This window comes from Oncorhynchus nerka, linkage group LG10 (assembly GCF_034236695.1).
Source record: "Oncorhynchus nerka isolate Pitt River linkage group LG10, Oner_Uvic_2.0, whole genome shotgun sequence".
Lineage (NCBI taxonomy): Eukaryota > Metazoa > Chordata > Actinopteri > Salmoniformes > Salmonidae > Oncorhynchus > Oncorhynchus nerka.
This window is the reverse complement of record NC_088405.1, coordinates 65,321,080-65,464,296: the sequence shown is the minus strand read 5'-3', so window position 1 is coordinate 65,464,296 and position 143,217 is coordinate 65,321,080. Positions and strand designations below refer to the sequence as shown.

General features: G+C 41.9%; 8 protein-coding genes across 19 annotated transcripts; 6 read left to right on the top strand and 2 right to left on the bottom strand.

The window, feature by feature from the left end:
* Positions 1-12,664: 12,664 nt before the first annotated feature.
* On the top strand, positions 12,665-37,187 carry LOC115135863 (solute carrier organic anion transporter family member 2B1-like). 2 transcript variants are annotated; one of them, XM_029671007.2, is made up of 15 exons: positions 12,665-12,779; positions 16,273-16,361; positions 21,906-22,043; positions 22,292-22,454; positions 22,566-22,790; positions 23,291-23,389; positions 29,988-30,118; positions 30,712-30,808; positions 31,060-31,224; positions 32,450-32,639; positions 32,741-32,891; positions 33,349-33,506; positions 34,436-34,500; positions 34,912-35,032; positions 35,289-37,187. In XM_029671007.2, the coding sequence occupies exons 1-15, from the start codon at positions 12,728-12,730 to the stop codon at positions 35,473-35,475; spliced, it is 2,031 nt and encodes a 676-aa protein (XP_029526867.2). In that variant the 5' UTR covers positions 12,665-12,727; the 3' UTR covers positions 35,476-37,187. The 2 variants fall into 2 exon arrangements, with proteins under 2 accessions (XP_029526867.2, XP_029526868.1); XM_029671008.2 differs by lacking the exon at positions 16,273-16,361 and having other exon boundaries at positions 12,687-12,779.
* A 26,067-nt stretch (positions 37,188-63,254) lies between these two features.
* serpinf1 (serpin peptidase inhibitor, clade F (alpha-2 antiplasmin, pigment epithelium derived factor), member 1) lies at positions 63,255-69,908 on the bottom strand. Of its 2 annotated transcripts, XM_029671005.2 has the most exons (9): positions 69,803-69,894; positions 65,821-65,956; positions 65,572-65,635; positions 65,149-65,338; positions 64,910-65,068; positions 64,598-64,801; positions 64,361-64,500; positions 64,020-64,230; positions 63,255-63,932 (listed from the first exon to the last, which is right to left on the bottom strand). In XM_029671005.2, exons 3-9 carry the CDS (start codon positions 65,632-65,634, stop codon positions 63,682-63,684), a joined length of 1,218 nt encoding a protein of 405 aa, XP_029526865.1. In that variant the 5' UTR covers position 65,635; positions 65,821-65,956; positions 69,803-69,894; the 3' UTR covers positions 63,255-63,681. The 2 variants fall into 2 exon arrangements, with proteins under 2 accessions (XP_029526865.1, XP_029526864.1); XM_029671004.2 differs by lacking the exon at positions 65,821-65,956 and having other exon boundaries at positions 69,803-69,908.
* A 341-nt stretch (positions 69,909-70,249) lies between these two features.
* On the bottom strand, positions 70,250-80,785 carry LOC115135861 (alpha-2-antiplasmin-like). 4 transcript variants are annotated; one of them, XM_029671003.2, is made up of 8 exons: positions 80,286-80,785; positions 74,415-74,486; positions 74,078-74,276; positions 73,763-73,906; positions 73,364-73,552; positions 73,119-73,261; positions 72,660-72,864; positions 70,250-71,227 (listed from the first exon to the last, which is right to left on the bottom strand). In XM_029671003.2, exons 2-8 carry the CDS (start codon positions 74,469-74,471, stop codon positions 70,659-70,661), a joined length of 1,506 nt encoding a protein of 501 aa, XP_029526863.1. In that variant the 5' UTR covers positions 74,472-74,486; positions 80,286-80,785; the 3' UTR covers positions 70,250-70,658. The 4 variants fall into 4 exon arrangements, with proteins under 4 accessions (XP_029526863.1, XP_029526860.1, XP_029526861.1 ...); XM_029671000.2 differs by lacking the exon at positions 80,286-80,785 and adding an exon at positions 79,580-79,683; XM_029671001.2 differs by lacking the exon at positions 80,286-80,785 and adding an exon at positions 76,709-76,860.
* Positions 79,666-92,311, top strand: LOC115135860 (Na(+)/citrate cotransporter-like). Of its 3 annotated transcripts, XM_029670998.2 has the most exons (12): positions 79,666-79,767; positions 82,453-82,581; positions 82,654-82,790; positions 82,951-83,276; positions 83,538-83,727; positions 83,939-84,061; positions 84,472-84,684; positions 87,192-87,301; positions 89,566-89,687; positions 89,788-89,949; positions 90,414-90,551; positions 91,131-92,311. In XM_029670998.2, the coding sequence occupies exons 1-12, from the start codon at positions 79,666-79,668 to the stop codon at positions 91,281-91,283; spliced, it is 1,905 nt and encodes a 634-aa protein (XP_029526858.1). In that variant the 3' UTR covers positions 91,284-92,311. The 3 variants fall into 3 exon arrangements, with proteins under 3 accessions (XP_029526858.1, XP_029526859.1, XP_029526857.1); XM_029670999.2 differs by lacking the exon at positions 82,453-82,581; XM_029670997.2 differs by having other exon boundaries at positions 82,453-82,790.
* A 2,330-nt stretch (positions 92,312-94,641) lies between these two features.
* med31 (mediator complex subunit 31) lies at positions 94,642-101,664 on the top strand. Its single transcript, XM_029670995.1, has 4 exons — positions 94,642-94,822; positions 95,527-95,601; positions 95,995-96,091; positions 101,281-101,664. The coding sequence occupies exons 1-4, from the start codon at positions 94,801-94,803 to the stop codon at positions 101,486-101,488; spliced, it is 402 nt and encodes a 133-aa protein (XP_029526855.1). The 5' UTR covers positions 94,642-94,800; the 3' UTR covers positions 101,489-101,664.
* A 1,404-nt stretch (positions 101,665-103,068) lies between these two features.
* On the top strand, positions 103,069-106,169 carry LOC115135856 (uncharacterized). 3 transcript variants are annotated; one of them, XM_029670991.1, is made up of 7 exons: positions 103,069-103,173; positions 103,618-103,858; positions 103,989-104,127; positions 104,277-104,413; positions 104,501-104,553; positions 104,845-105,185; positions 105,460-106,169. In XM_029670991.1, the coding sequence occupies exons 1-7, from the start codon at positions 103,092-103,094 to the stop codon at positions 105,784-105,786; spliced, it is 1,320 nt and encodes a 439-aa protein (XP_029526851.1). In that variant the 5' UTR covers positions 103,069-103,091; the 3' UTR covers positions 105,787-106,169. The 3 variants fall into 3 exon arrangements, with proteins under 3 accessions (XP_029526851.1, XP_029526849.1, XP_029526850.1); XM_029670989.1 differs by having other exon boundaries at positions 104,845-105,287; XM_029670990.1 differs by having other exon boundaries at positions 103,100-103,183; positions 104,845-105,287.
* A 402-nt stretch (positions 106,170-106,571) lies between these two features.
* Positions 106,572-113,739, top strand: LOC115135857 (schwannomin-interacting protein 1-like). Of its 3 annotated transcripts, XM_029670994.2 has the most exons (8): positions 106,572-106,884; positions 106,987-107,079; positions 109,107-109,315; positions 109,753-109,883; positions 109,995-110,082; positions 110,420-110,533; positions 110,653-110,764; positions 110,974-113,739. In XM_029670994.2, exons 3-8 carry the CDS (start codon positions 109,115-109,117, stop codon positions 111,066-111,068), a joined length of 741 nt encoding a protein of 246 aa, XP_029526854.2. In that variant the 5' UTR covers positions 106,572-106,884; positions 106,987-107,079; positions 109,107-109,114; the 3' UTR covers positions 111,069-113,739. The 3 variants fall into 3 exon arrangements, with proteins under 3 accessions (XP_029526854.2, XP_029526853.2, XP_029526852.2); XM_029670993.2 differs by lacking the exon at positions 106,987-107,079 and having other exon boundaries at positions 106,573-106,884; XM_029670992.2 differs by having other exon boundaries at positions 106,573-107,079.
* A 16,086-nt stretch (positions 113,740-129,825) lies between these two features.
* LOC115135853 (very-long-chain 3-oxoacyl-CoA reductase-B-like) lies at positions 129,826-141,343 on the top strand. Its single transcript, XM_029670988.2, has 11 exons — positions 129,826-130,041; positions 131,736-131,782; positions 131,909-131,984; positions 132,103-132,213; positions 133,936-134,003; positions 135,775-135,819; positions 136,101-136,135; positions 136,234-136,315; positions 140,188-140,253; positions 140,364-140,513; positions 140,662-141,343. The coding sequence occupies exons 1-11, from the start codon at positions 129,873-129,875 to the stop codon at positions 140,797-140,799; spliced, it is 987 nt and encodes a 328-aa protein (XP_029526848.2). The 5' UTR covers positions 129,826-129,872; the 3' UTR covers positions 140,800-141,343.
* Positions 141,344-143,217: the final 1,874 nt, after the last annotated feature.

The window sequence follows — 143,217 nt, the reverse complement described above, 5'->3', positions numbered from 1 at the left end:
GATCAATGCATGGTAAGTGTCCATATTTTTACTAAAGAAATTGAACACTGAACAAAAACAACAAAGTGAACGAACAAAACCGAAACAGTTCTGTCTGGTGCAGAATACAAACACTCAACAGAAAATAATCACCCACAAATCAAGGGTGAAAACAGGCTACCTAAGTATGGTTCTCAATCAGGGACAACGATTGACAGCTGCCTCTGATTGAGAACCATACCAGGCCAAACACAGAAATACCAACTCATAGAAAAACATACATAGACAACCCACCCAACTCACGCCCTGACCATACTAAAACAAAGACATAACAAAAGAACTAAGGTCAGAACGTGACACCGGCATAGCAAAAGACACGACGGTAGGTAGTGGGGAGTGGAAGTTCACTGCATATCAATGACCACTATCTCAGCCATAATCATGACATCAAGGATATTTATGAGGACTTTTTTATGCAAAAAAAGTATATTGTTTATGCACTGTGGCTGATGCAACAGATCAGAATGTTTAGCTTAAAATGTTGATAAACTATAAGGCTATTTCTTCACATTATAAGTGCAACAATTTGCACATGGTAGTAGGATATAAGTTCAAATGTTCCATTAGCAGAAAACACCATAATAAAGAGTGACCACAAATGCAATTATGCATTTAATGCTTATTATAAAGGTGCATTTTTATGGTGAAAGTTGTCTTACCCAAACTTGAAACTCACAGGCTGCGTATGTATGCCACTAAGACTCTACATCCCTTGTAAAGCAGATTGTGCTTAATTTTAAAAAGTGATTTGGCCACTTTGAAAAAGGCTGTGATAGCATATAATTCACAAGTGACAGGCAAATATTGTCACACATCAGGCTATTCTTTATTTAATCTTGTCTTCACACATACTAAATTGTCACGATCGTCTAAGGTGGAAACAGCGGACCAAAGCGCAACATGGTGAGCGTACATACTTCTTTATTATAAGATGTCGTCAACAAAATAGAGACATAAAAGCTCTAAGGTCAGGGCGTGACACTAAATTATATATGTGTAAAATTTGTTTTGATTTAGAATGGACCATTATCATGCACCTGTATCGAAACAGGGGCAGCTGGAAAAAATGTAATCTATGCACTGAAATAGCGATTGGAGGATGCTTTTCCAGTGGTTCATTTTCATGCCAGCCAGGTAGACCATACTCCTGTTGTAAAGATAAGCAATGTGCTTAACACTAGGAAAGTTGAGCAACAAATATAGTAGGCCTAACCTATAGATAGCTGAGGGGATAGGACGAGGAAAACACTATCCAGTCTCGCTTTTATTTCACATGTTCCAAGTCAGTCAGATGGGTCTCCTGTAGGAAAACAATCGGTACCTTTTCTCTTTTAAGCTGAGCCAATACTTTTGGTCTCATAATGTGATAATGTGAGTGTCCATAGGAATCCATTGAGCTGATGCTAAGATCCTAAGCAAATCGGTGGCTATAATCCAGTAACATGCAGGAGGTGGAAGATTATGATTATTCTCCTGACAGGGATTCCCAGGGTGTCAATATTGAGATTACATTGTTTTTGCCTGGCCTATCACAGAGAGCATTATCCATACTGGTCGTTAAAGACCCGTATTTATAATAATCAAAGCTATTCCACTGCTTTGCACCACTTTGCCAGAAGGGTTCTCCAGACACCATAAAAGCTTTGGCCTACAGTTGGCCATATAATTCACTGTGTACCTACGGACAGAGATCCATCAAGGAAATCAGACATATGTGTACTACTCCTAAACAAATGGAGAGGGTAAGTGCTTGCAGGGAACCCTGGAGGAAGGAATATGGGCCTACCTGCCCTACCTACCACAAGACCTCAATTTACATGACCTCTCTTGTGGCTTAAATCCCCTGTCCACTACAGGGCAAAACCAGAATAGTGAATATCTGGAATTATTTTAAAGTTTGCTCTACATAACTCTCAGAGTGACCTATGATACATAGAAGGATATAAGGATGGATTAACTCCTACTAAAGGGGGCAATAATTGTATAAAGGACAGTCGCGTCTTCGCCAACAAAGACATCTGCGAAGACAGGAAGAGATACACACCTCGACGGACAGATACACACCTCGATGGATCTGCAAGGCATTGGGCAAACTCAACTGAGATCACAGTAAAAGTTAAATAAAGTCAAAGGTGATAGATGATATCATGACGGACATTAAAGTTCACATCTTATAGTTATTAGGTAACTAGTGGACAGTACACAGCTCTCTCTCTCAATCCCTGTCTCTAAAGCATGTGTGTTCTGAGTAGGCACCTCCTGTGCTGTACTTTTACAGGGAACAATGAATGGAGCCAGGTCCTTGATGAGAACCTGCTTCAGAGTGCAAATGACCTTAGACTGGAGTGTAGAGTTACGTTCCAACAGGACATTGACTCCAAGCATATAGCCAAAGCAATGCTGGAATGGCTTCAGGACAATAATGTATGTAAAACTGATTAAGTGGCCCAGCCAAAGCCCAGACTTGAAACCCATTGAAAATCTGTGTTAAAACTTGGAGATTGCTGTTCACCCCCGCTACCCATCTAAAAGAGCTTGAGAAAATCTGCAAGGAAGAATTAGAGAAAATCCCCAAATCCAGATGTGCGAAGCTGATAGAGACATACCAAGACGATTCAGAGCTGCAATCTCCGCCAAAGGTGCTTCAACAAAGTATTGACGCAGGGGTGTGAATACACACGTAATGTAAATATTTCTGTATTTAATTTTCAATAAATATGCCAAAATTTTGAAACAAATGTTTTCACTTTGTGGTGGGATGGGGAGCATTGCTGAACAGCTATTTTCAGGTGTCTCCAGAGATGTTAGATCGGGTTCAAGTCCGGCTATAGCTGGGCCACTCAAGGTCATTCAAAGATTTGTCCAGAAACCACTCCAGTGTTGTCTTGGCTGTGTGCTTAGGGTTGTTGTCCTGTTGGAAGGTAAACCTTCGCCCCAGTCTGAGCACTCTGGAGCAGACGTGATGCTTGGCATTCAGGCCAAAGAGTTCAATCTTGGTTTCATCAGACCAGATAATGTTGTTTCTCACGGTCTGATAGTCCTTTAGGTGCCTATTGGCAAACTCATGTGCCTTTTACTGAAGAATGGCTCCCGTCTGGCCACTCTACCATAAAGGCCTGATTGGTGGAGTGCTACTGGAAGGTTCTCCCATCTCCATAGAGGAACTGGAGCTCTGTCAGAGTGACCATTGGGTTCTTGGTCACCTCCCTGACCAAGGCCCTTCTCCCCCGATTGCTCAGTTTGGCCGGGTGGCCAGCTCTAGGAAGAGTCTTGATGGTTCCAAAATTCTTCCATTTAAGAATGATGGAAGCCACTGTATTCTTGGGGACCTTCAATGCTGAACCCAAAACATTGGTATCCTTCCCCAAATCTGTGCCTCGACACAATCCTGTCTCGGAGCTCTACAGACAATTCCTTTCGGCCTCATGGCTTGGTTTTTGCTCTGACATGCACTGTCAACTGTGGTACCTTGTATAGACAGGTGTGTGTCTTTCTAAATCATGTCCAATCAATTTCAATAACCACAGGTGGACTCCAATCAAGTTGTAGAAAACATCTCAAGGATGATCAATGGAAACAGGATGCACCTGAGCTCAATTTCAAGTCTTATAGCAAAGGGTCTGAATACTTGTGTAAATAAGGTGATTTTGTTTTTTATTTTTAAAACATTTCAAATGAAGTCTGGTGCTCTCTAATGTGTGGATAGGCAACCGGACTGCACTCTGGTCAAGTGCAGTCCGGTTGCCTATCCTGTCTGATGACAGACACAGAAGCCTAGTCTAGGAGTTTATTGATGAAACAGAGTAAACATTTGATATTTGGACAAAAACGCACAAATATCCCTGCAAATGAAAATTGTCAGATCTCCACATAGAGCCAACCATCTGAGAAATAAGATTTGTTTAATATACTAACAAGTGCTTGCCATTGTGAATAATCCAATAATAATTGGTAGGACATATGAAAGGAAACATCGAAGAGCTTACCGGAATCTCTAAATGAAAATACTGGCAGATCAATAAAATGTCTTTATAGATCCACTTGAATTTCTTTTTAAAGGGGCTTGTATAAAAATGTGATAATTTTATAACAAAATGTGGAAAAAGTCAAGGGGTCTGAATACTTTCCGAATGAACTGTACTTATGTAAATAAGGTATTACATTTTTATTTAATTATACATTTGCCAAAATGTCTAGAAACCTGTTTCGCTTTTGTAATGTCCAGGGTGTAGTGGAGGAAGGAGTCAGACGCAGGAGACAGAGAGTTCAGAGTAGGCACGTCTGTAATACACCGACCAGGTGAAAAAGCAGACGCTACTCAACACAAATACCCCAAACCACAGGGGAACTAAACTGTATCCAAAAAACAGCTCACCTACACGAAACAGCCGTGACATACATGCGTGCACGACAAGTACACATAGAACAATCCCGCACAAAGAGCAGGCGGGCCGGCTGGCTAATAAAGCCCAACTAATAACCAAATTATCAACAGGTGTAACCAATAAACAGACAAGGAGGGGGAGGAAAAAAATCAGTCGCAGCTAGTAGGCCGGTGACGACGACCGCCGAGCGCCACCCGAACGGGAAGGGGAGCCACCTTCGGTAGGAGCCGTGACAGCTTTGTCATTATGGGCTATTGTGTGGAAATCGATGAGGAACATTTTTTATTTTATCCATTTTAGAATAAGGCTGTAACATAAAGGAATGTGGAAAAGGGAAGGTGTCTGAATACTTTCCAAATGCACTGTATGTTCAATGTCCACGGATGTCTGAGTGAGACAGGGCTCACTGGGACAGTGTTTGTTTACATTTACAGTGTTTACAGTGTTTAAACATTGGAGTAAAACAAGCTTATATTTTGGCTTCTGGTGGAGCTCATGGAGCTTGTATATCATGAATTTCTAAGTCCAAAAATGTATGTAGAAACTGCGGATCCCAGATTTAATAACTAAAACCCCATTATTGTGTCTCGATTTGCAAATACATACCAGAAATGTCTGTGTGTACAGTATGTCAAATACATATCAGAAATATCTGTGTGTGTACAGTATGTCAAATACATATCAGAAATGTCTGTGTGTGTACAGTATGTCAAATACATATCAGAAATGTCTGTGCGTGTACAGTATGCCAAATACATATCAGAAATGTCTGTGTGTGTACAGTATGTCAAATACATATCAGAAATATCTGCGTGTGTACAGTATGTCAAATACATATCAGAAATATCTGCGTGTGTACAGTATGTCAAATACATATCAGAAATGTCTGTGTGTGTACAGTGTCAAATACATATCAGAAATATCTGTGTGTGTACAGTATGTCAAATACATATCAGAAATGTCTGTGTGTGTACAGTATGTCAAATACATATCAGAAATGTCTGTGTGTGTACAGTATGTCAAATACATATCAGAAATGTCTGTGTGTGTACAATATGTCAAATACATATCAGAAATGTCTGTGTGTGTACAGTATGTCAAATACATACCAGAAATGTCTGTGTGTGTACAGTACGTCAAATACATACCAGAAATGTCTGTGTTTGTACAGTATGTCAAATACATACCAGAAATGTCTGTGTATGCAGCTCTGTGTGTTTCTTACTATGCTTGTTGTTTGAAGCAGGGTAGGGGTCAAATTAAGTTCACTCAATTCAGGAAGAGATTTTAATTTAAAACAGGAAAAACTTAGATTCCATTTTCAGTTTATTGAGAAGTAGATTATGGAGTGATATTAGTGCCAACAGAAATGTGAATTTCAGTTTACTTGATTGGTTATATTGGAATTGACCCTAACCCTGTGTAGGCATATTGGTGTGTAAGAGTGACTCTGCTGTTTCATCACACATGTTTGTTTGTTTGTCAGTGTTGCAACTTTTTTCTACAGTAGAGAGGCCATGTCTGACTAATGAATACCCCAATCACAGTCACAAAGCCACTAATCACGCCATGTAATACCAGGGGGTTAATGAGGCCTCTATAGGGACACAGCCTCAAGAAAATATTCTGAGTATGTAACATCTAACACTCTGAATCAGATGATTCAATCTTTGGTTCTATGAGACCTAGAGTACTGTCCAGTCATATGGTCATCTGCAGCAAAACAATATACAAAAAGCTCTGACTCACTCAAAACAGGGCTGCCAGATTGGCTCTTCATTCTTCTATGAATGTCAACCAAATGCATCATAATCTCTCATGGCTTCCTGTTGAAAACATTTTACAATCCAGTCTTTGGGTTTTCTTTAGAAATGCTATATTTTTCAAGGAAACACAGTATTTCTCAGACCAATAAGTGTATACGAGCAGAAAACATAACCATTAAACCAAACAGGCAAATTCTGGGCATTTCACATCCCTCAGGCCAAGGACAAATCTCCTCAAATCTACAGTTTTATACAGAGCAATCACTGAATGGAATTCTTTACCACCTCAAAAGTAAATCTACCTTCAAGAAAACAATAAGAGAACATCTAATGTGATCGAACGTATTACTGGACAGATTCTGTTCCCAGAGAGCATTTACTGAATGTTAAATGACCAGTCAGGTATTTTAATTGTTTGAAATGTTTTTTTTTAGTTCTGTGTTGGAACCCAGTAAAAATTCTAATTCATCCCCTCCATACAGTCAGTAGTGACGGCACTGTGCAGAGACTCACTCAATGTCCAGTCAATTAGACTAACAAACTAAAGTTTTACTTCACAAATTGACTGCACTGTACCAATTTAGGGACTATGGTTGATGTGGTCAGTGTGAGTGTGTGTCTATGTATGTGTGAAGGAGGTGGTGTGTGTGGTTTTGCAGGAAGTGAGCAGTCCCTTTGTCCTCAGAGGTGTTGCAGATGACCCAGAGATAATTGAATTAGAGGAGGTGAAGTGATGCACCTGGGATGACCCTCCAGGGCTTGGGACAGGGAATAGATTGGCCCCTCTGGACGGACTGTTCAGTTTGGCCTGTCCCTCTCCCCCTCTCTCATTGTTCCCCTGCACATACCCCTTTCTCGCCCTCTGTCAGCCTGGATATCCACTGGACACTTCTGCAGGGTTATACAGCATACTAATGAGGACACAGACAATCGTGTCACACAGAAACCTACAGACAAAAAATGAAAACAGGAAATGCAAGTCAGTTTACATAATGCAACTTTATGTAGGCCTATTATTGTCAGAAATAGGAGTAGGATTCATTATGACAACATATAATACTGTCTGAGCAAAAATCTTAGTTTGAACTATTGTCTAAACTATGTCACCTTAGTAGATTATACAGAAAAACCTAATGCCCAAAAGCCAAACAGAAAGCAGTCTAGTGACTGTGAGGTAGAGGTGGAGATGTTGGGCCTCAAATACCAGGAGACATCATTATGGCCTCATCTCATTAGTGTGAACATAGCCATCGAATAAACACAAATTACCTGGTGAATCTCTGGCTCCCAAAGGACTAATTACAATCAGACACTGTTAATAGGTGTTTGCTGAATCCCACAGTGGAGCTCATTAATGACAGTGCAACAGTCTCCCCTCATTATGGATCCTCCAGTCGCGCCTAGGGCTATTAAAATGGGTGGTGTTGCGACTGGGTCAGGGGTGATGAAACGGCATTAGGCATTAGGGGAGCCAGCTGTTTCCGTGAGCCCATTGTGAATAACAAAGTGTTCGTGATACTTAGTTGTCATAGAAACTCAAACACATGAGAATAAGAATTTAACATAACTCAAGAATTTGACCATCTGAAAATAAGTCCATAATGTAGCCAATTTTGCCACATCTGCTGGGAATCTGTAGGGGAGAGTGGGGAATGGTTGAGCCAAAGGGTTCATTGAGCCACGACTTGTTTCTAGGAAATCATACACAAAATGAATCATGTGACCAAATACTTAGCAAGAGGTCATAATTTCATGGAGTCATGTGAAGGAAGAAACCACTTGGAAAAAGTGGCAAATTAGGTCCAAAAACAGATTTTCACAAAGTAAAATTAATTTATTGTGTTATAGGTTGCATGATGCTTGTATCTAAACCAAAGTAGATTGTGCTAAGATAGTTTTCCACATCAGTTGGGGTCTCTATAACCTACAATATGAGGTCCTAAACATAGCATGAAAGTGCATCCTTGTAGCTGTGTGGGCTAATATAGTCAAAATGTTTGCCTTGAGGTAAGTTGAGCCCATGGCCACCATACCCCATACAAATGATGATTACATTTAGTCAGTTTTATGCATAATATGTATAGTATTTGTGTACTATGTCATGCATAGGAACTCTAGATCAAGAGATCAAGAGATCACTTTTTTTAGACAAGCTATGTTTTCAAAACTGTTATGTTTACATGAATTCTGATTATTTCCAGAGATACACAACATCCTGAAATATATGTAGATATCTTTGTCAGAAAGAATACTATATTTCCCTTGACCTAGTGATGCTGAATGTAAAAAATGTCATACCCCACTATCTCCTACACAGGTAAATGTACTGAATGGTTATCTTATAACATTCTTGCTTTTTTCCCTCTTCTTCCACTGCTTCTCTCTCTCAATTTTCTATGCTGCTGTGGGCTGGAAACATCCACAAATGTGATGCTAATAGAATAAACAAGCTGATGAGTAGAGCTGGTTCCACTATAGGGTTAGATTGGAGGTCGTAGTGGTGAATAGGAAATGCAGTCAGTATCACATGCAATGTCTTTGTTCTGGTAGCAAATATGAAACTATACATTTTTGTCAGTAGTGTGTGGCAGCCTCTTCTCTTTGCTAGGGAATCTGCAGACCATATTGGAATTAGAATGTCACTAAGGGGGGTCCAGTGGTGTATTTTGGGGGGTATCTGTACTTTACTATTTATATTTTTGACAACTTTTACTCCACTACATTCCAAAAGAAAATATTAACTATTTACACCCAGTATTATTATTTTTTACATTTTCCCTGACACGCAAATGTAGTGGCTAAATTTTGAATGCTTAGCGGGACAGGAACCTTTTCCAATTCAGGAGAACACGTGGTTGGAGTGGTTGGAGGTGTGCCCCTGGCTATCTGTAAATTTGAAAAACAAGAAAATTGTGCCATCTGGTTTTCTTAATATAAAGAATTTGAAAGTTATTGAGATAAGCGAGATGTAACACTTCGCTCTCACACAATAAACTGCGCATGTGAACTTGGTAGCCAGGGCACCAAAACAGCAGAGAAGTTGAGCCTTGCACTTCAGCGTTTTAAATAGCAGAAATTGACCCATTATGCTGTTTACTTTCTGCATCTACATCATATTTATGAGTCTACCTTTAATGTATTTTTACTTTTACTCAAGTATGACAATATTGGGTACTTTTCCATGACTGGAGGGATGGAAAGTAACTCAATTACTAAATAGATGACCATACAGTTTGGTTTGGGTATAATTAGAGCAGTATGCATGTGATTCAGACCAAGAGTATCCTCTTTGTTTCTCAAAGCCTGAAATGTCATGTTTGAAGACTGCTGACAAAATAGTTTTGTCTTGCTGTTGGTTGTTTAGTACAGGTTCTCTCTGGGATTTTCTGTAGTGTGCTCCCCTTCAGAAAATATTTGTTGTGGGTCCTCAGATCCTCAAAAAGTTCTACAGCTGTACCATCGAGAGCATGCTGACCGTTTGCATCACCGCCTTGTATGGAAACAGAGGGTAGTGAGTACGGCCCAGTACATCACTGGGGCCAAGCTTCCTGCCATCCAGGACCTCTATACAAGGCGGTGTCAGAGGAAGGCCCTAAAAATTGCCAAAGACTCCAGCCACCCTAGTCATAGACTGTTCTCTCTGCTACCACAAAGCACTGTATCCCCACCTGCTGGAGATATGATGTCATTGTAGCCTAGAGTCCTGCGGATATTCAATGAAACCGCTAGAGGCCAATATCAGACCAGTGCTATTAATTACAAGGTCTTATTAAGGGAACACATATCACACCGAATTAACCATGTAATGGTTGTGCTCAGTCTTTTCTGTAAGCCAGATAAACAATGTGCATAGCTGTCTAACAACCAGTACAGGATGTTATGTTTAGACACTCACATTCCCACATCCCACACAAACAAAATACTACAGTAGTCACTGTATTGCTTTTGTAGACTTTATTGTGGTATTCACTGTAGTGTTTTTTCGGGACTACAGTATGTACTGTGGTATTGACTGTAGTATACTGTAGTATTTACACTTAACTATAGAATAAATACCATAGTAAAATTCAACTGTAGGATATACTATTAGATGGTACCCTCCAAGCTCATCATTAAGCTTGAGGCCCTGGGTCTCAACCCCGCCCTGTGCAACTGGGTCCTGGACTTTCTGATGGACCGCCCCCAGGTGGTGAAGGTAGGAAACAACATCTCCACTTCGTTGATCCTCAACACTGGGGCCCCACAAAGCTGCGTTCTCAGCCCCCTCCTGTACCCTGTTCACCCATGACTGCGTGGCCATGCACGCCTTCAACTAAATCATCAAGTTTACAGACAACACAACAGTAGTGGGCTTGATTACCAACAATGACGAGACAGCCTACAGGGAGGAGTTGAAGGCACTCGGAGTGTGGTATTAGGAAAACAACATCTTACTCAATGTCAACTAAACAAAAGAGATGATCATGGACTTCAGGAAACAACAGAGGGAGCAGTCCTCTATCCACGGACAAACTGAAATGGTCCACCCACGCAGACAGTGTGGTGAAGAAGACGCAACAGCGCCTCTTCAACTTCAGGAGGCTGAAGAAATTTGGCTTGTCACCTAAAACCCTCACAAACTTTTACAAATGCACAATAGAGAGCATCCTGTCGGGCTGTATCACCGCCTGGTACGGCTACTGCACCGGCCTCAACTGCAAGGCTGAGGCCAGAGGGTGGCATGGTCTGCACAACGCATCACCGGGGGCAAACTACCTGCCCTTCAGGACACTTACAGCACCCAATGTCACAGGAAGGCCAAAAAGATCATCAAGGACAACAACCACCCGAGCCACTACCTGTTCACCCCGCTACCATCCAGAAGGCGAGGTCAGTACAGGTGCATCAAAGCTGGGACCGAGAGACTGAAAAACAGCTTCTTATCTCAAGGCCATCAGATTGTTAAACAGCCATCACTGACACAGAGGCCGCTGCCAGCATATAGACTCAAATCATTGGCCACTTTAATAAATGGATCCCTAATCACTTTAAATAATGCCACTTTAATAACATTTACATATCTTACATTACTCATATGTATATACTGTATTTTATATAATCTACTGCATCTTGCCTGTGACACTCAGTCATCACACATCCATTTGTACATATTCTTATTCCATTCCTTTATTTGATTTATTTATCCATTGTTTTAGCAGGTAAGTTGACTGAGAACACATTCTCATTAACAGCAACAACCTGGGGAATAGTTACAGGGGAGAGGAGGGGGATGAATGAGACAATTGTAAACTGGGGATTCTTAGGTGACCATGATGGTTTGAGGGACAGATTGGGAAATTAGCCAGGACACCAGGGTTAACACCCCTACTCTTACAATAAGTGCCATGGGATCTTTAATGATCTCAGAGAGTCAGGACACCCATTTAACATCCCATCCAAAAGAAAGCACCCTACACAGGGCAGTGTCCCCAATCACTGCCCTAGGGTATTGGGATAAAATTTAGACCAGAGGAAAGAGGGCCTCCAACACCACTTCCAGGCAGCATCTGGTCTCCCATCCACAGACTGACCAAGACCAACCCTGCTTTGCTTCAGAAGCAAACCAGCAGTGGTATGCAGGGTGGTTTCCTGCTGGCATTTAGATTTGTGTGTATTAGGTAGTTGTTGTGGAATTGTTAGATTACTTGTTAGATATTACTGCACTGTCAGAACTAGAAGCACAAGCATTTCGCTACACTGGCATTTACATCTGCTAACCATGTGCATGTGACCAATAAAATGTGATTTGATTTATTATAGTAATTAATGTAGTGTTTTTGCAGATTTTAGTATACTGTAGTATTTACTGTAGTGTTTGTGCAAACTGTAGTATACTGCAGTATTTACTGTAGTGTTTTTGCGGACATTACTGTTGTATTTACTATAGTATTTTGATTTTATTATATTTGACATAGAAGTGGAGGCTTTTTCCTTCAGGAAACATGGGTTATACTAAAAGAGCATATTTGCTTTACCTGTAGGTAGGACTGAGGTCTGAAAGGTTAGTTCAGAGCTTCTGCTCTTTTCTATAACCTTTAGGGAACACAATATACGACCTATACTTGGCATGTAAGGTTTCTCACTTATGGGTGGCATATATTGGGAAATGGAGAGGGGAATGGGCAGGGTACATGCAAATTAAATACTTTCGTTTTTACTATAGTTAAAAACGTCTAGTGCTTTTGCGGACTGTAGTGTTTCTGCGAACATTACCGTAGTATTTACAATAGTGTTTTTTTGTGGATAATACTGTAGTATTTACTATAGTATTCTATAGTATATTACAACATTCAATAGTAAGTACTACACATGATCGAGGGATACTACAGTTTACTATAGAATTCCCACTCCCAGCCCCACTCACCTCTGGTCATGGAATTCCTTAACAGTGAGCACGCCTATTTCATCAAGTGAGAGCTACCTCCTGGGATTCCAAGCTCAGTAGTGTTCTGTGTGAATGAGGAGTGGATACTGAACGCAACACTACACCATAGCTCTATGACAGGATTGGACACAGAGAACACCCCTACACCACAGCCCCATCTACAGAGTAAGTGAACAACTGTACTGTTCTGTACTACTGCTTTTAACTGTGATCCACTAACTCTAGTAGTGAGGACAGACACTGTTATCTCATTTAGTGTGCAGTGTGTAGAGCGTATGTGTGAAAGGAAAAGTTGCTGTTTGGAGCATATGTTTGGTTGAACTGTCCTTCTGGCATTTAGGGCATGCGCCTAACAATTAACACCAGGGGGTTAGTAATACCTCATCTTCAAGGTATTGCTTTTGTGCGTATGTATTTGAGGAGTCTGAAATGAAGGTTGTTATTTCCATGACCCGTAATTCCAATCCCGCTGTTATGCTATGCTGCTATGCTGCTATCGTGGTTCAGAATTCGTTTTTGATGACATTCCACATCTGATTGGTAGTTATCTCCCGCTCATCTTATCTCTGCTGACAGCAGATGCAACAACTCCTGTGTTGCACAAACATACACAACTCCCTACAAAACACTATATATGGCAGCATAAGTGCATTGGCCCTTTGTTACTGCTTTTACTGTCGGAACACAATGCCAGGGTTCCCCAACTGAGTCAAAAGTTTGGACACATCTACTCATTCAAGGGTTTTTCTTTATTTTACTATTTTCCCACATTGTAGAATAATAGTGAAGACATCAAAACTATGAAATAACACACATGTAGTAACCAAAAAAAGTGTTAAACAAATCTAAATATATTTTATATTTGAGATTCTTCAAAGTACCCACCCTTTGCCTTGATGACAGCTTTGCACACTCTTGGCATTCTCTCAACCACTTTTTTGGTTACTACATGATTCCATATGTGTTATTTCATCGTTTTGATGTCTTCACTATTATTCTACAATGTAGAAAATAGTAAAATAAAGAAAACCCCTTGATTGATTATGTGTGTACAAACTTCTGACTGGTACTGTATATGTTTTTTGTGTGTGTGCGAAATGTTCATTGGTGGACATTAAAAAAACACCAGGAAATCAGCTCCAAGTGATTTTAATTTACGAAATCTGTTCCCAAGTATTCCCACTCGTATACAAATGTAAGCAAGGTTTGAAATTATCATGTTTTAGTCAAACATTATATATGTTTGGGCTTCTTGCAGCCAGTTTACAAATTATATGTCATTATTGACCTGTGGCTGAATCTAGTTGATGATACCATGCATCTGACTTGCCTAGTTAAATGAAGGTTACACATCTGGAAATGCTTCTCCATAGTGTGTTTCAGTGGCCAGTGCTATGCAACCTCTGCTCTTTGTGGTCTGCAGGTCAGATCTTTCTTTTTTTTTTACTACATTGTTTGGTCTGATCTTGTGTGTAATATGCACAGTAATTTACCAAACTGTTACAATTCAGAGGGAAGCATGTCATTACAGCTTGGGAGTCTTGAGGGGAGGAGTGATGGCTTTCATTGACTTTCAAATTGACTATCTATCTACTACTGTATCTATCTATCTATCTATCTATCTGTCTGTCTGTCTGTCCCCCCTCCTCTCTCTTTTTCTTTCTCTCTCACTCCCCCTCTCTTTCTCAGCATTGTGCAATTTGTGGGGGAGAATGGACAACCACACTACATCCCACATTCCAGGAATCTCCCCTGGACAGGAAAACTAAACTAGCAGAGTCAGTCCAAGGGGGATTTACCCCTTAATAGTATTCTGTACCATACACACACATATTTCAATATGTTGGAGTGGGGATTTGCTTAGAGTCAAGGCTATCAAAATGGTGTGTTAACATGTACAACCACACACACACAAACATACACACACACACACATTGCAATATGAGTGAGTGAGAGTTACTTGGGAGTCAAGGTTATCTTACTATCTGTAATTAAGAGATGTTTCTCTCCTACATAGACAACCACATGCAACTCACTGGTGAAAATTAAAATCCTATATCTGTAGTCCTGGATGATCTCCAGCTGTTTCTGTTAAACATCATGGAGCTGCAGACGTGCACTTTGACAGGGCATAAAACTCCCCATCTCAAGTCATATAACACGCCTGCCTGGGTATACAGGAAACCTGACCACGCACAGGGAAACACAGATCTTTTTCCCATTCTAATGTGAACGCAGATAATTTCTCTTCAATCTGAATACTAACACAAAACATCTTGCCTCAATATGATTTAAATGAATAGCACATCTGCATTAAACAACAGCAGTAGATACATAACACCAGCAGAGATTAAAGTAAGCAGGAGTTCAAAGTATAGAGATACAAAGTGAGTATAAAGATTGAGGATACACAGTAACCAGAGTACAAGGAATATAGTCTGACTGGAATTCTTGTGTAATTTCTATAGTATTTTAAGGCCACCGGAATTCGCACATTGTTTGTTGACTAGCGTAAACAGTCTAGTACACTGATTTACCATGACATAATCAAGTTGTATTTTATTTGGATGAACAGATTGTGCAGCTGGGTGCACTAAATGGCTTCCCAAAAACTCTCTCTCAGCATGCCTCCCACATCCTCACATACAGCAACTAATTTGCATAACATTGTGTGATAAGGTGAGAGATGTTCGAAAGAATTTTTTTCTAGTCCCTGGGTCAGATCAGTGAGTTGGGCAAGTGTGACAGACAGGTATCAACAACGGTGGATAAATTAAGATATCCTACTCAGGCCGTTAACCATTAGAAAAAATGGTCAGTTTCGGTCTGCTTAACGACCGTTCAACAGGTGCATGTTCATTAATTGTTTATGGTTCAGTGAACAAGCATATGTTTAAACCCTTTACAATGAAGATCTGTGAAGTTATTTGGATTTCTACGAATTATCTTTGAAAGACAGGGTCCTGAAAAAGGGACGTTTCTTTTAATTGCGGAGTTTGTTACATGTGAGGTTATAGTCCTGCCGTCAGTATCCATATTTATGTTACTATTCCATTTAACCCAAACACTTAAATGAGGAATATTCTGTTTATTCATGGATACAGGGATACTCATGAGCGGGATATTAAAAGTGCATGTAAAGAGCTCATCCCGAGTAAGACCTTATGTGGGATATGAGCTACAATCCAGACTGCTGTGCTCATGTTAACATGGTCAATGTCCAGTGGGGAAATGTCAGACCTTATTCATACAGTATGTTCATACTTTAGATGTAGTTATATGTAGGCATCAAATCAAATTGTATTAGTCAATTGCACCGAATGCAACAGGTCCTTACAGTGAAATGCTTACTTACGAGCCCCTAAGCAACAATGCAGTTTAAAAACAAATATGACTAAGAATAAGAAATAAAAGTAACAAGTAATTAAAGAGCAGCAGTAAAATAACAATAGTGAGACTATATACAGGGGGGTACAGAGTCAATGTGCAGGTTTACAGTTTAGTTGAGGTAATATGTAGGTGGAGTTATTAAGGGGGTGACTCTTCCATAGGCACCAATGCGTTAGCAGCTGGGTCTGGTCTGCTTAGTTTATTGGCAGTATATGAACCCGAAAAAAATAGTGAGTGTGATGTCTTGCTTCCTCTTCAATCTCTGCAGATATGACAGCCAGCGACTTCCAGCTGAACTCTGATTCACAGAGGTCGATGCCTACCTCAAGATGCAGGGGCCCCTTCAACAGCATCAAGGTAGGCTCAAAAGTTACATGTATCATTTTCACCTGCAACTAGCTCCAAATGTCAATTCAATACCAGAAGTAGCATCAGAATAGAAATCCATGAGAGTAACATACTTTTTAGAACGCCACGTGATGCTGCTAATTAACATTTTACCGTCAGGCTGTTGCTGTTGTGTACAACTTCCTAAATGATTGGTTCTCGTTTGCGAGGTTGACAATAGCAAAAACATTAACAAGACAAAACCTCTTCACATCCTTGCTGCAACTGATACTATTTGGATTATGAAAAGGTAAAAAGCAGTACTAGGCAATTTCAGGTGTTTCTAAGCAGGGTCTTTCAAAAAAACACCAAGAAATCTAATATATGTCTTAAATATTACATACTGCTCCTGTCTATCACCTCATCTACCTGTTTCACCTCACATCATTACTCCCAACTCTCAGTGAGTGGCCATGTTAGAGAGCATCAAATCTGCAAAAATGTGTGGGTAAATTGTGACTGACTGATTGATTGATCTACAAACAATAATGAGTCACTATTTAGGTTGCAAGCTGATTTGAGGATAGTCTGTAATGTAGAATAAGCCCAAGTAATGTATCGGTCTGATTCATGGGTCGTGTTGTCACAGAACTGAGACAATACTAGGAAGTGAGGTCAAATCTGTGTCTACAGATTGCTGTTCAGGAATCCAGACATGATGACCTCATGGGGTAAGAGGAGCATGCTAGCATGCTAACATTAAGGAAATGAACCTACCTTCATTGACAGGATATGTTTTGGGACTGGAGAAAAAAAAATATTCAGAGAGGAAAGGGAGTGAATCTTCCTTATTTTACGATCTGTATTTTTGTTTATTTCTTACTGTAGTGAAAACGTTGATGTTTTGGCATCCTGTACTGTTATTTTCCTCTATAGTCCCAGGTGGGGTTGTGTTTACTGGTGTTTTTAGCACATCCTTGTGTTGTTTCCAGATTTAGAAACACATAAACATGTCCTCGGAATGGGGTATGCATGGGAAAGCTTCTAGACACTTATGAAACCGATTAACTAGCCTGCTAATATTGTTGCACTCGCTAAGTGTAGGGGTCTTAGGCCTAGTTAACTGGTCTGTAACTGAATTTAAGATGTGCATCTAAACTCAGCAAGAAAAGAAACGTCCCTTTTTCAGGACCTTGTCTTTCAAAGATAATTAGTAAAAATCCAAATAACTTCACAGATCTTCATTGTAAAGGGTTAAACACTGTTTCCCATGCTTGTTAAATTAATCATAAACAATTAATGAACATGCACCTGTGGAACATTCGTTAAGACACTAACAGCTTAGACGGTAGGCAATTACGGTCACAGTTATGAAAACTTAGGACACTAAAGAGGCCTTTCTACTGAAGCTGAAAAACACCAAAAGAAAGATGCCCAGGGTCCCTGCTCATCTGCGTGAACGTGCCTTAGGCATGCTGCAAGGAGGCATGAGGACTGCAGATGTGGCCAGGGCAATACATTGCAATGTCCATACTGTGAGATGCCTAAGACAACGCTACAGGGAGACAGGAAGGACAGCTGATCGACCTCGCAGTGGCAGACCACGTGCACCAACACCTGCACAGAGTCGGTACATCTGAACATCACACCTTCGGGACAGGTACAGGATGGCAACAACAACTGCCTGAGTTACACCAGGAACATTCAATCCCTCCATCAGTGCTCATACTGTCTGCAATAGACTGAGAGAGGCTGGACTGAGGGCTTGTAGGCCTGCTGTAAAACCGGTCCTCACCAGACATCACCGGCAACAACGTTGCCTATGGGCACAAACCCAGTGGGCACAAACCCACTGGATCAGATAGGACTGGCAAAAAGTGCTCTTCACTGACGAGTCACGGTTTTGTCTCACGAGGGGTGATGGTCGGATTCGCGTTAATCGTTGAAGGAATGAGCGTTACACTGAGGCCTGTACTCTGGAGCGGGATCGATTTGGAGGTGGAGGGTCCATCATGGTCTGGGGCGGTGTGTCACAGCATCATCGGACTGAGCTTGTTGTCATTGGAGGCAATCTCAAAAGCTATACGTTACAGGGTAGACATCCTCCTCCCTCATGTGGCACCCTTCCTGCGGACTCATCCTGGCATGACCCTCCAGCATGACAATACCACCAGCCATACTGCTCGTTCTGTGTGTGATTTCCTGCAAGACAGAAATGTCAGTGTTCTGCCATGGCCAGCAAAGAACCCGGATCTCAATTCCATTGAGCACGTCTGGGACCTGTTGGATCGGAGGGTGAGGGCTAGGGCCATTCGCCCCAGAAATGTCTGAGAACTTGCAGGTGCCTTGGTGGAAGAGTGGGGTAACATATCACAGCAAGAACTGGCTAATCTGGTGCAGTCCATGAGGAGATGATGCAATTTAGTACTTAATGCAGCTGGTGGCCACACCAGATACTGACTGTTACTTTTGATTTTGAACCCCCCTTTGTTCAGGGACACATTATTCAATTTCTGTTGGTCACATGTCTGTGGAACTTGTTCAGTTTATGTCATACAAATATTTACATATGTTAAGTTTGCTGAAAATAAACACAGTTGACAGTGAGAGGATGTTTCTTCTTGAGAAATCAGTTTATGTGCGTAGTTGTTGAATGTACATGTGCCCAGGGGGACAGCAACCTTACCTTGGTCCAGGGCCAGCTCTGTCTCTCTTGACCTCTTGGTTGGGCAGTCCAAACAGATTGTCGATTTGCGCAGATGTTGACAATAAATATTAAAAGAAAACAAATGGCATGCCCAAAGTAAAGAAACAAAACCAAACTAAAGGCCTCATGGCCACCAAACCAACCAGCAGCCTCACGACTCCAAGCTGGTACTGTGACATTAACCTGTATTGGCAGCACATGTGCTTATAAATAGCCTAGTGGTTAGAGCATTGCGCCAGTAAACAAAAGGTTGCTGGATAGAATCCCCGACCCGACAAGGTAAAAATCTGTTATTCTGAGCAAGGCAGTTAACCCACTGTTCCCTGGGCGCTGAAGATTTGGATTTTGATTAAGGCAGACACCCGCACCTCTGATTCAGAGGGATTGGATTAAATGCAGAATACATTTTTCAGTTGAAGATATTCAGTTGTACAACTGACAAGGTATCCCCCTTTCCTTAAACCAGGGAAAGTCTGTCCTAACACTAACCTTCCCCCATATCATAACACCACATAAATGCTTCTTTGTGTCTCTTTTAACTACACTGTTTTATGAGTCTACTGCCACATCAATGCACTTGTATTACAAGAAAACTGTACCTCAGCAAATTAAGAATTACTTTTTAAAAAGTTGAGGAATAGGAAGCTTGTACTACAGGTGCAGTACCAGTCAAAAGTTGACACACCTACTGGCAAGGCTCAGGAGAAGACCCAGATGCAGACAGTTTTGAAGTAACAAAAGTGTATTACTCAAACAAGAGGGCAGGTGAGCAACAGGTCAAGGGCAGGCAGAGGTTAGTAGTCCAGAGCAGTCCGAAAGGGCAGGCTCAGGGTAGGCAGAGTTCAGTAATCCAGGGTCAGGGTCAGGGCAGGCAGAATGGTCAAAGCCAGGAAACCAGGAACTAGAGCCAGCCAGGAGCATGGAATATATGCTGATAGGCTTGACTAAAGAAAACGAACTGGCAACAGACTAACAGAGAACACAGGTATAAGTACACTGGGGATAATGAGGAAGATGGGCGACACCTGGAGGGGGTGGAGACAAACACAAAGACAGGTGAATCAGATTAGGGTGTGACACCTACTCATTCAGGGGGTTTTATTTATTTGTACTATTTTCTACATTGTAGAATACTAGTGAAGACATCAAAACTATAAAATAACACATGTGGAATCATGTAGTAACCAAAAAAGTGTTAAACAAATCAAAATATATTTTAGATTTTTTACAGTAGCCACCCTTTGCCTTGATGATAGCTTTGCACACTCTGTAAAAAATCTAAAATCTAAAATGTATTTTGATTTGTTTAACACTTTTTTGGTTACTACATGATTCCATGTGTTATTTCATAGTTGTGATGTCTTCACTATTATTCTACAATGTAGAAAATAGTAAAAATAAAGAAAAACCCTTGAAAGAATAGCTGTGTCCAAACCTTTGACTGGTACTGTATGTAACAGATTTTGCTCTGGTTGTGAAAATCCTCATAAAGTTACTCATCGGCCTCCAGACCCTCTTGACTACTGCAGAAATATGTTTTGTTGCATTACATACGTTCTTTACAAACTTCTTAGGGATAGGGGGCAGTATTTTCACATCCGGATGAAAAGTGTGCCCAAAGTAAACCGCCTGCTACTCAGGCCCAGAAGCTAGGATATGCACATTATTAGTAGACTTGGATAGAAACCCCTCTGAAGTTTATAAAACTGTTTGAATAATGTCTGTGAGTATAACAGAACTGATTTGTCAGGCGAAACCCCGAGCACAATCCATCCAGGGAAGAAAATAAATTGAAGTCAATCTGTTTTCCATTATTTTTCTATGGTAAGCCCTTTTTAATAGGAATCTGGTTGCAGTTCCTATGGCTTCCACTAGATGGCAACAGTCTCAGACATTGGTTGATGTTTTTCTTTTGAGAAATGAAGAAGTAGCCCTGTTCTTTCCATGTGTCACTCCAGTAGGACTCTATTCGTTTGGTGCGCACAACCTGGAATGCGCTTCACTTTGTTTTCGTCCGGTAATGAACACAGTTTATCCCGTCTTAAATTTGATCGATTATTTACGTTTTACGATACCTAAGTTTGGATTAGGAACTTTGTTTGAAATGTTTGGACCAAGTTTACAGGTAACTTATTAGATACTTTGTAGTCGTGTTGGGCGAGTTGGAACCGGTGTATTTTCTGAATCGAACGCACCAAATAAATGGGCATTTTGGGTATATAAGAAGGAATTTATCGAACAAAAGGACCATTTGTGATGTTTCTGGGACATTTTGGAGAGCCAACAGAAGATGATCTTCAAAGATAAGGCATGAATTCTATCGTTATTTCTGAGGTTTGTGTCGCACCTGGCTGGTTGAAATATGATTTTCATGTGTTTGTATGTGGGGTGCTGTCCTCAGATAATCGCATGGTCTGCTTTCGCTGTAAAGCCTTTTTGAAATCTGACACTGAGGCTCGGTTAACAAGAAGTTAAGCTATATTTTGATGTATTATATATTAATGTTTTGTGAATTTGGCGTGCTGCAATTTCACTGGATGTTGTCAAATCAATCCCGTTACCGGGATCTGAGCGGGAAGGGATCACTACAAAGTTTTAAAGGTGTCAAATGTGCAGCTAGACATAGTGACCCGTGTGGAACAAAAAGTTCTCCTGAATATTTAAATCAGACTTTTGAGCTCTCTGTAGTTAATTGATCAGATCATATTATTAACTACTTAGAGTAAGCTGGGAACAATATGTTTTATACACTTCATGTATATACAGTCTGTCTGCATAATGATGAAACCATAAACAAAGGATCTACCATGGTTTTCAAACTCTCTCTCCCTTCCCTCTCTGTCCTCTCTCTCCTGTCTCTCCTCTAGTTATTTGTGCTGTGCCATGGCATGCTCCAGCTGGCCCAGCTGTTGGTGTCTGGATATCTGAAGAGCTCCATCTCCACCATAGAGAGACGCTATGGCTTCTCTAGCCAGAAGTCTGGCATCTTGGCATCCTTCAATGAGGTAAGTCTAAACCTAACCCTGACCCTATCCCACCACTCTTTTGGGCTGATCAAGACAACAGGATGATTGACTGATAAATTCCAGATCCATATAGGTTCAGATTATTATTTTTATTTATATCTGAAAAAAATTGTATACTTTAAATGTTTACATGTGAGAGTGGTCACATGAGTGTGTTAATGGTTGTGTTTGTGTGAGTGTGTTGTGCTCATGATTCTGTGTGTGTGTGTGTTTATGTGTGTGTGTAGGTGGGGAACATAGTCCTGATAGTGTTTGTTAGTTTCTTTGGTAGCCGTGTCCACAGACCACGGTTCATTGGTGGAGGGGCACTGTTGGTCAGTCTGGCTGCTCTGATAATGGCCATGTCTCATTTCATCAGTGGCCCCTACAAGTACACAGACCACATCAGCGGTAAATCACACACACACACACATACAGTACATACATATATTTCTGTGAATCTCAAAACAATCTCAAAACAAAAATTCTTAACTCCTTCCTACCTCTACCTGTGTTCCATAGAATCCAAGGATGACGACTCTGGCCTCTGCCAATTAGAGAGCTCTTTCCAATCACCCTTGTCCAATCATAGCTGCACTCAGCAGGAGAGTCACTCCCAGCAGGGAGTATTTCCACTCCTGCTCCTAGGACAGCTACTCCTGGGAATCGGCGGTGTTCCCATCCAACCCTTCGGAATCTCCTACATTGATGACTATGCCAGCAAGAGGAACTCTCCTCTCTACCTCGGTATGAGCACTGGGAGTGACTGGGAAAAGGGGAATTCTTGGAATACAGGAAATACACATTCTGATGCAGGTCTTTTGGGTTTTTAACTAGGAATCAATAGTATCACTGTTGGTTTTTTAAAATGGAGAGTTGCACCATTCTTCTCTAATGTTCCCGCAATTTTGGGCTCCACTCAATCCCCTCCAAATCTGAGAATACTTGCAGGGACATTAGAAGGAGTTCGGAATTTCACACATAACCCTGGTGCAGGATGTGGAAAAATAGTAATGAAACTAAAGTGAATGTTTTGTATCCATTCATTGTTTTGCTGGTCTCAAGGCTGTGTCATGTGTGTAATCTTTTTGATAAAATGATACTTGAGATCAGCAAACAATGGGCAGTCTTTCATTTTCTTTTCATCAACTTCGAAGTATGATCTGGGGGAGAAACCAAACGATGAGTATTATTTTCCATGCCACTGTATTGATCCCACAACTGAGTGACTGTGGTTCCCCCTGCAGGCATCCTCCTGGCTGTCACGTCTATTGGTCCTGCTTTTGGCTTTATGATGGGCTCCTTCATGTTGCGCTTTTATGTCGACATCGACAAGATGTCCAAAGGTGAGCACATACACAAAATGCATCATACTGTGACACTTTCCGTAAGTTCTACAGTGCCTTCAGAAAGTACTCACACCCCTTGACTTTTTCCCACGTGTTGTTGTGTTATAGCCTGAATTTAAAATGGATTCAATTGAGATTTGAGATATGATACCCCATAATGTCAAAGTGGAACTCTGCTTGAAATTAATTAAAATTGAAAAGCTGAAATGTCTTGTCAATAGGTATTCAACCGCTTTGATACAGTATGACTGAAACGAGCTGCAAAAAACACTCAAACTGGACAGTTTTATCTCCGTCTCTTCATTCAAAGACTCAATCATGGACACTCTTACTGACAGTTGTGGCTGATTCACGTGATGTATTATTGTCTCTACCTTCTTACCCTTTGTGCTGTTGTCTGTGCCCAATAATGTTTGAACCATGTTTTGTGCTGCTATCATGTTGTGCTGCTGCCATGCTGTTTTGCTACCATGTTGTTGTCATGTTGTGTTGCTACCATGCTGTGTTGTCATGTGTTGCTGCCATCCTATGTTGTTGTCTAAGGTCTCTCTTTATGTAGTGTTGTGGTGTCTCTCTTGCCGAATAAGAATTTGTTCTTAACTGACTTGCCTCATTAAATACAGGTTAAATAGAAATGTTAAATAAGGGATACAGCAAGCTTAAATAAGTTCAGGAGTAAAAATATGCTTTACAAGTCACAAAATAAATTGCATGGACTCACTCTATACATGTATATATGCAATAATATGCAATAATAGTGTTTTTTAGAATTAATTTTGAATGACTACCTCATCTCTGTACCCCAAACATACAATTATTTGTAAGGTCCCTTAGTTGAGCAGAGAATTTCAAACACAGATTCAACCACAAAGACCAGCGAGGTTTACCAATGCCTCGTGAAGAAGGGCACCTATTGGTAGAAGGGCCCCTATTGGTAAAGAAATCACGCATTGAATATCCCTTAGAGCATGGTGAAGTTATTAATTACACTTTGGATGACGTATCGATACAGCCAGTCACTACAAAGATACAGACATCCTTCCTAACTCAGTTGCCGGAGAGGAAGGAAACCGCTCATGGATTTCACCATGAGGCCAATGGTGACTTTAAAACAGTTTAATGGCTCTGATAGGAAAAAACTGAGGATGGATCAACAACATTGTAGTTACTCCACAATACTAACCTAAATGACAGAGTGAAAAGAAGGAAGCCTGTACAGAATAAAAAATATTCCAAAACATGCATCCTGTTTGCAAACAGGATGCATGTTTTGGAATATTTTGTACGGGTTTCCTTCTTTTCAATCTGTGGTTTCGTTAGTATTGCAGAGTAACTGCAATGTATGAGGTATCCAGAGATGAGGTAGTCAGTCATTTAAAAATAATGTTAATGTTATAAACACTATAATTGCACACAGAGTGAGTCCAAGCTACTTATTAACTTGTTAATGTAAACTGAGATTTTTGGATATAAAGATGAACTTTATCGAACATACATGTATTGTGTAACATGAAGTCCTATGAGTGTCATCTGATGAAGCTCATCAAAGGATAGTGATTAATTTTATCTCTATTTGTGCTTTTTGTGACCCCTCTCTTTGGCTATAAAAATGGCTGTGTTTTTCTGTGACTAGGTACCGACCTAACATAATCGTTCGGTGTGCTTTCGTCGTAAAGCATTTTTGAAATCGGTCACTGTGGCTGGATTTACAACAAGGTTATCTTTAAAATGATGTGAAATACTTGTATGTTTGAGGAATTTTAATTATGGGATTTCTGTTGTTTTGAATTTGGCGCCCTGCACTTTCACTGGCTGTTGTTGAGGTGGGACGCTTGTGTCCCGAATATCCCAGAGAGGTTAAGTAGATGTTTAACCCTCAACTTGTTTAGGCTTTCCATAACAAAGGGGTTGAAAACATATTGACTCAAGACATGTAAGCTTTTAATTTTTAATGAATTTGTAAACATTTCTAAAAAACATAATTCCACTTTGACATTATGGGTTATTGGGTGTAGGCTGTAACACAACATAATTAGGAAAAAGCAGAGGTTTGTGAATATTTTCTGAAGGAACTGTATTTACCTTTAAATACTATAATTTCCATTCTCAGAGCTTTTAAACCTCCCAGGAAAACCTCACTACAACTTAAAAACAGCTAACGTTCTCAGAATGTTTAAAAAACATTCCGTTTTACCGGTCAGGAAACTTGGGGCTTCGTTCCCGGAACCAAAAAACACATTCCCACAACTTCCAAGGAACCAAATGTGCCAGGTCTCTTACTTATTCACTCACTGACTGACTCACTCTCCTTTTCTCTCTCTCTCTCTCTCTCTCGCTCTCTCTCTCTCTCTCTCTCTCTCACTCACTCACTCACTCACTCACTCACTCACTCACTCACTCACTCACACACACACACACACACACACACACTCTACTCAGTACTTTGTTGAAGCACCTTTGGCAGTGATTACAGCCTTGAGTCTTCTTGGCTATGATGCTACAAGCTTGGCACACCTGTATTTGGGGTATTTCTTCCATTCTTCTCTGCAGATCCTCTCAAGCTCTGCCAGGTTGGATGGGGAGCGTTGCTGCAGCTATTTTCAGGTCTGGCTGGGCCACTCAAGGACATTCAGAGACTTGTCCTGAAGTCACTCCTGTGTTGTCTTGGCTGTGTGCTTAGTGTCATTGTCCTATTTGAAGGTGAACCTTCGCCCCAGTCATAAGGACCTGAGCAGTCTGAAGCAGGTTTTCATCAAGGACCTTTCCAATCCACCTCATTCTGTGTGAACCACAGCTTTCCCTGCAATGCTTCAGACACCTCAGAAACTGGATTTACCCCAGTCATGGTCATGGACCATTGTCCTGTCTTTCCAGTTTCATGTAATTGATCTCGTCCTTCCAGTTTGATGCATCTCATTTATCAAGGTGTGAGAGCATCGTTAGTGATTGGGGACATGTTCAAACTGTTCAAACGCCTGCTGAAGTATGTATGTGTGTGTGCGTGTGTGCGTGTGTGTGTGTGTGTGTGTGTGTGTGTGTGTGTGTGTGTGTGTGTGTGTGTGTGTGTGTGTGTGTGTGTGTGTGTGTGTGTGTGTGTGTGTGTGTGTGTGTGTGTGTGTGTGTGTGTGGGGGGGGGTATGTTGGTGCATATCTATAGTTATTTACTTCTGTAGAAAAGTGCATGATATCAGATGAATTTCTGTGATAGAAATTAGCTTCTTCCCTTTTGGAGGAAAATATGTTCTTAACTGGAATCTCGGTCTCTCTGAACAGCTGGTATGACCTCATTCACTCAGTCTTTCACTTTAGTCATTCAGAATGAATGTGGAGTTTCTCACAGTGAAAAAGAAAATGACTTCTTCCTGGAAGCTGCTGTCAGTTAGAAAGAGATTCAATGTTCTGTTGAAAAATGCCAAGGGAAAAAAATGTACTTTCTTTCCTAATATCAACATTTTTTCAAAAGGTTATAACGTTTTAAACCAGGAAGTGTTCTCAAATCAAATCAAAGTTTATTTGTCACGTACGCGGAATACAACAGTGAAATACTTACTTACAGGCTCTAACCAATAGTGCAGAGAAAAGTGAGGAAAAAAGTATGTGTGTGTGTGTGTGTGTGTGTGTGTGTGTGTGTGTGTGTGTGTGTGTGTGTGTGTGTGGGTAAGTAAGTAAAGAAATAAAACAACAGTAAAAAGACATTTGAAAATAAGAGTAGCAAGGCTATATACAGACACCTGTTAGTCAGGCTTATTGAGGTAGTATGTACATGTAGGTATCGTTATAGTGACTATGCATATATGATGAACAGAGAGTAGCAGTAGCATAAAAAGAGGGGGTGGCGGGTGGTGGGACACAATGCAGATAGCCCGGTTAGCCAATGTGCAGGAGCACTGAGTGGTCGGGCCAATGTAGGTAGTATGTACATGAATGTATAGTTAAAGTGATTATGCATTTAAGATAAACAGAGAGTAGCAGCAGCGTAAAAGAAGGGTTGGGGGGGACACACAATGCAAATAGTCCGGGTAACCATTTGGTTACCTGTTCAGGAGACTTATGGCTTGGGGGTAAAAACTGTTGAGAAGCTTTTTTTGTCCTAGACTTGGCACTCCGGTACCGCTTTCCATGCGGTAGTAGAGAGAACAGTCTATGACTGGGGTGGCCGGGGTCTTTGACAATTTTTAGGGCCTTCCTCTGACACCGCCTGGTGTAGAGGTCCTGGATGGCAGGCAGCTTTGCCCCAGTGATGTACTGGTCCATACGCCCTACCCTCTGAAGTGCCTTGGGGTCAGAGGCCGAGCAATTGCCATACCAGGCAGTGATGCAACCGGTCAGGATGCTCTCGATGTTGCAGCTGTAGAACCTTTTGAGGATCTCAGGACCCATGCCAAAAACAATTAGTTTCCTGAGGGGGAATAGGCTTTGTCGTACCCTCTTCACGACTGTCTTGGTGTGTTTCGACCATTCTAGTTTGTTGTTGATGTAGACTCCAAGGAATTTGAAGCTCTCAACATGCTCCACTAGAGCCCCGTCGATGAGAATGGGGACGTGCTCGGTGCTCCTTTTCCTGTAGTCCACAATAATCTCCTTAGTCTTGGTTACGTTGAGGGATAGGGTGTTATTCTGGCACCACCCGGCCAGGTCTCTGACCTCCTCCCTATAGGATGTCTCGTCGTTGTCGGTGATCAGGCCTACCACTGTTGTGTCGTCAGCAAACTTAATGATGGTGTTGGAGTCGTGCCTGCCCATGCAGTCGTGGGTGAACAGGGAGTACAGGAGGGGACTGAGCACACACCCCTGGGGAGCTCCAGTGTTGAGGATCAGCGTGGCAGATGTGTTGCTACCTACCCTCACCACCTGGGGGCGGCCTGTCAGGAAGTCCAGGATCCAGTTGCAGAGGGAGGTGTTTAGTCCCAGGTTCCTTAGCTTAGTGATGAGCTTTGAGGGTACTATTGTGTTGAACGTCATGCTGAAAGACCCAGCCACGTTTCATCTTCAATGCCCTTGCTGATGGAAGGAGGTTTTCACTCAAAATCTCACGATACATGGCCCCATTCATTCTTTCCTTTACACGGATCAGTCGTCCTGGTCCCTTTGCAGAAAAACAGCCCCAAAGCATGATGTTTCCACCCCCATGCTTCACAGTAGGTATGGTGTTCTTTGGATGCAACTCACCATTCTTTGTCCTCCAAACACGACGAGTTGAGTTTTTACCAAAAAGTTATATTTTGGTTTCATCTGACCATATGACATTCTCCCAATCTTCTTCTGGATCATCCAAATGCTCTCTAGCAAACGTCAGACGAGCCTGGACATGTACTGGCTTAAGCAGGGGGACATGTCTGGCACTGCAGGATTTGAGTCCCTGGCGGCGTAGTGTGTTACTGATGGTAGGCTTTGTTACTTTGGTCCCAGCTCAGGTCATTCACTAGGTCCCCCCGTGTGGTTCTGGGATTTTTGCTCACCGTTCTTGTGATAATTTTGACCTCACGGAGTGAGATCTTGCGTGGAGCCCCAGATCGAGGGAGATTATCAGTGGTCGTGTATGTCTTCCATTTCCTAATAATTGCTCTCACAGTTGATTTCTTCAAACCAAGCTGCTTACCTATTGCAGATTCAGTCTTCCCAGCCTGGTGCAGGTCTACCATTTTGTTTCTGGTGTCCTTTGACAGCTCTTTGGTCTTGGCCATAGTGGAGTTTGGAGTGTGACTGTTTGAGGTTCTGGACAGGTGTCTTTTATACTGATAACAAGTTCAAACAGGTGCCATTAATACAGGTAACGAGTGGAGGACAGAGGAGCCTCTTAAAGAAGAAGTTACAGGTCTGTGAGAGCCAGAAATCTTGTTTATTTGTAGGTGACCAAATACTTATTTTCCACCATAATTTGCAAATAAATTCATTAAAAATAATACAATGTGATTTTCTGGATTTTTCCAGAAATTGTTGAAGTGTACCTATGATGGAAATTACAGGCCTCTCTCATCTTTTTAAGTGGGAGAACTTGTACAATTGGTGGCTGACTAAATACTTTTTTGCCCCACTGTAGGTGTTCCTTTTGTCCAGGTGGGAAAGGGCAGTGTGGAGTGCAATAGAGATTGCATCATCTGTGGATCTGTTTGGGCGGTATGCAAATTGGAGTGGGTCTAGGGTTTCTGGGATAATGGTGTTGATGTGAGCCATTACTAGCCTTTCAAAGCACTTCATGGCTACGGACGTGAGTGCCATGGGTCTGTAGTTATTTAGACAGGTTGCCTTTGTGTTCTTGGGCACAGGGACTATGGTGGTCTGCTTGAAGCATGTTGGTATTACAGACTCAATCAGGGACGTGTTGAAAATGTCAGTGAAGACACCTGTCAGTTGGTCAGCAAATGCCCAGACCACACGTCCTGGTAATCCATCTGGCCCCGCAGCCTTGTGAATGTCTTACTCACTTACTTACTTACTCACTTACTTACCTTTCTCAGGGTGCACTTCAATACATACAGTACCTTTGATTGCATTGGTTATTTAATTGAATAGTTGATTGAATATTGTTATTTTATTATTTTTTAATACTTTACTTTGCCACTAATACAGTAACATGTCTTTCTCCTAACTGCAGATCAGATAGGTCTGGAGCGAAGAGACCCTCGCTGGGTGGGAGCCTGGTGGCTAGGATTCTTGGTGGCAGCCTCCTTCCTCTTCCTCACCTCCCTGCCCTACCTCTTCTTCCCCCGGCAGATGCCCAAAGAGGTGTAGTATGGGATACAAGCTGACACATTGTCAAATGTCTTATTAAGCATGAACTAAAAAAATGTAATGAAAGTTAAACAATCTTCTCATATAGAAAAACTTTGGTTCAGAGAAAGAGTGATGCAGTTTGACCTTGTTGAATAAGGTCCTGGCTGATATTTATCATTCTGTAAGGGAATGTTACAAAAGAGGTTGAGTCTTTGTTTCATGTTTCTCTCATCAGTCATCTGGCACAAAGAAAAATCATTGTGCCAGGTCTTGCTCAATAGCATAGCATAGCCGTACACACACACAAACACACACACAGCCTCTTGAACGCTGGCCAAGGCTTTAAAAGCTCTGAAGCTTGGCGTGTAACTTGAGTGCACTGCAGTGTTTCATACACTTTAAATGTTACCATTTCGCAATCAGAGATCTTGTAGGCAAAACTCTCTCTTTCCCACATCATGTTCCCTAGACCTGACAAAGGCTACTAGAGAGTTAATGCAATATTGACAGGATTACATGTTTGCTGTGCCGTGATCAAACTCTAATCTGTTGTAATACAGGTATAGCGCATAATTGCGGTGTGCTTCTTTCTCTCCCCTGGTTAGGAAACTGGAAGCGATGCCACAGAGCCCAGAGAGGAAGAGGAAAAGAAACCACTGCCAGACCCGGTCCTGGAACTCACCCTCACACAGTTTCTCAAAAGTGAGGCACTTTTATAAAACCACATCCGTCTGTTTTCTTTCCATTTCTCTTCACTGTGTCTACGGGTGATTACAGGGCATTAAGGGTGACAGACACTGAAATACATACTGATAGTATATAAAACGTAGAAGTGGTCACATTGTGTCCTCTCTCTTCCTCTATTGTTGCAACCCCCGTGGTAAATATTGTCTTAAGCAGTGAGGTCATTAGCCATTAGCCCCCCTCTCCCTCCCTCCCCCTCTTTCCCCCAGGTTTCCCCCGTATCGCCCTGCGGACGCTGCGGAACCCCATCTACCTGTTGGTGGTGCTGGCACAGGTCCACCTGGCAGCGATGGTAGCCGGCCTCGCCACCTTTATGGCCAAGTTCATAGAGCGCCAGTTCACCCAGACTGCCTCCTTCTCCAACATGATGATCGGTGAGAGACATTATTCGTTATCTCTGTGAAACATCTTTATTTAGATTAAGGTTAGGGTTAGTCTAATAAAGAAAAAATAGAACCAATGGACCAAGTTAAAATTACACTCAATGGAGAGTTATTACTTTAAAATCAAATCTGCAAAACTCAAGCATTCGGCATGTGTATTTGACTCAGATCTGATGGGAATAAGAAAATGGGTAATATCACATCATATACACACTTAATAATAGCTGAGATTAATAATAGATAATGCTCCAACTCTCCAGGGGTCTATGAATAGCACAGAGAGCATGGAATTTTACCACAGAAACAGAAGCTATTGAGCAACTGGAGGTAATCATTCCAGAAGACAAAGACCCCATTGTATGTGAGAGCACAGGCAATCAAAACCCTGCCGCCCACTACTGTTTATAGCAGGGTCACATCTGGATGGGATTCACTTTATTTCCCTTTACCCCAGTGTTTTAGTTCTTTGGCAGGGTGCAGAATCTCCCGTGTCAGCACCTGAAGCTGCCAATATCAACATTTTACATGACTACAAAATAAGGCCAACTATTATTAGGAGGGGGTTAACAGAGCTAGGCTGAGGGGAACCACCCCGCCTATGTAAGGGGAAACACTGGTTGCGTTCCAGGTTCTTTTTCAAAGGCAGGCAGCACAGAGCTCATGTCTCCGGAACCATGTTGTCTTCTGAGATCTATCTTCTGAGATGTGCAGGGTGACTGCAAAAAACACGACCTGGAACGTGTTCACAACTTAAATCGGAATGACTGTTATGCTTTCTTAATAAACAAATTAGGCACATTTGGGCAGTCTTGATACGACATTTTGTTACAGAAATGCAATGGTTCATTGGATCAATCTAAAACGATCCTCGTACACTGATGCCATCTAGTGGCCAAAATCTAAATTACACCTGAGCTGGACTAATACATTATTGCCTTTCTCTTGCATTTCAAAGATGATGGTTAAAAAAAATACAAAAGAATGGTTGGTTTTTTCTTTGTATTATCTTTTACCAGATCTATATTATCCTACATTCCTTTCACATTTCCACAAACTACAAAGCGTTTCCTTTCAAATGGTACCAAGAATATGAATATCCTTGCTTCAGGGCCTGAGCTACAGGCAGTTAGATTTGGGTATGTCATTTTAGGCAAAAATTGAAAAAAGGATCCTCAAAAATTGAAAAAAAGGATCCTTAACCTCTGTGTGCCTGTAGGTGGGGTGAGCATCCCTCTAGCGGTGCTGGGCATCGTGCTAGGTGGGGCTCTGATGAGGAGGCTGAGTATTTCTACTAGAGGCTCCGCCCTCATGTGCACGGCAGCCATCTTGATGTGTATGCTCACCGCACTGCCTCTCCTCCTCCTCGGCTGCTCCACACAGAGTGTCACTGGCGTCTACCCCACCACGTAGGTTACCATCACCTATCCTTAAAACAGTACTGAAGCCTTAAATTGCCATTGTGTACTCCACCAGGTACCATTCCTCTTTCTTCTTCCTCTGTTCTCAGACAGAATGGTTCCTTGGGGTGTAGCGCTGGGTGCTCCTGTCCGACCGAGACTTTTAACCCAGTGTGTGGCTCAGACGGGGTGGAGTTCATATCACCCTGTCATGCAGGTTGCATGACCAAAGTAAAGGACAACAACACCATCAAAGTCCTGGTAAACCACTACACCTGCCTGTTCATGAATAGGCTGAATCCTAACTTTCCCAGGCCAATAATATTGAGGTTAAAGAGAACACAGAGAGACTAAATCAGATAACATGCAGAAACCAAAGATAATGAATTTCCAGGATATAGACATAGATATAGACAGCTCTAAAGGGGCCTGACTTCTGCTTTACTGTCAGATGTCTACTCAATGGAAAACAGGGTTTACAGCCAGACCCAGTATTATTTAGACTGAAAACTCACACACACTGCACCACCATACAAAGCTCAGGAGAAGAATATTCCCTTTCCTTGAAGCCAGAGAGACTATCAAGCCAGTTTCTTGATAATGTACTTTTATTTTGTGAGATGAGTGATTCTCATTCACACCTACTATGCCAACAGCTACTGCCAGATGCAATGGTGATTGGCTGGTGGTTAATGTCATGTGACTCTTTCTCTGACAGAACTACACAAACTGTGGCTGTATCAACGGGTCCCATGCATTGCCGGGGACATGCGGTAGCAACTGTGAACACCTCCTCTTGCCCTTTATGGTTCTCTCTGCCCTCACCTGCTTCATCGCATCCTTCTCACAGACGCCATCATACATGATGATACTGAGGTACAGCACACACACACACACACACACACACACACACACACACACACACACACACACACACACACACACACACTAATCACACACTAATCACCTACCTACAGAGTTAGAGAGAGAGTCATGTGCAGTCGTGTCCCCATGGTAAAGCCTGAGGTATCTGAGTTCTCTCACGCTCTCCCTTAGTTATTATTGCAGGGACACAGACACTAGTTCTATTGCTTAGCCCTGAGGCAGTAGTTGCCACTGTATCATAACAATTTCATCCGTCATGAAGGCTCAGTTGGTTCTAACACATTCCTCCTTCGTTTCAGCATGTTTGAGCCTGCACACACACACACACACACACACACACAAACCATACACACGTCAGCACTGTGTGTGTCTGTTGGTTGGTCTATGATCAGCATGACTGGGCCTGTGGGGATGATAGCAAACATAATAAGAGAATAAAGAACAGAGCTTTCTGCTTCCTCACTGGGTAACACTTAGACAGTCCGCTAAAGATGACTCATTTATCAGACAGCAACTGCACATGCAACAACAAAGATTTCAAGATAAATTGGATGGGGGTAGTTTTTGCATATTGATATTTAAGCAATGCAGTGTGTGTGTGTACAATTGTGTGTGTACAATTGTGTGTGTGTGTGTGTGTGTGTGTGTGTGTGTGTGTGTGTGTGTGTGTGTGTGTGTGTGTGTGTGTGTGTGTGTGTGTGTGTGTGTGTGTGTGTGTGTGTGTGTGTGTGTGTGTGTGTGTGTTACGTCTGACATAATTTACTGCATCCGTTCAGCTGTTCTGTTTCACGCTGAGCTAAACGCAAACTCCATCCAGCTGGTCAGTAACTTCTTCACGCCAGAACTGGTTACTTCATCCCCTTTACCCTCTCCTTCACTTTTTCCATCTCTCTCGCTCTCTCCCTCTCTCTATCCTGCAGGACAGTGAGAACAGAGGATAAGTCTTTTGCTGTGGGAGTTCAGTACATGCTCTTCAGAATGCTGGGTGAGTTATATCAACATTTCACAGACAGCCACACTATCACATCTTTGTCCGGGATTCCAAGAAATGTAGATAAACGACCAATGCACAGTGATTCACTTTCACAGTTATCAACCTTTCTGCTTGACATCGGTTTGAACAGCAAACGTCTTGGAAAAAATGCCTTTTCAAAAATCCATCCCCGAAATTCCTCTCTGGCTGTCCTGTTAGGTGACGTGAAGCAGGACCATGTAAACTCAAAAACACATCTCTAGAGGGATAATGACACATATCAACACTGCCACTCAAGAAGAATCATCTCACAGCCTCTCAGCCAATTGTGTATGTGTGTGCACGTGCGTACGTGCATGCATGTCTGTGTGTGCGTGTTCACGTGGATGTGTATTTGTAATTGGTGTACGTGTGTGTCTCCAGCATTCCTGCCAGCCCCAGTCCTGTATGGCATTGCCATAGACACCACCTGTATCCTCTGGGGGAAGAAGTGTGGGAGGAACACATCATGTCACTACTACAACATGGACCTCTTCAGACAGAGGCAAGCACCAGCAGATATACCCTCCCCCTGCCCAATGACTCATGCCTCCATGTCAGCCATTTCAGCCAGACGTTGCACTTTTGGGACCATTCCATTGCACTTTTGGGACCATTTTACCAGGCAAACTAAATCAAGCGCAGCTCCATTTTTTAAAAAGTATTTGCCAAACAGTATGTATTAAACGCAGGTCTGTTATAGAGAATACAGAATATCTTGGATGTATGATATTTACAGTTTCCATCTCTTTTATGGCCAGGTTCCTGGGACTGCAGGTGTTGTTTGTTTGCGGAGCGTTCATCTGCTTCCTGCTCTCTCTCCTCATCCTGAGACATAGGGCAGGACAACAAGGCCAGCAGGCGGAACAGAGATACACTGTGGTGAACGGAGTAAAGAGTCCCGACAACAACACCGCCTCCAAAGAACTGCAGAGGATGCCAGCATGAGAGAGGACTGAGAAAGATAATTGAACTGAATTACAAGCTGGGTAGACAGAGAAGAAAAATGTATCAATCTAATTCTCTAGAGAATCATGATGAAGGCTACAGAGATGAGAAGCGCTCCGTGGGCATCTTTCTCAGGGAGAGTCCATCTCTTACTTTGTGTCCTCTATTTTGTCCATGGGAGGACCTGTTTCTCTCTCTCCTCCCGTTGGCCAATGAGGAGTGTTTAAATATCTCTACACTATTACTGCTCCCAAATTGCCAGTGCTGTATCTGAGCCATGGTAACATAGCGTGTCGTTCCCTGGAACCAGTCTGAGGGCTCCCCTTTCCACTGATACATGGTCAAATCTTTTTCCATCTCTCTTATGCTTAAGGGTAGGACACGGGGAGGGTAAGCTGTAAACTGATCCTAGATCTCTAGACATTTTTTTATAGTAGAATTTTATTGTCATATCCACCGATTAGGTGCAGTGAAATGTGTTGTTTTACAGGGTCAGCCATAGTAGTACGCCGTCCCTGGAGCAAATTCAGGTGCCTTTCTAAAGGGCACATTGACAGAATTTTCACCTTGTCGACTCGAGCCACCAGACCAAAGCGATCAGACCAAAAACAGCATTAGAAAACCAAACTCCCACTAAGCCAATACTCTTCAGGTGTTGGTTGTTTTTAGAAAACATGTATATACCATATATTTTTCTTTGTTTTTTAAAATGTTTTTTGGGCCTTTGTAAACAATATAAAATGGTGAATTTATACTTTCAAAGAAAAGGATCATTATAGATTCAGTAAGCAAGCGCCTTACATTTATACAACTCTAATAAGATATAATGCTTTGAATCTTATCATGTGAAACAATGTAAATATTTTTACGTACAGTTTACAGTATTCTTACAATTCTTGTCAGTGGGATTTTTATTTGATGGACATTTATGCACAATGCATCTGTTTCTCCATTGCTCTTGTCATGTAATGAGTTATGGTAGGTAAGCATAGATGTGGTAACGCAGATGTTCCATTAACCAGATTGATGCACATTCAACAAATCTGATCTAACAAAGTGGATATTGGTCAAATCTGTCATGATTTTTGTGTTGTAACAGACCCACAATGTGGTTACTTATGTCCGATTTTGAAATATTTCGCTGTTTTCGTTGCAAATCTTTTCAGGTTTAGATGAAGTGACTGCTAAATGCTAACTGCTATTTGTATAAGCTGGTTAGCATACAGAAATCGTTGATGGTAGTCAAAGTCGTTTACAACTGTAATGCATTTGATTGGTGCCAATGAAGATATGAACATGTGTTGGGGTTGACATCCATACCAGCATTATACTCTGATTTTGACCTCAACAGTGTGAAATACACATATAAACAATAGCCTAAATGTAGGATCATTTTGCTGTGGGGCAAAGAGGAGACTCGAGATCTTCCCCCCACGCGTTTCCATGGTAATTACATTGTTTTGGTTGAGGTCAATTGACCTCTTTATCGCGTCTATTGTGAGTTTAAAGTTCCTTTCCAAACAGGGAAGAAGTCATGCATGTTATAAACTAATGTGAACCCTTGTGACATGGAAGAGGGTATTGTTCTTTCAGAGAGGAGTTAGAGGAGGGAGTTAAAGGTGGAGGGAGGATGTTGTGATAACTGAACCATGATTTTCTAACTGCCATCATGAGTGATGACACACCAGGTTAATAAACTCTATCAGCAGACAGACATGTTCAGGCCTCATACTTTGTGTAAATGAATCGTGCCAGGAGAGCAACCGTCTCTTGCTGATGTACTGTGTGGAGTTGCTCAACTGGGACCTGCCCAGACCTACCTAAGATTTTGTGATATGCACCTTAATCTCACAATATCTGACTTAACACCAGAGAATTCTGCCATGTCCTGCAGAGGCAAGGAGCAAAGAGGCCCAATTCATGTCATACCAGAGACAGACATCCTGCTTGAATGATCTGTGTGTGTTTGAGTGTGTGTGTATGCTGGCTGACCCCAACAACGCTGCTGCTTAGATAATGCAGAACCACGGTCTCAACATTCCAGGAACTTTTAATAAATTCCCTGGTTTTCCGGAAGTACTGCTTGAAAGATTCTGAATTTCTTGCTTATTCCCTCCTGATTCTAAGAATCTTCCAACCGGCGTTTCGGGAAGAAGAATTTATTGAAAGTTCCCGGAACACTGCTGCGGTTTAGGGGAGTGAGTGAGGAGGGGAATTAGTAACACAAACAAACACAGACTCAGTGAAGCCATCAGTAACTCTGGGACCTTTCCCCCAGTTTTAGACCCAGAAAGGGAGAACAGATATTAGCTTACAGCAGCAGTCAGGATAGACTCACGGTGGTGTTCTTTTCACACTGTAAAGTGTTTGCTGTGAATTTGATAGTAACTTACAGGCAGCTCAGTGGCAAGTAAAATTCTGCATTTCATATTGTAGTACACCTACTGTAATCTAAATACAGTATCAAAGCAAGTACTGTTCAATGACACACAGTACAATACCGTAAAATCGACTGTATTATACTGTAAACCAAAAAAAAGATAAATGGTACCGTAACTGAAATGAAGGAATGAATGGATGAATTATTTCAATTCATTGAAGGAATGGGTTTGTACTTCACAGTATTTTATTGTAATTACAAGGCATTGTTGCAAGCAGGTTTGCTGCTAGGTATTGTGTTTACACATTACAGCATATTAATGAATATTTGGTGTTTTAAATTACTTGCATTTCTAGAGGTCTTAACAAAGCCTTCCAAACTGGCAGGGCAAAACAGACCAAAAGAGACTTGCTCCCACTCCAATCTGTCCCTTATACATTATACATTAATGGGGCACTACTACCACATACCAGTAAACTGGTACAGAATTCTCACTCACTTGTGAAACAAATATAGCCTCTTACAAGGCACACGTCAAAACACGTCAAAATATGTTAATGACCCAAAACAATACCATGCAACCACTAGTGGTCAAAAGGTCTTTGGCGTTCCAAAGACACGATATGGTTCTGAATTCTGTGGGATGAAATTACATAGAACAAATAGAACAAATCTTTCCCCGCCCAGAATGCTGCAGTAAAACATTTCTGAATATTTTAGTGTTGACAATACAGAAAATTACCGCATATATTACAGTTTTCCGTTACAGTGCACAGACACGGCTGGATGGACATGGCAGACCCCTGCAGAGCATCCAGCACCCTCCACACACTCACACACACCCAACCACACTCACACACTCGCACTCAGCCACACAGAGATACACACAAAACACTCACTTAACTAGAGACGGCCATTCTCTTTATATTACGTTTCAGCGTGTCTTATTATGTGACATCATGTCTATTTATGAGTGGCTTTTATTCACGTGTGCTGTGTGTTGTTTACAACGAGTGCCTTTCACTTAATTCCTTATATTCTCACGTGTGAAATCAAATTGAAACGCATGGACTATTTTGCTTGCTTGTACTGTATGTTGTGATGTGATTCCAAAGATTGACATGGACTAAAGTGATATTGAGACAGGTGTTGACAATTCCTTATCACCTCTTCCCTCCCCAAACTAATTGCTAAACACAACCCAGAACTAGAGTCAAAAGGAACTGGAACTTTCCTTCAGTGCACCATTTGGACCGGGGACCTCTCGAGTGACTCACATCTACCTCCTTGCTGCTCTTCTTCGCTAATCACCTGTGTGGGAAAAAGACAACTCATACAATGTGATCAAAAAGGAAGGTGCTTTATTTCCAGCATGTGATTGTGACTTCAACTGTTGGCCAGTACATGCTCTATTTGTATGTTTACTGATACAGGGGACACGCCCGACACAGCTACAAGAGGCTACAACCCAGCAGGCCCAGCGTTGAATGAGAGACAAACAGCCACTGGCAACTGAACCTGCCATTGATGACCAAACCAGCCATCAACTAACGACCCCTGCTCGGTAGGATGAGCAGAACCCTGCACGGGTAGAGCCGAACGAATGAACATTGGCCACCGTTCCGTGAGTGAATCAACTGCTGTTAGTTTGCCCGGGTGCTCAAAGTTAGCCTATAGCCCTAAATCCTAGCCCTATTATGCATTTCAAATCCAATCAAATTGTATTTGTCACAAAGGGCCAAATACAGTGAAATACTTACTTACAAGCCCTTAACCAACAATACTTTAAGAAGTGTTGAGTATCAGTGTGGCAGATGTGTTGTTACCTACCCTTACCACCTGGGGGAGGCCCGTCAGGAAGTCCAGGATCCAGTTATAGAGGGAGGTGTTTAGTCCCAGGGTCCTTAGCTTCGTGATGAGCATTGAGGGCACTATGGTGTCCTAATTGGGCCACAGTGATACTGTGTGTTGTCATAGTTGTAAAAGCTGAATTTATAATAAAGGACCTTTAATTGACACTGCAAGGAGTGTTGTGTGGCATTGAAGCTCATCTGGAGGTTTGTTAAAACCTGTTAGGGAAGCTGCGAATTTTCGCAGCTTTTTGTTAAAAATCGCGCAACATTTCAGCGCCCTGCTATTCATGCCAGGAATATAGTATATGCATATGATTAGTATGTGTGGATAGAAAACACTCAGACGTTTCTAAAACTGGTTAAATCACGGCTGTGACTATAACAGAACGTGCGTTTCATCGAAAAGTGCAGGAAAATCTGATCACTGAAAATGGAAATAAATATCCATGCGCCACTTCCAGGAATTGTTAAAGGTGAACCAGATTAAATGAGGTCGAGGTTGCAGTACCTACAGCTTCCACACGATGTCTAGAGTCTTGTCATTTGCTTCGGCTTTGTTTCTTGGTCAAACCCACACAAGGGAGCCGATTTCCTCCGTTCTCCGACCGGATGTTTTGGTTGAGATTTCTCCGGACATTATTTCCAGACGGACACCTATAGAATTTACATCGCCTCTTGTTGAATTTTATCGCTTATTAACGTGTACTAATACCTAAAGTTGCATTACAAAAGTATTTCGAAGTGTTTTGTGAAAGTTTATCGTCGACTTTTTTAATTTAAAAAAATTACGTTATGTTAGAAAACGCTATTTTTTTTCGTTGTTCACACAGTATTCATAGATCGATATCTAGGCTATATATGGGCCGATTTAATCGAAAAAAGACCCAAAATGATGTTTATGGGACATCTAGTGCCAAGAAAGAAGCTCGTCAAAGGTAATGAATGTTTTATATTTTATTTCTGCGTTTTGAGTAGCCCCCGGCTATCGCAAAATCTGTCGTTGGGTGACGTTGCTGTATTCTGGGGGATACATGCTATCAGATAATAGCTTCTCATGCTTTTGCCGAAAAGCATTTTACAAATCTGACTTGGTGGATAGATTCACAACGAGTGTAGCTTTAATTCAGTACATTGTATGTCCATTTTAATGAAAGTTTGAGTTTTATCAACCACTATAGGTGGCGCTCTTGAACATTTCCGCTGATTGATGTTCCCACCACAGGACCACGGCCCTAACAAGTTAACACTGTCCAAAGAAGGGCCAGATGCATACAGAATGGTGTCGTCTGCGTAGAGGTGGATCAGAGAATCACCAGCAGCAAGAGCAACATCATTAATCTATACAGAGAAAAGCCCAAAAATTGAACCCTGTGGCACCCCCATAGAGACTGCCAGAGGTCCGGACAACAGACCCTCTAATTTGACACACTGAACTCTATCTGAGAAGTAGTTGGTGAAACAGGCGAGGCAGTCATTTGAGAAACCAAGGCTATTGAGTCTACCGATAAGAATGAGGTGATTGATAGAGTCGAAAGCCTTCACCGGGTCGATGAAGACGGCTGCACAGTACTATCTGTTATCGATGACGGTTATGATCTTGTTTAGGACCTTGAGCGTGGCTGAAGTGCACCCATGACCAGGTAGGAAACCAGATTGCATAGTGGAGAAGGTACGGTGGGATTCGAAATGGTCGGTGACCTGTTTGTTAACATGGCTTTCGAAGATTTTAAAAAGGCAGGGCAGGATGGATATACTGTAGGTCTATAACAGTTTGGGTCTAGAGCATCGCCCCCTTTAATGAGGGGGATGACCGCATCAGCTTTCCAATCTTTAGGGATCTCAGACGATACAAAAGAGAGGTTTAACAGGCTAGTAATAGGGGTTTCAACAATTTCGGCTGATAATTTTAGAACGAGGATCCAGATTGTGCAGCTCTTTCAGAACATCAGCTAGCTGTCTGGATTTGTGTGAAGCAGAAGCGAGAGTGGGCTTGGGCAAGTTGCTGCAGGGGGTGCTAAGCTGTTGGCCGGTGTAGGGGTAGCCAGGTGGAAAGCTTGGCCAGCCCTGGAAAAAATGCTTATTGAAATTATTGATTATCGATGGTGACAGTGTTTCCTAACCTAAGTGCAGTGAGCAACTGGGAGATGGTGCTCTTATTCTCCATGGACTTTTATGTCCCAAAACTTTGGGGAATTAGTACTACAGGATGCAAATTTCTGTTTGAAAAAGCTAGCCTTAGCTTTCCTAACTGACTGAGTATATTGGTTCCTGACTTCTCTGAAAAGTTGCATATCGCGGGGGCTATTAGATGCTAATGCAGAATGCCACAGGATGTTTTTGTGCTGGTCAAGGGCAGTCAAGTCTGGGGTGAACCAAGGGCTATATCTGTTCTTAGTTATACATTTTTTGAATGGGGCATGCTTATTTAAGATGGCGAGGAAAGCACTTTTAAAGAGCAATCAGACATCCTCTACTGACGGGATGAGGTCAATATCCTTCCAGGATACCCAGGCCAGGTCGATTAGAAAGGCCTGCTTGCTGAAGTGTTTTAGGGAGCGTTTGACAGTGATGAGGGGTGGTCATTTGACAGCGGACCGATCACGCACACAGGCAATGTGGTGCGTGATGGGTGTATTTAGAGGGCAAGTTGGTCAGGATGATATCTAAGAGGGTGCCCATGGTTATGGATTTAGGGTTGTAGCTGGTAGGTTCCTTAATAATTTGTGTGAGATTGAGGGGCATCTATCTTAGATTGTAGAACGGCCGGGATGTTAAGCATATCACAGTTTAGGTCACCTAACAGTACGAACTCTGAAGATGGATGGGGGGCAATCAACGCACATATGGTGTCCAGGGCATAGCTGGGGGCTGAAGGGGGTCTATAACAAGCAGCAACGGTGAGAGACTTGTTTCTGGGAAGGTGGATTTTTAAAAGTAGAAGCTCGAATTGTTTGGGCACAGACCTGGATAGTAAGACAGAACTCTGCAGACTATCTCTGCAGTAGATGGCAACGCCCCTTTTGGCAATGATTCAGACACGGCTAGGACATCGGGGTTGGCGGAGTGTGCTAAAGCAGTGAATAAAACAAACTTAGGGAGGAGGCTTCTAATGTTAACATGCATGAATCCAAGGCTTTTACAGTTACAGAAGTCAACAAATGAGAGCGCCTGGGGAATGGGAGTGGCATGTGTAGCCAAGTGATCATAGGGTCCAGAGAGTAGCCCTAGATGAGTCAGGGAGCCAATTCCGTAGTCGCTGCTACTCTAGGCGAGCTGGAGACAAGGCGATTCAGACAGCTAGCGGGCCGGGGCTAGCAGATGGGCATCCGGTGATGTCGCAATGAAAGAGCTTGATGAAGCCACCTCGGACGGTGACGTCGGCAGACCAGTCATGATGGATCGCAGGGCTCCATGTCAACAGTAAAGGGTCCAGGCCAATTAGCAAAAGAGGTATTGTAGCCCAAAATTGGCTGGTGGACCTCTTTGGCTAGCCGGGAGATGGGCCTAGCTCGAGGCTAACTGGTGCTTGCTGTGGTAAAGAGACGTTAGCCAGGAGTAAGCCAGCATCCCGGAGTCACCTCTTCACTGTTGACATTGAGACTGGTGTTTTGCGGGTAAAATTTAATGAAGCTGCCAGTTTAGGACTTGTGAGGCATCTGTTTCTCAAACTAAACACTCTAATGTACTTGTCCTCTTGCTCAGTTGTGCAGTGGGGCCTCCCACTCCTCTTTCTATTCTGGTTAGAGACGGTTTGCGCTGTTTTGTGAAGGGAGTAGTACACAGCTTTGTACGAGATCTTCAGTTTCTTGGCAATTTCTCGTATGGAATAGCCTTTATTTCTCAGAACAAGAATAGACTGACGAGTTTCAGAAGAAAGTTCTTTGTTTCGGGCCATTTTGAGCCTGTAATTGAAACCACAAATGCCGATGCTCCAGATACTCAACTAGTCTAAAGAAGGCCCGTTTTATTGCTTCTTTAATCAGGAAAATAGTTTTCAGCTGTGCTAACATAATTGCAAAAGGCTTTTCTAATGATCAATTAGCCTTTTAAAATTATAAACTTGGATTAGCTAATACACTATGCCATTGGAACACAGGAGTGATGCTTGCTGATAATGGGCCACTGTATGCCTATGTCGATATTCCATAAAACATCAGCCTTTTCCCAGCTACAAAAGTCATTTACAACATTAACAATGTCTACACTGTATTTCTGATCAGTTTGATGTTGACGTAATGGAAAAAAAATGTGTTTTTCTTTCAAAATACAAGGACAGTTTTAAGGTACCCCAAACCTTTGAATGGTAGTGTATATCTGTTGCTTTTATATTGTTTTTGTAAACAGTTTATTTGTATGTGGGACCAATACATTGATATATTGGATATGCCAAGGCTAAACATTCAGGCACTTTGGAGAGGTTGAAAAAACATTTGAGTATCCCCCAAATGTCCCCTGACACCACCACAATATTTGAGTGAGATTGATATGGTAGAAATTGTGTTTATTTACTGAAAAAATACTTGGAAATGTCCCATGACCACACCTGACACCACTTACTAAAAAATGTCTAGTTGTTCGGTCTATCAATCGCATATTCTTTTCTGATATCGTTCACATGTTGTGGAAGCCAATGAAAGATGACTTTCCAAATAAATAAATAACAAACTGTTTTCTATTTATTCTGGTGCTTGATTTTGTGTATTCTGAACTATGTAACTCCCATCTGTCTTCTGATCATTTCCTCATCTCCCAGATGTCTTCTTTCCAAACATAACATGTCAGAATCATGTAATTGCACATGAATAGCAGTTACTTTTGGGTATGTCTATTTAGGCAGAAATCTACATTTTAACATTACATTTAAGAGGTTAAAGTACTACTTCATTCGTTTTTTGGAGTATCTGTACTTTATTTTACCATTTATATTTCTGGTAACTTTGACTTGTCAGCGAGAAACTCAAAGGCAAAATCCATTAACACCAAGATAATCTAATTGATTGACGTTGACAACCAATAATTCTATGTTCTATGATGTTGGCATTCGCTGACTGGTTGAGAAGCGGTACATACAAACGTTACCAAGTGCGCTATTTTTCAGATGTTGCCCTACCGGAGTTACACAGTATTTTTGAAACGCACATCCATGAGCTACTTGCTATGGGCGTCACTACTATTAGATTCACGACTGACATTTGGACCAGCGATGTCAGCCCCATGAGCATGCTGAGTCTGTCAGCACAGTGGGTCGTCGAGGATTTATTTCATGCTCATGAATGTGCTGGTTGTCATACCACTGCTGCCATTTCAATGGCATTTGAGAACATTGGAAACTTGGAAACATGAACACACTAGCTAGCTCCAATCGAACAAGTGACTCATCGAACAAAAAGCTCATCAACTGTGCCTACAGCAGATGTGATACCCTCTGTCATAAAAAAATTTTTTTTAACAGATTTAGAAATAAAATAAAACTGAAATATCACCTTTACATAAGTATTCAGACCCTTTACTCCGTACTTTGTTGAAGCACCTTTGGCAGCGATTACAGCCTTGATTCTTATTGGGTATGATGCTACAAGCTTGGCACACCGGAGTTTCTCCCATTCTTCTCTGCAGATCCTCTCAAGCTCTGTCAGGTTGGATGGGGAGAATTGCTGCATAGCTATTTTCAGGTCTTCCTAGAGATATTTGGATGGGTTCAAATCAGGGCTCTGGCTGGGCCACTCAAGGACATTCAGAGACTAACGCCACTCCTGCGTTGTCTTGGCTGTGTGCTTAGGGTCATTGTCCTGTTGGAATGTGAACCTACGCCTGAGTCTGCACATCAAGGATCTCTATGTACTTTGCTCCCTTCATCTTTCCCTTGATCCGGACAAGTCTCAAAGTCCTTCCTGTTGAAAAACATCCCCACTGCATGATGCTGCCACCACCATGCTTCACTGTAGGGATGGTGCCAGGTTTCCTCCAGACGTGCTGGCATTCAGGCCAAAGAGTTAATTCTCGGGTTTCATCACAGCAGAGAATCTTGTTTCTCATTTTTCTCTCTTTTGGCAAACTCCAAGCGGGCTGTCATGTGCCTTTTACTGAAGAGTGGCTTCCGTCTGGCTTCCGTCTGGCTACTCTACCATAAAGGCCTGATTGGTGGACTGCTTCAGAGATGGTTGTGCTTCTGGAAGGTTCTCCCATCTCCACAGAGGAACTCTGAAGCTCTGTCAGAGTGAACATCGGGTTCTTGGTCAACTCCCTGACTAAGGCCCTTCTCCCACGATTGCTCAGTTTGGCCCAGGAGGCCAACTCTAGGAAGAGTCTTGAGTCTTGGTTCCAAACTTCTTCCATTTAAGAATTATTGAGGCCACTGTGTTCTTGGGGACCTTCAATGCTGTAGAAATGTTTTGGTATCCTTCCCCAGATCTGTGCCTCGACACAATCCTGTCTCGGAGCTCTACGAACAACTCCTTCGACCTCATGGCTTGGTTTATACTCTGACATGCACTGTCAACTGGGGGACCTCATAGAGACAGGTGTGTGCCTTTCCAAATCATGTCCAATCAAATGAATTTACCACAGGTGGACTCCAATCAAGTTATAGAAACATCTCAAGGATGATCAATGGAATCAGGATGCAGCTGAGCTCAATTTCGAGTCTCATAGCAAAGGGTCTGAATTCTTATATAAATAAGGTATTTTTATTTAATTTTTGCAAACATTTCTAAAAACCTGTTTTGCTTTGTCATTATGTGTAAATTGATGAGGTAAAAAAATAATTTAATCTATTTTAGAATAAGGCTGTAACGTAACAAAGTGGAAAAATTCAAGGGGTCTGAATACTTTCCGAATGCAATGTATGTGCCTAATAATGACGATTATACATGCCTAGTGGCAGTTGGAGCTACATTTTCGCTAAAACGCTAAAGAATCCAAATATTAAACGGGACGCTGTGAACCAGAAACAGATTTCAACCAACCCACTCTATTTCCTCATTAGGAATAAAAGAAACTGAATGTTTTAAGAGTTAAAAAAAAATAAACTGCTAGCGCTAATCACATTTAAACAGATAGGCATGCAACTGCCAGGAAAAATAATAAAGGATACAAGTAACAATAATCAGAAAAAGACATTTGAGTGATCATTCAGATCTCGCTGCAGCAGGCAGGGCTCGGTCGTCTACAGTACTGAGGTTTTACACCTCCCTTGATGAGCAATCAGAAGAACATGAAAGACCGCGGCTTTGACGCATCACTCCCTTTGTATGGAAACAGGCACCAGAAGTTACACATATGACATATTGTTCTAATAATCCTGTTTTTCAGTTCAGCTCTAAGCAGGGGATAGAGTCACAGGGTTTAAATATCTGAGCGAGACAGAGAGAGAGAGAGAGAGAGAGAGAAAGAGAGAGGACGGAAAATAAAATAGTTTTGTGCACTTATCCATTTTTCTTCTCAACAAATCCTTGTTGGTGCTTAATTCATTACAGCCTACAATACCTCGATAAACCAGTTACACTATACAGCACCACTATGTTGACAGTCACTAAACAGCCCCAAAAAAAAATATATATATATATTTTTTAACAGATTTAGAAATAAAATAAAACTGAAATATCACCTTTACATAATTATTCAGACCCTCTTTATGAAACATAATATGACAAAGTGTGAATTAACTCCACATTAGGCGGCAAATTGAGCGTCACCAAGCGTTAGAATTAGTGAGATCATATCCTTTCCCTACTGCTGTACTTGTCTTGGACGGTGTGAGGGTCTGAAATGATGACGTGATAGAAACGCGTCAACAGACAAGAACAACACAACCCTGTTTAATCCTATTACACACTAATTATTACTCACATTCTTACGTCAGATGAACAGGAGGGAAGGATTTTTTTTTTTTAAGTAACCCAGAGAAGCTGTTTTACTGCAGCCATTACAAGACCCTTCTATTTTCCTGGAACCTTAAAGATTCTGGGTCTGCGTTCCAAATGGCACCCATTCCCTACACAGAGCACTGGTCAAAAGATGTGCACCATACAGGGAATAGGGTGTCATTTGGGATGCACATTGGATTTACAGCTACAGAGTTCCTTACATTGTGCTGGCCTGGCCGGTCACTATTTAGTTGTACATTAAATATTAATTCAATTAACTTGAATGGTGTATTTTATGTGGGTGCACATCCCAGGTGGTGTTGTATTGCAGCGGGGCTACTGTATTAAAAGTGTTGAAGTCATTCAGTATGGCCTTGATCAGAGCAATCACAGCTGGTGATCATCATGGGCCAGATGGGAGCACTTGATTCATACCTAGTTTTCCATCTTTTACTCATAGAGAAATTCCCCTTTTGAAAAGTCAAAGAGGAGGAGAAAGGAGGGCGGAAAAGGAGGGAGGGAAGGTTGTCAGAACTCTGACATGCCTATTTGGAACAACATTGTTGTGAGGAGACATCAAGAGCAAGTTTGACTTAGTACTTTTCTCTGTACTTTAGTTTATATATTTTCCTTGTCACCCAATAGTACTCGTTACATTTTGAATACTTAGCAGGACAGGAAAATTGACAAATTCACGCACTTACCAAAAGAAAATCCCTGGTCATCCGAACTGCCTCTGATCTGGCGGACTCACTAAACATACATGCTTAGTTTGTAAAGATTTCTGAGTGTTGGAGTTTGCCCCTGGCTAACCGTAAATAAAATAACAAGAAAATGGAGCAGTCTGGTTTCCAAATATTAGGAATTTTAAATTGTTTATACTTTTACTCTTGATACTTAAGTATATTTTAGCAATTACATTGACTTTTGATACTAAAGTATATTTAAAACCAGAGTGAAAACTGGAATAGAAAGGCAGTTGGTTCACTCAACTGGGACAGGGTCACAGCTGAGAGAGCCAGGGGCCGAACGGATGCGGGGGCAGCGGGACCCGAGAGTGGGATAGCTGCGTGAGGCTATGACGATAGTGCAGGTTAGTTAGCCGGGAGGCCAGAGCGGCCGGCAGTGAAAACTGGAACAGAAAGGCAGTCGGTTCACTCAACTGGGTCAGGGTCGCAGCTGGGAGGGCCAGGGGCCAAACTGCTGTGGGGGCGGCAGGCACGTAACTAGCTGAGAGTAGGTGGATCAACAACATTGTAGTATCTCCACAATACTAATGAAATTGACAGAGTGAAAAGAAGGGAGCTGGTACATAACAAAAATATTCCAAAACATGCAGCCTCTTTGCAACAAGGCACTAAAGTAATACTGCAAAAAATGTGGCAAAGCAATTAACCTTTTGTCCTGAATACAAAGTGTTATGTTTGGGGCAAATCCAATAAAACACATTACTGAGTACCACTCTTCATGTTTTCAAGTATAGTGGTGGCTGCATCAAGTTATGGGTATGCTTGTTAATAACTTGGGAGTTTTTCATGATACAAAAATAAATGGAATGGAGCTAAGCACAGGCAAATTCCTAGAGGAAAACCTGGTTCAGTCTGCTTTCCACCAAAGACTGGGAGATGAATGCACCTTTCAGCACGACAATAACCTAAAACACAAGACAAAATCTACACTGGAGTTGTTTACCAAGAAGACAGTGAATGTTCCTGAGTGGCCAGGTTACAATTTTGACTTAAATCTACTTGCAAATGTACGGCAACACCCGAGAATGGTTGTCTAGGAATGATCAACAGCCAATTTGACAGAGCTTGAAGAATTTTTAAAAGAATAATGGGAAAATGTTGCACAATCCAGGTTTGGAAAGCTCTTACAGATTTACCCTACAAAGTATCGACACAAGGGTGGTAGTACTTATGTAAATGTACTATTTCTGTATTTGATTTTTAATACACTTTGTCGTTATGGGGTATTGAGTGTAGATGGGTGAGGGGAAAGTAGACTGAATCAATTTTGAATTCAGGCTATAACACAAAATGTGGAATAAATCAAGGGGCATGAAAACTTTCTGAAGGGGCTTTAGCTAGTAATGTAGTAGTATAAAGTTGTAATTTACAATCAACAATATAGGTATGAATACAAGTGGGTCAGATTTCCTTATTCTTACCTCACAAATGTATCGATTTGACATACATTTATTTTGGAAGGTAAGATCTAATCATGGATGTGTCTGTAAATACTACATCATCATTCTCCATCAGCCAGTGTGCTTCAATAGGACAAAGTGGAAAGAGTCACTATGTGCTACCATTTGGAATTATAGTGCAGTGTACAATGCGCTGTTGAAATACCTGGATTAAATATAACATTATATTCCACTCATCTGAATTTTATTGATACACTGTAAGCAGAGATATAGGCAATGCCTTATCCGTTGACAAGACACGCAAAAAAGTGATCTTGTACAATGTTGCATTGGGCAGAAATGGCATACAACACTGTGCCACGATTCTACAGTAGCTAACTGCTTTATAATACCTCTATTTCTGATGATTTGTCCAACATACAGTATGTACTGTATAAGGATAATGAAACTGTAAGACAGACATGTTTCTCAACATGCTCACAACCTGCCATTGTATACAAAAAATGTTTATGTCAACTTATAGTCAAATACCATATGGAAATTATATTTACCAACTACCATTCTTTCTATTTAGCACTTTAAAAAAGAACAGTTTTGAAATGTGTATCTTGTATTTTTTGCTTTTGGATGAAGTGGTAGTTCAAATTACTAAACGGTGAACCTATCATTATTTGATGTATTGGTGACCAAAAAATCCATGCTGCCAAACAAGTTGAAATTTCAGGCGGTCTTTTCAAACAGTGCATTATTATAATTTTCACAATTTCACAGTATTTTTCCAACCTCACGGTATGGAAATATATATAAAACACAGAAAAATAATGTTTTTGACTGCGCTGTCCCTTTAAAATTAAAAGTGTTATCCAGGATAAAGGTCGCCCTCTAGTGGCCACAATGGAAGAGGGAGAAAGAAATGTAATTGAAGAATCCATAGGCTCTAACCACTTCTGGGAAAATTGGACAACACTGAACAAACAACACGAAAAGTTATCTATCCAAAACGGAGATGTATGGGTAAACCACTTCTCCAATCTTTTTGGCCCAGGAACAAAGAAAAAACAGTAAACACATATACATGATCAAACACAAATCTTAGAATCAACTATTCAAGACTACCAGAACCTACTGGATTCTCCAATTACATTGAATGAACTACAGGACAAAATACAAACCCTCCAAACCAAAAAGACCTGTGGGGTTGATAGTATCCTAAATGAAATGATAAAATATACAAACCACAAATTTGGCTATACTTAAACTCTATACCATCAACCTCAGCTCAGGCATATTCCCAATTTTTGGAACCAAGGACTAATCACCCCAAACCACAAAAGTGGAGACAAATTTGACCCCAATAACTACCGTTGGATATGCGTCAACAGCAAACTTGGGAAAATCCTCTGCATTATCATTCACCGCAGACTTGAACATTTCCTCAACGAAAACCATGTACTGAGCAAATGCCAAATTGGCATTTTACCAAATTACTGTACGACTGACCACTTATTCTTCCTGCACACCCTAATTGGCAAACAAACATAAACAAAGGAAAAGTCTTCTCATGCTTTGTTGATTTCAAAAAAGCTTTTGACTCCATTTGGCATGAGGGTCTGCTATACAAATTGATGGAAAGTGGTGTTCGGGGAAAAACATAAGACATAATAAAAATCCATGTACACAAACAACATTGGCAAACAAATGTTACAATTGGGAAAAAACACACACATCTTTCCACAGGGCTGTGGGGTGAGACAGGGATGCAGCTTAAGCCCCACTCTCTTCAACATATATATATATATATATATATATATATATATATATATATATATCAACGAGTTGGCAAGGGCACTAGAACAGTCTGCAGCAGCCGGCCTCACCCTACTAGAATCTGAAGTCAAATGTCTACTGTTTGCTGATGATCTGGTGCTTCTGTCCCCAACCAAGGAGGGCCTATAGCAGCATCTAGATCTTCTGCACAGATTCTGTCAGACCTGAGCCCTGACAGTAAATCTCAGTAAGACAAAAATATTGGTGTTCCAAAAAAGGTCCAGTTGCCAGGACCACAAATACAAATTCCATCTAGACACCATTGCCCTAGAGCACAAAAAAAACTATACATACCTCGGCCTAAGCATCAGCACTACAAGTAACTTCTACAAAGCTGTGAACGAGTTGAGAGACAAGGCAAGAGGAACATAACATTTCACATATCAGTCACGATCTGGCAAAAAATACTTGAATCAGTTGTAGAACCCATTGCCTTTATGGTTGTGGGGTCTGGGATCTGCTCACTAACCATTGATTCATAAAATGGAACAAACACCAAATTGAGACTCTGCATGCAGAGTTATACAAAAAATATCCTCAGTGTACAACGTAAAACACCAAATAATGCATACAGAGCAGAATTAGGCCGACACCCGCTAATTATCAAAATCCAGAAAAGAGACGTTAAATTCTACGACCACCTAAAAGGAAGCGATTACCAAACCTTCCATAACAAAGCCATCACCTACAGAGAGATGAACCTGGAGAAGAGTCCCCTAAGCAAGCTGGTTCTAGAGCTCTGTTCACAAACAGACCCCACAGAGCCCCAGGACAGCAACAAAATTAGACCCAACCAAATCATGAGAAAAATATAATTACTTAACACATTGAAAAGAATTAACAAAAAAACAGAGCGAACTAGAATGCTATTTGGCCCTAAACAGAGAGCACACAGTGGCAAAATACTGGACCACTGTGACTGACCCAAACTTAAGGAAAGCTTTAACTATGTACATATTCAGTGAGCATAGCCTTGCTATTAAGGCCACCATAGGCAGACCTGGCTCTCACAATAGAAGACAGGCTATGTGCACTCTGCCCACAAAATGAGGTGGAAACTGAGCTGCCCTTCCTAACCTCCTGCCAAATGTATGACTATATTAGAGACACATACTGTATGTCCCTCAGATTACACAGATGCACAAAGAATTCGAAAACAAACCCAATTTTGATGAACTCCCATATCTATTGTGTGAAATACAACAGCGTGCCATCACAGCAGCAATATTTGAGACCTGTTGCCTCAAGAAAAGGGCAACCCATATTTATGTTAATTTATTTTCCCTTGCGTAGTTTTTTTTTGGGGGGGGGGATAGATCAGCTTTAGTATTGTGGATAGATTGTAGATTCCATCAATATTGCATCATTTCCAATCCCTCATATATTTTGGGGGTAAATATATAGTACCAGTCAAAAGTTTGGACACACCTACAGTGGGGAGAACAGGTATTTGATACACTGCAATTTTGCAGGTTTTCCTACTTACAAAGCATGTAGAGGTCTGTAATTTTTATCATAGGTACACTTCAACTGTGAGAGATGGAATCTAAAACAAAAATCCAGAAAATCACATTGTATGATTTTTAAGTAATTCATTTGCATTTTATTGCATGACATAAGTATTTGATCGCCTACCAACCAGTAAGAATTCTGGCTCTCACAGACCTGTTAGTTTTTCTTTAAGAAGCCTTCCTGTTCTGCACTCATTACCTGTATTAACTGCACTTGTTTGAACTCGTTACCTGTATAGAAGACACCTGTCCACACACTCAATCAAACAGACTCCAACCTCTCCACAATGGCCAAGACCAGAGAGCTGTGTAAGGACATCAGGGGTAAATTGTAGACCTGCACAAGGCTGGTATGGGCTACAGGACAATAGGCAAGCAGCTTGGTGAGAAGGCAACAACTGTTGGCACAATTATTAGAAAATGGAAGAAGTTCAAGATGATGGTCAATCACCCTCGGTCTGGGGGCTCCATGCAAGATCTCATCTCGTGGGGCATCAATGATCATGAGGAAGGTGAGGGATCAGCCCAGAACTACACGGCAGGACCTGGTCGATGACCTGAAGAGAGCTGGGACCACAGTCTCAAAGAAAACCATTAGTAACACACTACACCGTCATGGATTAAAATCCTGCAGCGCACACAAGGTCCCCCTGCTCAAGCCAGCGCATGTCCAGGCCCGTCTGAAGTTTGCTAATGACCATCTGGATGATCATGTGGTCTGATGAGACAAAAATAGAGCTTTTTGGTCTAAACCTCACTCACCGTGTTTGGAGGAAGAAGAAGGATGAGTACAACCCCAAGAATACCATCCCAACCGTGAAGCATGGAGGTGGAAACATACTTTTTGGGGGATGCTTTTCTGCAAAGGGGACAAGACGACTGCACCGTATTGAGGGGAGGATGGATGGGGCCATGTATCGCGAGATCTTGGCCAACAACCTCCTTCCCTCAGTAAGAGCATGAAGATGGGTCGTGGCTGGGTCTTCCAGCATGACAACGACCCGAAACACACAGCCAGGGCAACTAAGGAGTGGCTCCGTAAGAAGCATCTCAAGGTCCTGGAGTGCCCTAGCCAGTCTCCAGACCTGAACCCAATACAAAATCTTTGGAGGGAGCTGAAAGTCCATATTGCCCAGCGACAACCCCTAAACCTGAAGGATCTGGAGAAGGTCTGTATGGAGGAGTGGGCCAAAATCCCTGCTACAGTATGTGAAAACCTGGTCAAGAACTGCAGGAAAAGTATGATTTCTATAATTGCAAACAAAGGATCTGTGCCAAATATTAAAGTTCTGATTTTCTGATGTATCAAATACTTATGTCATGCAATAAAATGCAAAAACTTGAAAATCATACAATGTGATTTTCTGGAATTTTGTTTTAGTCTCTCACAGTTGAAGTGTACCTATGATTAAAAATAATACAGACCTCTACATGCTTTGTAAGTAGGAAAACCTGCAAAATCAGCAGTGTATTCAAATACTTGTTCTCCCCACTGTACTTATTCAAGAGTTTTTCTTTATTTTACTATTTTCAACATTGTAGAATAATAGTGAAGATATCGAAAATATGAAATAACACATACGGAATCATGTAGTAACCCAAAAAGTGTTAAAAAAAATCAAAATATATTTGAGATTTGAGATTCTTCAAAGTATCCACCCTTTGCCTTGATGACAGCTTTGCACACTCTTGGCATTACTCTCAAACAGCTTCACCTGGAATGCTTTTCCAACAGTCTTGAACGAGTTCCAACATATGCGGAGCACTTGTTGGCTGCTTTTCTTTCACTCTGCGGTCCAACTCATCCCAAACCATCTCAATTGAATTGAGGTTGGGTGATTGTGCAGGCCAAGTCATCTGATGCAGCACTTCATCACTCTCCTTCTTGGTCAAATAGCCCTTACACAGCCTAGAGGTGTGTTGGGTCAGTGTCCTGTGGAAGAACAAATGATCCACTAAAAGCAAAGCAGATGGGATGGCATATCGCTGCAGAATGCTGTGGTAGCCATGCTGGTTAAGTGTGCCTTGAATTCTAAATAAATCACAGACAGTGTCACCAGCAAAGCACCATCATACCTCCCCCATGCTTCACGGTGGGAACCACACATTTGGAGATCATCTGTTCACCTCCTCTGCGTCTCACAAAGGCAAGACGGTTGGAACCAAAAATCTCAAATTTGGACTCATCAGACCAAAGGACAGATTTACACCGTTCTAATGTCCATTGCTTGTGTTTCTTGGCCCAAGCAAGAAGTGGTTTCTTTATAGCAATTCGACCATGAAGGCCTGATTCACTCAGTCTTCTCTGAACAGTTGATGTTGAGATGTGTCTGTTACTTGAGCTCTGTGTAGCATTTATTTGGGCTGCAATTTCTGAGGCTGATAACTCTAATGAACTTATCGTGTTAAGGCTAGGCATAATACTGCCCCCTTTGGATGAATTGCGTGCCCATAGTAAACTGAAAAAAATCTGTCCAAAATTGCTAATATATGCATATAATAATTATTATTGGATAGAAAACACTCTAAAGCTTCTAACCCCGCTTGAATTATATCTGTAAGTATAGCAGAACTCACAGGGCAGGCAATCTCCCAAACTAGTTTTGGAATACTGAAAGTTGGGGCAACTTTGACGTCATCGCCCCCAACCTTCCCAACCAGCTATGGATCTGGATACACTTTCCATGTCTTCCACTAGATGTCCTCATTCAGAAGAGCGTTTAATTGTGCAAATCCCGCGAGGTTTGACCCTTTGGGAGGCGAAAGAGTGGGTGTCACGAGAAAATACATGTGCGTTAGGGCGCGAATTGAACACAGACCTTCCTCTGTTCCAGCTTGCCTGAGAAGAAGTATGATTGTCCGGTTGAATTGAGAATTGTTTTGTACGTTTATAACATCCTAAAGCTTGATTCTGCACTTAGTTTGACCAGTTTAGTCGACATATAATATGTAATTTTGAAGTTTTGATGCGCAACTGTTCGGGACCAGAAGTCATTTTGGATGCATTTCAGCTGAAAGTGGTAGCAGATGCTACTATAAGGACACACGAACTGAAACAAAACGATGTATTGGGTAAGTATGACTCCTTCCACTACATCCTGATCGAAGACCATCAAAGGTAAGGGAATATTTATGTTGTAATTTTGTATTTCTGTTGACTCCAACATAGCGGAGAAATATTGCTTACGTCTGAGCGCCGTCTCAGGTTATTGCATAGTCAACTAATTCTGTAACATTAAAAACAAATCTGACACAGCGGTTGCATTCAGAACCAGTGTATCTTTCTAACTATATGTAAAACATGTATCTTTAGTCAAAGTTTATGATGAGTATTTCTGTTATCTGGCGTAGCTTTCCATAATTTCTCCGGACATTTTTGATAATTTTATGAACATGGCGTCAATGTAAACCGTGATTTATGGATATAAAATGCATATTATTGAACAAAACATAAATGTACTGTGTAACATGTCATATGACTGTCATCTGATGAAGATTTTCAAAAGGTTAGTGAATGATTTATTTTTTAATCCTGCTTTTATCATTTTATATTTTCTGGGACAAAATGGCTGCCTCTTGTCTTTGTTTCGGTGGTGGTCTAATATAAATATGTGATGTGTTTTCGCCGTAAAACATTTAAAAAATCTGACATGCTGGGTAGATGAACAAGGTGTTTATCTTTCATTTGAGGTATTGGACTTGTTAATGTGTGGAGGTTAAATATTTCTAAGAATATTTTTGCATTGCCTGCACCACTGTTTCAGCTGAACGGGGGGGGGGGGGGGGCCCTGAGAGGGAAGCCTTGCTTTAACTGGATTATCCTCTGCAGGTAACTCCGGGTCATCCTTTCCTGTGGTGGTCTTCGTGAGAGCCAGTTTAATCATAGCGCTTGATGGTTTTTGCGACGGCACTTTAAGAACTTTTTAAGTTCTTGAAATTTTCCAGCATTGACTGTCATTTCTCTTTAATTATTTGAGCTGTTCTTTTTTCTTCTTTTTTTAACTAGGCAAATCAGTTAAGAATTTTTTTTCCAATGACGGCCTAGGAACAGTGGGTTAACTGCCTTGTTCAGGGGCAGAACAACAGATTTTTACCTTGTCAGCTCGGGGATTCGATCTAGCAACTTTTCGCTTACTTACTAGCCCAACGCTCTAACCACTAGGCTACCTGTATACCACCCCTACCTTGTCACAACACAACTGATTGGCTGAAACTCATTAAGAAGGAAAGAAATTCCACAAATTAACTTTTAACAAGAAACACCTGTTAATTGGTTGGTTTTGATATTAAACTGCTCCGGCTATTACCTAGTTCTGCTCTCCTGCTTCTGACTTCACTGCCACCAGTTACGCACCCCATTACAGAATTCCACACCACCATATGGAGTCAGTAGGAGCAGGTGCCCCTGGAAAAGGGGTCGAGGAGCGCGTCCAGGAGCAAGCGGCGATGATCCACCATCTCGGCACCGCCATGGACCGCGTTGTCCAAACCATGGACCGCTGGGAGAGACAGGGAGTTCCTCCAGCGCCTCCCCCAGCACAACCAGGGCCTCCACTACTCGCCTCCCCTTCACCCGGTCCCAGTGGGATTCGTCTCGCCCTTCCCTGGGAATACAATGGGACGGCTGCACGCTGCCAGGGTTTCCTATTGCAGCTAGAGCTCTACCTGGCAACCGTCCACCCGGCTCCTTCGGGCCGTGAGAGGGTGTCCGCCCTTGTCTCCTGCCTCTCAGGGAAAGCCCTGGAGTGGGCCAGCGCCGTGTGGGGAGAAGGAGACGCGGCCCATCTCAACGATTTCACCCACCATTTCCGGGCAGTCTTTGATCACCTGCCCGAGGGTAGAGCAGCAGGTGAACATCTCTACCACCTAAGGCAGGGGACGAGGAGCGTCCAGGAGTTCGCCATGGACTTTCAGACCCTGGCTGCCAGCGTGGGATGGAGCGACAGGCCCCTGATCGACCACTACCGACCGCAGTTTGTGCGAGGACGTCCGTCGGGAGTTGGCCTGCAGGGACACCACCCTCACCTTCGACTAGCTGGTGGAAAAGTCTATTCGGTTGGATAACCTGCTGGCTACCCACGGACATCCAGAGCGGGGACTGTCGGTTCCATCCCCCAGCACCACCACTCCGGTGCCCATGGAGCTAGGACGTGCTGTGCGCAGGGAGACCGGAGGAGGTTCTGTCTTGTGCACCATCTGGTGTCACCCCAGGTGAGCCGGCACCAATCTCACCCAGAGCCCTCTGTTGCACACATGTTTTTGTATGTCACTTTTCCTGAATTTTCCCCGCATTCCCAGCATAAGGCGCTTGTCGATTCAGGCCTGGCTGGGTATTTTATAGACAAATCGTTCAGACATAGTTTAGGGATCCCCATTGTTCCCGTGGCTGTGCCCTTCCCCATTCACGCCTTAGACAGTCAACCATTTGGGCCCGGGTTGATTAGGGAGGCCATCGCCTCCCTGGGCATGGTGACGCAGGGGGATCACAAAGAGAGAATCAGTCTCTTTCTTATTGACTCTCCTGCATTTCCCGTGGTGCTAGTTCTACCCTGGTTAGCCTGTCACAACCCCACTGTCTCGTGGCAACAGAGGGCTCTCACGGGGTGGTCGCGAGAGTTCTCGGGTAGATGTTTAGGGGTTTCCGTTGGTGCTACCCGGGTGGCGAGGAGACTGAACCCTCCCCAGGCAAGGTGGGCCATGTTTTTCACCCGTTTTGTTTTCACCCTCTCTTACAGACCAGGTTCCCAGAATGCCAAGGCCGACACACTGTCCCAGCTGTATGACTCAGAGGAGCGGCCCATGGATCCCACCCACATACTCCCGGCCTCCTGCCTGGTGGCGCCGGTAGTGTGGGAGCTGGATGCGGACATGGAGCAGGTGCTACGTGCAGAGCCTACTCCCATCCAGTGTCCCACTGGGCGTCTGTACGTTTTGTCTGCTGTCCGTGACTGGCTGATCTATTGGGCCCACACGTCACCCTCCTCTGGTCATCCAGGCATCGGTTGGGCGGTGCACTGTCTGAGTGGGAAGTACTGGTGGCCCAATTTGGCTAAGGACGTGAGGGTTTATGTTTCCTCCTGCTCGGTGTGCGCCCAGTGTAAGGCTCCTAGGCACCTGCCCAGAGGTAAGCTACACCCCTTACCCGTTCCACAACGGCCGTGGTCGCACCTGTCGGTGGATTTCCTTACTGATCTTCCTCCCTCACAGGGTAACACCACGATCCTGGTCGTTGTGGTCCTGCCATCTCCTTCCTCTGCCCGGTCTCCCTACGGCCCTACAGACTGCGGAGGCCTTGTTTACACACGTCTTCCGGCACTACGGGGTGCCTGAGGACATAGTGTCTAATCAGGGTCCCCAGTTCACTGAGGGTCTGGAGGGCGTTTATGGAAGTCTCAATCAGCCTTACCTCGGGTTTTCACCCCGAGAGTAACAGGCAGGTGGAGAGAGTTAACCAGAATGTGGGTAGGTGTCTGAGGTCTTATTCCCAGGACCGGCCAGGGGAGTGGGCGGAGATGGCCCAGAACTTGCTCCGCCACTCATCTACTAACCTCTCCCCCTTCCAGTGCGTACTGGGGTATCAGCCGATTCTGGCTCCTTGGCATCAGACTCAGACTGAGGCTCTTGCGGTGGATGACTGGTTTCGGCATGAGGGGGAGACATGGGACGCCGCTCATGTTCACCTTCAGTGCACCGTGCTGCACCAGAAAGCCTGTGCAGACCATCACTGCAGTGAGGCCCCGGTGTTCACATCGGGGGACTGGGTCTGACTCTCGACCCGAAACATGCCCCTCCGCCTGCCCTGTCCGGAAGCTGGGTCCATTTAAAGGTCCGTTTGTGGGGCCATTTAAAGTCCTGAGGAGACTGAATGATGTGAGTTACAGGTTACAGCTTCCCCCCAATTACCGTATTAACCCCTCGTTCCATGTCTCTCCTCAGGCAGGTTGTGGCTGGCTCGCTCCAGGAGTCTGAGGTGCGGGAGGTTCCTCTGCCCCCTCTGCACATCGAGGTGGCCCCGGCGTACTCCGTTCGATCCATACTGGATTCGAGACGTCAGGCGAGGGGCCTTCAGTACCTTGTGGACTGGGAGGGGTACGGTCCGAAGGAGAGATGCTGGTTTCCGGTGGAGGGTGTGTTGGAGTCTCCGTCCGGATCGCCCTGCACCTCGCCCTCAGGGTCATCCCCGAGGCCAGTGTCGGCGCGCTACTGGAGCCACTCGTCAATGGGGGTACTGTCACAACTTCCACCGAAGTCGTTTCCTCTCCTTGTTCGGGCGGCTTTTGGCGGTCGGCGTCACCGGTCTTCTAGCCATCATCGATCCACTTTTTATTTTCCATTTGTTTTGTCTTGTTTTCCTACACACCTGGTTTCCATTTCCTTCATTATTTGTTGTGTATTTAACCCTCTGTTCCCCCCATGTCTTTGTGTGGAATTGTTTGTTGTAAGTGCTTGTGCACATGTTTACTGGTGTGCGTCAGGTTTTGTACCCATGTTTGTTTATTCTTTATGCCGTTGGTTTTGATATTAAACTGCTCCTGCTATTACCTAGTTCTGCTCTCCTGCGTCTGACTTCACCACCACCAGTTACGCACCCCATTACAATGAGGCTGTGGAGGGATTCTAATTATGGATTTAAAAGAAAACATGAATCATGAGCGTACAATGACACCTTTGTTTTTAAACCCTGGATTTCCAATCCCTTAATATTATTGTTGGATCTGATTTTAACAGCTAACATTTCTATGGCAATAATAAATAGATATGCCGATAGTGGACTGCCTTGTTTTACTCCTCTTGACAGTTTAAAACTTTCTGAGATGTAGCCATTATTTACTATTTAACACCTAGGTTACATAACTTAAACCCATTTTATAAGAGTTTATTCAAAATGTTAATATTCCAGGCATTTCTATATAAACTCCAGTCATACTTTATCAAAAGCCTTTTCAAAGTCAGCTATGAATACCAGGCCTGGTTTCCCAGATATTTCATATTGTTCTGTTGTTTCCAGTACTTGTCTTATATTATTTATAATGTATCGTCCATGTAAAAAACCTGTCTGATTAGGAGGAATAATATCCGAACCACACCTTTTTAATTCTAAGGCGCTAAGCATTTTGCTAGAATTTTTGCATCACAACACTGAAGTGTAAGAGGCCTCCAATTCTTTTAAATGGACTGGATCTTTATATTTACCACTTGGATCCTGTTTCAGTACTAATGAAATCAGACCTTGTTGAGTGTCTGATAATCTACCATTTATATAGGAGTGGTTAAAACAGGCTAATAACGGTCCTCTGAGTATATCAAAAAAGGTTTGGTATACTTCCACTGATATGCCATCCAGCCCTGGAGTTTTTCCGAACGTAAAGGCTTTAATTGCATCAAGAAGTTCCTCCTCTGTAATTTGGCCTTCACATGAGACTTTTTGTACAGCTGTTAATTTTACATTATTAATAGGGAAAAAATCCACACAATTAGCTTTGGTTAGTGGAGATGGAGGAGACAAACAAAAATATATGCTTTCCTTCCTTTTTCGAAATACTGTTTGGTGAATTATGGGTGACTACATTATTTTTGTACAAGTTTCAGTAAATTATTTTTGGTAGCATTTCTATGTTGAAAATTTAAAACAATTTGGTGCATTTTTCCCAATATTCCATTCAGTTTGCTTTATTTTATAATACATTACACTGGATCTTTCTTGAATAAGTTCCTCCATTTCTTTTTGTTTTTCCTCTAACTTATTCTGAGCCTCTATGGTACAGTATTGCTATCTATCTGTACTGTTAGTCCTTTCATTTCCTTGTTTTAATATGGACTCTTTTGACCTCAATTGCTTTTGTTTTAGAGATGAGTACTAAATTGCATGACCTCTAAAGGCACATTTAAGTGTCCCATTTGTATTATATATAGCTATTTAAATCATAATAACAATATATATATATATATATATATTATTTATTTTCTTTAAATCCTGCTTATCTTAATTTCCATAATCAACCATTCATATTTGCAATAATGTAGGTAGTTCACACACAACCCCTTTCCCCCACAAACAGCCATAAACTAAACTCAGATGCTCCATAGTTGTTCCAACGCAGAGCCCAACTCAAGAAGGGACTTGATTTATGAATGCATATACAGTTGCAGCTGTATGAGAAGACAAGCAACATTTTGCAAATACTGGCAAAAATTGAGAGATTTAATTAACCATTGTCAAGTCGTAGGGGAGTCCTTTTGTTCTTTAAATATTTGCACATAATGACATTTGAAATGTATTTATTATTTTGGAACTATTGTGAGTGTGATGTTTACTGTTCATTTTTATTGTTTATTTCACTTTTGTTTATTATCTACTTCACTTGCTTTGGCAATGTTAACATATGTTTCCCATGCCAATAAAGCCCTTACATTGAAATTGAATTTAGAGAGAGAAAGATACATTTGCATAGTAAAACAGTAAGTTACTTATTGTTGTGATTATTATTCCAAATAGTAGTGGTATGGGTAGTAGGGGTGATGGTAATGATAGCAGTTTAGTGATGGTAGCAGTAGTAGTAGTAGTAGTAGTAGTAATAATGATGGTAGTTGTAGTACTGATGTAAAGGTGAGGATGACAGTAAGTTAGTTATAGCTTCATTTTCTATGTTTAACCTTTTAGATTTATTATATTTCTACTCTTGACTTATTTTATTATTATTTGTATTATTATTATTTATTTATTATTTTATTACAATGTATATTGTACACATTGTTTCTTTGGCAATATTGACGCAATGTTTTTCATGCCAATAAAGCAGCTTGAATTTGAGAAAGAGAGAGAGATTTTCCAGGCATTACTTCGGTTGTGTTGTTCTGGGAGGGGTTTCCATGGCCACAGGAATCACTTCCCAAATGTGGAAAATTCATCAAAATAACTTCAAACTACAGTCTTGACTCGACACAAACATACTAAACACAGGCACACACTGCTCAGCTATGTTTAATTTGAAAGAGACTGAAGTGCATAGAAGAATGAGAAAATAATGTGTCAGTACTGTAATTTAATTTCCCAGCACAATAGCTAAAGAAAGAATAGCCAAGAGTCAAATTTCTTGCCAAATCAACCCAACCCTTTACTGAAAACAGCTACAGTATGTCAACTGGATAAAGTTATCCATCTCCCTCACCGAAGTCAGACAGACACAGACAGACTTAAAACTTAAATGTTTATTTCTTGCATCGCAATACACAATAATGTGAAGAGTATTTTCTTTGGTTAAAGCATAAAGTATTGCCTGTGCCTCTTAGAAGCATGTCAGTAAGATTAACATGATTTGGCTATTTGGTTTCAACATCGTAAGAAATTAAAATTATTTTTTGGTAGCATTTCTATGTTGAAGATTAAAAAAGAATTTGGTGCATATTTCCCCATATTCCAAATTGCTTTATTTTTCTAATTCCTTTTCATGAAAACAACTTTCAAGGAATATCAGTGAGTGTTTAGACTATTGGCCTAAATAGTATACATGGTATTCCTACAGGATTAACCAACTGTATTATCTGATCCACAGGATTTTTAATGGTAATCAATTGTTTGGTCCCCACAATAATAGTAAAACAAACATGTGTGTGTGCTCGCTTATATCCTCAGTTTGCGTGGGTTCACCACCCTGCCGATGAAGAGCAGTGCCCCCGAGGCCTCATCCCTCACCAGGAACAGGAAGGGGCGGTCCACGCGGTACGACAGTGGCGCGTGGACTTGGCTGGAGCTGGCATACTGGGTGCCCTCTGGGGCCATCTCCATAACAACCTTATGATTGAGGCTGCCAAGCTTCACCGTCTGAGCCGTGATCTTAGTCAGGTCTGTGTCTGCCAGAAATTCGGCAAGACCTGGAGAGATGGAGAGAGAGGATGTGAGAGACGTGAAGACAGAGGAGAGCAAGATGAAGAGAGAGGGAGAGAGGTACAAGCACTCACCCAGGTCAGAGAGCAGTGGCAAGAGGTCAGTGGAGTAGCTGAATTTTAGGACAGGTAGTGTAAGGGCAACATGCACGGGGTGAAGGGTCATGGAGAGGTCCTGAACAAACTCAGCCGTCAGGCTCTCCTCCACCAGGGTCATGTTCTGAGTGACATCATCAGGAAGGAACACAAACATGCTGATGTCATCCTGCATCTGGATCTGAGCAATCTGGAGAGAAAGGGAGAGGGAAGGAGGGGCTCAATAGATGTTTTCCCTGAGGCAAACTTTCATAACTGGCTGTAATAAGTAATAAGTAATAACCATTGAAAAAAAGTTCAATTTCTGCATGTGTACTCACTGTGCAGCCCAGGTCTGGGTCAACTCCCATCTTCACTGGGTAATTGTCCTGTTGCATCATGGGAATGCGGGCGGGAACCTCTCCATCAAGCTGGAAGTCCTCCATCAATCCACTCTGACTGAACCGAGTTATCCACTTCCCTACACAAACACAGCATTTTACAAACTACACCCCATAAACGAGTGCACACTTTGGGGATAAGGGTAGAGAATTGAACCGCAGACAGACTGTCCTTACCTTTGAAGTAGGCAGCACCGAGAGGAACCACACCAGAGTTCCGTCCCAAGGGCTTGGACATGAAGCGGTCGACCTTGCCACCCGTCTGCTGTTTGACCCAATCATTGATCTCATTCACATCTTTAGCCCCACCCATCAGAGCCTTGGGCCGCACCCCATACTGCTTTTCCACCACTCCAAAATATTCCGGTTTCAGACGCAGTCCTAGAGAGTTACACACACACACAGGTCAACAAACATACACACAATCAGAATACACACAGACTGTGCAAAGTATCACAGAGACGCATGTATGCTTATACACACACTCACTGCGGGCCAGGTAGATGCGTGCAGCGATGCTGATGCCTTTGCCAGGTGCTCTGAGTGAGGCCAGTAGGTCCCTGAGAGTGTCGTGGAGCTGAGGGTCCTGCAGGGTGTGATACCTTAGAGCTCTGTACAACCACCTCTCTGAACGATCCGGAGACGCTCCTGAGTGAGAGAGGGGGGGGGGGGGGGGGGGGGTAAATACCAGACAATGATAGAGTATAACAGTGCTGAGGCTAACTAACCCATGGAGAGCTGAGTGAGCACTGCAGAGATGCTGATGGGGGCCAGGAATACGTTGGCCTTGGGGTCGCGTCCCGCCAGGGCCCGGAAAAGGTTGTAGCCGAAGTCAGAGGTGGCGGCAGCCATCTTGGCTCTGGGCGTGGTAAAGAGCTCCACAGCTTCCTCTTCCCCTCCCGTCCCCTCTGTCTCCGACTGCACAGGATTGGTTGATCCAAAGACACAGGAAGAAAGAGAGGAGGGTTAATGGCATGGCTAGTTCATGAAGAATGAGAAAATAGAGAGATAAACTACTAGAGGATGAGGAGAGAGATTCTACATGTCATCTCTCTGCAGAAGAAAGCCAAAGGGATGGAGCGCATATAAAGAGACATGAAAGTATGAGAAAAAGAAAGGAGTATGAAAACAGAGATGTGGAGTGGTCTCACCAACTGAGCATAAGAGAGGGAGAGGAGGGCCCCCAGCCACAGCAATAGGGTCGTCCACATCATCCTGCAACACAAGCACACAATCAATTACACACACATTATTATACATCCAGACCTAGGCTTAATCTGTGTCTGGGAAACTGGCCCATAGAGTGTGAGTCAGACTTTCAGTTTGTGAGGGTGATTCCCTGCAGGCCAGGGCTCTTGGGAAAATGTGGTTTTAACTTAGAGTAAGTCCCTCCATCTCACCTGCTCAGCAGGGTGTGTAGCAATGAGTTCTCAATATGGTCTCTCTGTCTGTCCCTCTATCGCTCTCTCTCTCTCTCGGTCAGCATCTCTCTTCTCCCTCTTGTCTTCTTGCTCTACTAGTTGGAGATGTGTAGGCCTGTGTGTGTTCAGACTGAGCTCCATTACATCCTCTTACTGAGTAAAGACTTAACTATATAATATATCCTAAACTTCTGGCTCTCCACTCACACACATAGTGTAGCTAACACACAATACAAGCAGGCTGCTGTGAAGTTCACACCTGTTTACTAGCTAGCCACACTAGCACAGCTAGTATTGGTAATGAGCTTAGTGGAGTGAATAGAGTCATGCAGAGAGGTGAGCAGACAGAGCAGGGAGAAGCTGAAGGGTCACAGGAGGTGGAGATCAGAGGTTTCTTTCCCTCTTTCCTTCTCCCTCTCTCTCACGTTCTTTCTATTTTACCCCCCCCACACACACACACACACACACACACACACACACACACTCTTGTTCCCTGCACATCTGGTTGTCATTAAGGTTCTCCTGGTTTCCCGGATGAAAAAAACATCCATAACTGACCTCAGACCACACACTTCTCCTCTCAATTCCTTTCATCTTCTCCTCCCCCTCTCCTCTCTCTCTGCAGGCCTGATGGTTAAACCAGACACTTGATCTCCGAGTTCCAACCCAAAGCAGCCAGCCAAAACCACACAGAGATCTTCCTTCTCTCTGCACTGAGGCCGTCCTCTACCATTCACAATCACAAGCATGATGAATTTAAGCCAAAATAAAATGGAAAATGGTACAGTAGATATTGGCTGTAGGTCACACAGTCCTCTTGATCTACAAACATTTTTAACCCACAAATTAAGAGCATTTCCAAAACGCTATAATCGACCACTTCTTCACATTTGTGTTTTTTCATCAGAAATGATTGCTTATGGGTACCTTCATGTGTGTGTAAAATATTGCTGTTTTCTTATTTTTTTTTATTAATAGATTTTAGATATTTTTTTCAAATTATCAAATATTATATTTATATTTATCAATATTGATGTAAAGAATGTATAATCTGTACATTTATTTATAAAAAGATGTAGTTATTTGTTACATTTTACAGTTTAAAACCTAGCAGTAGCCTATTACTTATTTCTCTGAGAGTGCATCGGATATGTAGCATATTGCAAAAAAAACATGATTATTTGTCTCTTTGAAATGAAACCATTAAGTGATATTTAAACAAATACATGTCTGTCATTGAACAAACCCATGCGATGATTAGATAGTGAAAAGAATGCACCAATAAAAGCTCACATACCAACATTTCTGAAAATATTTTTTTAAATATATAGTGTTTTAGAGTTGCTTGCACATCCTGAGGTAGCCCAAAGGCCGGCAGATGAACCAGTCAATAAAGTGCTCGGAAAGAAAGGATTTTTTTATTTTTATAGTCACACTATGCAACTCTGTTTTACAGACAAGTATTAAAATGTCAATACTAATCAAATTATCCCATTTAAAGGGTTGGTGAGTAACGGATTACATGTAGGCTAATCCGTAACGGGTTACAAAAAAACTCACGTAATCAGATACTTTACCAGCAAGAATATTGTAATCAGATTCCAGATACTTAAACAAATATCTGATATATGATTACTTCTAGGATTACTTTTAAATTCAGAAAGGATGTTTATGAAAAAAACATAACACCTTTCTATTATCTTAATGACATTTAAATCAGCATTAAAAAGCCACAATCGGAGAGTCTGACCACAATCAGAGAGTCTGACCACAATCAGAGACCACAATGATGACACACCAAATGCGTTTGATGGATCGCAGGAAAAGAGCAGGAATAAGTTTTTGTAGGCTACAGTCCAAGGTATGTCTTCCAATGAAGCGACTGACGTCGGCATCCAAAGATTATCCAACTTGAATAAACGCGTGGAGGTAAGGATGACAGCAGTGGTGTAGCCTACGGGAAACGGATATCACTGCATTGATGTGAATCGCACTGCTGCTCTCTCATTTAACCATCTTCGGATTGTGGATGATGTGAATGTGGATGGCTGTTCAAACATGTGTATTTTAACCAAATAATGGTTGAATTGAAGAAATTTAAGCTGCCTGTCAATCATCATTTTTGCGGCCAGGGGTGTATTCATTAAGGAAACCGTTTACCGTTTAAGAACCAAAAAGAAGCATACAGAGCAAAACGAGAGTTTCTATTAGACAAATTCAGGTAGGTCCCTCCACGGTTTGTTCCATTTGCTTCCGTTTAAGAAACATTTTGCAACAGAATAGGCATAATGAATATGCCCCAGTGGACAGCCAGTATAAAACACTCTTGCAACACAGTGCGGACCCCAGCCTATGGAATAAAAGTTTGAGGGAGTTCCTTCGAAACTCACCCTTGGTATTGTGCTACATACTGTCAAAACAAGTTTCACTTAAGAAGACCACATAGGCCTTACGGACACAACTCACACACTTCTGATAGACTTAAACAGTTGAAAATTATCAAGATGTCACCAACAAAAATATGAACAACATGCCTCTATCAAATGCAGCATATGGGACACAAGCGCTTTTCAGTAGTACTCAAAGCATGCCATTCTGAGAGCAGCATTTATTTTTCAACTCAAAGCAATGAGCCCAATCTGTCCTTTATGGCAACAAAATCAGAAACAACAGAGTGGGCTAATTATTCCTTAGTTTTGGGGTTATGCTCAGGTAAAACAGTTCGGCTAATCTATATTTCCATGTCCTATTATTGAAGATCAAGTGGTATTAAATTAATTGTAATGACAGTAAATCTGACAAATGTTGGGTAATAATGTAAAGACAACCTAACTGTATTATTATCTGTTGTAGAAAGAAAGGGGTTAGAAGAATCCTACATAACCAACCTATAAATTAAAATGGAACATCCAATGATGGCCATCTATGTAAACTTTAATATTGATTTATCCTGCAATAGATGTTCAATTGATAATATGAATTATTGTCTTAAGAAGGTTGATGTTTATTGGGATGAGTCTTGTCCTTGAGGCAGAACTGAGTGATTTCCGCTAGATGGGCCCAGCTGCAGAGTCAAAAGTGTCTGTATTGTAAAAATGTGTGAAAGAAAATAGCTTTTTGGTCTTAATTTAAGGTTAGGGTTAGGCATTAGGGGTTATCAGTGTGGTTAATGTTAGGGTTAAGATTAGGATTAGATTGAATGACTTTGTGGCTGTGCCAGCTAATGATCACTCTGTAGAGCTGCCCCCAGAACAAGATTCATGATGAAAAAATGCTAGCCTGCACCTGTTAAGGGGAAAGTAATCTGAAAGTAATCAAATTACATTAGAGTTTGGGTAATCCTAAAATTACATTACTGATTACAATTTGACAGGAAACTATTAACTGTAACGGATTACATTTTAGAAAGTAATCTACAGTGCGGAATGTGTTTTTGCCTGCGTTACAGATGGCTATATCAGTCGCTAATACAGGACTAGTAAAAAAAAAAAATATATATATGATTTGTCAGGGGGTGCTGCAGCACCCTCGGCACCCATACTTCCCGCAGCTATGCACCTAACCTTATATTTAAAGTCTTTTGGAATGCAGATTTGACACTAAATAAGAAGTTATATTTCCTGGGGACAGAAAAGGCACCGCATAGTAGGAATGACCCTGGTGTATCATCATAGTGGTCTCTGATCTGTGGTCAGACTTGCTCAGGCATAGCAAACTTAAACTTGTGCCTTTTTTCAATGCTGATTTGAATGTCATTGAGAAAAGAGAAAGGTGTCTGATAATTTTTTATCACAAACATCCTTTATACATTTAAAAGTAATCCCAGAAGTTTTCATATAGATTTTCAAAAGTATCTGTAAATCTGATTACAATGTTACTGCTGGTAACGAAACAGATTACAGTTAGTTTTTTTGTAATGCATTACTCCCCAACTCTGCATATGATGCATAAAAGTACTGACCTTTCCAAGCGGTTATGGTCCACGTCACCCGTACGTATGTCTCTAGCAGTCGTGTCTCTCCAGTGGAGTGCTGAATGTACCAGGACGATGCACACAGTGGTGAAGCCAACTTTTACCCGCCCTTCTCTGACGTAGCCTGTTGGGTTGGGCAAGAATCTGGATGGCTGTTTTGAGCGCAAGGCGCATCCATGGTCCTCCCTCACTGCCCCAAATTAACGGTGGTATGTTAAGTTTGACGCGCAAGCATTTGACCTGAAATGTTATAACAAATCTTAAATAAGTCCGTTTTTAATTGCATGAATGTGCTGGAGAAAATAGATCAATTATAGGTTGTGAGGTATAAGCCTAAATCTAAATCCATTGAAAATGAAATAGACTCCCCTGTTGTTATATAAAAAAATCCAGTCCTGCTCATTCACATGACCACATCCACCATTCACTAAAACATTGAGACTTCATTTCTTTAATCAATACCAGAGGTGAGAATCATCAAAAAGTAAGACATCAAAACAAAACACAAATACTGTAAGACAGACAGTGCACAGCCAAGTGTAAAAAAACACATTTGAGTGTTAATCTGCACACACAGTGTAGTATGGGACAGGTCCATGGTCTCTCCTAAATCATTGGGTTGTAATCAGGGGTTATCACTGGGGAGGGGAGGGACTGTGAGAAGTTGTCAGGTGTCTAGGGGTAGGGGCTGTTGTTGATTCTGGACTGGGAACTGTGCCAATAGATTGGGATAGGGTTTTGCTATGTGAGGGCTGGGCTCCATATGAGACCAGCTGGTCAGGCAGTGTTGCTCATGACAGAACAGTGAGAGATTGGTTGGGGCAAGCTGGGCATCAGTGTTGGTTTAGGAAGGAACTGTATGAGAGGGATTGGCACAGGAACTGGATCCTTGCCCCTCCACTTGGGCGTTGGGGTTTCCCTCTACTTCATTCAGGGGCTGTTGTTGCTCCTCCCCCCCGACAGGGACGCCACACTGCATTCTCTCACTTTGTGGCTGGTCACTCTGTACGTTGTTACTGCTATGGGGACTGTCGCTCTGTACGTTGTTGTTACTATGGGGACCATCGTTCTGTACATTGCTGTTGCTATGAGAGCTGTCACTTTGGGTCCTGTTGCCATTGGGATCATCGCCGAGGGGACTGTCGATCTGAATGGGGCTGGCGTCAGGGGCTGGGTTAGTGACGGTGCCCAGGAAGATTGGAGCGAGGGAGGCGTGGTCTACCAGGGCGAACAGGAAGGGGGAGTTCACAGAAAAGATGGGAACAGAGCGCATGATGGTGATGGAGGTGGCTGCAGATGCTTCAGCCCCCTCCTCACTCAACTCCACCCCGCAGGCGTGACGCATGCTGGACACCTGCAGAGGAACCGCTGACACACCGGACAGATTAGGACTAGAGAACAAAGAGCCCAGACCTGAGAGAGAGAGAGACACCAGAGAGATTTTGATTGACAGAATAGTAGAATACACAACATGCTATTTCTAAATTTAGTTGTGCCTCAGCAGTTTTTTGCTTGATAGGTCAGTCACTGACAGTCACTCAATAAGACATGTCAGCTAATCATTTTTAGGTTGGTAAATTAGTCAGCTATCTAAACTTGTAGTAATCATGGCTGTATACCGACAGGGCATGCAGGGCACATGCCCAGGGGCCCTGAACTCCAGGGGGGCCCCATTGATTTTGTTAGTCACTCAATCAGATATCATATTTAACATGGAATAAATAAAAATGTGTAGAATTACAGGAAATTTGCTTTAAACTGCACAAATGTCTCTCAGCCACATGGCAAAACGAGTAAAATTGCATGAAATTTGTTACAAAATTGTAACATTTTCTCTCCACCCCAGGGAAAAATACAGATGTGTGGAATTGCTGGAATTGTACTTTAAACCTAAAAATGTTCTCTTCGCCGTCAAGAAGGGGACCACTATAATGTTTTGCCCGCGAGGTAGGGGGGCCCCATTGTCTCACATCAGAAGGCTTCACTCCTACGTGATGTACGTCCCTCAACCGATCTCTCTTGTAGATGGCGTGGAACTCATCTCTAAAAATCTAGATTTTGCCCATCCACCTAAAACTAGTTCCTAATTCTGTAAATCATTCTGCTCTCGTTAGCTACTGACTACTATGGCAAACCATGCTCGACCACCTGAGCGAACGTGTTCCAGCGAGCAGCCTAGTCCAAGCTTGTTTGGCCATACGGTAGCATCCCTGCCTTTTGTTTCATCTGGATTGGTTTCAGACTGGTTCAGCCAGCAAGCAGACACTAGATAGCTAATGCCTAGGGCTGGCCCTGCCTGTCCGTTTATAGCTCACTTAAACTATGACTAGGGCTTAAACTATGACTCAAGTTTTTCCAGACCACGTGATCTGACAGAGGAAAAGTTCCTGGCCAAAACTATTTAACTTTCTGTGCTAGTTTCTAGACAGATGGGTTGCCTCCCAGAACGTACCAATGTTCCAGCATACAAGTCTGTACTAGGACCAACGTCAGTTTGGCAGAGAGGAAAGAGTGTAGCTAGCTAGATGGAGCTGGAGGAGGATATTTTCAATTTGTGTATTTCACAAGTGAGTAGTTTGCATGCGCCATGACGTTAGCATTACAAGCTTAAAACCCCTGACTGGCTGTGGCTAAAATTACCCTAGCTATCTGCATCCACATTGTGTGTGTCCGTCATATTTCTGAGGGGATTCTTTTTAAACCCCACCTACCAAAACAAGGGATTTGTTGGAAGAGTTGTCTGTCTCGAAAAGCACCTTCTCAGAATTAGCCAAGAGAACCAGACATGATTCCCAGACCTAGTGCTGTTGCCCTTGGTCATTTCTGACGCTACTTCTGTTCTCACCCATGCTGGTCAGCGCCTCCTGTAGCTCTTGGCGGTACTGCAGGGTGAACTTGGGCAGTTGGACCTGCATGGTCCTCTCCTGAGGTAGACGTCTGTACAAGTCAGAGATATTCAGCTTGGCCACCAGCGATGACACGTTTCCTCTTCCTGGCAACGGCATCACTACCAGAAAGCTGGTGTTTCCCTTAAATGGAAAACGTGCAACCTGCAAACACAGAAGGGGTGTGGAGAGAAACATTTTAGAGAGGGAGACTGCACCAACTGCACTGTAGAGAGATTGAGAGAAAGAGAATGGAGGTGAGAGAGTGGTGGAGAAAACAATAAGTTTTACTGTCTACTTTTCAACAGCAAGGACTTTTCAAAACAAGTCTCGAGTAGAAACTGTGGTGTGTGAAAAGATAGAAAGGGAGGATGGAGACAGAAGCAGACAACAGAACATATACAGCTAGCCCAGCTCACCTGAGCCCCAAGCTCCCCATCTTCTAACAGGCTCAGTGGATACTTGGCTGACCGCATCATGTCTACATGGACAAAGTTCTTATTGTCCAGGTAGAAGACATCCTTCTGTGTGAGCTGAGGGTCGAAGCGAGCCTCCCACTCACCTACCAGTGACAACAGGAGAACAAGCCACACAATTGTAAAAAGTAGACACTTGTATACAAACGTCAAATACATTATTTTAAACAAGGAGTGAAAGGGCTTACCTTTGAAATGCACAGCATTGATCAGCATGAGCACCACATCATGCGGAATACTGGTCAGGAAATTGGTCATGTGACCTTTGGTGGTGTCTTCCACCCATTGGTTGACATCTTCCACTGAGATCAAAGGGGCAGGCTCTGATTTGTAGCTACGCATGGATTCTGCAACAAAGGACTGGTACACCTCAAACTCTGAGAGAGAAAGAGAGAAACAAATATATAAACACATAAATATACACCAAAAGATTCCAAAACATTGTCAGACCTTTACTGCAATACCAAAGGCAGTTGAATGGATGTGCTTTATAATTATGTCAGTAGACTGCCATTTTCTGGCACAGAGCTGCAACACTGAAATATACACATAAACACACACACACACACACACACACACTCACTCACCTGGGCGCAGGTACATGCGTGTAGCCACCTGTAGGGAGGTGTTGGTGAGGTGTTGGAGCAGGCTGCCCAGGGATTCATGGTAGCAGGGCACAGTGTGGGCGTGTAGAGAACTTAGCAGCAACTTCTGTGTCTCGTTACGAGCTCCTGATAGGGGCATCACAAGGAGGCAATGACCATGTTTTGATTACATTCATTCTTTGAGACAAAAGTTAATAACAGTCATAAGCAGACATACACTTACAATCTCACAGATACATACTCACTCTTGACATTATACATGTCTCTCTCTCTCACACACACACACACGTGCCTCACCCAGTGTGAGCTGTGCTAGTGCAAGGGCCACGCTGAGGGGTGATATGATGACGTTGGGCTGCTCTGGCCCTGTCTGCAGGCTGTCCAGTAGTTGCCTGCCCAGTCTCTCTACAGCACCCCCTACTGACCACCGGGCCTCCTGGCTGAGCACCTGCTCCCCGCAAGAGTGGTACTCAGTAGCTACCGTACCAGTCTCATCCTGACAGAGAGAGAGAGAAAGACTAGGGGTTAGACTGAGAAACTAGGGTAGGGTGCTTTAAAAGTCTTGTAGTCAATACTTTTCTAATTTAAGGAAGGTTGATTTGTTTTGGGGTGAGGTTATGGTTGGCCCTCTTACAGTCAGTCCCAGCCAACAGAGGCAGAGCAGCAAGAGTACAGGCAGATGCAGCTTCATATCCCAACAGCTAGCCTGCAATACAGAACAAAGAAACCTGTACAATAATATAACATATATTCAAAGATACAGGTTCTATCTAGGACCATTTAAGGGAAAGTCTAAGGCAGATGTAAAAGGTTTATTAAATAAGGTTTGTTTGTATAGAAATAGATACACATACAAAATACTTTGACATGAACACAAAAGGCTGGTTAGATCTCAGTTCCTTCTAAAGTGCAACAGTGATTTCACAGGACTAAATTGACCTAGTTAGGCTACACACTGTGACCAAAAAACAGTGACAACCAATACTTTCCGTAAGGGAGGGCGCTAGCAACAGTGCTTGGACCCAGAAGTGAGCAAAGCCTCTCCCAACACAAATCAACTGGAAACAACTTTTCAGAACAATGGACCACACCCCAAACATTTCTTCACAGACAGCATGAGCATGTTCACAAAATGGTTCCTCATAGAAATAAAGCTAGACAGCAACGACGCTGCACAACCTGTGCACACACTCTGGGAGATTGTCAATTGGGCAAAAGTATGTCCTTTTTTAATTCTTTAGTAGGCAAAAACAAGTGTCTGCTCCCCTCTTCGATCACCTACTTCGACAGAGGATTTACAGGAATATCCTCACAGCAGGTAGCATGGAAGTGTTTTAAAATACACCACGTCCCTTTGAATCAGATGTTTTCTTCTCAAAGGAGTAAAGCCTGCACACTTTTAGAAAATATGCTACTTATCCTTTTATCTTTCAAAGCTAAATTCGTTTTGATCACTTTACACATTTATTTTAGGATTCCACCCCTGTAAATATAATTTGCCTGGTGATGCGAAAGAGTCGAAATGGAGAGTCTCATTTAATAAAAACGCATTTGTTTCCTCTCCCCAGCTGGAGGAGAGGAGGCGAGCAATCCAATTGGAATTCTCCCAATGGATTCTGATGCAAAACGTTTTGCAACAGAAACGATTTACTCTAAAGGGGAAATGTTTTGCAACAAAAACAGGATTTTCTATTGGACAAATATAGGTAGGTCCCTCCCCGTTTTGTTCCGTTTGCTCCGTTTGCTTTTGTTTGGTTTTTAAACGGTAAAGGGTTTCTGTAATAAATACACCCCTGAAAAGGACTATGGAGTGCTTTTATCAGAGAGGAAGAGGCGAAGCGAGATGGTCCACTCCCGTTAAAATCGGTGTACTTGGGAATACAGCGATATGCAGACCATATGCCTTCCCACCATTGGGACAACAACGCCCATTATTAGGGCGGAGACAAGACCGTCTCGTCATCATATACTGTACAGTATCTCTGCTTTTATACGTTTCACATGTTTAACACCAATTAGAGTCCCCTGGGAAACATGGACTGAAACTATGGTTCCTACCCTGTCACTATGGGCTTGTTCGACATTGCATTCGACAGTACAAGCGACTGCCGACAAAAAACCTTGCATCATAAATAACTACTCGCTATTATTTGTAGATCAGTCAGTCACAATTTGCCCATGATACATTATGGTTTTGATCCTCCAGAACACAGCCAATAACTTAAATAATTAAGATTCAATAACAGTGATTATCAATGCATAAGAATTACTGAACCCCTCACTTTTACAGAGCAAATAAAAGAGTACATATTGCTGCTGGACATGGCAACACCAGCGAACACTGATAGGTTGAGAGGAAATGAGAGCCAATCAAAAGCATGATTGCTTGGCTAGTGGTCCGTGTGGCATTGCTTTAGGCCTGGTTCTACACTGTAGAGATGTGTGGTGTTTTGCTCTGGGATCAACTGTTTGTCAGAGGGCCAAAGGTTTCTGTTTCACTGCTAAAGTCCACAAACAGCAAACACTGGCCTCACGACTGCAATGGGTTCTCTATGGATGCAATGGTAGTATTCGTGTTATATATATATATATATATATGACTCTGCTTAGAATCATTAGCATTCATAGACATAGTAGAAATAGTGCTAGTAGTGATGTCTTGATTGGTGATTAGAGTGTACATTTACAAAGGGCTCATTAAAGTCAATTTGAATCTTTAAAAAAAGACTAACCAGTTTGTGCTATCATTATATCACTAGTAAACTAATAGCTACAGCCATACATCTAAATCATGTTCCAAATAGCTTTAAATAAAGAGCACTTACTACACTAGAATTATATGGTTTCATGCACTGTGTCAAAAAACCTACTGACTCCCCAACATCAGATACTATCCCTTCCAAGTGAATTGAGGTGGAGAAAACTTACCCAGCCGATGTTTGGTCAGGGGATAGGTGATATAGGCAAACAGGATTAGGATATAGACAGAGAGTCAGACAGGCACGGTGAGTGTTCCCCTAGCTGGATCCTGTAGTGCCCAGTACTCTACTGTCAGCCCCCTCATTGCTCAGTTAATGTTCAACTCTGAATTGATTCAGCAGAGCCACTACACAACCAGAAAATGTAAATATGTAGATATGTGACCCACAGGTCAAACCTGCCTTCATAAGAGCCTTCCTCCCCTCATTCCATAGAAATGTCACTCATCTGAAACATTTAACAGGTGTAATAAATGTAAAAGTTGCCAGTAGCACAGTATGTTCACCTTTCTGCTCTCATCAGATCAGTGGTATCCCCTAGGGAGGATGAAATATGCATTTTTTTAAATGTCCATCAGAATTGTAATATCTACCGTCTAGTAAGGACCTCTATGTTTTTCTATTTTTCTCAGAGGATGGGGGTTGCCGTTTGGATTGTGATATTTTTTTTTGCTAACCCACAAACACATTTTCCTAGAAAGAGTTTGGAAACCCTCACAGATAGCTCTACGATAGTGTCAACTTTCAAATGTCTGCCCACTGAAGTGGCTGTGACCATGACAGCTGATATGTTACAACATTAACACGTATGACCTTTAGCATTACAGCACTGTGGCTCCCTCTATTGGCCCTAATGGAGGAAACCCAGAATAAGCACTGTAGAACGTTTCTATATGAATCAGAGTTGATATAACATGATTTTGGGCATAATTCTAGTCCTCTGTCTCTAGCCCTTTAGGTAAAATAGAGTAGGCGGTGGGAGATATTGTTTTTCTTGCATGGACTGCCCCATTCCAGCCCTACGCCGATGCAAGAACTTGGCACTAACATTGCAAACCCACAATGCACCTGTGAATCAGGGCATCACCTACTCAGCCCCTTTGGGTTGTTTTGCGGTGACTGTTTGCTTACTGCCTCACATTAGGGAAGCATAAAAGGACCCCATTCACAGCCCCCACCTTACCTCACGAGCCGATGGATTGTGTTATGTATACAGGTAGGAGAAGCATAGACTGTCTGCATAACTGATTTTTGACCTTTACTTGCAATCAGAACAAGTAGCCTGGATGTAGCCTTTTCCACATGTAAACCCTGGTCCTGAAACGCGGGAAAGGAAGATGATTGGCCCCCCACATATTTTGTATAAAGAATGACCTGCAAGTGGTCCTCCATGTTCCAATGAAATTTAAGCAAAATAATCAGATTTCATATTTGTGCATTTCTGTGTTTTAACTCTAATTTCTAAGAACATCTGGGCTATTTGAAGGGAGGGATCATGTTAAGGACTGAGTTTAAGTAAACAAAACAATTGCCATACGGTGGCAGTGTAGGATCTGAAGTCAAATGTGTGTATGTGTGTGTGTATATGTGTGTGTGTGTGTGTCAGACCGGAGTTCAAATTATATTTAAAATATCTCAATTACTTTCATATGCATTTCGAAGTAAGAATTCAGATATTTTAAATGTTGAATATTGGAATGTATTTGGAAATACAAAATTATACTGACTCCGGTATTAACCCAGGTATTTGAAAATAGTAATTGAAATAAGTATTTAAAAATACTTTCAAATAGTAGGCTATTTGTAGGATATTATTTGATACGGGACATATTTTTTTTAAAACAATCAAATACACATTTGAACCCCGGTCAGATGTGTCAATCAATCAAATTGTATTTGTCACATGCTTTGTAAACAACAGGTGTAGACTAACAGTGTAATGCTTACTTACAAGGCCCTTCCCAACAATACAGAGAGAAAATAGAAAAATAATAACACGAGGAAAGAATACACAGTGAGTAACAATAACTTGGATATATACACGGGTTACCAGTACCGAGTAGATGTGCAGGGTAGGTAGATATGTAGGGGTAAAGTGACTAGGCAACAGGATAGATAAGTAGTAACAGCAGCTTATGTGACGCGTCAAAAGAGTTGGTAAATGCAGCTGGTAAATGCAGATAGGTAGCTATTTAGTTCAATATTAAGCAGTCTTATAGCTTGGGGGGTAGAAGCTGTTCAGGGTCCTGTTGGTTCCAGACCTGGTGCACTGGTACAGCTTGCCGTGCAGTAGCAGAGAGAACAGTCTATGACTTGGCTGGCTGAGGTCTAACCATTTTTAGGGCCTTCCTCTGACACCACCTTGCAGTTGGATGCCAAGCAGTTTCCATACCAGGTGGTGATGCAACCAGTCAAGATGCTCTCAATGGTGCAGCTGTAGCACACTGTGTGTGTGTGATGGGGAATGTAACTTTACTCCCAAAGAAAGGTTGGTTTGCCAGCACTCACTGCTGTTTCAAGGAAATCCCAACTATCTGTCCCCTTATGTCGATCTCAGTTTATACCTTCTCTCGCTCTCTCACACCGCCATCCAAATGCCAATGTGGTATGACAGGATTTGAATTACATGGGTGTCCAAAACAAATCACTGCCTGCTGATAATATGTCAAATCACTGCCTGCTAGTCTTAATGTCACTTTGTGAGAAATTCACCAATTGTGATAAATCCTAACAAAGCTGCATCAATGAACAGATTCAAATTCAATCTTTAAAAATCTAAATTAAGTTTAAAAATGTTAAGTGCACAATATGACTTTAAAAAAAAAGAAAATCTAAGTGTTTAAGATAAACTTGCACCAGGACTACAGTGTGTGAGTAAACGCATTAAAAAAGTTAATATTTAAGTATGAATGCCACACAAGTGTTGACTCTGTCTCACACACACACACACACACACACACACACAAAGAGAGAGAGCGAGAAAGATGTCATGTGCAGTCCTATACCCAGTGTAAAGCTGGAGGTATCAGAGTTCGCTCACCCTTTCCCTCGTCATTTTTGCTTTCTTTCCGGAGTAAGTCCAGACGTGCGCAACTGTAATTATCTGTATTCTCTGACCGGGAGAGGATGGTGTCCTCGCTCCAGGCGATGTGGATCTTCAAGGATGGGGCGATTCTGTTCTGCACACCGTTCCTCCTCCTCCCACTACCTCTGCTGATCGGAACCACGGTATGCGCCAAAGTTGTCGAATAGACTTATTCCAGGGGTCCCTACCTCCTTTTGACCTCATCTAGAACTACTCTTTCTACACAAAGAGTAGGCTATCTGAATGATGATTTAAAATATTTCACTTGCAGCCTACGAGTAGTCTATCGTCTTGTTAGATATTTCATAAATTAAATCAGAATTATTTTGTGCACCTGACGCATGCTGATTTTGGCATAAACATATATTGCTATAGTTCTAATTTCCCCACGCACACACTGGCGTAGCACCCAAGGGGTGGGGGGCATTGGGGTCCCCCTCGGAGGTCGGGCCCCCGATAGCATATGAACACATTAAAAAAAAGATGTATTTTTAATTCATTAATTTGCTTTAACTGCAAACATTTTCTCTCAGACTTATAATAATAACAATTATAATTTATTCAGCTTCTATAGTGCTTTTCATTACAGAAATAATCTCAAAGTCTTGAAACTAAAAATAAACAATCATCAAATATAAGATGTAGTTACAACAATTGTCACCTAGAGTTGAACGTTTTGGGTGTTTCAAGCCTCCAAAAGATGGGTAGACCGTCAAGAGGGATCCACATAGCTTGAACAGAGGGAGGGAGTGGGTTTGTCAACAAGGGAAGATGACCAGATCCTCCAGTGGCAGGCAGCACAGCTCTCTCCATTCAAGGTGTTTCACCGGCGCCTCGCCATCACCGCCATCTGATTGCGGCTTCTCCATAGCCATTGACTCGGTCTTGTACGAGATGAACTTCGTTGTATTCTGGAAATTCAGAAAATGGAAATTCCGCTCTTTAACATGCTGACCCAACCGGCTCCGCGCTTGCGTCTGTGTGCCTTCTCATGCGCATATTGATTTTGTCTATCCCCACCAGACATGACACAGGTTAAAATACTAAAATCTAGACGTGAAAGACACGCACACCTATTTAGGCGAGGTGCTGGCTAGCGGAGTGGAATGCTTTAAAAAATTAAGGAGAGCTGCACACTCTAGGAGCTCAGATGGAACAAATTTGATGTCTAACGTTTCAACAGACAAGCTGTCTTCATCAGGGTATAATGACACTGCAGGATGACTCATTTATATAGTGTCAGAAGACACACACAGGTGTCTGTAATCATGGCCGGGTGTGGCCTGATATCATTGGTTAATTCTCATATATTAAAATAGCATACAAAAAACATAAATGGATAGGCTACGATCATAGATACAATTTGGCTACATAAGCCTACAAACATTTACAACAGCAAAATCACAATAATCACAAGAATGGCTTCAGATCAAAGTCTACGATGAGACCGAAGGGAGCAAGAGTCTTTAAATTAAAGATCCAGGCAGCCTCTCATTTTAACAATACATTGTCGAGGTCACCCCCTCTCCCAGGAAGGGTGACATGTTCGATGCCAATATAACGTAGAGACGAAATCGAGTTAAAAGTGGGCCGTAACTGGGTAAGTTTTTGCACTTAATGGTGCTACAAAGCTCCGAGATGCGTACTTTTAATTCATGCTTTGTTTTACCCACATCATTTTTACCTCAAGGACAAGTTATATATAAATAACTGCCTTAGTGGAGCACATTATAACACCTTTGATTGGGATCTGTTCCCTGTTTGGGGTTTGTTTGAAGGATCTACATTAATAAGTGCCATTGCATTGAGCACAGCCATTACACTTGTAGTTTCCATCCAATAGGGGCGCAAATACACGTTGTGCAGGGATATCATGGGGTGGTAAATCAGAGTTTACCAATTGATCTCTGAGGTTTCTGCCCCGCGAGAATGCGACCAAGGGAAGGTCCGCAAACACATTACCGATACTATCATCGGATCTAAGAATGTGCCAATGTTTGTGAACGATTCCCTTAATTTGTTCAAAGCACTTTGAATAGCGGGTAGTTAGAACGCAAGAATGTTTCTTTTTGCGAGACTGACCTTGAAAGAGGTCATGTCTCAATTTGTTTAAAATGTTCTCAATTGCAGTATTAATCTGACCATTTCTGTACCCAGTGCTGATGAACCATGATAACTATCCGTCAGTGTTGATATAGTCGGTGATTCCCAGAAGTATCCATTGAGATATGTAGAATCTGAAAAAACATCCCAGATGCCACACTGATTGACCGGGTAATCCTGGCAACTGGATCTCATGGGTCTCCACAGCATGTGCCATCCGTATGTAACTAAAGTAGAAGGCCCAGCTGGACCCTTTAAATATAAATATTAATATACCAGAAAAATACACATAGCAAAGATTTTTGGTTTCGGAGAGAGTGTGTTATTGACACCTGACCATGCTTTCTCCTGCTGTGCTGACAGACCGTTGACCAATTTTAGGTATTACTCCCACTTAGTAATCTACTCTTGTGAGAGTGACATAAAGCCTGACCTGCCCCAGGAGGTCTTATATTCTTGTAAGGTCAGTGTTTCAGTGCCAAAGCATTGAAGACTAAGGAAAATTTTCCTAATCACACCATAGGGTGTTGAAGTTCAAGTTTACATTACTTGAGATTCACAAATTCACATCACAGATCAATATTGATACAATGGCACTATCAGACACACAGAACACCGTGTTTTCATGTGTGTGTGGGTGTTTGTCCTTTTGACCTCTAGGATATTTGGGGTCTCTGTACATCTATATGCATCTAAATCATGTATTGTAAATGTGTGTGCTGCAGGAGGCAGGCTGTGCCTATGTGATAGCCCTGATGGCAGTGTACTGGTGTACTGAGGTACTGCCGCTGGCTGTGACTGCTCTCCTGCCCGCTGTCCTCTTCCCTTTGTTTGGCATCATGGAGTCCAAGCAGGTACGCTTCCCTCACACACGCACAAACACACATGCTCACACTCAAAGACAATCTCTCACGTGTGTGTATCAGGTGTGTATGCAGTACCTGAAGGACACCAACATGCTGTTTGTTGGCGGGCTAATGATGGCTGTTGCCGTGGAGAAGTGGAATCTTCACAAGCGCATCGCCCTCAGAGTTCTACTCGTTGTGGGGATGCGGCCTGCCCTGTGAGTAGCAAATCACAGGTGTCTGTCTATCAGTTGTTCAAGTATCAAATCAAGATTGTCAGCCCACTGAGCTAAAGCCTAGCATGCTTTCCTCCTTCTCCACTTCCTATTTTCTTTTCTGACTCTGATACACCCTCCCCTCCTCCGCTGTCCCCACCAGTCTGATGCTAGGGTTCATGGGTGTGACAGCCTTCCTGTCCATGTGGATCAGTAACACAGCCACCACAGCTATGATGGTCCCCATTGTCCAGGCCGTCCTGGAGCAGCTCAACGGCCCACGAAAGGGGGAGAACCCCCTGCCCACCCCTCAGAGCCAGGAGAATGGTACGACTCCTGAGGAAAATCTGGAGAACAGTTCGACCCCACAGGACACACTTATGATCCAGGACAATCACATCCCACTGGAGAAACTAGCCTCAGAAGATAAACTGGACTCCCCAGACAAACCAGTTCCTCAGGACAACTCTCTGACTGATGGGAAGCCAGGTGAGGTGCAGGGCACTGGGCTGGGGGCAGAGGCCAGGGCAGGGGTCTGGGGTCTGGGTGAGGCTGGAGCACTGCTTTTTCACCAACACACCATAACACAGTTAAATGGCGATTTCAGACAATTATAGACATAGGCTAAATGTCTGTAGGCAACAGGAAAACTATAGCCTGCCTAGTTTGGCCGTGACCTCTTGGTAGTCCTGATTCCCAAACATCTCTAATATATAGTGCTATTTTCTCCTCCTTCCTCTCTGTATACAGTGATGGTGTCCATGGTCTTTAAGGAAGGGACTGAAGCAGAGGAGCAGGTTGGGGAGGAAGAGGAGGAGAAGGAGAGGATGAAGATGTGTAAAGGCCTGACGTTGTGTGTGTGTTACGCTGCCAGCATCGGCGGCACTGCCACTCTAACTGGCACCGGACCCAACCTTGTCCTCACAGGGCAGATGAGCCAGTATGTACCACACACACACACACACACACACACAGACACACACACATATGTACCTCTCACAGACACACACCTCACATATGTTAGTGCATGTACAGTATATCCCGTCGCTATAAACATAGATATGGGGGTCAGAACATATCGTGTTGATCAACTGACATTTGATGTTTTACATTTCTGAGAAGTTGTGTTGTTAATAGAAGCCCACTGTCAGACTCTTCCCTCAGAACGGTGACGTCATTAACTTTGCCTCATGGTTCGCCTTTGCCTTCCCCACCATGCTGCTGATGCTGACGCTGGCCTGGCTCTGGCTCCAGCTCGTCTTCATCGGCTTCAAGTGAGTCACCTGGCCAGAGCATCACAGTGCATTATTTTGACTCTACTCTCTCCTCCCTCTCAGTTCAACCATGACATGATATCTGTAAAGGTTTGCATAGGCCAAATAGGGGTAATGTCTCTCTCACTCACTCTGCTTCTTATCTGACCTATTATTGTAAATCATCTCTCTCTCACTCAGTCTCTCTTTCTCTCACCCCTTTCTCTTTTCCTCCCCCACTCATTTCTCTCACCCCTGTCTCCCTGTCTCCCTGTCTCCTTGTCTCCCTGTCTCCTTGTCTCCCTGTCTCCCTGTCTCCCTGTCTCCCTGTCTCCCTGTCTCCCTGTCTCCTTGTCTCCCTGTCTCCCTGTCTCCTTGTCTCCCTGTCTCCCTGTCTCCTTGTCTCCCTGTCTCCCACTCCTCCTCTCCAGTCTGAAGCGTACATGGGGCTGTGGTGCTGTGCAGTCAGAGAAGGAGTTTGCGGCATATGATTTGATCCGTGAGGAGCATCGTCGTCTGGGGCCCATGTCTTATGGAGAGCTGAGTGTCCTGGGGCTCTTCATCCTGCTGGTGGTGCTTTGGTTCACACGAAGCCCAGGCTTCATCGATGGATGGGCAACCCACGTCTTCAATGCCAAAGCACCGTGTGTAACACACACCACAGTGAAATAATGTACACAGCATACACACTCAACCACACAGACACACACACACACGCAAGTGGAAATATGCAGAAACATGCACAGTAACACAAGCCTGATCTGATCTGAAGGATAGGTGACCTGAGTTGTCTTTAGTCCCAGAACCTTCCATTAGACCAAATGTCAGGACACGGAGAACAGGATAAAACAAACACAGGCGGACAAAATATGTCGTTCAGAGAGTAAACCATCTGTGTTGCATCAATACACGTGTTCTGAACTTTGACACACAGGAACACACACGTGTACACGTACACACACTCTCATCTGCACACACATACACTGTAACCAGCACACAGAGTCCGGGAAACATGATCTCACTAGTGAATGAGAGACAAAAGCACACTTCTTTATGACAAACAGATCGATGGGCAGGAGAGGCACACACTTCATTCTGGGCAATTCCACGATAACGGAATTACGCTTAGACTCAGATTAACTTTCAAATGTATGCCAAACTAAAATAATTGATTTCAAAGACTACTTTGTACAATTTAGACAGAAAATTTCACAAAAACCCATTTACTGGAAGACCTGTGCAGATGCAAAGTTTGGTAACAGAATTACAGTAAACTCTCCCTCAGTGTTTTATGCGACCACCATTTCCAAAAACGTTTTGGCCGACCCCACCAAATTCACATAGAATGTGAGTTATAGATTTGTCATTCTCATTGAAAGGAAGTCTAAGAAGTGGTAGATCTGTTCTATGTGTGCTATTTCTATGCTTCCTGTATTTAAGTTTAATTTTTGTCTTTTACGTTTGCTTTTGTACACCAACTTCAAAAAGCTGAAAATACAGTATTTTTGGATATTGAAAATATATTTCACAGTGGTTTAGATGGTACAATGATTCTCTATACAAGACCTTGTTTGTTTTGTCAAATAAACAGAGAAATGGTGGATCGATATCTGTATATTGCCCCTTTAAATGTCTGCTCCGAATTAAGATCCAAAGATTCCTGCAGAAAGAATGGGGTGTCAGCTATGACATGACACCTTGAATTAAAAAATTTAAAAAAAATGGTTATTGAACTACAGTAGGTGACAATTTCAGTAACGGAATAACATCATGGGTACATGATCTGTACTATACAGGAATTCATAATTATGGATATATTTATATAATTAAATAGTTAAATAAAGGTCAAATGTTTAAATTAAAAATTAAAAATCAGAGTGCTGAGTGTTGGGCCAGTAACCGAAAGGCTGCTGGATCAAATCCCCAAGCTGACTAGGTAAAAATCTGTCGTTCTGCCCCTGAGCAAGGCAGTTAACCCACTGTTCCCTGGGCGCGGATGTCAATTATGGCAGCCCTCCGCACCTCTCTGATTCAGAGGCGTTGGGTTAATTGAGGAAGACACATTTCAGTTGAGTGCATTCAGTTGTACAAGTGACTAGGTATCCCCTTTCCCTATTATTCTACACACTGGCTTTGATTGTAATGAGCTCCGCCCCCAAACAAGACCACATTGGGTTGGACCAGACCAAATCTTGAAACAATCTAAACATCTGTTTCACAAGTTTGGATATCACAGTACAACACAGTAGAGTCCAACAGTACATTATACTGTACTCTACGCTTGTGTGCTCTACTGTAGTATACAGTACTTTTCTCTAGAATTCTATAATTGGTTCAGATCTGGTCCGGACAGGGAGGACTGACCAAATTTCAACTACTTTTCAACATCCATGAACGTCGGGTGTCGGTCGGTGCTCAGTGGGGTGAGGATGCTTGATAAAGTAAATGGAAAAAGGGTAGGTGGTAGGGTGTCATGGTAGGTGTCAGTAAGAGCCAGGAGAGGTGGCATTACATGGAGAGAGAGAGAAAAGGCAGAGAAACAGAGAGTGAGAGTGGGTAGAGGTTGTCGAGACTGTTTTCATAGTCTTACTTTGACCACCAGACGACAGAAAGATTAAACATATATGTTATGAGCTGAACAGGATAGGTAATATAACATTTATATATGCCTTAATTTCTCAAAAATATAGACTCTTAGCTTTCGTTTGACACGCAATGTGACATGTTCCTATGAACTTTACATGTTGGTGCTCATGGGTCCTTTTACATGGAAATGCCCTTCTCTCTTATCTGGTCATGTGACCTGCCTAACACATAGGGCATATGTGACCGTGACGTCTGTCAATTTATGAATGGGCACATCACCATGGAAACAGGCGTTGATTCTAACAGAATCCTGGATCAAACTGGGGCTAAGGTCATCAAAAATGCTCTGTCCTTTACGTCAATCACCTCTGTCATCACATTGCCATTGGGTAAGAATTAGTTAGTGTTCAAAAAAGGATTGGAGGGCCCCTCCCCGGCCTCCCTCTGCACCTTTTCCCAACTCCTAACCCCTGTATTCCCCTGCACTGCTGCCCCCTAACCCCACACAGTCTAACAGCTAACCGCTAGCCATCCTCTCCTAAACCCTCCACCTCTCCCTCTCCAGGTTTGTAACTGATGCCACAGTGGCGGTGTTTGTTGCCATTCTGCTGTTCGTCTTGCCCTCTGAGCCCCCCCGCTACCTCTGCTTCTGGAGAACACAGAGATTTGACACAGGTGATACACACAAAAAACAGAAATACCTTAGTTACATAAGTATTCAGACCCTTTGCTATGAGACTCGAAATTGAACTCCGGTACATCCTGTTTCCATTGATCATCCTTGAGATGTTCCTACAACTTGATTGGAGTCCACCCTTGGTAAATTTGATTGATTGGGCTTTTTGCATGTCACAGCAAAAACCAAGCCATGACGTCGAAGGAATTGTCCGTAGAGCTCCGAGACAGGATTGTGTCGAGGCACATATCTGGGGGAGGGTACCAAAACATTTCTGCAGCATTGAAGGTCCCCAAGAACACAGTGCCCTCAATCATTCTTAAATGGGAGAAGTTTGGAACCACCAAGACTCTTCCTAGAGCCGGCCAAACTGAGCAATTGGGGGAGAAGGGCCTTGGTCAAGGAGGTGACCAAGAACCCGATGGTCACTCTGACAGAGCTCTAGAGTTCCTCTGTGGAGATGGGAGACTTTCGAGGACAACTATCTCTGCAGTACTCTACCAATCAGGCCTTTATGGTAGCGTTTGGTTGATTTTCCGTCTAATGAAAAGAAAGTAATAGAAAACAGCATCAGTAAGTGTCCCACAAGAGTGATGACTGCTCACCTGAAACTCTTGGGAAAGCACTTTGGGACTTCCCAATCCGTTTGACTGTGATCCTGGCTCAGTTGACATGCCGGTAAGTGAAATCATACAAATGATTGAGTTGTTATGTAACCGAATGCATTCACGGGTCACAACACAGGAGTTTTGGTTCCTGACTCAAAAGGAATACCTTGCCTTTTTCCTCTGAGCATTAATGCTGTGTTCAAAACAACTGGAAACTCGGAAATCTCCACCTTCCCGACTTCAGTGTGTTCAAGACAACTGGGAACTCGGAAAGACATGAGCTCCGACTGTGAAAAACATTTTTGAAACTCCAACTCGGAATTCCAACTCGGGAACTCTGGCCTCTTTTTAGAGCTCTGACTTTCCAACCTTTCCAATCACTGACATCATGATTTGACCTTGAAAGCACCAAAAACACATGGTAGGCTATATCTGTGTGAAGCCAGATTCAGTGCTCTTGTCTGCATTAAAAACGAGCTGCTCTTCCTCCCGGGGAAGGACTGCCCATTCCATGATCTCGCCATCACGGTTGACAACTCCATTGTGTCCTCCTCCCAGAGCGCTAAGAACCTTGGCGTGATCCTGGACAACACCCTGTCGTTCTCAACTAACATCAAGGCGGTGGCCCGTTCTTGTAGGTTCATGCTCTACAACATCCGCAGAGTACGACCCTGCCTCACACAGGAAGCAGCGCAGGTCCTAATCCAGGCACTTGTCATCTCCCGTCTGGATTACTGCAACTCGCTGTTGGCTGGGCTCCCTGCCTGTGCCATTAAACCCCTACAACTCATCCAGAACGCCGCAGCCCGTCTGGTGTTCAACCTTCCCAAGTTCTCTCACGTCACCCCGCTCCTCCGCTCTCTCCACTGGCTTCCAGTTGAAGCTCGCATCCGCTACAAGACCATGGTGCTTGCCTACGGAGCTGTGAGGGGAACGGCACCTCAGTACCTCCAGGCTCTGATCAGGCCCTACACCCAAACAAGGGCACTGCGTTCATCCACCTCTGGCCTGCTCGCCTCCCTACCACTGAGGAAGTACAGTTCCCGCGCAGCCCAGTCAAAACTGTTCGCTGCTCTGGCCCCCCAATGGTGGAACAAACTCCCTCACGACGCCAGGACAGCGGAGTCAATCACCACCTTCCGGAGACACCTGAAACCCCACCTCTTTCAGGAATACCTAGGATAGGATAAAGTAATCCTTCTCACCCCCTTAAAAGATTTAGATGCACTATTGTAAAGTGGCTGTTCCACTGGATGTCTTAAGGTGAACGCACCAATTTGTAAGTCGCTCTGGATAAGAGCGTCTGCTAAATGACTTAAATGTAAATGTAAATGTAAAACAAAATATTGATCCAGGTTGGATATGACAGCAGAGATGAGGTGTGCACAGTCGACCCAGACTTTGAGAAGCTCTGACGCAACATGCATCAAGCACACCCATCTCCTTAGTGGTGGGATAAGATGCATTATGTCAGACTAATATTCAATTGACTGCCATAGCTGCAAATAAAGTAAACATTGGCTGTTAAGTATATTTCTTTTTTCACATAGTTTAGGTTGCGAGAATTGTCAGATATCAAAATGGGGTCTGGGGCCAAAAAGTTTGTGAACCCTGCTGTAGACAATGCTTGACATGTGTGTGCCTCCTCCCGTCAGAGCCCCAGCCCACCCGTGGCCCCGCCCCTGCCCTGCTGACCTGGCAGGTGACTCAGAGGAAGATGCCCTGGAGCATTGTACTGTTGCTAGGAGGAGGCTTCGCACTGGCTAAGGGCAGCGAGGTGTGTGTGTGTGTGTGTGTGTGTGTGTGTGTGTGTGTGTGTGTGTGTGTGTGTGTGTGTGTGTGTGTGTGAGCTTCAATATGTGTGTGTATCCATCTAGGTGTCTGGTCTGTCGCGGTGGCTGGGTGATCAGATGATGCCTCTCTACTCCGTCCCTCCCTGGGCCATCGCTGTCATCCTCTGTCTCCTCATCGCCACCTTCACTGAGTGTGCCAGCAACGTGGCTACCGCTACACTCTTCCTGCCCATCCTCGCCTCCATGGTACATACACAGTCTCTCTTTCTCCCCCTCCCCCTCCCTCTCACACAGACACTCCCTCTGCGCCCTCATTCTGGGATCAAGTTTCCTCTTGATGAAATTGGAATGTACTGAATAGAGTTGGTCAATAGGGGATCTGAGCCAGGCCTATCACTTAAGAGGTTCACACACACACACACAGAGAGAGAGAGAGAGACTCTCTCGCTAATAGGTCACATTAGAGAGCAGACAGTGAGACTGTAGCAGCACTGTGTAGAGCTCTCAGCTCTGTTGATTCAGTGAAGAGAAGCTTTGATAACTGATCCAGCACACAGAGCCACATGCATACACACTCTTATGCATCATATTCACATCCACATTACAGGATAGTATTACTTGCGTATGTGCTCGTGTGTGCTCATGTGCATGCATTCGTATGCACTTAAGTGCGAGTGTGTGTTGCTTAATATGTGTGTGTTCTATTGCAGTCCCAGTCCATAGGGTTGAACCCGCTGTATGTGATGGTACCCTGCACCCTCAGTGCATCCTTTGCCTTCATGCTGCCTGTGGCCACGCCTCCTAATGCCATCGTGTTCTCTTATGGATACCTGAAGGTGTCAGACATGGTGAGAGACAGGCTACCATAGGTACCTACTGTACTTATCAGACAGAGTCAAATCGGAGGGCCTGTTGTCCGGACCTCTGGCAGTCTCTATGGGGTTGCCACAGGGTTCAATTCTCTGGACGACTCTTTTCTCTATATACATCAATGATGTCACTCTTGCTGCTGGTGATTCTCTGATCCACCTCTGCACAGACGACACTATTCTGTATACTTCTGGCCCTTCTTTGGACACCGTGTTAACTATTTATTGCCTTACCTCCCTTGTCTTACCTCATTTGCACACACTGTATATATACCTTTTTTCTCTATTGTGTAATTGACTGTATGTTTGTTTATTCCATGTGTAACTCTGTGTTGTTGTTTATGTCGCACTGCTTTGCTTTATCTTGGCCCGGTTGCAGTTGTAAATGAGAATTTGTTCTCAACTAGCCTACCTATATATATATTTCACCCTGCCACCCAATCCGAAACCTTAACCTCCTCCTCACACCTTATTCATCCACCATCACCTCCCTCCCCTCAACCCCTCATCCCCTCAACCTACCACCACCTCAACTCTAACCCCCCCTCTCTCCTACAGGCTAAAATGGGTATAGTGATGAACATCATCGGGATCCTGTGCATCACTCTGGCCATTAACAGCTGGGGTAGAGCTATGTTCAACCTGGACACCTTCCCCTCCTGGGCCAACACCACCGCGAACATCACTACAGGAGGGGGGGGGGGGGAATGACCCCAAATATACCACCATACGCCCCTGTACTGCCATTGCACTGCTACCGATGCCAAAAGGGGATGAGGAAGGGGGAGTATTACCGAGACCACAGATCTTTCTCCAACAGCACTACAAGCCTCGCTGGGGCAACAGAAGGCTGGCCATGAGAGCACTGTTATGGTCTGGTGAACACATGCGCGCGCACACACACACACTGGGATAGTTTCCAGCTGTGCCATCACCATACCGGTTTATTATCAGTGTATTTTCTACTGTTCGGGACTGATTCTTATATTATATGGTTATGACACTAGAGAGCCTTAGGGAACAGGGATGATAAATAACTTGCAAAGCCAAGACATGCTGTAATACTGTAACTTATATTTGTATTACTGACAATATTGTTATATCAATTTATATTCTATAATTGTATTATATTACAGGGATCATCAACTAATTTTAGCCACTGGCTAATTTTCTCTTGAGTGGATGGTCAGGGGTCCGGAACATAATTACAAATCATTTGGAGACTACAAATTGACTGCCCAAACAAATATAATATTTGAATAAAACATAATCATTGCAAACCTTGCTTACGTTTGTATACGATCACACATATCGCTCTATTATCCGTGGGAATACTTCGGAACAGATTTTCCTCATTAAAATCACTTGGAGCTGATTTTCTGGCATTTTCAGTCTTTTATGTCAAAACAATCAAAAAAAGAAAATAATACGTTTTGCACAGAAAACTTGGAGGCCAAATAAAATAATCTGCCAGTTGGGGAACTCTGTTAGATTACATCAATTAGGATAAATAATCTGCGGGCTGCCAGTTGGGGAACTCTGTTAGATTACATCAATTAGGATCAATTCTTTTCCGTAAGTGTAATTAATTAGATATTTTGTATAGTTATCAATGTAAATTATTGACTTTTGTAAGAGTTTAGAGTTGTTTTTTTCCATTCCAATAACAACCTATTATGGTTTTGTCTATTGTACTGTATTTGTTTAGTTTTTTTGCTGAATAAAGCCTGGACTTTTGAGGTTGTGCTGATTACTGTTTGAGCAGATATGGTCCCTGGGACATAGTCTCTTTCTGTTGACCACAAAACATCTTCTCTCACACTAGCCTATCAAACTATATACCATGCAGTACTACGACAGACACAAATATCATTTGGATAAGAATTCAGTTACTGTCTTGAAGGCAAACGCTTAAGCACAGTACTACAGAAGCCTGTTGTTGCCCCTCTCTCTCTCGCTCTCTCTCTCTCTCTCTCTCTCTCTCTCACTCTCTCTCACTCTCTCTCTCTCACTCTCTCTCTCAAACACACAAAAATGTTCAGGGTTACCTCATCAAGCAAACAGAATGAGATATGGTGTGTAGTCAGTCAGCCTAAATGTTTAGAAGCGTATTCCTCCACACACACACACACACACACACACACAAAACACGCCGCAGGACAGGATAAAGTCCACTGACGCCAAAAGAGAAATGACTTATCTATTCACTCACGTCTGAGAACATGACTGACTATAACAAACCCTCTATCTATATCATACTGATATCCTCAGGGGATTCAAGTCATTCAGTCAAAGAATCTCAAAAGTGTATAATTAATCGTTCACCTCCCAGTTAAGTTATTGGATGCTTTGGTTGAAGGAGTTTTTAAATATGTTTTATAATTCAGAGGATTGTAAGAACAGGAGGGTGTATTGAACTATGACCCTGCCTGTCTGGGGCAGGTAGAGCTGTGGGACAACAACTCAGCAGGGGGTATGAGGCAAGTGCTACAGGGCCTTCAGAAAGTATTCATACCCCTTATTCCACATGTTGTGTTACAGCCTGAGTTCAAAAGGAATTCAATAGATTTTTGTCTCACCCATCTACACATAATACCACATAATTACAAAGTGTTTTTTGAAATTTTAGCAAATGTTTTGAAAATGAAATACATAAATATATAATTTACAATAGTATTCACACCCCTGAGTCAATATATGTTAGAATCACCTTTGGCAGTGATTACAGCTGTCTCTAAGAGCTTTGCACACCTGAATTGTACAATATTTTAACTTCATTCTTTTTTTTTCATTCTTCAAGCTCTGTTAAGTTGGTTGATCACTGCTAGACCCATTTTCAAGTCTTGCCATAGATTTTCAAGTCAAAACTGTAACTAGGCCACTCAGGAACATTAAATTCTTGACAATATGAATTGTGGTACTGAGTGATGTGTTATGTTGGATTTACCCCAAACATAACGCTTTGTATTCAGGACATAAAGTTAATTTCTTTGTCACATTGTTTGCAGTTTTACTTTAATGCTTCATTTCAAACAGGATGCATGTTTTGGAATATTTTTATTCTGTAAAAGTTTCTTTCTTTTACCTCTGTCAATTCGGTTAGTATTGTGGAGTAACTGCAATTTTGTTGATCTATCCTCAGTTTTCTCCTATCATAGCCATTAAACTCTGTAACTGTATTAAAGTCACCATTGACCTCATGGTGAAATCCCTGAGCGGTTTCCTTCCTCTCCAGCAATGGAGTTAGGAAGGATGTCTGTATCTTTGTAGTGACTGGCTGTATTGATATGTCATCCAAAGTGTAATTAATAACTTCACCAGGTTCAAAGGGATATTCAATGTTTGCTTTTTTAAATTTTTAGCCAGCTACCAATAGGTGTCCTTCTTTGTGAGTCATTGGAAAACCTTCCTGGTCTTTGTAAATTAATCTGTGTTTGAAATTCACTGCTCAACTGAGGGACCTTACAGATAATTGTATGTGAGGGGTACAGAGATGAGGTAGTCATTCAAAAATAATGTTAAACACTATTATAGCACATTTATTGCAATCTATCATGTGACTAATTATTACTCCTGAACTTATTTAGGCTTACCATAACAAAATGTTTGAATACTTATTGACTCAAGTCATTTCAGTTTTTAATTTGTAATTCATTTGTAAACGTTTCTAAAAAACATACTTCCACCTTCACATTATGGTGTCTGTAGGCCAGTGACACAAAATCTCTACTTTTATTCATTTTAATTGCAGGCTGTGTGTTACAAAATCAGTGTGTGAATACTTTCTGAACACACTGTATGTAGATAGCCCTTAAAGTACCAATCACAAATCAAGATAAATCTACATATAACCTAGACTCCAGGGTGGTAAATCCTGCCTTATTTCGATGGCACATGTGTCCAACGTAAACTTTGGTGAAAATGATTTTACTGGATGTAAAACAAAACATTCCACAAGTCTGTGAAGTCTCTCCTATCAGACAGACATACTGTATTTGAAGACTGGGAGAACCCTCTAGTGGTTAACTTGAGAATGGCAGTCTACTATTGTCGTAAAAAAGTGATACTGCTGCAGTTTACGGCAAATATGGCGACATGATCGGGCTGATTTTGTTGCTGACCAGACCACAACAATGAATTCAGCAAACTAACAATATATTCGTTTAAACAGCTTACTCATTTCCGTTTTAAGGAACCTGTTGATTTCGTGCAGTCCCAGTCATCTTTAATGGCAGGCGTCATGGAATCAGGTAATATAGCTAACCAACTCGCTATCTAACGTTAGCTAACTAGCTCGTTAGACAAAGTAGGCTACAAACAACTATAAAGTGGCTAGCGGACTGGATGTTTTGCAGCTGCTTTTTTTTTAAAGACTAATGTCCACATAATGCAAGCTAAATGTGATATATTGGTGTAGCTCGAGCTAACGTTGAAGTAGCGGTCTAAGGCACTGCATCTCAGTCTTAGAGGCGTCACTACAGACCCTGGTTCGATTCCAGGCTGTATCACAACCGGCTGTGATTGGGAGTCCCATAGGGTGGCGCGCAATTGGCCCAGCGTCGTTTAGGTTTGGCCGGGGTAGGCCGTCATTGTAATTAATAATTTGTTCTTTACTGACTTGCCTAGTTAAATAAAGCGTACAAAAAATAAAACAAGTTATCCCTGGGACGCGTTCAGTACGACAGAACGGTGTGCAACGTTTAAGTAAACGGAAACGGTGTTGTACTGCTCGGCCAGATGAAGAACGTTATGATTATGGTGTGCTGTACGAGTTATGCAATTTCATGCACACAGTTTTGGGGAAAAATGTTGTTTGATATAAACTGTAATGCAACATATGAACTGAACACACCCATGGTTTCCTAGCCAGCTGTTTTGGCTAGCAAACTGCTTTCCCCAAAGTCAATTGTAATGTTATGTTACTCTAACTTGTTTTGTGTGTCTAATTTCACAGAGGAGCAGGCAAGGAACCGCTTCCAATCAGAGCTGGAGTTCATCCAATGCTTGGCCAATCCGAATTATCTGAACTGTGAGTGGGTTATTCAGCTAGCTAATTTATCCTAAATTTTCTGTCACTCAGTACAACCAAAGACACTCGTTACTATAACCTGCAGATATCACTGGCCACTTTAAAAATGAAACACTAGTCACTTTAATGTTTACATACTGCTTTACTCATCTCATGTATATACTGTATTTTAGTCAGTGCCACTCCGACATTGCTCATCCTAATATTTATATATTTCTTAATTCCATTATTTTACATGTGTGTGAATTGTTATATACTACTGCACAGTTGGAGCATTTTGCTACACCTGCAATAACATCTGCAAGAAAAAATGTCTATGTGACCAATACAATTTGATTTGAGATATAGCTAGCATTGTTTGTGACTCATCTCTGTTCCTCTGTGTCCCTCCAGTTCTGGCTCAGAGGGGTTACCTGCGAGAAAAACCCTTTGTGAACTACCTGAAGTACCTACTGTACTGGAAGGAGCCTGAATATGCCAAATTCCTGAAGTAAGATTCACTGTTGTTTTTCCCTCTGCATCATATACATCAGTCACAGTAGTATAACAATGTGTATAATGTATGTACAACAGTGCCTTCAGTAAGTATTCACACCCCTTTACTTTTTCCACATGTTGTTACAAAGTGGGGTTGAAATGTATTTAATTGTCATTTTTTGGTAAATGAGCTACACAAAATACTCTGTCAAAGTGGAAGAACAGGTCAGGGTTCCATAGCCGCAGGCAGAACAGTTGAAACTGGAGCAGCAGCAGGGCCAGGTGGACTGGGGACAGCAAGGAGTCATCGGGCCAGGTAGTCCTGAGGCATGGTCCTAGGGCTCAGGTCCTCTGAGAGAGAGAATTATAGAGGGCATTCTTAAATTCACACAGGACACCGGATAAGATATAACAGACTGACCCTAGCCCCCCGACACAAACTACTGCAGCATAAATACTGGAGGCTGAGACAGGAGGGGTCGGGAGACACACAGGCAGGATATATCCCCATCCACTTTGCCAAGCACAGCCCCCACACCACTAGAGAGATATCTTCAACCACCAACTTACCATCCTGAGACAAGGCCGAGTATAGCCCACAAAGATCTCTGCCATGGCACAACCCAAGGGGGCGCCAACCCGGACAGGAAGATCACGTCAGTGACTCAACCCACTCAAGTGACGCACCCATCCCATGGACAGCATGGAAGAGCACCAGGAAGCCAGTGACTCAGCCCCTGTAATAGGGTTAGAGGCAGAGAATCACAGTGGAGAGAGGGGAGCTGGCCAGACAGAGACGACAAGTGTGGTTCGTTGCTCCAGTGCCTTTCCGTTCACCTTCACACTCCTGGGCCAGACTACACTCAATCATAGGACTTACTGAAGAGATGAGTCTTCAATAAAGACTTAATGTTTGAGATCAAGTCTGCGTCTCACATGGATAGGCAGACCATTCCATAAAAATGGAGCTCTATAGGAGAACGCCCTGCCTCCAGCTGTTAACTCTGATGAACATATCATCTGCAGCAGAGGTAACTGGGTCTTCCTTTCTTGTGGCTGTCCTCATGAGAGCCAGTTTCATCATAGCACTTGATGGTTTTTGTGACTGCACTTGAAGAAACTTTAAAAATTCTTGAAATGTTTCACAATGACTGACCTTCATGTCTTAAAGTAATGATGGGCTGTCGTTTCTCTTTGCTTATTTGAGCTCTTCTTGCCATAATATTGACCTTTTACCAAATAGGGCTATCTTCTGTATACTAACCCTACCTTGTCACAACACAACAAATTGACTCAAACTCATTAAGAAGGAAACAAATTCCACAAATTAACTTAACAAGGCACAATGGTTAATTGAAATGCATTCCAGGTGACTACCTCATTAAGCTGGTTGAGAGAATGCCAAGAGTGTGCAAAGCTGTCATCAAGGCAAAGGGTGGCTACTTTGAAAAATCTCAAGAAATATATTTTGATATATTGAACACTTTTTTTGGTTACTACATGATTCCATATGTGTTCATAATTTTGATGTCTTCACTATTATTCTACAATGTAGAAAATAGTACAAATAAAGAAAAACCCTTGAATGAGTAGGTGTGTCCAAACTTTTGACTGGTACTCTATATGAAAAATTAAAAAAACATATCTCTTGATTAGCTAAGTATTCAAACTCCTGAGTCAATACATGTTAGAATCACCTTTGGCAGTGATTACAGCAGTGAGACTTTCTGGGTAAATCTCTTAAGAGCTTTGCATACTTGGATTGTATAATATTTGTACATTACTCTTAGTTCTTCAAGCTCTGTGAAGTTGCTTGTTGGTCATTGCTAGACAGCCATTTTCAAGTCTTGCAATAGATCTTCAAGCCAATTTAAGTCAAAACTGTAACTAGACAATCATCTTTGTAAGCAACTCCAGTGTATATTTGGCTGTGTTTTATGTTATTGTCCTGCTGAAAGGTGAATTTGTGTCCCAGTTTCTGTTGGACTGAACCAGATTTTCATCCAGGATTTTGCCTGTGCTGAACTGTATTCCAATGCAGAGTTCAGCACAGGATGCATGTTTTGGCAAATGTATATTCTGTACAGACTACTTTTCACTCTGTCAATTAGGTTAGTATTGTAGAGTAACTGCTGAACGAAAATATTAATTCAACGATTTTACTGTGTTACAGTTCATATAAGGAAATCAGTCAATTGAAATAAATTAATGTATGGGTTTCACATGACTAGGCAGCCGCGCAGCCATTGGTGGGCCTGGGAGGGCATAGGCCCACCTACTGGGGAGACGGGCCCAGCCAATCAGACATTTGTTTTTCCCCACAAAAGGGCATTATTATAGACATAAATACTCCTCAGTTTCATCAGCTGTCCTGGTGGCTGGTCTCAGATGATCCCGCAGGTTAAGAAGCTGGATGTGGAGGTCCTGGGCTGTCGTGGTTACAAGTGGTCTGCGGTTGTGAGGCCAGCTACAAGTACTGCCAAATTCTCTAAAATTATGTTGGAGGCAGCTTATGGTAGAGAAATTTATTTTAAATTCTCTGGCAACAGCTCTGGTGGACATTTCTGGAGTCAGTATGCCAATTGCACGCCCCCTCAACTTGAAATATCTGTGGCATTGTGTTTGACAAAACTGCACATTTCGGTGGCCTTTTATTGTCCCCAGCACAAGATGCACCTGTGGAATGATCATGCTGTTTTTATCAGCTTGATATGCCACACCTGTCAGGTGTATGGATTATCTTGGCAAAGGAGAAATGCTCACCAACTGGGATGGTAACAAATTTGTGCACAAAATTTGAGAAGCTTTTTGTGAGTATGGAAATGTTCTGGGATCTTTAATTTCAGCTCATGAAGCATGGCCCGACACTTAACATGTTGGCGTTTTTATATTTTTGTTCAGTATACAATGTTGTTGATCCATCCAGTTTTCTACAATCACAGCCATTAAACTCTTTAACTGTTTTAAAGTTACCATTGGCCTCATGGTGAAATCCCTGAGCAGTTTCCTTTCTTTAGCAACTGAGTTCGAAAGGACGCCTGTATCTGTGTACAGTTGAAGTCGGACGTTTAAATACACCTTAGCCAAATACATTTCAACTCGGTTTTTCACAATTACTGACATTTAATAATAGTACAAATTCCCTGTCTTAGGTCAGTTAGGATCATCACTTTATTTTAAGAATGTGAAATGTCAGATTAATAGAAGTGATTTTATTTCAGCTTTTATTTCTTTCATCACATTCCCAGTGGGTCAGAAGTTTACATGCACTCAATTAGTATTTGGTAGCATTGCCTTTAAATTGTTTAACTTGGGTCAAACGTTTCAGGTAGCCTTCCACAAGCTTCCAACAATAAGTTGGGTGAATTTTGGCCCATTCCTCCTGACAGAGCTGGTGTAACTGAGTCAGGTTTGTAGGCATTGCTCGCACATGCTTTTTCAGTTCTGCCCACAAATGTTCTATGGGATTGAGGTCAGGACTTTGTGATGGCCACTCCAATAACTTGACTTTGTTGTCCTTAAGCCATTTTACCACAACTTTGGAAGTATGCTTGGGGTCATTGTCCATTTGGAAGACCCATTTGCAACCAAGCTTTGACTTCCTGACTGATGTCTTGAGATGTTGCTTCAATATATCCATGATCTTCCTCCTTCATGATGCCATCTATTTTGTGAAATGCACCAGTCCCTCCTGCAGCAAAGCACCCCCACAACATGATGCTGCCACCCCTGTGCTTCATGGTTGGGATGGTGTTCTTTGGCTTGCAAGCCTTACCCTTTTTCATTCAAACATAACAATGGTCATTATGGCCAAACAGTTCTATTTTTGTTTCGTCAGACCAGAGGACATTTCTCCAAAAAGTACAATCTTTGTCCCCATGTGCAGCTGCAAACCGTAGTCTGGATTTTTTATGGCGGTTTTGGAGTAGTGACTTCTTCCTTGCTGAGCGGCCTTTCAGGTTATGTCGATATAGGACTTGTTTTACTGTGGATATAGGTACCCTTTTCCTCCAGCATCTTCACAAGGTCCTTTGCTGTTGTTCTGGGATTGATTTGCACTTTTCGCACCAAAGTACGTTCATCTCTAGGAGACAGAACGCGTCACCTTCCTGAGCGGTATGATGGCTGCGTGGTCCCATGGTGTTTATACTTGTGTACTATTGTTTGCACAGATGAACGTGGTACCTTCAGGCATTTGGAAATTGCTCCCAAGGATGAACCAGACTTGTGGAGGTCTACAAATGTTTTATCTGAGATCTTTGCTGATTTCTTTTGATTTTCCCATGTTGCCAAGCAAAGAGGCACAGAGTTTGACGGTAGGCCCTGAAAGACATCCACAGGTACACCTTGACTCAAATGATGTCAATTAGCCTATCAGAAGCTTCTAAAGCCATGACATCATTTTCAGAAATGTTCCATGCTGTTTAAAGACATAGTCAACTTAGTGTATGTAAACTTCTGTCCAACTGGAATTGTGATACAGTGAATTATAGGTGAAATAATGTCTGTAAACAATTGTTGGAAAAATTACTTGTCATGCACAAAGTAGATGTCCTAACCGACTTGCCAAAACTATAGAAATTTGTGGTGGTTGAAAAACGAGTTTTAATGACTCCAACCTAAGTGTACGTAAACTTCCGACTTCAACTGTAGTAACTGGGTGTATTGATAAACCATCTAAATTGTCATTAAAACTTCACAATGCCCAAATGGATATTCAGTTTCTGCTTTTTTTATTTTTACACATCTACCAATAGGTGTCCTTTTTTGCGAGGCATTGGATAACATCCCTGGTCTTTGGTTGAATCTGTTAAATTAATTACTCGACTGAGGAACCTTACAAATAATTTTATGTGTGGGGTACAGAGAAGAGGTAGTCATTTAAAAATACAATGTATAACAATATTATTGCACACAGTGAGTCCATGTGACTTGTTAAGCACATCTTTACTTGTGATATCAAAGTTTAATACTTATTGACTCAAGACATTTCAGCTTTCATTTTTTAAATTTTGTTTATTTATTTTTTATTAAAAACATAATTCCACTTTGACATGATGGGTTATTGTATGTAGGCCTGTGATATATTTTATCTCAATTGAATCCATTTTAAATTCAGGCTGTAACAGAACAGAATCTGGGAAAGGTTCAGTGGTGTGAATACTTTCTGAAGGCTCTGTGTATGTCTCCCTTGTCATGCAGATATCCCCATTGCCTGCACATGCTGGAGCTGCTCCAGTACGAGCACTTCAGGAAGGAGCTGGTGAATGCACAATGTGCCAAGTTCATCGATGAGCAGCAATTACTGCACTGGCAGCACTATTCCCGGAAACGCACCCGTCTGCAGCAGGCTCTGGCAGAGCAACAACAGCAGCAACAGCTGCCTCATGGCAATGCTACTGCTAAATGAGAGAGAGAATCTGTGGCATAAAAAAAAACAGGATGATTGAACTTGAATGGACATGGACTCAAATGTCTATTCAGCCTCCTGGAAATGTGTGTGTGATATGGATCATGGCGATGTCTCTCTTTTGCTCTTATTTATGTTTCTGACTTTGTATAATAAAAATGTTGGTTAAAATGCTGTTTCTTTGTGTCGTTTGACCTCAATAGAACAGTGGTGGAAATGGACAGCATTGTTTACTCCTAATTTCTCAGGGAGAGTGAGGCAGCAGTTTTGGTTAGTATTAGAAAACTATGATAGATACTTAAGGTCAGTAATGGATATTATGCAACCGAGAGCTAAAATAACTATATAAGCAGTGAAAAACACTTATGGAGAAATATAATACACATTCAAATATGGGACTGTTGTAAAAGTGTGTATGTAAAACAAATTGTCACCCTGATTCAGGCCTCTACATCATGAAATTAAGCATTACAGCGTGATAAAGGTGTTATGGCAATGTACACACTTTAGCGTCTACTGCATTCACGGTAAATAGTGCTTATGTCGGCTCAATCGGAATTTACCTTAACATTTCTATCGCAGAATCTATAACACTTCAATTTTACAGATGGATTAGAGCTTTCAATCTTTTTATGACTAGATGCTTCTTGTGTTAATCTATTTCCAATATGGGTAAAGACCGTGAACAACCTCTCAATCGATTGATATTATTACATTAGTAAACTTAAACATGCACACAACTAACATGTATTATTTCTGAATTATGATGCATTTGGAATGTATAACTGTAATTGGATACTTTTTTTTATCTATTTCGTAGTCCCTTACCAAGATGGCGCAAAATATAACCAACGTTTTGAGTTGTCACAAACTCGGAAGATTACTGAACAAAAACTGCTGTGATAAGAGCACAGCATGGATTATTGCGAAATTGAATTTAAAAAATCTCATTGTCCTGTCTAATTTGCTCCAAAATACTGTAACGACCCTGGGCATGCTTTTGCGGCACAGTCGATAGCGCGCCGGACCTCGGGCTCGCTCCCTGCCTGTTTCATTACACTGGTGTCAGAAGTGATCGGACCTTGCATCCACGACAGTGCGTGTGTTTGGCCTGTGAGCGCGTTCCTGTAAAACGTGGAGTCGGAAACTAGCGCGAGGACGCGCTGAAAGGAGGGAGTAGTGGGTTTATAAAGCGCGGAAATCGAACCTGCCGCACGAGCATGCTTTTGCGGCACAGTCGATAGCGCGCCGGACCTCGGGCTCGAAGGTCGATGGTTCGAGACCTGCTCCCTGCCTGTTTCATTACAATACATTTGTGGATGGTTGTTTATTAACACGCGGTAAATGTTCAACTCAAAGAATTGTGGCTGTGTGTTTTGTGTCTGTCACGCTTCTGGTTTATGACGTATCCCCAAAAAAGACTACTCTTTGTCACGTGATGTTGTTTAGATAATGGTAGGATTTCAATTGTATACTCTTCGCCTCCTGTCTCCTCGCCTCCTTCTCAAAACCCATTGGAGGAGAAAGCCAGAGGTCCCGCCCCTCTGACCTTCTCCTCCAATGGGATTTGAGAAGGCGAGGAAGAACAATTGAGATTCTCCCAATGTCCATTTTTTGTCTGAAGATCAATGTTCACTTCACTCTGTGCCCAAGTAGACTGGTGGCTGCTGTACCGCTGAAGGATTGTGAGATTAAGTATTTAGACTTTTCCTTCTTGTCTTCTGTTGAAATTACTTTTCTTCTTCTATTGTTTTAACCCTGCTCAATGCACAGCAGTTTTTGGCTTTACACATAAGTAAACTTTGAAACACCCTCAGTCCCCTCCCACCACACCCCCACAGCTCAAACATACACTGTAATGTTTAGATTATGTGCATTCTCTCTCTTGAGCTCAGATGTATCTGTTTGGCATCATATACAATGTTACCCAGTTGGACAGTGTGTGTGACAGACAGTGGGTATTGTTTGTGTCTGTTGTGTAGGTATGTCAGCGACAGAGTCATTTGTCTATTTGGTGTCAGTGTTGTCTCACAGTGCTGGTCTGTTTTCTTTAGAGTTATTAGCCAGTTCTCTAGCTGTATTTTTATAAACACCCTCCTGAATAGGTCCCTGATGTAATTGTATTCCAGGTCTGTCTGGCATGTCCTCGGACAGGACCGTGAGGATGCAGCAGCTGCGAGTTGCGGTGGTGGGCGCGGGAGCTGCAGGTCTGTGTGCCGCACGTCACATCTTGTCCCGCCCAGACACCTTCGCCCCACCCGTCGTCTACGAGCTCACGGAACACGTGGGCGGCACATGGTTCTACGAGGAACGCACCGGTAGCTATGACAACGGGCTGCCCATTCACAGCAGCATGTACAGAGACCTCCGGTACAGTAACACTAACTCCACCCTCCACCCTAACTCCACCCTCCATGTCTCTCTCTGTCTGTCTCTCTCTGACATGACCCAGGTCTTATTTTGTGTGTCTCATATTTTACACTCCCTTAACTCTATGCAGGACCAACCTGCCCAAGGAGGTCATGATGTTCCCTGACTTCCCCTTTGACCCCCAGCTGCCCTCCTTCCTGCCACACCAGGAAGTGCAGAAGTATCTGGAGAGATACTGCCAGAGCCACTGCATCACACCACATATTAGGGTAGGTACCGTCACTCACACACATGGTCCTCTGTCAGGGGTAGAGAAGGAAGGTACACACTCATCGATTTCAGGTTATAAAAGGAAAATGTTTATTCAGTTTAACAGGACAAAAGCCTCTCACCCCATCTCTCCCCCATTCTTTGTTAGTTCAGCGCTGTGGTGGATGAGGTGAGCCCTGTGGTGACAGAGGGTAAAGGACCAATGACGACGTGGGAGGTGACCTCACGTGACAAGTCTGGATCACAGAACACTGAAACTTTTGATTCCGTGTTCATCTGCAGCGGGTAAGAGATGTGCATGTGCTTTAGATATTTACAATGTCTTTTACACCCTAACCCTTAACTCTTGACCCCTGTCTCCTTTCCCTTTAGGCACTACTCTGACCCCCACATCCCATCCATCCCTGGGCTAGAGCGATTTAAAGGTGTTCACCACAGTCATCAATCCCTATCCCTCTCTTTCTCTACCTATATCTCATGCCCAGAATTTTCCTGACCATGCAACCTGAACTGGAAAATGTCTGGGCCAGGTTAGGTGTTCAGGAAAAACTCATGGCTTTTATCTCACATTTACATTTACATTTAAGTCATTTAGCAGACGCTCTTATCCAGAGCGACTTACAAATTGGTGCTTTCACCTTATGACATCCAGTGGTCATCTCTTTATCTCCCTCTTTCTCTGAATCTGTATCTCACCCCCCCCCGTCTCTCTCTAGGCAAAGTGATCCACAGTCACTCATACCGCCACCCAGAGCCCTTCTCAGGTCAGTCAGTGGTAGTGCTGGGCGCTGGGGCCTCAGGACTTGACATCTCACTAGAACTGGGTCGATCCAACGCCCAGGTGACTCTGAGCCACGGTAAGCCCACCCTGCCCTTTCCTCTGCCCTATGGAGTCCACCAGGCCACCCCTGTGGAGGAGATCCAGGAGGATGGGTCTCTGCGGTTCCAGGATGGGTCCATTACTCAGGCCCAGGTCCTGCTGCTCTGCACGGGCTACAACTTCAGCTACCCTTTCCTGGAGCCAGCCCGATTGGGCCTGGAGGTTCAGGAGCACCTGGTAACTCCGCTCTACAGGTTCCTGATGCCCCCAGCATTCCCCTCACTCTTCATCATAGGCATCTGTAAAATAATCTGCCCCTTCCCCCACTTCCACTGCCAGGTGAGGTTGATAGTGATGTTGATTATCTTATTTTTTGTGAAACAAAATGTCTGGCTACCCCATCCCTCCCTCACTATATCTTGTTCATTCTCTCTCTTATTGCTTTTTTGTTCTTTCCCTTCTTTCTCTCTCTATCTATCAATCTCTCTCGCTCTTCCCCTCTTTCTCTCAGGTCCAGTTTGCCCTGGCAGTGCTGGAGGGCTCCGTGGCCCTGCCATCGCTGGCTGAGATGGAAGAGGAGGCCCAGGGAGAGATGGCGAGGAAGGTGGAGAGGGGGGTGCAGCTCAGACATATGCTGAAGATGGACAAGGAACAGTGGGGTTATGCCCAGACCTTAGCCCAGACTGGGAGGTTTGCCCCTCTACCCCCAGTCACACAGAGTCTGTATGAGGAGGTATGGAGGCAGAGACAGGTTCACCCACAGAACTACCGGCAGGTGAACTATCGACTCGTCAGTGACACACAGTGGGAGGAACAGGAACTGCATGCTGGTGAATGAGGAGGAGAGGAAAGTAGAGGTTAGGAATAGGATAGGAGGAGAGGAAATGTCTGAGCATCCTTGGATAAATGGACAGAATGATGTAGGCCTTTCACTGAAATGTTACTTTTACATAATTTATTGTAATGTATGCAATTTCACCCACAATCCTTTAGATAATGTTAGTAGCCTAGCCTATAACAAATGCACCTCACCAGCTTTTCTTTCACTTATTGTAAACAGAAAACATGTCATATCTCTGTCAGATTTCTCAATATTGAATTATTTGTAGGATATTTTATATCAATACACTCCTTAATGAAATTTTCTAAATGTATTTCCAATGCCAAAATGGCCAAGCTCCAAGGAAATAAAAAAATGCCATGGAAATATTAGAAAACCAATTTGTCCACTTTTTTTAATATGACTATTTTAGTTTATTTAGGATTTCCCTCTTATAATTTGAATGACATGAATGTAACAATAGCCATATGGCCTGCATGTCAGGCTATTTTAAAAGACATTGAGATATGTATGTTTCAGTTTTTCTCCAAATGCTGTAATATATAGTGTGTGACTTTCTCTCCCGGGTTTTCCCATCTGGTTTGAGTAGTCATATCCCATAATGTTGAGAGTACATTCTTAACCTTTATAACCCTCCTTTACAATTGTTTCTAGTTCGAAATGTAGAACCAGAGCCAGACCACATCCGATTGTTTTAATCTTAAATAGATATCGCATGTAATTTCAACACTTCCAGGAATCCGAAGCATCGCTATTTAAAAGGGATCGGCTCCGAGGGATGTAGTGGCACATTGGATGTAGGAAAAGCGGGCGTATCTTTCCCGGCTGCAGAAGGTAGAGGTTAAACAAAAACTGTGGGAACGGGTCAGAGGAAAGAGGGGGCGGGAGGAATGGGAAAGGGTACAGTAGAAAGGCAGGCAGGGTGTTTTCTTAACTTAAAGGAAGAGTTAAATCAGAAGTCAATAGCTTATTGTGAGTTATTAAAACGATTGCCCACACCGCCGAGAACTGGGAAACCGAAAGTTATCTAATTATATAAGACATAAACAAGAGAAGGAGACCTCGATGTCGGGAATAGGACACGGTCTGGAATAGGTAAGTCAAAGTATCCGCTTGCCACCAGCCCCCCTCAATATTCAAATTGTAAACAACAAATCTTTAATGGTGTGTGTGGCATACATGTGCGTTATATCAAAGGAGAAGAGATACTTTGTATTCAACGTGTCGTACGCGCGTTCCAGGCAGCACGTTCATGGCAAGAAATCTGAGCGCACTCGTTCTACAGTCAGAGTGAGTCTGAAAAGTATTTCAAATGCAACCTTTTAAAACAGATTGGGAATTTTCCGGTGTAGGCTAGTGCATGCGTACTTCCGAGTTTAGATCATGGGAAAGATTTTTTTTTAAATCACTATTACGAAATAGACTAGTCTCGCCTACAGTTCAGTCAGTGTTTTTCGAACTTCTCTAAGGAATGCTTTGTGTTTTTCTCCTGAGTAGGCTATCCTGGTATCCTATTGTTGATACATTCTGCTTTATCCTGTAGCAAGATTGTGCACATTGTATAATGATCTTGGCAGCTTCTTTTTGATGCTATATATATATCTTTTTTTTTTATACAGTGGGGCAAAAAAGTATTTAGTCAGCCACCAATTGTGCAAGTTCTCCCACTTAAAAAGATTGAGAGAGGCCTGTAATTTTCATCATAGGCACACTTCAACTATGACAGACAAAAGGAGAAAAAAAATCCAGAAAATCACATTGTAGGATTTATTATGAATTTATTTGTAAATTATGGTGGAAAATAACTATTTGGTCAATAACAAAAGTTTATCTCAATACTTTGTTATATACCCTTTGTTCGCAATGACAGAGGTCAAATGTTTTCTGTAAGTCTTCACAAGGTTTTCACACACTGTTGCTGGTATTTTGGCCCATTCCTCCATGCAGATCTCCTCTAGAGCAGTGATGTTTTGGGGCTGTTGCTGGGCAACACGGACTTTCAACTCCCTCCAAAGATTTTCTATAGGGTTGAGATCTGGAGACTGGCCAGGCCACTCCAGGACCTTGAAATGCTTCTTACGAAGCCACTCCTTCGTTGCTCGGGCGGTGTGTTTGGGATCATTGTCATGCTGAAAGACCCAGCCATGTTTCATCTTCAATGCCCTTGCTGATGGAAGGAGGTTTTCACTCAAAATCTCACAATACATTCATTCTTTCCTTTACACGGATCAGTCGTCCTGGTCCCTTTGCAGAAAAACAGCCCCAAAGCATGATGTTTCCACCCCCATGCTTCACAGTAGGTATGGTGTTCTTTGGATGCAACTCAGCATTCTTTGTCTTCCAAACACGACGAGTTGAGTTTTTACCAAAAAGTTATATTTTGGTTTCATCTGACCATATTACATTCTCCCAATCTTCTTCTGGATCATCCAAATGCTCTCTAGCAAACTTCAGACGGGCCTGGACATGTACTGGCTTAAGCAGGGGGACACGTCTGGCACTGCAGGATTTGAGTCCCTGGCGGCGTAGTGTGTTACTGATGGTAGGCTTTGTTACTTTGGTCACAGCTCTCTGCAAGTCATTCACTAGGTCCCCCCGTGTGGTTCTGGGATTTTTGCTCACCGTTCTTGTGATCATTTTGACCCCACGGGGTGAGATCTTGCGTGGAGCCCCAGATCGAGGGAGATTATCAGTGGACTTGTATGTCTTCCATTTCCTCATAATTGCTCCCACAGTTGATTTCTTCAAACCAAGCTGCTTACCTATTGCAGATTCAGTCTTCCCAGCCTGGTGCAGGTCTACAATTTTTTTTCTGGTGTCCTTTGACAGCTCTTTTGTCTTGGCCATAATGGAGTTTGGAGTGTGACTGTTTGAGGTTGTGGACAGGTGTCTTTTATACTGATAACAAGTTCAAACCGGTGCCATTAATACAGGTAACGAGTGGAGGACAGAGGAGCCTCTTAAAGTAGAAGTTACAGGTCTGTGAGAGCCAGAAATCTTGCTTGTTTGTAGGTGACCAAATACTTATTTTCCACCATAATTTGCAAATAAATTCATTAAAAATCATACAATGTGATTTTCTGGATTTTTTTTCCTCCTTTTGTCTATCATAGTTGAAGTGTACCTATGATAAAAAATTACAGGCCTCTTTCATCTTTTTAAGTGGGAGATCTTGCACAATTGGTGGCTGACTAAATACTTTTTTGCCCCACTGTATATATCAGAGACCACCCACCTGAGTCACTTTATGCCAAATTAAAATTAATCAAATCCTCTTCCTTGACCTCCCTTTCTCGGCCATCTGCCCACAACAACAGGGTGAAGGATGGAGGGAGATACAGAGACAGCAGAGGAGAAGGAGGGTGATGACACAGAGCTGTCTGATGAGGAAGGGGTAGGGCAACTTCACCAGAGCGGAGGGTCCTCGGATAAAGACCAGGACCTACCCATCATGCAGTGGGAGGACCTGAGCCTGCGTATCGCCGAGCTAGAGAAACAGGAGGAGGAGAGGAGGGAGAGGGCAAAGGTCAGAGGGCATAAAGAGAGGGAGTAGACGTTTTTGTGCTCTGCCCTTAACGATAGATCTGAGATTAGCTCATCTGCCCCAAATCAAGACCTTAACAATTAGCGGGAACAGCACAACATTGACCTTAGCTCAGAATCTAGGGGTAACTTCATCCTACTTCTCTCTTTGCCTTACACATGTGACTGTCATCTACTGGTATTAGGCTGAAAGCTGGAGCCCGAGATCACAGTAATAACCTCTGTTAATAAGATGATAGGAATAACACCCTGAGAACCCCTGGCATTAAAGCTGAACTTGTCTGTTTGAAAAAGACTGCAGAGATGGGTTTAATGACACCCATACACTCTTAAATACCCCACCACCACACGTCTCCACCCCTTCCCTCCTCCCATGTCATCTCTCCATCCCTGATCCCTCCCTCTATTCCTCTCTTTCAGAGTACGAGTGGGTCGGAACAGGGGAGTGTGTCAGGGGGCTGGGCGGAGGAGAGGCAGGGTAGGCTTCGGAGGAGAGAGGAATGGGAGGAGGAGGACTATGGAAGGTGTCGAGTTACTGTTTTCTCATCTAGGTAACAAATGTCAAAAATCTCATTATCAACTTCATTCTGTATTCTCTGAAACCATCTAATTTCTGTTCTTTCTGTTCATGCAATTGTTGCCTTTTCCTTTTCTTATTACAGATTCCACAATCACAGAAATCTACAGTTATGCTACACCAACAACAGTGAGAGCGAGGATGATGATACGGAGGAGGGGGCTGGCAAAGAGGTGAGCGATTCCCTCCTGTATTATAGTCTAGCTCAAGACTGGGACAAAACAAAAACCTACACACATTGCGGCACTCTAGGACGAGGTGTGAAGAACTCTGTTCTACAGTGATGTATCATTCATTCATCCATCAGGGTTGGGGTCAATTACATTTAAATTCCAGTAAATTCAGGAAGTACACTGAAATTCCAATTCCAACTCTCTTCAATGCTTTTCAATTATGAAAATTTAGAATTGAAATTTGGTTTACTTTCTGAATTGACTGGAATTTAAATGGAATTGACCCCAACCCTGGCATCCATACTCATGCTATTTTGTGTTTCCTGTTTACTGTCAGGGTTCTAAAGAGGCAGGTAGCCATGGTTACCATCCCTCTGGCCTGAAGCTGGAGGTGAGGGCCGCACTGAGTGCGCTTAAAAACAAGCTGCTCGCTGAACAGAAAGAGAAGGAGGTAAGAAGGATGGAGAAGGGAGACTGTAAGTGTGGACTGTGGAGATAGAGGAAAACACTGAGCATTGTCTGAGAGGTGAAGATTGGTATGTGTGAATAATTCCTGTGTGTGTGTCTCAGCACCTCGCCTGTGTGATCACTAAGAGGAAGCATCTGGAATGCTGTGACCTGCAGATCTGCTCAATACAACAGCTCAGTTCCCTCAGGACCTCACTCAACCATGACATACACGGTCAGTAGGCGGTCACTACATGGAAATCTTGGTCATTACATGGGAAAAAGTGGTTATTACATGGTAATAACTTGTTAGTAAGTGCACTGGCATGTGAGTGCTTGCTGTACAGTTTGTGCATTTTTGGCTCCATGTATTTGTGCCTTGTTGTTGTGCTTTGCATGTGACAATAGTAGTAATACTAGTAATATTCTATTCTATTCTTGTAGACCTGAGCTCTGAGTTGGTGGGTCACCTGTTGATAAGGGACCAGCTGAGGACCAAACAGGATGCCATGCTCCTGGATGTACAGGATCTGACATAATGTTGACCCACAGGTGCACAGGATGTGACATCACCACTGCCATGGACAGGGTACCAGGACAGGAAGTCATTGTGACCAATAGTGGATAAAGTGATTTTGGCCCAGATATGCCACTATGAGACTGTCAGAAGTATTGCCATTGTTGCCTACTCAACATGATTTTTCGTAAAGGAGAAATGTTGATTATGAGCAACTGATGAGCAACATCTTGGACCGGTGTCATAATACAATCCATATTTCTCAGACAGGGTATGGATAACTTTCTCTTCATCATCCCCACCTGATCTTGACCAGCGTAATATTCATCATCATTAGTGGAGAGAGTACTGTATTAGGACCTGTTTTGACTTACGCATGCACTTAACCAAAAATATTTAATATCACAAAGAGGGCTTTAAGCCATTTGTGATGTTGTTTGAAACATCTCTAGTAATATCTGACTCGTAGTCTTTTGCCTGTGGTAAGAAAGTCCTATTTATCTTGGGGGTGTCAGATGGAGAACCTTCACAGCCATATTGTAACCCAACATTCAATGAGTTATATCATTTACATATATGAGGGATACCGCTTTGCATAAGTTTTATTGTGTAAGCATTGCAATATCCTTGATTTACTAATTTAAGGGAATTGTCCACTTATAGCCTGTATAAAACAAGCTAAGGAGTTACATATTCAGGCTAAAGCGAACTGTCCTGTAACAATTTGGTAGAGAAGTTTCTTTGTTGCTAATTATCCTCTATTATGTATAATATAAGCCTCATGTAGTTGTTGATGTAAGGGAATTGTCCGCATAGTGCCAATAAGCCTGTGGGTATTGCCATTATGTATTTTATGATATACCTGGTTTGCAGCCATAACTATAACTACCACCAGCATAGGAAACTACAAAGCTGCAATTGGTCGATTGACTCCATGCCAGCATAGCCCGAAAATATTTTGTGTTTCTCAGATTGTTCTGGCAATTCTCACATAGAAACCTCATTGGGATGAAGGATGTTTGATGTGCTTTTTACATTTGTAACACAAATCATATTTTTAAAATGTATCATGATGGAAGTGGCAATTTTAGGCCCTTTTTAATCTTATGCATGACAACACCTTGGTGTCATTATACCCCTAATAGCTCTAAAATATGGACTGTCATTACATTCTGAAATACAATTTTACACATTAATTTATTCAAGATTAAATCTATTAATATTATCTCAAAAGTACCCTTTTTGATTTTGTTCAGTTTTAGACATTGTTCAAAACAATCTATTTTACTAGTACATCACATTTCCAGAGTGGGCTCTGTTACTTTTAAAGTTATGATTCAAAGGGAACTCCTTCTGCTGGTGATTTGCTGAATGTGCAATCCTACAGTAGGGCTGTGATTGGTTAATTACCTATAATGTATACTTTGTATTCTGAACAATAATATAAATGCAATATGTAAAGGTTTGGTCCCATGTTTCATCAGCTGAAATAAATTATCCCAGAAATGTTCCATACGCACAAAAAGCTTAATTATCTCAAATTCTGTGCACAAATTTGTTTACAATCCTGTTAGTGAGCGTTTATCCTTTGCCAATATAATCCATCCACCTGACAGGTGTGGCATATCAAGAAGCATATTAAACAACATGAACATTACACAGGTGAACCTTGTGCTGGGGACAATAAAAGGCTACCCTAAAATGTGCAGTTTTGTCACACAACACAATGCCACAGATGTCTCAAGTTTTGAGGGATTGCAGGAATTTCCACTAGGACCTCCACATCTGGCTTCTTTACCTGCGGGATCGTCTGAGGGTGGGATTGCTGAGCAGTATTTCTGTCTGTAATAAAGCCCTTTGTGGAGGGAAACTTATTCTGATTGGCTGGGCCTGGCTCCCAAGTGGGTGGACCTATGCCCTCCCATTTATTTAAATTGACTGAATTCCTTATATGAAATGTAACTCAGTAAAATAATTGAAATTGTTGCATATTGCGTTTATATTTTTGTTCATTATATAACATTTATCATTTATTCAAAAGTGGTAGAGAGCCCACTCTGGGAATGTGATGTTTGAAAAGTATATTCTTCCAAACAATGTGTCTAAAAATAAGCAAAACCAAAAAGGGTACTTTTGAGATATTAATAATGAATATAATATCTTACCTGGTTTTCTGGTGCTATGAAAGATTGTAATTTGTCTGCCATTTTAAAATATACCAGCCTGTTTCTTCCCTCTTGTATATGTCCTGCTATCACAGTTCATTGTTTCATCATGCTACAAATACACACGATTATTGGAAGTACCACATATAATAATTGCTAGTTGAGAAACAAGAGGTAATAAGGCCAGGATATTTTCCTGACCATGTGACCTCACCAGGGACAAACACCCGGCTCAAGTTACTGGCCCAGAGTCTTTCCTCTTCAAGTCACATGATCAGGAAAAACTCCTGGCCTTATTACCTCTTGTGTCTTAACTAGCAATTATTATATGTGGTACTTCCAATAATCGTGTGTATTTGTAGTATGACGAAACAATGAACTGTTTTAGCAGATTCAAGGCCATGGGAAAGGGGTGAATGCTATGAAGTAACATTGAACTTTTGAATCTCTGAAATATTATTCCTTATTAACTTTTTTTTAAATGTATAATTTTGCATTCAATAAACCTTGTAAGGTTATTCAATGTTGTGTGCTGTCACTGTGTTTGTCTTTGCTGCTGCTAGCACACCATACAATATTTCCAATATTTGTTCAAATCTATAGTTTAAGTGCTTGCGTGCGAGTGAGTAAACGTGTGTGTACCAGTGGGACCTTCAGTTGACTAGCTCAGCACTAATGATTGAGAGGACAACAACAGAGGAATAGGGAGGGAGAGATGAGATGAGGATGAAGAAAAACTGAGGTAGGAGGATAGTTGCGCAACAGAGTCAGGGATGCCTGACCTGCACCAGATGAGAGATAGAGAGAGCAGGAGGAGGAGAGGAGTAAAATAATAATGTGAAATGTGAGAGAAAGTTACTGTTACTGTATGCTAACTGTTTTACTGATGAGTTCATTGGCTACGAGGACAAAGGCAAGAGGGAAGAAACAGGCTGGTATATTTTAAAGTGACAAAGGACAATCTTTCAAAACACTAGAAAACCAAGTAAGATATTATATTTGTACACATTAAATATGCAAAAATATCAACACCACCACAAACATACAGAGAACGATGAATGAGGATTTTCCTTACTGCTGTAAGATTTACAATGATGTAAATACCCAATTTACACACATTTTGGATTTGACAAAAGGGTTCATGAAAAATGTCAATAAACATAAATCGAAGTGTTGATAATTCAATGTTGTAGTAACATTCCAGTAGTAGAGCCTGCAGCTGCCTGTTTGTATTGGGTTTCCGTTCTGCATATCTGTCTGACTGGATATCAATTATTTACAGTGCCAGCGAAGGTGATAGGAGTAAGACCCTGTGTCGATCGGGACCAAGACACTTTTACCTGCACCCTCCCCAGCACCAAGATGCTACATCTTCCTTTAAATGTTCAGATCCACTTGTTATTAGAAAGATATCAATAAGAAGGCTTCTGGAATAACTAACCAAGGCCAGGAGAGAGTTCTGTGTGATAAACACTCCCAACATAGAAGGTAAACATGAGGGAGCTAAACATTGATCACATAAACAACATTTTCCAACTAATGTAGCTTCTCATGGACATTTTTTTGTAGGGGTTGATGCATTTTTCATTAGGGCCAATCAAATTACAAACCTTTGAAGCTTTTTAATAGCTGAAATACACTGCAAGTTTGCATTTCCTGCTGCAGGAAAATTCCTGCAACAAAAGGATGATCAAATTAAGATAAGGCATCTGTAGGTTATGAGGAATGACTCGACAACGAATAGGCAGGCTTAAAGTACATGTGATTGTTTGAGTGAGTTTGCGTAATTCATTATGTATGTTGAACATTATACAGTTAAGTAACAATGCAATTATATACTGACATGCAATGTCAGAGTAGAACTACAGGGAAATTGTTTAACTGTTAAAGGGTCACAATGAGGGTCTAGGGACCTACATTCATGTTCAAGGCATCATCGGGACACAATTGGCATCTATACTTCTTCGTAAGGTTAAGAGTAAATCAGAGGTCAATACTGATTCCCAGCAAGATTAAATGGGCAGAACCAGTGTATCTGTATTAAGGTCACCATAAGGTGAGTACAGCCAGGACTTCCAGGGGCCTGCCTGTTGCATAAATCCAGATGAGTGTTTCAGGGCAGAGCAGAGTGGAGCAGGCTGCTGAAATCAAGTGGGTCAGCCAGCTGCCTGGTCTCACTCCATAAATATAGGCTTTGTGAAACAAACTTAGAGGGACTTCACAATTAGTAGACTTTGCGCAAAAATACCCTCGGCTATACATATTACAGCAATGTAAACTTGCAAACTTGTCATGTCTCAACCACTACCTCCGGAAGTAGCCGGAAGTAGCGCATGACACTCGCCTGACAGTTACCGCTCTCTAAGCAGGACAGTGTAAACAGAATTGTATTGTTGAGCCAACACTCTTACAGTACAAATTTCACATGTACATACATTTTCCTTATTGTTAAGAATTGTTTTATTGAGTTTTTACCTGAAATTGTAATAACAGCCTGTAACATTCTGAAATTGTCACTGTACCTTTAAATCTCAACTGTATTTTTCTTTGCTTGACTGCTTAACTAGCAGGAGTTAGCTGTGTATTGTCAGCTAATGTGTACAGAGGAGAAAATAAACCCTTTAATTATCTGCACATGCTTGTGAATTGTGGCATTATTCAAGAGTGTAATATGGTTTGGTTGCATTATTCAACTGTGTAATAGCTATGTTTTAGAAGAAAAGTTGCTTGGATTATTAAATAGTTTTTAATATGAGGCCTGTAATTTTCATCATAGGTACACTTCAACTATGACAGACAAAAGGAGAAAACAAAATCCAGAAAATCACATTGTAGGATTTTTAATTTATTTATTTGCAAATTATGGTGGAAAATAAGTATTTGGTCAGTAACAAAAGTGTAATGTTTGTGTTGTGGAGAAATGACCAGGCAGGAGACGGGAGTACAGTTAGTTTTCGTTTAGTCAAAACCCCTCGTGCTCCACAGTTCGCGGCACCCCAGTGCGATTGTGCATTTTCTATTAGGTGTAGTAACGTAACACTGCCGTAATGCATTACTGCTTAGTAACAGCACAGTAACTAATATAAACAGATGTAGATCCCAGATACTACACTCCTCCCCCATAGTGTTTAACTCCCAGAGAACAAGGTAAATATGTTAGGTAACTACTAATGCAATATCTGAACAATGCATTCTTAAACATTTTTCAACTACTGGGTTGAAGCAGACTTTTCAGAGCCCAGCACAAATCCAGGGGATTATTCTGCCCCGAAGATGGAGTTTGTGTCCTAATAACTAACCCAGGTAATGTCCTTTTTCTTTCCTTTTATCTAGGACATATTAAAGTGTTTGTTTTACTGTCCGTTACCTCCTTAACCAGCTCAACTCACAGGTCAAGCTTTTGAGGTGCCCTTCGCTGTCGAATAGGATATCTCCGCTCCTCCTGGGCTTCCTGTGGTGGGCCAGGTTCGGGTGGAAGGTCAGGCTCTGTCTCTCCCGTACGTCCACAGTCAGGAGAATAGTCCTGGGGGTCGTTATTGTTCTTGTTCTCTCGGCATGTCTCTGCTGGGGCGTTGGACCGTAGCAGATGATCCACATGAACGTTGACCTGGCGATGACCAATTTGGACTTGGTAAGTCAAAGGTCCTCTGCATTGTTCCTTCTTCCTTTAACAATGACAAGCGGTAGCGTCCACTCCTTCCCCTCATACCGGACTGGTACCTGGATCTGCCCTAACACAGGAATAGTGTCACCAGTGTATGAGGAAAGGCGGATGGACGCAGGCTGAAGAGGGCACTATTTCAGTTTTTCTTTGTAGAGTCTCTCTGGAACCAGAGATACAGACGCTCCGGTGTCCAGCTGCATTTTAACTGGTTTTCCCGCTAACTCCATGTTGAGATAGATTCCATCTTTTAGTTGTTGAGCTGTGTACACTGTGAACAGTTCCACTACTGTTTCAGTTGTACCTTCCTCTTCTTGTGCTGCGTCTGACACTTTGTGTGCTCTTGCTGTGCGTTTTGAGGCCTTACACACTCTCTGTAAATGTCCAACCTTTCCACAATTGTGGCACTTTTCATTTTGGAATCGACATTCACTGTGCTGATGATTATCTCCCCCACATCTGTAGCAACTTGGCTTAGACCTTTGAGATGTGGGCTGCTTTGTTCTTGTGTAACCTTGAGGACGGGACTGAAAAAAGTGTGACTTTTGTGAGCTTTTTTCACCACGTGCATCACTGACCTTGTGAACACCTTTCTGACGTTCTGCATGTCCCGATAGCTCAATAGTATCCCTGTTGGCAAGCTCGAGTCCAAGTGCTATATCACAGGCTTTCTTAAAGGTCAGGTCCTTCTCTGACAGGAGCCTTCTGTGATATGCTTCACCTGTGAGACCACATACAAACTTGTCTCGGAGAGCATCATCAAGAAATCGTGCAAACTCACATGTACTTGCCAGCCTTTTCAAAGCAAGGATGTAGTCAGCCACGGTTTCCCCTTGACTCTGGTGACGTTGGTCAAATCTGAAACGTTCTGCAATGAGAATTGGCTTAGGCTTGAAATACCTTGAAAGAGTTTCAGTCAGTTCTGCATAGTTCAACTCCACTGCTTTCAATGAGACCTTTCAGCAATCCATACTCAGTTGGACCCAAAACACTGAGAAATACGTCTGCTTTCTTTCCATCTTTGATTTCATTTGCAGCCAGCCAACGCTCAAACCTCTCCAAATAGGAATCAAAATCCTCTTTTGTAGCCTTAAACTCTGGTACTCGACCAATGGTTGCCATTTTCACAGTTAATTGTTCAGTTTCATTATTCCTTGTATTCCTTAATTTTCATCTAATTCTTCACTTCAGAAGTTTCTGCAATTACTTAATTCACTGCACTCATTTGTAATAATGTACACACCGTGTTACGTTCCTTCTTCCTTTTTTTTTTGTTGACAATATTTCTCCACAGATCGCCTAATTTCAATGGGTTCAATGAGACCGTTTTTTTATTTAACCACCAGAGAGCAGTGTCGCTATTCTGGACTCCAATAGTCTTGCTACTTGGCAGCTCCTGAATACTGTACTAGCAGTGCTAGCAGTGCTTAGCCTTCTATACTGGCGAAAGAAAATAAAAAATAACTGACTAATTACATAATTATTTTGAGTTTCATTACTCACGCAACATTCTTCCCTTCAAACAATGTCCGTTTATGTAGTTTAATCACCTCGTCGCCACTGTAATATTTGTGTTGTGGAGAAATGACCAGGCAGGAGACGGGAGTACAGTTAGTTTTCGTTTAGTCAAAACCCCTCGTGCTCTACAGTTCGCGGCACCCCAGTGCGCATGTGCATTTCCTATTAGGTGTAGTAACGTAACACTGCCGTAATGCATTACTGCTTAGTAACAGCACAGTAACTAATATAAACAGATGTAGATCCCAGATACTACAAAAAGTTTATCTCAATACTTTGTTATATACAATTTGTTGGCAATGACAGAGGTCAAACGTTTTCTGTAAGTCTTCACAAGGTTTTCACACACTGTTGCTGGTATTTTGGCCCATTCCTCCATGCAGATCTCCTCTAGAGCAGTGATGTTTTGGGGCTGTTGCTGTCTCCCAACTTATTGTGGGAAACTTGTGGAAGGCTACCTGAAACGTTTGACCCAAGTTAAACAATTTAAAGGCAATGCTCCCGAATACTAATTGAGTGTATGTACATTTCTGACCCACTGGGAATGTGATGAAAGAAATAAAAGCTGAAATAAATAATTCTCTCTACTATTATTCTGACATTTCACATTCTTAAAATAAAGTGGTGATCCTAACTGACTTAAGACAGGGAACTTTTACTTGGATTAAATGTCAGGAATTGTGAAAACCTGAGTTTAAATGTATTTGGCTAAGGTGTATGTAAACTTCCGACTTCAACTGTATGTCATGACTAAACACATCTTGCTTTCACAATTTCATATTTGCTAAACAGCACCCGCTTTGGGATTCTGCAGCCTCACTCTACCCGTGATAAAGTTGTTTTTGATAAGGTGCGAAAATTAAAGAAGCGATTTGGTATCATTTTATTGTGAAAGATGGAATTAGTGTGCTTCAAACTGTTTGCTTGAATGAGTTGTAAACTATCATCTCTATCTGTGCATGAGAGTGCATCCAACTGGGTTCCCTACCAGAAAACACGTGATATCGTAAAGTGGTGTGTATTCGGGTACCCAAATTCAGGAGACTGAAGCGCGATGACTTGACTGCTTTTTGCGAGTGTCTACTCACTTTACCGCAATGATATTTACAGCTTTTATTGCGGGACTTTAACTGTGGGAAATCACCTCACTATTAAGCCTATTGTGGGATTTGGACAGTCCTATTGCAATGTACAGCCTTAGCTATGAATCTTGGGTCCATGAAATGGGGTATCAGGCTGTACATTGCAATATGAATGTTTAATACACATAGGTTGACATATGAGCTTAATGTTGCTAATTTCATTGTTTTCAGAGTTGCGCAAAAATAGCTATGATGCTAATATTTGTGAAAACTGTTCACAGTTGTGCTCTGTGAGAGTCACTGAGAACTCCATTTCATGGACCAAAGATCCATAAATTAGGCTGAACATTGCGCACAATAAACTGAATTGTGAGGTGAAAGTTAAAGCCCCACAATAAGAGCACACTAATATTTAACTCTTTACAATTGTAATATGGCACTGAGTAGGCTGATACCCTATTTCATGGACCCAAGATCCATAGGTAAGGCTGTACATTGCAATATAAGAATGTACCTATAAGGGCACAAGGCGAGACACGATGCAGACACGGGAGGCAGATTGTTTGAGTATTTATTACATCCAAAAGGGATAGGCAAGAGAATGGTCGTGGACAAGCAAAAGGTCAAAACCAGTTCAGAGTCCAGGAAGTACAGTGTGGGAGGCAGACTCGAGGTCAGGGCAGGCAGAATGGTCAGGCAGGCGGGTAGAGTCCAGAAAACAAGGCAAGGGTTAAAACCGGGAGGACTAGTAGAAGATAATAGAAAAGTAGGCGCACGGGGAAAACCACGCTGGTTGACTTGGAACATACAAGACGAACTGACACAGAGAGACAGGAAACACAGGGATATATACACCAGGGATAACAAGTGACACCTGAAGGGGGTGGAGACAATAAGCATTACAGGTGAAACTGATCAGGGTGTGACAGTACCCAATGCAATTCTGAAGTCTAATACATCCACAGTGCCATATCAACAGATTTGTTACATTATGTTTGTGTAAAATTAACTAATTATAACCTTTTATTGAATTTACTCAACAACATTCCAACCTACAAATTCATTATCTAGACCAATTGTGGCAGGCTTCCACTATTTTTTATCTGTTTGCATTAGTTTCAATGGGGGACTTTTATGTTGAATTCTCTTTTCCAGCAGTAATACGCGTGCAGATTAAATGTAGATGCCTTTAAATCCATAATAAGCTAATAATCCTGTGCTAAAAATCGTGGTGACGTCCTGTTAGTTCTGATGTGAAGGCTATTTAAAGTGCCACCACCAGGTGTCAGTTATGTATGATTGAGTTATAACATGGCTGTATATAGACGTGTCAGGCCAAAAATATGACCATTCTCAGAACACTAGTCAGGTGTAATAAGACTGGAATGGAGGTTCCACCATCTGTGTATAGGAGGAGTGTTTATAAATGGCCACCTGATTATAGACTGTCTGTGATATGATTCCTGAACCCATCATCGGCCACAAAAACATGTCAATCTCCTCCCCCTGATATTCAGAAACTCATGACTGGTCTCAGAACACAAATTATAATTTCTGGATTTATTAACATTTTACTTGAGTAGCATGCAGACAACTGAGGAAAAATTGACAATAATGAAGCCTAGCAATTTACTGTCTTTGTACAATATAATTTGTGTAATATTTCCATGAGTAATTACAATCAATATGATTTCCTTTTGCAAGTGATAATGAATGAGGCATTAATTAATGTTCCAAAGACCATGTGCCATAGCCTCTACATTCCCAACTCTCTGAGAGACTGACTGTTACCCACCACAGTGCATTGTAGATGGGACAAAAAATAATCATACTCAAAATAGCACTTCAAGCAGCGGAAGCAGAACACTTTATTGCAGTGTGGACAGACGATATTGGGGCATCCCTTTCCGGTGTGAGTGAGGAGGGCCTTACAGCCAGGACAGGCCCTGAAGAAGGGGCATCCCTTGACTGAACTGCAGGGATCAGCTATGACCTCTGGGGAGAGGAGGGCAGCCCTGAGGGCACAGCCTGGCAGAGAGCAGGAGGAATGGCTCCCTTGGCCCTCCAGGGTTCCTCCTGACTGAGGCCACTCCCTCTCACAGGCCCAGCAGAACTGGTAGACACGGTGCAGAGCCTCGGAGCAGTGTTGACACACAGCACGATGGCCTTTGACCTTTCTGGCCCCAGCCTGGTGGCAACAAGGGCACTTCAGTGGGGATGGAGGAATGGACTGGTGAGGATCGGGGAGGGGAGAGGTATACAATGTCATAAACCATTATCTGTGAGATTACCTGTTATATACAGTGCATCTGGAAAGTATTCAGACCCCTTTACTTTTTCCACATTTTGTTACGTTACAGCCTTATTCTAAAATGGATTAAATAAAATAATGTCCTCAGCAATCTACACACAATACCCCATAATGACAAAACAGAAACTGTTTTTTAGACATTTTGCAAATGTATACATGTGTCAACACAGTTGACAGTGCATGTCAGAGCAAACACCAAGCCATGAGATCGAAGGAATTGTTCGTAGGAATCCGAGACAGGATTGTGTCGAGGCACAGATCTGGGGAAGTGTACCAAAACATTTCTGCAGCATTGAAGGTCCCCAAGAACAGGGCGGCAGGTAGCTTAGTGGTGAGAGCATTGGGCTAGAAACCGAAAGGTTGCTATATCGAATCCCTGAGCTGACAAGGTAAAATTATGTCGTTCTGCTGCTGAATAAGGCAGTTTAACCCACTGTTCCTAGGCTGTCATTGTAAATAAGAATTTGTTATTAACTGACTTGCCTAGTTAAATAATTGTTTTCTTAAAAAAACACATTGGCCTCTATCATTCTTAAATGGAAATATGGAACCAAATCAAATCAAAATCAAATCAAATGTATTTATATAGCCCTTCGTACATCAGCTGATATCTCAAAGTGCTGTACAGAAACCCAGCCTAAAACCCCAAACAGCAAGCAATGCAGGTGTAGAAGCACGGTGGCTAGGAAAAACTCCCTAGAAAGGCCAAAACCTAAGAAGAAACCTAGAGAGGAACCAGGCTATGTGGCTACCACTCAAGACTCTTCCTAGAGCTGGCCGCCCGGCCAAACTGAGCAATCGGGGGAGAAGGGCCTTGGTCAGGGAGGTGACCAAGAACCCGATGGTCACTCTGACAGAGCTCTAGAGTTCCTCTTTGGAAATGGGAAAACTTTCCTTGATGAAAACCTTCTCCAGAGCACTCAGGACCTCAGAATGAGCGAAGATTCACCTTCCAACAGGATGACCCTAAGCACACAACCAAGACAACGGGCGGCAGGGTAGCCTAGTGGTTAGAGCGTGTGACTAGTAACCGGAAGGTTGCGAGTTCAAACCCCCGAGCTGACAAGGTACAAATGTGACGTTCTGCTCCTGAACAGGCAGTTAACCCACTGTTCCTAGGCTGTCATTGAAAATAAGAATTTGTTCTTAACTGACTTGCCTGGTTAAATAAAGGTCAGGAGTGGCTTTGGGACAAGTCTTTGAATGTCCTTGAGTGGCCCAGCCAGAGACCAGACTTGAACCTGATTAAACATCTCTGGAGAGTCCTGACAATAGCTGTGCAGCAACGCTCTCCATCCAACCTGACAGAGCTTGAGAGGATCTGCAGAGCAGAATGAGAGAAACTCCCCAAATATAGGTGTATCAAGCTTGTAGCGTCATAACCAGGAATACTCAAGGCTGTAATCGCTGCCAAAGGTGCTTTAACAAAGTACTGAGTAAAGGGTCTGAATACTTATGTACATGTGATATTTCAGTTTTTGATTTTTAATAAATTAGCAAACATTTCTAAAAACCTGTTTTTGCTTTGTCATTATGGGGTAGATTGATGAGTAAAAAAATGATTTCATCAATTTTAGAATAAGGCTGTAACGTAACAAAATGTGGAAAAGGTCAAGGGGTCTGAAAACTTTCCGAATGCACTGTACCTCATAATAACTTAATGCTGTCATGTATAGGTCTTGCACTGGACAGCCCAACTTGCTTGGTACCAAAAATAGTGGCAGTACAAGACGGTGACTTTATACTCTGTCTCTGTGGAAGTGTGCAGCTTACCTGTGCAAGCAGCAGTGAGACACTCATTATCAACTGTCCTCTGAGTGGCTTGGGAAATAGAACATTACATTAAAGAGGGTCAGTGAAAATCAGGAAGGTCTATTGTAAGTAAAGGGCGCTTCTACTCTTTAAAACGTCCAGGAACGTGCCTTTTCATTGGTTGCTATATCATCCACATTTAAAGTAATTCCTTGTGAAGATTCATACTGTTATCCTAAAAAAAAAACATAAGTATCTTACAAATCAATGAACCTGGTTCAAAGATCGATTATGAACTACTTGATTTACTTAAAAAATGGATCTATCAATATGCAAGCATACCAATGACATACAATCATTTGTCATTACCTTTTAATCATAAGTCCCAACTTGGAAAAAAAAACGTCAGCTCCTCTTCCTTTCTCTGCCTAAATCCACTGTGACAGAACAATATGTTCTTTTGTTTTTCATCTCACAAAACAAGGGGAAATCCAGGACTTAAACCGAAAGTTACTTGATGTGGCCATTCAATTTTCACTTTCACTTAGAACAGGGATGGGCAACTGGCGGCCCGGGGCAATTTCACAACAACAAAAAATGTCAATGTATTATTATTATACATTTTTGTAGGAACTCAGTCGGGGTCTCAGCTTACTGTTGAGAGTTAGAATAATAGAATACACAAGGTGCATTAGAACTCGTTCAATTAGCCCATGTCAGATATTTTATTTTGGATTGGTAAATTAGTCTAGCAGCCAGCTATCTAAACTGGTAGTAAGCATGGTCGAATTACCAAGCGGGGTGGTGCCCAATGATCCTCACTTATTATATTAAAAACTGCAAACATTTGCCTCCATCATATGGCAAAATGTGTAGAATTGTAGGAAATTAGCTGTGAAACTGCACATTTATCTCTACACCCCATGGAAAAATAAGTACAATTCCATGACATAACATTGCTAAATCTTCTCTCCGCCCAATGGCAAAATGTTCAGAATTATAGCAAACTTGCTTTAAAATGGCAAAATGTTATCTACACCCCTGTCACGACTTCCGCCGAAGTCTGCCCTTTTCCTTGTTCGGGTGGTGTTCGCGGTCGACGTCACCGGCTTTCTAGTCACCATCGATCCATGTTTCAGTTTCGTTTTGTTTTGTCTGTATTACACACACACCTGGTTTCTATTACATATCACGTTCCTTATTTAACCCTCTGAACATGAATTGTAAAAGTGCCATTTGCTCTTTCCATGGATTTTTAAAAGCGTAGTTGCCTCTTCCTCTATGGGGACTGTTAGGGATACCAGTATCCTGTGTGTGTATCCTGTGTGTGTGTGTGTATCCTGTGTTCTTTTCTCTCCTTCTCCCCTCACAGGTGAAAATCATCACTCCCCAATCAGTCACCAATCCAATCATCAATCAGAAGACACACCTCCTCCTGTTTCCTACCCTATCACAGTTCCTTTCCCTTGGTTTAAAAACCCTGTCAGTTGTTTGCTCTAGAGCTCAATCTCTCTGTAAATGTCATGTCTGTACCTCTCTTTGTGTATTAACCTCTCTTTGTGTATTAACCTCTCTTTGTGTATTAACCTCTCTTTGTGTATTAACCTCTCTTTGTGTATTAACCTCTCTTTGTGTATTAACCTCTCTTTGTGTATTAACCTCTCTTTGTGTATTAACCTCTCTTTGTGTATTAACCTCTCTTTTGTTTGAGCACCTCCATAGCAATTTGTCCTCACCTGTGAGTATTGTTTTTGGTTATGGTGTTTGTTTGCTGGTGGGGAAACCAAGACAAGTCACCCATGGGCATACACTACCCGTAGGTAAACTTTGTTAAATACACTAGTTAGAACTGGGTGGACCACCCACTGTATTTTGGTTAGTTAGTTAGCTGTTGTTAAAGTAGTCTAGCTTAGGGGTGTTTTTGAATACTTATTGTTTCTTTCCTTGGGTCCAGCTCAGCCCCTTTTCCTGCAAGTACGTTAGTGTCTAGTTTGAGAAACAGACACCTCGCAAGTCCTCAACTGGCAGATTCATTAAATAGTACCCGCAAAACACCAGTCTCAATGTCAACAGTGAAGAGGAGACTCTGGGATACTGGCCTTCTATGCAGAACAAGAATAGACTGACGAGTTTCAGAAGAAAGTTTATTTGTTTCTGGCCATTTTGAGCCTGTAATCAAACCCCAAAATGCTGATGCTCCATATACTCAACTAGTCTAAAGAAGGACAGTTGTATTGCTTATTTAACCAGAACAACAGTTTTCAGCTGTGCTAACATAGTTGCAAAAAGCTTTTCTAATGATTAATTAGCCTTTTAAAATGATAAACTTCGATTAGTTAACACATTGTGCCATTGGAACACAGGAGTGATGGTTGCTGATAATGGGCCTCTGTACGCCTATGTAGATATTCCATTAAAAATCAGCTGTATCCAGTAATGGTCATTTACAACATTAACAATGTCTACACTGTATTTCTGATCAATGTCATTTTAATGGACATAAAATGTGATTTTCCTTAAAAACGATGACATATCTATGTGACCCCAAACTTTTGAACTGTGTATTTTGTGTACAGTGCATCACATACAGATGTAGGATCTTAATTTGACCAGTTTCGTTGCAGGAGTAAAATAATCCTGCCACAGGAAGATTTGATTACTGTCAAAAAATAATTTCTAACGGGAAATCAGTTTTCATAGACTACAGTAGGTTATAATTTAGGTGTAGCCTATGGCTGTATTTTGTATACACTTGTATGTTGTAGTGGAGATCAATATATATTGTGTGTTATCAGTGGTGGGAAAAGTAATCAATTGTCACACATGAGTAAAAGTAACGTTACCTGATATAAAACAGAAGTGAAAGTCACCCAGTAAAATACTACTTGAATAAAATAAAATGTACTCTGGTTTTAAATGTAGTTAAGTACAGTGGTGGTAAAAGTAAATGCTATACACAAAATTCCTTTATATTAAGCAAACCAAACGGCCATTTAAAAAAAAATAATCAAATTGTTATGGACATCAGGGGCACACTACAACACTCAGGCATAATTTACAAACGCAATATTTGTGTTTACTGAGTCTGCCAGATAAGAGGCAGTATGGATGACAACCCGTTATACTGATAGGTGAGTGAATTAGACCATATTACTGTCCTTTCTGAACATTCAACATGTAACTTGTAGGCCTACTTTTGGGTGCTAGGGAAAATGCAGTGGAGTGTAGTGGAGTAAAAGTAAAGGCTGCCAAAAATATAGTAAAGTGAATTAGACCCCCTCAAAAAACGAAGTAGTACTTCAAAATATTTTTTACTTAAGTTACTTCACACCACGGTGTGTTATTAGGCTAATATAAAATGATGGTTGTTGTGTATTGCTGCATTTCAAATACATTTTTGTACATTTGAATATCGCAGTAGTAGGACCTACAATAGTAGGATCTTTTATGTCTGATACTATAATAGCGTTAGATCAAGAGAGAGAGAGTCTGCAGGTTTTCACGTAAATCACGAGGCTCATTTGAATTTCCTTAAGCTCAGAAAAAATCATAGTGACAACAGAGTGATCAAATGAAGATACCCCAACTGTGACAATATCTGACACCTCAACTACTGGCACCTAAAAAGCTTGTTGAGTTGCCAGTAGGCTCCCTATCAGTCTCTGTTGGCTGCTTCTAGACTTAGGTGCCAGTAAAGGCAATTCTGCTGGCTCCCTCTAGTGTTATATAGCATATATGGTCAGATGTTTCGATTTTTTTTGGTGAATATTAAAACATACAATCTACCTGCAATCTAAGCCGCTCAACATTTACATTACATTCAGTCATCTAACTTGACTCCAATTCAGAGCGACTCTCCCTCCATAACTGTTTTTTATTTTTATATTGACTTTATTTTTTACTTATCTTTGACCGTCATAATGATCTAACTTTGATTCTTATAGTAATAGGCCTACATAGCATTGTGCTGTACTGTGTTCATTTGACTGAACAGAGCTTCCATTCTTCATTCCATCATTTCCATACATTTATACACACTCCATACTGCAACAACACTTGGAATGTTATGTAAAAGCCCTATCCAAACCATAGGATTGACATCTGATTGTTTGAGGGACAGGGACTGGCAGTACAATCCGATTCTATCAAATTCTCTCACTCAACATGAACTGCTCCACTAACATGCACCTATAGGCTCCAGTAGTAGCTTTGCCAAAACTTGAAGAATAGCCTTTCCCTATGAATTCTTCTTCATTAACCTTTACCCGAGTGCAAACGTTCTTTTTTCAAATATAGTGCCTAACAAATGTTTCATGTCAACCTTTTGCAGGGGGCAGAGGGTATCCATGTTTTAATCAGATGAAACATCTCAATGATATTAGTAGGCCTACAAGTGTATTACCTTATCATAAACCAAAGATTGTGGAGGTTATTATAAAACTATGGAGATTGCATGGAGGGGAAGCACACAGTTTGTACAGTGAACAAACCCTAAAGCTATCACAGGGATGAATGTACATTACTGAGCAGCAGACGTCACTCTCAATTATGATAATGAACACTTACTCACGCACATTTTTAGCTTATCTATAAGCATAACATAAACATGTTGTTTTTAAACATCACCACACACAATGAGTTAATCTGTCAGTATAGCGTTTGGTCATTTATCTGCATAGGACAAGCAAGTGATACAAAGTACATAACAAGCACAGCCTCTACAATGGAGCCACGCAACTTACAGAACTGATTGCTTGTTACACTGTATTGATAAGACTGCAATGCCACATGTGTAGACGATGTGAAAGAGCCCATGTTGTATGTTCCCAAGTTTTAAACACAGTCAAAACTATTTCAAAGTAGTTCTGCTCTCACCTACAATTGTGAACTTTTTGAACATGACACAACGTTAGCGCATTGATGTGAATCACACTGCTGCTCTCATCTCTCTATTTGCGCCTCACGGATTGTGGTTGTTGTGGATGGTTGTTCACAAATCTAAATGTGTATTTAAACCCAATAATGTTAGAATTCAATAAGTTTAAGCTGCCAATGAATCATTGTTTTTGAAACCAGTGGACAGCCAGTGAAAAATGCGCTCTTGCAACAGCTGCATAGTGCGGATCCAAGCCTATGGAATAAAAACGGGGCTTTTATTGCTCAACCTAATTCATGCTGATAAAAAAAATATATCCATAGGCTTAATGGACATATTCTCAAACTTGCACACTTTTGATAGACAATAAATTGGCAATCTGTAATTGCTACATCTATTTTTGGATTGATAAATTATATATACATTACCGGTCAAATGTTTTAGAACACCTACTCATTCAAGGGCTTTTCTTTATTTTTACAATTTTCTACATTGTAGAATAATAGTGAAGAGACATCTTAACTATGAAACAACGCATACGGAATCATGTAGTAACCAAAAAAGTGTTAAACAAATCTAAATATATTTTAGATTCTTCAAAGTAGCCACCCTTTGCCTTGATGAAAGCTTTGCACACCCACAGCACTTATTTTTCAACTCGAATCAATGAGCCCAATCAGTCCTCCATGACAACAAAATCATAAACAACAGAGTAGGGCTAGCTAATAAGTTCTTAGTTTTGGGGTCATGCTCAGGTAAAACAATTTGGCTAATCTATACTTCCATATTTCCAAGTCCTATTCTTGAAGGTCAAGGGGTATAACATTTATTTGAATGACTGGAATTCTGATCGACTTTGGTTTTTAATGTAAAGATATAATTTAATTGTATTATTATATGTAGTAGAAAGCGATGGGTTAGAAAAAGCCACATAACCAACCCATAAAGTACATTTTAACATCCATATATGTATGGCCAGCTATGTAAACTTTAACATTGATTTATCCTGCAATAGATGTATTTCAATTGGTAACATACATTTATTGTCTGATTGTTGGTGTGTCCCTGGCTATCTATAAAGTCAAGAAAACAAGAAAATCGTTTGGTTTACTTAAAATAAGGAATTTGAAATTATTTATACTTTACTTTTAATACTTAAGTATATTTAAAACTAAGTGTTTTTAGACTTTTAGACTGAAGTAATATTTTACTGGGTGACCTTCATTCTTACTTGAGTCACTTTACCGTGCGGAAAAGCGTCATACTGCTTTTGCCTATTGATTTGCTGAGATGACGCACCAGGAAATATTCCCGACCAATGCGCCGATTAGATCAAGATTCTTGGGCGGAGCGTTGCACGTTTTATGTCTAAGTAACCATGTTTATTTCTAATTTAAAACCAGCCAAAGTTCATATTTTTGAAGAACTGTCTGCTGAAGTGTGAGTGAAATTTGCCCAGACATGGATACTGTATCAGACTCGATGCTTGTGAGGGGACTGGTGTTCATAGGTGGCTTCACAGTGCTGTATTGCATGCTCAAATGGTCCTGGATTTGCTGGTGTGGATTCAGAGTGTATGTGCTGTCAAAAGTTTGGCAAACTGATTTAAAGGCATATGGACAATGGGCAGGTAAGGCGGGCTACATGTTATGTAAAGGAAGCTATTTTTACAGTAGACTGATATTTGTTTATTTATGAAAATAAATGCATTCTCTTTTTAGTCATAGTGATGGCTATTTTACATGATTCTTTAGACATTCTCTACAAGATAAAAACAAATTACTACAGTAGACTGAGGGTGGGTTAAACCAACATAGATTAACTCTTAAACTGGGTTAAATCAAGGTTTATCTATTAATCTTGTTGCACCAAATGTTAAACCTAGTTTTAAATTAATCCTAGTTAAATTACATCATTCCTATAATCTACGTTTAGTTTTCACTTTAAACCTAGATGAATTGTAAACCTGTTGCTAAATGAATTTGAAAAATTATATACATTTAGATTGGAGATTAATTCTAAACTGCCACTTGAGGTGGTTTAACTGATTAAATGACAGCATATCTACTGCGGAGAGACCAAAACGAGTTCCTCAGAGAATAATTAGAGACCTGTTGTTTTCTGATAATTAACTCATTAGTAGGCTATTTACGTGCCCATGTTGTACAACAATTGAATTGGGGTTTATGATATGCCCAGCCTTGGTACGAATGATGATGTTATGCAACATGCTGTAACGGGCCTGGCAACAGTAACATTGTAGTGAAGTAGTGTTAACGTTAGTTTTAACATGCATTATAGGCATAGCTATTTAACAGTTATTTATGCTTACTAAATATTGGTGGGTCAAGTTGTCCGTCGTCATCATAGGGGTTATGGAGAGGGGCAAACTGCTGAGGAATCATCTCGCATATCTTCTGGGAGAGAGGATCAATTCCATTGGACGGAGGCCCCCCTCCGGTCTGAAATAGCCCCCGCCTCTCCTCTGCCGCATCCTATTTGGCTTTCGCCTTTAATTGTTTTCCAGCACGCTTTCATCCAATTTGGGTCCCTCTTCTCTTTAATCCGTGCCAATCCATTACATTTGTCGCATAAAATGGCCCAGGCGTCTTCCTTCTTTTTGACCGTCGTGTTGTCTGTCTTTATATCCTCCAGTATCATCCTAAATTCCTCCATCAGCTCCGACAATAGGCTGTTAGCGGACAAATAATAAATGGGTCATTAACGTTAAGTAATGACAATAATAAATAATGCAAAAAACAAAACCTAGATTAATTTAAACCATGTTGGTGAAACCCACCCGGAGTGTTTCCCCTGTGCACCTTACCCTAGCCCTGTTCAATGGAAGACTGAGAGAGGCAGGTCATATTCCACTTTACAGCTCACTATTTTGCCCTGTGCACAAGATGATATCTGCTGTTAGGTGGAACAGGATTTGTGTGGGCACTGGTCCACTTCAGTCTCATTTGGAAACTTAACTTTCCTGTTGGTTATTGCAGCACATCTTTTTAAATTTATGGCAGCAGTTGGAGAAAAGTTGTTGCCAGTGCTTGACAAAGGCCACTATAAAACAATTTTACAAGTATCTGATGACAAAGGATAGTATGCTTCCACCGAGCAGACCAGGATAGCAGCATTCCTGCCAGCATTGTGAAAGGAAGAGAGAGAGATCCTTAAATGTTCCTCCATCCTGCAGTCATACCCAATGTCCGTCCTGACCTCTCTCAGAGACCTCTCACTGCAGAGGATGAGGAGACACAACAATAGTAGTAATTATGGAAGTCTGCGGACTAACTAATTCTGACCATGATCTCCTTTCTACAGTTGTCACAGGGGCTACCGCAGGGATTGGCAAAGCTTACGCAAATGAGGTGAGTCTTTACTGATTCTCACCTGTGTACAGACGAGATTGAAGCATGCATAAGCATGTAATTCAAGTGCTTTGTAAAATGAGTGTTTTCTCACATAACAGTTGCCTTTCTTCCTGGACACTACAGTTGGCCAGAAGAGGTCTGGACATTGTACTGGTCAGCCGATCAAAAGATAAACTCCACATTGTCGCCAAGGAGATTGGTGAGTGAAGGGCTGAGATTGAAAAACATAACTAAATGAAGAGTTGAGGTACAAAAGATCAATATGCAAATGTATTTGTCCCTTTATATGAAATTGTACGTCAATATGTTTGTTCCAGAGAGCCAACATGGACGCCAGACCAAGATCATCCAGACAGACTTCACAGAGGGCCATGACATCTACCCTGCTATAGCTGAGGCACTACGGGACCTGGACATAGGCATCCTGGGTAGGGAACCTATGGCAATGATATATAGGAGGAAGAGAACAAGGAGTCAAAAAGGGGACGACAATCAGGAAATGAGAAAGGAACTAAAGCTAGTCTGCAATTAAATGTAGAATGTGCTCTTATTACCGTCAACATACAGTGCCTTCAGAAAGTATTCATACCCCCACATTGTGTTGTGTTACAGCCTGAATTCAAAATTTATTTGAAAAAACACAATACCCCATTATGACAAAGTGAAAACATGTTTTTAGACATGTTTGCAAATGTATTGAAAATAAAATACAGAAATATCTCATTTACATAAGTATTCACACCCCTGAGTCAATACATGTTAGAATCACCATTGGCAGTGATTATAACAGTTCGTTTTTCTGGGTAAAGTCTCTAAGAGCTTTGCACATCTGGATTGTAAAATATTTGCACATTATTATTTTTTTAATTCTTCAAGCTCTGTCAAGTTGATTGTTGATTATTGCTAGACAGCCATTTTCAAGTCTTGCCATAGATTTTCAAGCTGATTTAAGTCAAAACCGTAACTAGGCCACTCAGGAATATTCAATGTCGTCTTGGTAAACAACTCCAGTGTATATTTGTCCTTGTGTTTGAGGTTATTGTCCTGCTGAAAGGTGGATTTGTCTCCCAGTGTCTGTTGGAAAGCAGACTGAACCAGGTTTGCCAAAGATAAGCATACCCATAATATGATGCAGCCACCATGATGCTTGAAAATATGAATAATGGTACTGAGTGTTGTGTTATGTTGGATTTACCCCAAACAACACTTTGTATTCAGGACAAAAAGTTAATTTCTTTGCCACTGGTTTTGCAGTTTTATTTTAGTGCCTTATTGCAAACAGGATGCATGCTTTGTAATATTTTTATTCTGTACAGGCTTCCTTCTTTTCACTCTCATTTAGGTTAGTAATTGTGGAAAAAGTACAATGTTGTTGATCCATCCTCAGTTTTCTCCTATCACAGCTCCTTAAACTCTAACTTGTTTTAAAGTCACAATTGGCCTCATAGTGAAATCTCTGAGCTGTTTCCTTTGTCTCCAGCAACCGAGTTAGGAAGGACGCCTGTATTTTTGTAGTGACTGGGTGTATTGATACACCATCTACACCATCAAGTGTAATTAATAACTTCACCATCCTCTAAGGGATATTCAGTGTCTGCTTTTTTTGTTTAAATATCACCCATCTACCAATAGGTGCCCTTTGCGAGTCATTATGAAAAGCTCCCTGGTCTTTGTGGTTGAATCTGTTGTTCTAAATTCACTGCTCAACTGAGGGAACTTACAGATAATTGTATTTGTGGGGTATAGGGATGAGGTAGTCATTCAAAATCATGTTAAACACTATTATTTCTCACACAGCCCGTGAAACTTATTATGACTTGTTAAGCACATTCTTACTCCTGAACTTATTTAGGCTTGTCATTACAAAGGGGTTGAATACTTATTGACTTGAGATATTACAGATTTTCATTTTTAATGAATTTGTAAACATTTCTAAAAACATAATTCCACTTTGACGTTATGGGGTGTTGTGTGTAGGCCAGTGACAACACATCTCAATTTAATCCATTTTAAATTCAGGCTGTAACACAACAACAACAAAAAAATCAAGGGGTGTGAATACTTTCTCAAGGCACTTTTCTCTCTTTCAATGGATGTGAAATGTAATAATCAATTACATAGAAATATATTATGACACTCCTCATTTACAGTTAACAATGTAGGCATGAACTATTCTGACAAGTTGGGACATTTCCTGGACATTCCCAACCCTGAGCAGGTAGGATTCACACACCCCCCCCACTCACATTAATGGTCTATGTATACAGTTGAAGTCGGACGTTTACATACACTTGGGTTGGAGTCATTAAAACTTGTTTTTCAACCACTCCACAAATTTCCTGTTTAACAAACTATAGTTTTGGTAAGTCGGTTAGGACATCTACTTTGTGCTTGATAAGTACATTTTCCAACAATTGTTTACAGACAGATTATTTCACTTATAATTCACTGTATCACAATTCCAGTGGGTCAGAAGTTTACATACACTAAGTTGACTGTGCCTTTAAACAGCTTGGAAAATTCCTGAAAACAATGTCACGGCTTTAGAAGCTTCTGATCATTTGAGTAAATTGGAGGTGTACCTGTGGATGTATTTCCTTCAAACTCAGTGCCTCTTTGCTTGACATCATGGGAAAATCAAAAGAAATCAGCCAAGACATCATTAAAAAATTTGTAGACCCCCACAAGTCTGGTTCATCCTTGGGAGCAATTTCCAAATGCCTGAAGATACCACGTTCATCTGTACAAACAATAGTACGCGAGTAGAAACACCATGGGACCACGCAGCCGTCATACCGCTCAGGAAGAAGATGCGTTCTGTCTCCTAGAGATTAACGTACTTTGATGCGAACAGTGCAAATCAATTCAAGGTCAACAGCAAAGGACCTTGTGAAGATGCTGGAGGAAACAGGTACAAAAGTATCTATATCCACAGTCCTATATCGACATAACCTGAAAGGTCACTCAGCAAGGAAGAAGCCACTGCTCCAAAACCGCCATAAAAAAGCCAGACTACAGTTTGCAACTGCACATGGGGACAAAGATCGTACTTTTTGGAGAAAGGTCCTCTGGTCTGATGAAACAAGAATAGAACTGTTTGGCCATAATGACCATTGTTATGTTTGGAGGAAAAAGGAGAGATGCTTGCAAGCCGAAGAACACCATCCCAATCATGAAGCATGGTGGTGGCAGCATCATGTTGTGGGGGTGCTTTGCTGCAGGAGGGACTGGTGCACTTCACAAAATAGATGGCATCAGGAGGCAGGAAAATTATGTGAATGTATTGAAGCAACATCTCAAGACATCAGTCAGGAAGTTAAAGCTTGGTCGCAAAAGGGTCTTCCAAATGGACAATGGCCCCAAGCATACTTCCAAAGTTGTGGCAAAATGGCTTAAGGACAACAAAGTCAAGGTATTGGAATGGCCATCACAAAGCCCTGACCTCATCCTATAGAACATTTTTGGGCAGACCTGAAAGTGTGTGCGAGCAAGGAGGCCTACAAACCTGACTCGGTTACACCAGCTCTGTCAGGAGGAATGGGCCAAAATTCACCCAACTTATTGTGGGAAGCTTGTGGAAGGCTACCTGAAACATTTGACCCAAGTTAAACAATTTAAAGGCAATGCTACCAAATACTAATTGGGTGTATGTAAACTTTTGACCCACTGGGAATGTGATGAAAGAAATAAAAGTTGAAATAAATCATTCTCTCTACTATTAGTCTGACATTTCACATTCTTAAAATAAAGTGGTGATCCTAACTGATCTAAGACAGGGAATAATTTTTACTAGGATTAAATGTCAGGAATTGTGAAAAATTGAGTTTAAATGTATTTGGCTAAGGTGTATGTAAACTTCCGACCTCAACTGTATATATCATGTTTTGGGTGCCATTTTGATTCTAACAAGGTAATAATGTACTATGGTTTGATTTAAAACTTCATTTAATAGTTGAGTTCATTTGTGTTTTCATTCCTCCCTAACACAGAGAATCACCCAGGTGATCAACTGTAACATCCTCTCTGTCACCCAGGTGAGATGATCTGTCAGGACTTATAGACTGCCTCTGTGAAGTTCTATGCATGGTCCATGTCTTGGTTTATGTTTCTAAACTAGAGTATGGCTCATACAAAGTCATAGCTTTTAATATTTGGTCATTATGTGAAAAATATAATGCTAACATTTAGGAGATTAACGTTGGTGTTGTTGAACATGATGATCATGATGCGGATGATGATGGTGATGGGGGTGAAAGAGGATTCTGATGATTATGGAGATGTTGGTGATGGTACTGATGGCGTTATCATTCCTCAGATGACCAGACTGGTTCTCCCACGCATGGTTTCAAGGTACATATGCATCATGGTGATGTCAATGAAACGTGAATCTTATTAATGATTTCAATCTATGGAATTGTCCCTTTATTTACCTGTCCTGTCTTTCCCAGAGGGAACGGTCTGATCATCAACATGTCTTCAGAGGCAGGTGCTCAACCACAACCCATGCTGTCTCTCTACTCCGCCACCAAGGTGCCACTCCCTTTCACTTAACTTTCTCTCACTCAAGCATACACAATGTATCACACACATACACGCTCAACCTCATGTACATACACAATGTATCACACACATACACGCTCAACCTCATGTACATACACAATGTATCACACACATACACGCTCAACCTCATGTACATACACAATGTATCACACACATACACGCTCAACCTCATGTACATACACAATGTATCACACACATACACGCTCAACCTCATGTACATACACAATGTATCACACACATACACGCTCAACCTCATGTACATACACAATGTATCACACACATACACGCTCAACCTCATGTACATACACAATGTATCACACACATACACGCTCAACCTCATGTACATACACAATGTATCACACACATACACGCTCAACCTCATGTACATACACAATGTATCACACACATACACGCTCAACCTCATGTACATACACAATGTATCACACACATACACGCTCAACCTCATGTACATACACAATGTATCACACACATACACGCTCAACCTCATGTACATACACTGAACAAAAATATAAACGCTACATGCAACACTTTTACTGAGTTACAGTTCATATAAGGATATCAGTCAATTTAAATAAATTCATTAGGGTCTAATCTATGAATTTTACATGACTTGGCAGGGGTGCAGCCATCGGTGGGCCTGGGAGGGCATAGGCCCACCCACTGGGGAGCCAGGCCCAGCCAGTCAGAATGAGTTTTTCCCCACAAAAGGACTTTATTACAGACAGAAATACTCCTTAATTTAAAAAAACTCCCCCCTCCAACGATCACACAAGTGAAGAAACTGAATGTGGAGGTCCTGGACTGGCGTGGTTACACGTGGTCTGCGGTTGTGAGGCCGGTTGGACATACTGCCAAATTCTCTAGATCGACTTTTGAGGCGGCTTATGGTAGAGAAATGTTGTGGAATATTCTAATCAAGTGAGAGAGACTTTGTCAGTTTTTCAAACAATCGTCTTTATTCAATATCGATTAATTATTGCAATAATGAGGCTGGTCGACCCAACACCTTGAGTGTTGGACTGAGAGTCTAACCTTTACCAAAAATGCTGTTTCTTATATAGCTGACACTAAGAATGCTGGTTATAGCTGACACTAAGAATGCTGGTTATAGCTGACACTAAGAATGCTGGTTATAGCTGACACTAAAAATGCTGGTTATAGCTGACACTAAAAATGCTGGTTATAGCTGACACTAAGAATGCTGGTTATAGCTGACACTAAGAACGCTGGTTATAGCTGACACTAAGAATGCTGGTTCCACACCTCCCATGCAGATTGGGGGCACCATAAGACATCTTGGGTTCATCTGGTTATCTGCACCTGATATTTGTTCTACTCCTCCAAGTTACCTCTATCTCAAGTCACACACACCACATCTTATCTATAGAATGCAGGCTGTCAGCCAAGAGACATATGTCTCACATGCACCACTAATCATATAATGGAATGTGGCTGTTTAGTTTTCATCACCAATCAATTGTCAGCTCAAGCTATCTCTAGTAAAAGCCCATGTCCTCGACACCCAGACTAGCTGCAGGAAGCTAGAGTAACCATAAAAACACAGCATTAGTAGGACAGAAATGTCTTAATGTTGTTAAGTATATATTGTTAACTATTAAAATCAAACAAATCAGGTGAATACGTAATTCCTCTCACGGAAATTAACATTCAATTCTCTGGCAACAGCTTTGGTGGACATTTCTGCAGTTATAGCATGCCAATTGCACACTGCCTCAAAACTTGAGACATCTGTGGCATTGTGTTGTGTGACAAAACTGCACATTTTAGAGTGGCCTTTTATTGGCCCAGGCACAAGGTGCACCTGTGTAATGATCATGCTGTTTAATTAGCTTCCTGATATGCCACACCTGTCAGGTGGATGGAAAATCTTGGCAAAGGAGAAATGCTCACTAACAGGGATGTAAACTAATTTGTGCACAGAATTTGAGAGTAATAAGCATTTTGTGCGTATGGAAAATGTCTGTGATCTTTTATTTCAGCTCATGAACCATGGGACCAACACTTTACATGTTGCGATTATATTTTTGTTCAGTGTATATACAGTTGAAGTCAGAAGTTTACATACACTTAGGTTGGAGTCATTAAAACTTGTTTTTCAACCACTCCACAAATTTCTTGTTAATTATTCATTATTAATTGTTATTATTCATTATTTTACTTATAATTCACTGTATCACAATTCCAGTGGGTCAGAAGTTTACATACACTAAGTTGACTGTGCCTTTAAACAGCTTGGAAAATTCCAGAAAATGATGTCATGGCTTTAGAAGCTTCTGATAGGCTAATTGACATAATTTGAGTCAATTGGAGGTGTACCTGTGGATGTATTTCAAGGCCTACCTTCAAACTCAGTGCCTCTTTGATTGACATCATGGGAAAATCAAAAGAAATCAGCCAAGACTTCAGAAAATAAATTGTAGACCTCCACAAGTCTGGTTCATCCTTGGGAGCAATTTCCAAACGCCTGAAGGTACCACGTTCATCTGTACAAACAATAGTACGCGAGTATAAACACCATGGGACCACGCAGCCGTCATACCGCTCAGGAAGGAGACGTGTTCTGTCTCCTAGAGATGAACCTACTTTGGTGCGAAAAGTGCAATCAATCCCAGAACAACAGCAAAGGACCTTGTGAAGATGCTGGAGGAAGCAGGTACAAAAATATCTATATCCACAGTAAAACGAGTCCTATATCGACATAACCTGAAAGGCCGCTCAGCAAGGAAGAAGCCACTGCTCCAAAAACCGCCATAAAAAAGCCATACTACGGTTTGCAACTGCACATGGGGACAAAGATTGTACTTTTTAGAGAAATGTCCTCTGGTCTGATGAAACAAAAATAGAACTGTTTAGTCATAATGACCATTGTTATGTTTGGAGGAAAAAGGGGGAGGCTTGCAAGCCAAAGAACACCATCCCAAACGTGAAGTACGGGGGTGGCAGCATCATGTTGTGGGGGTGCTTTGCTGCAGGAGGAACTGGTGCACTTCACAAAATAGATGGCTTCATGAGGCAGAAAATTATGTGGATATATTGAAGCAACATCTCAAGACATTAGTCAGGAAGTTGAAGCTTGGTCGCAAATGCGTCTTCCAAATGGACAATGACGCCAAGCATACTTCCGAAGTTGTGGCAAAATGGCTTGAGGACAACAAAGTCAAGGTATTGGAGTGGCCATCACAAAGCCCTGACCTCATCCGATAGAAAATGTGTGGGCAGAACTGAAAAAGTGTGTGTGAGCAAGGATGCCTACAAACCTGACTCAGTTACACCAGCTCTGTCAGGAGGAATGGGCTGAAATTCACCCAACTTATTGTGGGAAGCTTGTGGAAGGCTACCTGAAAAGTTTGACCCAAGTTAAACAATTTAAAGGCAATGTTACCAAATACTAATTGGGTGTATGCAAATTTCTGACCCACTGGGAATGTGATGAAAGAAATAAAAGCTGAAATAATCAATCTCTCTACTATTATTCTGACATTTCACATTCTTAAGATAAAGTGGTGATCCTAACTGACCTAAGACAGGGAATTTTTCCTATGATTAAATGTCAGGAATTGTGAAAAATTGAGTTTAAATGTATTTGGCTAAGGTGTATATAAACGTCCGACTTCTGTATATGCCATATATAACTGTATATGCCATTCAGCAGATGCTTTTGTCCAAAGCGACTTACAGTCATGCATGCATACATTTTACATACAGATGGTCCGGGAATCAAACCCACTATCCTGGTGTTGTCAGTGACATGCTCTATAACAGCTACAGAGGATCCATGTTATCCATTCTTTTCTTGGCAGATTTTTGTGACATATTTTTCCAGATCTCTGAATTCAGAGTACAAGTCACAGGGAATAACAGTTCAGGTAAAATACTTTAAGAATTTTGTATCACATGCACTCCAGTTACAGTATCCTTCCTTGCATCTTTGTGTTTCTTCCAATCGCTTGTGCTTTCTTAATTTCCTCTCCTTCAGTGTGTGGCTCCCTTTATGGTGTCCACTAACATGACCCACAACTTGCCCCCCAACTTGTTGTTGAAGAGTGCCAGTGCATTTGCCCGTGAAGCTCTGAACACAGTGGGTCACTCTAGCTACACCAGCGGCTGTGTCTCTCACGCTCTTCAAGTAGGAACATCTCTTATCCACTCAAATATTCAAAACAAACTACTCTATACATATTTGTTACCTTAGCCAAAAATGAGCCATGCAGAATATACTATTAGACTATTTTATGTGATTGTAAATATCTCGGTCTCTCTTTGCCATCTCACAGAACATTGCTCTGTCCATTTTCTTCCCTGATTGGCTACGCCTTTCATCCTACTGTGTGAAGCAGACAGAGAAATTTGCACAGAGCATGGAGAAGAAAATTGATGAAATGACAGAACTTTCGGCAAGCAAAGAGGACTAAGGAGTGCAAAGGAGGTTGCTACTGAAACGTTGGTGGTGCTTTAAAGAGGTCATATTGGAAATTGATATGAGAAGTTTTACTTCATATGTAGAAAACTAATTGATCAATGTTACTGTTTTTCCATTGACTGCCATTGAAAGGTATTGGTAATAGGAAAGAGATTGTGTAATGTTGATGTGATGTAAACAAGCTGACCCCAAATCCATCATGAACTATATAGCCTGAGTGCAGCAGATTATGATCTGTGGGAGACTCTCAAACAGGCTTCTATAGTACATATATTAGCTATATACTTATTAGGGATATAGACTACAACATTATAACTGAATGCTTGAACATATGCATGTTCTGGTTGATTTGGACTTTTAACAGAGTACAATTTTTGGTATCAACCTTCACATTTTTGTGATCTCGATTTTCTTAGAAATAAATAGAAAGACAATTACTTTTGTTTATTTTATTGCCTTTTGCCAACCCATTCACAAATGACTGTCAAATTGTTGTTACTGAGTAACATATGTGTAAAGGAAACAGTATGTTATAAAAACGCATGTTTAAATTATTTTGGTTTTTGACATTTTCTATTGCGTCATTTGCTTGGACAGAGTCCTTATTAACTCACAAGCAGCCTGTCTGGCACTCACTGATCAGTCCACAGACTCTAGAGAACAGTCTGTGTGGCACAACCTGAGAACAGTACATGGATTCTGAGCAGAGTCAGAAATATACAGTAACTTCATAGGACTGTAAAGAGGAAACTATTTCTGCTTAAGCACAAACATCCCACCACAAGTTGTGAAATGTGTAAGCTTTCATATAGCGCCAACTACATGCCTCTAAATTAGTAAATAGTTTTCATAGATACCAAACTCCTTGCAGTAACATTCTGTTTCCAAAATCTGTACATAAGAAAAATATAGCAAGACAGCATAAAAATAGAAATCATTTTTCCAAGTAACAAATGAATGGCATGATCCTTAGCATTTGGTAGAAGGGTGATGCATTATAAATTAGACTAAATACATCAGCAATCCATATTTAGTCTGCCTGCCAGTGGCTTAATGCTTGTGTATTATGACAATATTGTCAAGCATTAGGCACTAATGTAGTTCATAGCGGTTTCAGGAAGTTTGAATTCATGTTCCATCATGGACCACATAGTAGTCTGAAGAAGCAGCATTTCAAGCACGACCATTTGGTGAGTGACCCAAAATCCTAAGAGATTATTTGGTCCAAAGACGCTCATGAGCTCTCCCAAACTGGGTCACAATCTGAAGAGGAATACACTGGGAAAAGGGATCAATGGAAAGCGATTGTACCAGCATCAAATAACAAATAAAAGAACACAAAATTCTAGTTTCCATAGCTAGTTAGCATATGTTGCCCTTTCTGTATTTCAGAATCCATTTTCCCTCCATCACCATTCAACCTATCATATGATTCTTCTTTGGTCCTGTGCCACAGAACAGACCATTTGATCTACTGACATGTAACATTCACTCACACTGAATCAGTGTCACTCTCAGGCCACACGGTCAATTCCAGAGCGGAGGTTTTTTATGAAAACTACATCTGCTATATCAACAAATAAATATATTACAGAAAGTAGGTAGGCACCACTGTGACTGACTAGATGTTGAATGTGTTCATTTGAGAAATGAGTGGATGTGTCAATGAGTTACAATACAAAATGTGAAACTACATGCCCAGGGAACAGAACTATACTTATCGGTCCCGTTGTGTAGTGTGCATGTGTGTTTATTTTCTAACTAAAAAGTATGTTATGTAAAGTAGCTCATATTGTAAACATTTAGACTGTCCTTTCTATCATGTTCAGGATGAAGTTAATTACATGACATTTTGATCCCATAAACACAGAGTGACACACTCAAAGCTCAGTGCACGTGACTGGGGTGAGACCATGAATCAAGAGGGTTGGGCCTAAACCATAAGTCACAGCTTCCAGCTGACTGAGATATGTGTGTGATTGGCTGGAGTGAGCAGGGGGATGTGGTAAATACAGGAAGCGGACAGCAGCCTCAGCACTGTGCTCCATCAGCATCCTGTTGACTGCAGACTGGAAGTCCTCTGAAAGGGCCTGGGCCGGCTTCGTCAGGTCCTCCAGCCCTGGGTCCTGTGTCTGTTTCTGTCCGTAGAGCTGCACCACAGAGTCCCAGGGCACTATCTTGATGGAGGCCCTGATCCTCAGCTTCCTCAACAGCTCCTGGTAGGTCTCCTCTTTAACCACCCAACCCTGGTCGCTGGACTCTGCCTCCACACACAGGAATTTTCTCATTCTTGCATGGCGCCAGCTGCTGGCCATGTTGAGAACACACGCCATCTGCAGCAGGAAGAGACTGCACACGTCCACGGAGGCTGCAGACGTGCTGCTCGGCTGCAGCAGGTTGAGGGGCCACA

Coding starts and splice junctions, on each gene's coding strand:
- LOC115135863 (XM_029671007.2), top strand. CDS start 12,728: ATGACAGGATTGGACACAGAGAACACCCCTACACCACAGCCCCATCTA. Junction 22,044..22,291: donor TCTTGGCATCCTTCAATGAG/GTAAGTCTAAAC, acceptor GTGTGTGTGTAG/GTGGGGAACATAGTCCTGAT. Junction 35,033..35,288: donor ATGGACCTCTTCAGACAGAG/GCAAGCACCAGC, acceptor TTTTATGGCCAG/GTTCCTGGGACTGCAGGTGT.
- serpinf1 (XM_029671004.2), bottom strand. CDS start 65,634: ATGATGTGGACGACCCTATTGCTGTGGCTGGGGGCCCTCCTCTCCCTC. Junction 65,339..65,571: donor CCCTCTCTTATGCTCAGTTG/GTGAGACCACTC, acceptor AATCCTGTGCAG/TCGGAGACAGAGGGGACGGG. Junction 63,933..64,019: donor GCCACTGCTCTCTGACCTGG/GTGAGTGCTTGT, acceptor CCATCTCTCCAG/GTCTTGCCGAATTTCTGGCA.
- LOC115135861 (XM_029671000.2), bottom strand. Junction 73,553..73,762: donor ACGCATGTACCTGCGCCCAG/GTGAGTGAGTGT, acceptor TTTCTCTCTCAG/AGTTTGAGGTGTACCAGTCC. Junction 72,865..73,118: donor ATGGGGAGCTTGGGGCTCAG/GTGAGCTGGGCT, acceptor CTGTGTTTGCAG/GTTGCACGTTTTCCATTTAA.
- LOC115135860 (XM_029670997.2), top strand. CDS start 79,666: ATGGTGTCCTCGCTCCAGGCGATGTGGATCTTCAAGGATGGGGCGATT. Junction 83,728..83,938: donor CTCACAGGGCAGATGAGCCA/GTATGTACCACA, acceptor GCCCACTGTCAG/ACTCTTCCCTCAGAACGGTG. Junction 84,685..87,191: donor GTCTTCAATGCCAAAGCACC/GTGTGTAACACA, acceptor CTCCCTCTCCAG/GTTTGTAACTGATGCCACAG.
- med31 (XM_029670995.1), top strand. CDS start 94,801: ATGGCAGGCGTCATGGAATCAG. Junction 95,602..95,994: donor CAATCCGAATTATCTGAACT/GTGAGTGGGTTA, acceptor GTGTCCCTCCAG/TTCTGGCTCAGAGGGGTTAC. Junction 96,092..101,280: donor GAATATGCCAAATTCCTGAA/GTAAGATTCACT, acceptor CTTGTCATGCAG/ATATCCCCATTGCCTGCACA.
- LOC115135856 (XM_029670989.1), top strand. CDS start 103,092: ATGTCCATTTTTTGTCTGAAGATCAATGTTCACTTCACTCTGTGCCCA. Junction 103,859..103,988: donor AGCATGTACAGAGACCTCCG/GTACAGTAACAC, acceptor AACTCTATGCAG/GACCAACCTGCCCAAGGAGG. Junction 104,554..104,844: donor TGGGCTAGAGCGATTTAAAG/GTGTTCACCACA, acceptor GTCTCTCTCTAG/GCAAAGTGATCCACAGTCAC.
- LOC115135857 (XM_029670994.2), top strand. CDS start 109,115: ATGGAGGGAGATACAGAGACAGCAGAGGAGAAGGAGGGTGATGACACA. Junction 110,534..110,652: donor CTGAACAGAAAGAGAAGGAG/GTAAGAAGGATG, acceptor TGTGTGTCTCAG/CACCTCGCCTGTGTGATCAC. Junction 110,765..110,973: donor ACTCAACCATGACATACACG/GTCAGTAGGCGG, acceptor CTATTCTTGTAG/ACCTGAGCTCTGAGTTGGTG.
- LOC115135853 (XM_029670988.2), top strand. CDS start 129,873: ATGGATACTGTATCAGACTCGATGCTTGTGAGGGGACTGGTGTTCATA. Junction 131,985..132,102: donor CATTGTCGCCAAGGAGATTG/GTGAGTGAAGGG, acceptor TGTTTGTTCCAG/AGAGCCAACATGGACGCCAG. Junction 136,136..136,233: donor CTCCCACGCATGGTTTCAAG/GTACATATGCAT, acceptor TGTCTTTCCCAG/AGGGAACGGTCTGATCATCA.